General features: G+C 41.4%; 1 protein-coding gene across 2 annotated transcripts; it reads left to right on the forward strand.

Moving 5' to 3' along the window:
- Window positions 1–22,219: 22,219 nt before the first annotated feature.
- Window positions 22,220–74,006, forward strand: LOC126298310 (uncharacterized). Of its 2 annotated transcripts, XM_049989606.1 has the most exons (4): window positions 22,220–22,665; window positions 22,747–22,832; window positions 53,333–53,362; window positions 70,287–74,006. In XM_049989606.1, the coding sequence occupies exons 1-4, from the start codon at window positions 22,422–22,424 to the stop codon at window positions 70,728–70,730; spliced, it is 804 nt and encodes a 267-aa protein (XP_049845563.1). In that variant the 5' UTR covers window positions 22,220–22,421; the 3' UTR covers window positions 70,731–74,006. The 2 variants fall into 2 exon arrangements, with proteins under 2 accessions (XP_049845563.1, XP_049845564.1); XM_049989607.1 differs by lacking the exon at window positions 53,333–53,362.
- Window positions 74,007–144,179: the final 70,173 nt, after the last annotated feature.

The raw sequence follows: 144,179 nt of genomic DNA on the forward strand, positions 1-144,179 counted from the left end.
TTTGGAGAAAATCATCTTCCCCCTCTGCAAAAACTTAAAAAAGCCAGTAATTTGCGGTATATTTTTTTTCCAGAGGTGCAGGTTTCTTAACTCTTGCCCTGGTTCGACATGAGTTTGTGATGTCGTGTGGGAGGGAAGATTTAGCGCCTCTAGAGCCCTGTGATTGGCTCAAGACAGGGTGAAGGCAGTGTTGTTCGTGAACTTTGCAGGAAAACGGTTTTTTTTTCTGGAATGGTGCGAGGCACTTTGGTGTGGGACTTTGGTGTGGTAAGACTACTAGTCGAGGCTCTGGCATGTGTGATTGGCACTTGGGACCTGCTCTGAGACTGCCTTCACTTGCGAGTAGTTTTTATACTGGGAAGCCTGTTGTGAAGTTCTTACTGTACCAGCAGTGTGACTTCAAACGTCTCAGACTGCTCGTTTGCCGAGCACACACTTATTCGTTTTTGGTTTACCAGTATTGACGTTTGGTATCCTTGAGCGCTCTGTGATATAAGTGAGCCAAATTGGTACTTCGTACGACCAGCGAACGGGTGTGTCACACACTGAAAACTACCATGATTTCAAGGCTCTGGTAGAGAGTAATTTGCAATCCGTCTGCCTGATCGCTAGACCGCGAGATTTTTGTATTTCTTTCGTGGCCACGATCGATTCACAGTTGCCGCCCCCATGTCTCACCTCCGCCGCACACATCTCGCCAGCTGCAAGTTACATCACTGCACGAAGCAAACAGGGTAACGTACGGCCCCTATGGTATTGTCAGAGCGTACACATCTCAATCGCCACTTGCTCTCAGCTGCACCTATGTAGTAGATAAACTACAGTAGATTTGATCAATCAAAGTCCGCTCAGCGTCAGATCAATTCAGATTAAGTTCTAGTTCTAGTTTTTGGACGTTGTGATGAGGAGCTAACTGTCGTGGAAGATCTGAATCATGTAATATTGGCATGAACCAAGTACAGGGAAGGACATGAACCACTGAGCAGAATGCTTGTTCTAGGGGTTTCCTCTACCTACAAGTTTTACTTCCTTACACTACCGATTCGATGTGAATAAGTAAAGTGTGATAATGGAATACTTAAAAGAATTTGATATATAAATTTAAAGTTGGTAGTAAAAGTACACGTGGCACAAGTACTCTTGCGGAGACAGCCCCAAAAGAATAAGACCTTCAAACTTTATGTTCTTAAAATTAAGAACTTATATCTATATATGAAGACTAAAAGTACTGTTCCTTTGTATAATTTTTTAATTAAAAACTAGTTTGTGTATATGCAGACTCAAACTGTCTTGAATAAGATACTCCATGTAAAAACATTGTAAGCATAGACTTACACATCACGATAAAACAAGGTATACATGTGGCATATAAAACAAACAACATTCTGGATAGAAGATTAAAACACACAACACCACCATAGATAAATTCAACAAAGCAGGTGTATACAAGCTAACCTGCAAAGACTGTGGTTCGGTATACATCTGACAGACATGTAGAAATTACAGAATAAAATACTCTGAAGATTTAAGAGCACTGAAAAGTGGCAGCACACATTCTACATTTGCGGACCACTTTATTAAAAACAACCATAACCTCAGTGGCAATGAAACAGAACTCCAAATCCTAAAACGCAGTAGCCATCTGTATCAACTTTTAACAATAGAAGAAAATTACCACATCCAAAAAGCTATCAGACAGCTCAAAAAAGCCATCAGTGACAAAATAATATTCAGTATTGTAAACGAATTATCAGACAACACACACACACACACACACACACACACACACACACAGAGAGAGAGAGAGAGAGAGAGAGAGAGAATGGAAGCAAACGGAATGGATACAGAGTTCGCGGACGTCAAACCAAGACAAAATAGTAAACAAACGACAGTTTGGAGTGCATCGGAAACGTAAATTTAAGCAGTGAAACTTGTGTTTAAACCACAACAAGACATCAAGGCGCAGATTTCACAAACGAGCAGGAGAAAACATGACTAAATACTGTCAAAACATGAAACACAATCCATGAATAACAAACTACACGAAATAGTTCGCCACATCTAAACTTCACAAAACCTTTACGATGTCCACAGGTTCAGCCCAACTACACAAAAACGCGTTTGGTTCATAAAAGCAGACTTGTCACAGCTCAGGACTAGGCAAAAACGGGCATATGCTACGAGTTTTACCTGAACATATATTTTAGGAATTGGATTATAAAGAAAAATTCCATGCATACTGTTTTATAACATTCTTGGTGTTTGCAGATGAGATGGTGTACTAACTTAAAAGTATGGCTGATTTCGCTTGGCAGCCTCAGGACACGCGCAATATAAAATAAAAGATAAAGGGCATATATAACTGAAATAACAAAAAAATCTGATATATTTCCTAACTTAAACATAATCTGTATGCATGTATTCCAGAAAAATAAAAGAAAAAAGCACTGAGGATGTCACAACAGTTGAGAAACACGTTTGAGTGTTAAAGCAAAATTTTAGTTCGTGTACTTGCAAAAAGGCAGACACATCCTTACTTTCACAATTACTTATACATATGTTGAACATCCCAAGATATGCTTACCCTGTCATTATACTTTAATTCAAAGTAGTTTTTGTTAACTCAGTACAGTTACAGCTATTGCTGTCCATATGTTCAATGTTGCCTAATGCTAAAACACGCAAATAAAAAGATACTTAGCTAGTTTTTGATTTTGTGCAGCGACCACAGCTGATCGCCCTGAGACTTAAACTGTGACTGGCGAATTCAAAGTGATTCTGGCCATGCCATTGTTAAGAGAAGTGCTCCGCGTCCATGTGGTTTGTCGGGCACCGTACATCCACATATACAGCTACATCTATTCTCTGCAGCCCACTGTGAAGTGCATGGTAGAGGATACTTTCGACAGTATCTTATACACTGGTCAGACAGAACATTATGACCACCTACCTAACAACCGATATTTCACCTTTGGCAAGGATAACAGCAGAGACTCATCGTAACATAGAAGCAATGAGCCCTTGGTAGTTCGCTGGAAGGAGTTGGCACCGCATCTGCACACACACGTCACCTAATTCTCGTAAATTCCGGGGAGGGGGCGATGAGCTCTGATGCCACGTTCAGTCACATCGCAGATGTGTTCGATCGGTTTCAGACCTCTCGATTTGGAGGGACAGCACATCAACTGGAACTTGCAACTGTGCTCCTCGAACCACTCCATCATACATCCGGTCTTGTGACATGGCGCATTATCTTGTTGAAAAATGCCTCTGCCGTCGGGAAAAATGATCGCAATGAAGAGGTGTACGTGGTCTGTAACCAGTGTACAATACTTCTTGGCCGTCATGGTGCCTTGCACGAGCTCCACTGGACCCATGGATGCCCACTTGAATGGTCACTAGAGCATACTGGAGCCGCCGCCAGTTTGTCTCCATCCTGCAGTACAGGTGTCAAGGTGTTGTTATCCTAGAAGATGACGGATTCGCTCCCTCCCATTGGCATGATAAGGAAGGTATCGGGATTCATCAGACCATGCAACGCTCTGCCACTGCGCCAACGTCCAGAGCCGATAGCCACATGCCCATTTCAGTCGCAGTTGGCAATATCATGGTGTTAACAATGGCACATGGATGGGTTGTTAACTGCAGGGGCCCAGCATTCGAGTTTGATGTTAGTTCCATCACAGTTCGGCGCCTGTCATGTTTTACCAGTCTGCCCAGCCTACGACGTCCGACATCTGTAATGAGGGATGGCCGCCCATACCCACGATGTCTGGACGTGGTTACACCATAGTTCCGCCACGTGATGAAGACAGTCGCCACAGCACTCCTCGAACACCCGATAAGTCGTGCAGTTTCCGAAATGCTCGTGGCTAGCCTCCGGACCATTAAAATCTGTTCTCAGTCCAATTCAGATATATCGCCGCCTGCCCTATTCTGAACAGGGACAGCACGCTCACTGATACTACTTGCACCGTGCGTGTGTCTGACTAGCAGTCATTCCTCGCCAGGTGACGATGCTATTGCCTGGACGGGTTTATACTGGCAGCAGGTCGGTGATCATAACGTTCTAACTGATCAGTGTATTATGGTTTCTTCGCGTTCAGTTCGCGTATGGAACGTGGGAAGAACCTCTGTTGGGGCTATTATTCATCTAATCATATCTTCGCGATTATCAGAGTGACGTAGTATATTCCTGGATTCCTCATTTAATTAACGCTGGTTTTTAAAACTCTGTAAGTAGACTCCCGTGGTGTAGTTGGCGTCTGTTCTCAAGACTTAACCACTTCAGATTTTTCAGCATTTCCACGACGATCCCCAGCGCTGCCAATCTTCGTATATCTTCAGATTCCTCCAATAGTCCTATTTGGTATGGATTTTACACTGTCGAGTAATATTCTAGGAGGAATCAAACGAGTGTTTTGTAAGCAATCTCCTTTTTAGATTGACTGCATTTCCCCACTATACTACCAGTAAACGGAAGTCTACCACCATACGGGTAATGTTTTTTATGATATCAGGAGATAGTTTTGAGAGTGACTACGACTGACAGTCTAAAACAGGCATTATGTCACCAGCTTTTAAATTCTATTGATCTTATTGCATAATATAGGTGGAATAATTTTTGGACACTAATCCATTGCTTCTCATAATGTATCACTTCTCATTATAAAATATAAGGTTGAAATTGTACAGGTTGCAGATGTAATACAGGATATGTGGCTAAAAAGTGATAACTATTACCTCACATTGTGTACCAAACAATCTTATACGGAAACTGCATTAACTATTTTGGGCCGAATCTTCATCTGTTCAATTATTTCTGGTTCAACAGTTTTTAAAACGTACTGGAAATTTCGTCGCTACATTCGCAGCCGTTTGAAACAGACGTTCTGAACAATGTTTGAGCCGGTGAAAGAACTCGTGAAAGTATTCATAATGTGGATGTTTCGTATTCAAAGAAATGGTTCTCCAATTTCCTCAAGATTAAATGCCACCTGGTAGCGTTGCGGACTTGTTATGTGGTAAGGTAGGTACAAGGGGCGATCAAAAAGTTTCCGTTCGAAGGACATACAGTCCAGAATCGATATGCCAATCAGGCAAAATCGCTGTGAGGACTGAGCCAATCATCCCACCGACGTACCCAGTTGAAGATATGCGTTTGTTGAAAAACCGTTTACTGCTGCGGAAGAAGTCGGTAGCTGCCTACTGTACACCCTCTTCCGACGCGTCAAGGCCGTTTTAAGGGACTGAAGGCGTGATAATAGGATGGTGAGAGATCAGGACTTTGGGCGACTGCTCGGTTGTCTCCTACTCGAGTTGGTGCAAACTCCGCGTTACGACATTGGCCATACGGCGACGTGCGTTATCATGAATCAGCCGCACCGCTTGTCGCACTTTGTCGACAACGGTGGTTTTCGACAAATATGCTGCACCATACACGCTCTTCACTCTTCGATGGATGTCTACTAGTTATTGTCCTTCAGCAGCAGAAAAAACACCTAAAAAACCAACTTGGTTCGGTTTGGACGCATCTGATGATAACGTCGCACATTGGAGAGAGAGATACGAACGCCACCTAATCCCTTGGCTGCATTTCGGTGCTTATACAAGGTGATTATTTCCACCGTATACAAACTCTAGGGACTGATCGGTGACAGGATACGAAGCAAAAAAGGTATAATGAACTTACGTCCGGAAATGCATGGTTTCCGTGCTATAGACATTTGTTCAATCATTCATTGTTACAGAGATTGCGGACTAACACGCGCTGTACCATGCAGCCACAGCCGGGGATGCACCATTTTGCGAAAAGCGTCAAATGAACGGCCGCTGTAAGCTATGTGATGTGTCATTATAATAATGTTCTAAGTTCTCGCACATACTGGTGACAGACTGAGGCTGTATGCAGCGTCCACATGCAGTATGTCAGTTGTGAATTGTGATACATACTCTGATTGCCTAAGTTGCTAGTGTGAGCTGAGGTCTGTTACCTTGGAAAGAAATGCCGTCAGCGGCGCATGGTCAGTGAACAGTGTAAAATGATTCTCTTCTACAGAACCTCTGAAAAGATGAATGGCAGCGTAAACAGCATAAAGTTCCCTATCAGTGACACTCCATTTCTGCTGGGCCGGTGTCAGTAGCTGCGAAAACAAAATGCCAAGGGCTCCACTTTCCTACTGACTAGCTGTTGTAACCCGCGCCAGAAGCTAACTGGCAAACGTCCATCATTAACACCATCCGCGCCTACGCCTAGGATGGGTGAGCAAAACCGCATGAGGCACATATTCCTTTATCTTTTTGAAAGTCTCTAATTCAATCTAATCTAATCTAGTTGTGGTGTCCATCTTACTCGTCTTCAGCCCTATGTATACGTCACTTTCAATAGGTCCATCAGCGGAGCTTGAAGTTCAGTCGCCTTTGGCATATGTCTGCGGTAATAACTGATCATTCCCAAGAATCTTCTCTATCCTTTGTACGTCTGTCGCTCTGTGAAGGAGATTATGTTGACCATTCGTTCCGAAGCTGGTGCAACACCTGAAGCAGACACGCTGAAATCCAAGAAATTTACGCTGTCACTGCCTAAGACGCAATTCTCTCTGCGTTTATGATAATGACAAAACGCCTAAGACGTCGAAACAGTAGTCGGGAGTGCGTTTTGTTTTGGTCTTGCAACTCCGAGGACATAAAAATGTCTTTTATATAGCAGACGAGGACATCTAAAGCGCGGAGAATTGGTGCATAAACTTTTGCCATGTCTGCGCCGCGTTTATTAAACCGAGCGCCATGTAGTTGTATTCAAACAGACCGAATGAAGTAGTATTTGTGGTTTGATTTTAGATCCTCTAGAACCGTTGTTATTTGTGAATATGCCTTTTTGGAATCAGTGACAAAATAGGCAGATGCTCGGGCGAGAGCATTATTAAAACATGCCAAGTGAGGAACTGGATGTTTATCCACCACTGCACGAGCATTAAATATTCTGTAGTCGCGGCATGGGGTCCATGTGTATTCTTCTTTAATACCATGTGAATCAGTGAAGCCCATTGGCTATCGAAGGGTACAACTACACTTTCTTTTACTTGCCTCTCAATGTCTGCCTCTGGCGCCAAAAAATTTCGGTTGTTTGTCTTCTTGGTTTAACAGCGACCGACTGGCCCGGTGAGATCCGAATATGGTGCATTATGTCATGTTTGTTTCGCTGATGGTGTCACCGATGCTATCTGCGGAAACTCTTGGATGATGCGCTCGAAATGAAAGTTAATATGCCGTGAGTCAACTTCCGATAGAGGCAGAGGCCTTCTCTCGTAGAGATCTGCAGCCAACTAAAAATGGTGTAGGCAATCAGCTCCTATTAGAGATTCGCTGACATCCGCCACGATGAAATTCCAGTAATACAACTTCTTCAGACCAAGGACCAATTGAAGACTTTTTTTGCCATACGTCTAGACATATCACACCCTATTAAGCTATTATCTTTTGTACACAGAAAGAAAACGAGAAGGTGTCATCTTTACAACTCCTTTCCCTTCAATAAATTTCTAAATTCACAGCAAATTTGCGTTAAGTGTCTGGCACAGGAAATATAGTGGCTGATCATGTGTCTAGTCTGGAAGTAGGAGAGATGATGGATTATGATTAAATGGCTGTCACACAAGAAAAAGATTAACGACATCATGATCTCTACTCAATCTGCAGAAATTACCTTAAATGTAAGCAGTTTGTTATGGTGTGGGGTGTCAAACCGTTCGTCCAGATGCAGTCAAACATTTTAGGATCTCAGTTTTTAATCATTATTACAGCATGGCTCACCAGGTTGTGAACAGGGGTGCTCACGGATTTTCGTTAGGGGCGAAACATTTTCCCCATACATGTGATTTAGCAATTTTGAGGGCATTGTTATCTGCCAACAATTTTATCATGTTGGTTTTTACGGTGCACTTTCAGTATCTGGTCAGTGTTATAAACATAAAGAAGTTAACAGTATAATCATAGTTAAATCTATATTCAAATTTCCCGCCATTTACGTTATTTTATATTGGTCCTATCGTTAGCCCAATTTTCCTAACTAACTGTCTTCCTGCAAATAAAAATTTCTCGTGGATAACAGCTACCACATTTTATGCTTTTGAACCACTACTACAAGCTTCAACATCGATTTTCAAACAGATTTATGTAGAAATTAATTTTGTTTCCTCTCTCGCTAACCTTCAGGATAATGGATAACATAAAACTGTACAGTCTGTTTCTGAATCGAAATCATATTGGGTACGAAAAGACATATACGAAGAGGTGGCATTTTAGGGGCACTTTCAAAACGTTTCCGCAGTGTGTTGTCACCTGGCTCTAAGTTACAATACATCATCAAAAAGAGAATTTCATTTAGTTTTAGCTATTAAAGCCAAGACATGTAATGGGCAAAACAATCCGCAAGAGACAACTGATTTCAACTTAGCGCCATAGGTTTGCGTTAATTTTGCAAGATTCTAATTGATGAGTTATTGTATACTGTTAGTGTTGTTTGCCGTAACGTCAACACTATTACTTTACTTTTCAATTGCATCTTTATGCCATTTGAAATCCACAGCATTTTTGCAGATTCGTGAAACGCTTTGAAATCGGTAAATGGACTGTTTATGAATGCGCCACGGTGACTGCCATGCCTTATACATGGCCAGAAAAACACACATAATTTACAAAGCGCACATTTAACTGCTTTATAACAAACTAACTTTGGATGTAATGGCAGCCAGTCGTGATGAAATGTTTTCTTTATGCTGTCTACGTTATTGATGAAGTTACAATTTTTTCAGGTTGCCATGTATTCAATAAAATTTTATACTTCCGGCAGTCATCAATCTCTTTTTCTTCCTCTTTTCCTCAACGTAATTTCTGTCTTTGGAAGTACTGACTGGGAGATTACTATCATTTTCATCAAGGTTCTTGCAGTCAGCAGAAATACAGGCTGGGTCTATATTTTCTCTGGTGCAATAACTGGGATTTTTAAGAGGTACTTGAGTTTGATTCACCCTTTCCTTGTGATACATGCAGCTGTTTTGTTACACCAACAGCCGTTTGAGATTTAAGAACTTGTGACGTGGGAACTTGGAGGGTGACTTTTTTGAGGAAAAATTTCCGAGATGGAACTCTCACCATCAATATCCGTCCTAAAGGGATCGCGTACACATGTCCAGAGCGATCACAAAATTCCATTATCCCTTATTTCCTGTTCATATATTCATATGTGGTAGTATTTCATTAATGGGGGATCATGGTAGATGATAACTTTGATGTAGTGTGACTATTCTTTATTATGTATTCCAGAGTGTTTGTGTGTGCACCATCGTTTTCATAACACAATATGATTCTCCTCGATGTTCAATGTGAAATTCTCCTCAACACTGATGGCGTGAAGGCAGTGAAAGCACACCAAATAGCATCCTTAATCACGGCAGCAACCTTCTGATTAATGAACCCCCATAATGCATTATCACAAGATGCCTTCTCTGCACGATAGCAATGGAGATACTATCGAAGACAGTGCTGCCACAGCGGAGTTACTAAATACAGCTTTCCGAAATGCCTTCACAAAAGAAGTAAATATTCCAGAATTCGAATCGAGAACAGCTGCCAACATGAGTAACGTAGAAGTAAATATCCTCTGAGTAGTGAAGCAACTTAAAGCACTTAATAAAAGCAAGTCTTCTGGTCCAGACTCTATACCAATTAGGTTCCTTTCGGAGTATGCTGATGCATTAGCTCCATACTTAACAATCATATACAACCGTTCGCTCGACGAAAGATCCGTACCCAAAGACTGGAAGGTTGCACAGGTCACACCAATATTCAAGAAAGGCAGTAGGAGTAATCCACTAAATTACAGGCCCATATCGTTAACGTGGATATGCAGCAGCATTTTAGAACATATATTTTGTTCGAACATAATGAATTACCTCGAAGAAAACGGTCTATTGACACACAGTCAACATGGGTTTAGAAAACATCGTTCTTGTGAAACACAATTAGCCCTTTATTCACATGAAGTGCTGAGTGCTATTGACAAGGGATTTCAGATCGATTCCGTATTTCTGGATTTCGGGAAGGCTTTTGACACTGTACCACACAAGCGCCTCGTAGTAAAATTGCGTGTTTATGGAATATCGTCTCAGTTATGTGACTGGATCTGTGATTTCCTGCCAGAGAGGCCACAGTTCGTAGTAATTGACGGAAAGTCATCGAGTAAAACAGAAATGATTTCAGGCGTTCCCCAAGGTAGCGTTATAGGCCCTTTGCTGTTCCTTATCTATATAAACGATTTGGGAGACTATCTGAACAGCCGTCTTCGGTTGTTTGCAGATGATGCTGTCGTTTATCGACTAATAAAGTCATCAGAAGATCAAAACAAACTGCAAAACGATTTAGAAGAAATATCGGAATGGTGCGAAAAGTGGCAGTTGACCTTAAATAACGAAAAGTGTGAGGTCATCGACATGAATTCTAAAAGGAACTCGTTAAATTCGGTTACACAATAAATCAGTCTAATCTAAAAGCCGTAAATGTAACTAAATGCCTAGGTATTACAATTACGAACTACTTAAATTGGAAGGAACACATAGAAAATGTTGTGGGGAAGTCAAAATAAAGACTGCTTTTTATTGTCAGGGCACTTAGAAAATGTAACAGACCTACTAAGGCGAATGCCTACGTTACGCTTGTCCGTCCTCTTTTAGAATACTGCTGTGCATTGTGAGGTCCTTAACAGATAGGACTGACGGAGTACATCGAAAAAGTTCAAAGAAAGGCAACACGTTTTGTATTATCGCGAAATATGGGAGAGAGTGTCACAGAAATGATACAGGATATGGAGTGGAAATCATTAAAAGAAAGGCATTTTTCGTTGCGGCGGAATCTTCTCAAGAAATTCCAATCACCAACTTTCTCCTCCGAATGCGAAAATATTTTGTTGACACCGACTTACATAGTGAGGAACGATCACCAAGATAAAATAATGGGAATCAGAGCTCGTACGGAAAGATATAGGTGTTCATTCTTTCCACGCGCTATACGAGAATGGAATAATAGAGTACTGTGAAGGTGGTTCGATGAACCCTCAACCAGGCACTTAAATGTGATTTGCAGAGTATCCATGTAGATGTAGATGTAGATGTCAGATCAGGACTTGGGGCAGCCACTCGAAAGATGAAGGGTAATGGGCAGAACCACGCCCAGTCCATTTATCAGTAAATGCCTCACTTAGATATTCTCTAACAGCAACGGCATAATGTACTCGTGCTCCATCCTGCTGGAATTATACACAATCGAACAATCTCCGATTTTACAAATGTTGAATAAATCGAACACGTAACGTAGTGAGGTACTCAACGGCATTCTCTGCACCGTCAAAGAAATATGGGCCTACCAAGTGGGTTTGAGACATTGCATTCAGATCATAACATGTGTGAGTTGTGTTTACGTCCTTAGTACAAATGGTTCAAATGGCTCTGAGGACTATGGGACTTAACATCTGAGGTCATCAGTCCCCTAGAGTTAGAACTACTTAAACCTAACAAACCTAAGGACATCACATACATCCATGCCCGAGGCAGGATTCGAACCTGCGACCGTGGCAGCATCGCGCTTCCGGACTGACGCCCCTAGAATCGCTCGGCCACAACGGCCGGCTCTTAGTACAAATGTACGTTTCTTTTACTACAAAAATAAATGTTTCTCGCTTTTGCACTGCGATATATTGCACACTTGCCCAAGAAATGCACTTTCCCCCTTCAAGGAAGAGTTGTGAAGACATCGAGCATTCGCTCACAGGCCTGATGACGATTTGCATTTCATTATCAGTCAGTTCGTTTACAGACGAAGGTTTAAACCATTTAACTTCAAATCGCTCGTTTCTTTAAGGTAGAGGATGGAACTTCCAGTTTCTATGACAGCTTACGAGTAGCCTTTTTTTGCGAACGCCTGAGAGACGCTACAACCACCACACATGTGGCAGTCGTGATGGTCATCGTCCTGGACCGGGTAAATCTTTCATTAATCCAGTTGAAAAAAGCTTTTCCTCCCAACGTATAATTTTTGGTCTCGGTGGGGAAGGACCGTACTGTAATTTTTCAGGGATGCTGTCTTTTTACACTGAAGCGCCAAAGAAGCTGGTATATGCATGTGAATACAAATAGATATGTAAACGGGCAGGTTACGGCACTGCGGTCGGCAATGCCTATTTAAGATAACAAGTGTGTGGTGCATCTACATCTACATGACTACTCTGCAATTCACATTTAAATGCTTGGCAGAGGGTTCATCAAACCACAATCATACTATCTCTCTACTATTCCACTCCCGAACAGCGAGCGGGAAAAACGAACACCTAAACCTTTCTGATCGAGCTCTGATTTATCTTATTTTATTTTGATGATCATTCCTACCTATGTAGGTTGGGCTCAACAAAATATTTTCGCATTCGGAAGAGAAAGTTGGTGACTGAAATTTCGTAAAAAGGTCTCGCCGCGACGAAAAACGTCTATGCTGTAATGACTTCCATCCCAACTCGTGTATCATATCTGCCACACTCTCTCCCTTATAACGTGATAATACAAAACGAGCTGCCCTTTTTTGCACCCTTTCGATGTCCTCCGTCAATCCTACCTGGTAAGGATCCCACACCGCGCAGCAAAATTCTAACAGAGGACGAACGAGTGTAGTGTAAGCTGTCTCTTTAGTGGACTTGTTGCATCTTCTAAGTGTCCTGCCAATGAAACGCAACCTTTGGCTCGCCTTCCCGACAATATTATCTATGTGGACCTTCCAACTGAAGTTGTTCGTAATTTGAACACCCAGGTACTTAGTTGAATTGACCGCCTTGAGAATTGTACTATTTATCGAGTAATCGAATTCCAACGGAACACCTGATATCACTTCAGTTTTACTCGATGATTTGCCGTCTATTACTACGAACTGCGACCTTCCTGACAGGAAATCACGAATCCAGTCGCACAACTGAGACGATACCCTATAGCTCCGCAGCTTGATTAGAAGTCGCTTGTGAGGAACGGTGTCAAAAGCTTTCCGGAAATCTAGAAATACGGAATCAACTTGAGATCCCCTGTCGATAGCGGCCATTACTTCGTGCGAATAAAGAACTAGCTGAGTTGCACAAGAGCGATATTTTCTGAAACCATGCTGATTACATATCAATAGATCGTTTCCTTCGAGGTGATTCATTATGTTTGAATACAGTATGTGCTCCAAAACCCTACTGCAATACGACGTCAATGATATAGGTCTGTAGTTAGATGGATTACTCCTACTACCCTTCTTGAACACTGGTGCGACCTGCGCAATTTTCCAATCTGTAGGTACAGATCTATCGGTGAGCGAGCGGTTGTATATGAGTGCTAAGTAGGGAGCTATTGTATCAGCGTAATCTGAAAGGAACCTAATCGGTATACAACCTGGACCTGAAGACTTGCCCGTATCAAGCGATTTGAGTTGCTTCGCAACCCCTAAGGTATCTACTTCTAAGAAACTCATGCTAGCAGATGTTCGTGTTTCAAATTCTGGAATATTCCATTCGTCTTCCCTGGTGAAGGAATTTCGGAAAACTGCGTTCAATATCTCCGCTTTAGCGGCACAGTCGTCGGTAACAGTACCATCGGCACTGCGCAGCGAAGGTATTGACTGCGTCTTGCCACTTGTGTACTTCACATACGACCAGAATTTCTTCGGATTTTCTACCAAATTTCGAGACAATGTTTCGTTGTGGAACCTATTAAAGGCATCTCGCATCGAAGTACGTGCCAAATTTCGCGCGTCTGTAAATTTTAGCCCATCTGCGGGATTTCGCGTTCTTCTGAACTTCGCATGCTTTTTCCGTTGCCTCTGCAACAGCGTTCGGACCTTTGTTGTGTACCACGGGGGATCCGTTCCATCTCTTACCAATTTATGAGGTATGAATATCTCAATTGCTGTTGCTACTATATCTTTGAATTTGAGCCACATCTCGTCTACATTCGCATAGTCAGTTCAGAAGGAATGGAAATTGTCTTTTAGGAAGGCTTCTAGTTTCACTTTATCCGCTTTTTTAAATAAAATTATTTGGCGTTTGTTTCTGATGGATTTGGAAGAAATGGTATTGAGCCTAGCTACAACGACCTTGTGATCACTAATCCCTGTATCAGTTATGATGCTCTCTATCAGCTCTGGATTGTTTGTGGCTAAGAGGTCAAGTGTGTTTTCGCAACCATTTACAATTCGCGTGGGTTCGTGGACTAACTGCTCGAAATAATTTTCGGAGAAAGCATTTAGGACAATCTCGGAAGACGTTTTCTGCCTACCACCGGTTTTGAACAAGTACTTTTGCCAACATACCGAGGGTAGGTTGAAGTCCCCACCAACTATAACCGTATGAGTGGGGTATTTATTTGTTACGAGACTCAAACTTTCTCTGAACTGTTCCGCAAATGTATCATCGGAGTCTGGGGGTCGGTAGAAGGAGCCAATTATTAACTTAATTCGGCTGTTAAGTATAACCTCCACCCATATCAATTCACACGGAGTATCTACTTCGACTTCACTACAAGATAAGCCACTACTGACAAACACAAACACTCCACCACCAATTCTGCCTAATCTATCTTTCCTGAACACCGTCTGAGACTTCGTAAAAATTTCTGCAGAACTTATTTCAGGCTTTAGCCAGCTTTCTGTACCTATAACGATTTCAGCTTCTGTGCTTTCTATTAGCGCTTGAAGCTCAGGGACTTTTCCAGAGCAACTACAACAATTTACAACTATACTTCCGACTGTTCCTTGATCCAAGCACGTCCTGTAATTGCCATGCACCCTTTGACATTGCAGCCCACCCCGTACTTTCCCGAGGCCTTCTAACCTAAAAAACCGCCCAGTCCACGCCACACAGCCTCTGCTACCCGTGTAGCCGCCAGCTGAGTGTAGTGAACTCCTGACCTATTCAGCGGAACCCGAAACCCCACCACCCTATGGCGCAAGTCAAGGAATCTGCAGCCAACACGGTCGCAAAACCGTCTGAGCCTCTGATTCAGACCCTCCACCCGGCTCTGCACCAAAGGTCTGCAGTCGGTTCTGTCAACAATGCTGCAGATGGTGAGCTCTGCCTTCATCTCGTAAGCAAGACCGGCAGCCTTCACCAAATCAGATAGCCGCTGGAATCCAGAGAGAATTTCCTCAGATCCAAAGCTACACACGTCATTAGTGCCGACATGTGCCACCACCTGCAGCTGGCTGCACCCTGTGCTCTTCATGGCATCCGTAAGGACCCTTTCCACATCAGGAATGACTCCTCCCGGAATGCACACGGGGTGCACACTGGATTTCTTCCACTCCTTAGCCGCCGTATCCCTAAGGGGCCCCATTACGCGCCTAACATTGGAGCTCCCAACTACCAGTAAGCCCACCCTCTGCGATTGCCCGGACCTTGAAGGCTGAGAATGATCCTCTGAAACAGGGCAGGCAGCTGCATCTGGCTCAGCCAGAGACAGTGCCTGAAACCGGTTTGTCAGACGCACTGGGGAGGCTTTATGATCAGCCTCCGGGGACGCCTTTCGCTGCCTGCCACGCCTTGGAACGACCTCCCAATCAACCACAGGCGAGGGCTCAGCCGCACTGCGGGCAGCAACCGGGGCAACCACAGCGGCAGACGGATCTGGGGACAGACGGGACGAGGTTGACATCCCTGTGATACCCAAGTCCGGCTCCCCACAGTGGTGCCATTGGCAACAGCCTCAAGCTGAGCGACCGAAGTCAGCGCCGATTGCAGCTGTGAGCGAAGGGATGCCAAGTCAGCCCTCATCCGAACACAGCAATCGCAGTCCCTGTCCATTCTAATCGATGTTGAACAACAGTTACTGAAATACGAGTCCGTGCCTAGATAACGCAAGCGAAACACGCAATTAATGTATCAACTAACCTGTACAAATGCCTAACGACTGCGCTACAATCTGCTGAATTTACGATTACAGTAACTAAAACTCGAAATTGCACCCCCTATACGAAACTCACACGCAATTTAAATAAGAATCTACCAAGTAAACACTAAAGCGCGATGCTACAACTGTCAAATACTATAATACGCCCAAAATATATGAATTAAACAATGCAAGTACCCAAAAACACGCAAAGAAATTAATTAAACTATCTAACAAATAAGTAAGCTAGGGTTATACGACTTGCTGCTGCAGCTGCTTATCCAACGGCGGCAGGGAGCAGGGAGCTGTTAGATCGGTTACTTCTGCTATAATGGCAGGTTATTACGATTTAAGTGAGTTTGAACACGGTGTTATAGTTGGCGCGCGAATGAGGGGATACAGAATCTCCGAGGTAGCGATGAAGTGGGGATTTTCCCGTACGACCATTTCACGAGTTTACCGTCAATATCAGGAATCTGGTAAAACATCAAATCTCCGACATCGCTGCGGCTGGCAAAAGATCCTGCAAGAGCGGGACCAACGACGACTGAAGAGAATCTTTCAACGTGACAGAAGTGCAACCCTTCCATAACTTTCTGCAGTTTTCAATACTGGGCCGTCAACTAGTGTCAGCGTGCCAACCATTCAACGAAAGATAATCGATATGAGCTTTCGGAGCCTAAGGCCCACTCGTGTATCCTTGATGACTGCAGGACACAAAGCTTTACGTCTCGCCATGAGTGCGTCAACATTGGACTGTTGATGAGTGGAAACATGTTGCCTGGTCGGACGAGTCTCACTTCAAATTGTATCGAGCGGATATGGAGACAACCCCATGAATCCATTTATCCTGCATGTCAGCAGGGGACTGTTCAAGCTGGTGGATGCTCTGTAATGGTGTGTCGCGTATGCAGTTGGTGTCATATGGAACCCCTGATAAGTGTAGATCCGACTCTGACAGGTGACACGTACGCAAGCATCCTGTCTGATCACCTGCATCTATTTATGTCTTTTGCGTATTCCGACAGACGTGGGGCAATTCCAGCAGGACAATGCGACACCCCTCACGCCCAGAGTTGCAACAGAGTGGCTCCAGGAACACTCTTCTGAGTTTAAACACTTTCGCTGGCCACCAAACTCCCTAGACAAGAACAGTATTGAGCATAGCTGGGATGTCTTTCAACGTGCTGCTCAGAAGAGATCAGCACCTCCTTGTACTCTTACGGATTTATTGGCAGTCCTGCAGGATTCATGGTGTCAATTCCCTTCAGCACTACAAAAGTCATTGGTCGAGTCCATGCCACGTCGTGTCGCGGCTCTTCTGCGTGCTCGCGGGGTCCCTACACGATGTTAGGCAGGTGTACCAGTTTTTTTGGCTCTTCAGTGTACAAGGCTTTTCTTCATTTTTGTCTTCATGTTTAACGTTCATTTAGGACACAATAGCTCCTTCGTGTATTGTTGTGATTCCCCTAAATCACTTCAGGCAAATGCTGGGGTGGTTCCTTTAAAGGGCACGGCCGACTTTCTTCCCCATCCTTTCCTAATCCGATAGGACCGATGACCTCCCTGTTTGGTCCCCTCCCCCCAAACCAACCAATCGCGTAATGCTGGCAAGAATGAACAATATCTATGCTCTAGGAAAAACGCAAAAATGTTCGTCAAGCATATATTCCTACATGTTGAAAATAAATTGATGGTTCATTTCATTACTGTCATTGTCGCGTTAGTTACTGTTGTTACTTGGCTCGGGTGTGGGTATTGAAACAAAAATAGCGATACTTTGTAACGGTATTTTTGCAAACGTATTGATCATTTGTGATAGATAGATATTCATGTGCCGATTTTTTAGGTTTGTTTTTGATGACAAAGGAAAATATCAAAGAGCACGCTCGAATTGTTTCAGCAAATGTTAAAGGATATTCTAACTGCAAGCACGTGTTATTCGTCAACAGACGTTCTGTCACTTTCGAGAACATCTGCATGCTGATTTTCATACACTGCAAGAGCTCTAAGATGATTACAAAACAATTTCAGTACATCTTCAAACAATAAAATTTCTTAAGGAAAAACACAGTGATATTACATTATGTATCTTTTTTGTAATTTCAATACCAGCCTCCTATACTGTTTCTCATTGCTCTAGCTGTTTTTGTAACTCAATTTACACATGTTTTATGTTTTTTACGCCATTACATCAATATTTTCAGGTCGCTTTAGAGATTTTTACCTAATATTTTAGTTCTTTTTCATATTCGTAACCTAAGTGAATTCTCACAGGGGGCAGCTGTACCTATTGGCACCACTCTATGGGCGCCTCTCGGTGTGAGATATACACTAAAGTTAAAATCTTCCAAACCTGTTTCGCCAAACGTAAGGCAGGTTGCGTAACGATGACTTAGGAGAAGGACGTGCAACAGTGAATTGGGAATGTAGGCAGACTAAATCACCTGTAGGAAACTTCGTAGTAGTCGATAAACATTTTCAGATTGTACATATTGCCATACCTGGTCCTTTACACCCCCCAAGCCCCTTTCCCAGTGATAATGCCAGGTTCCAGATTGACAGCGTGGCTTTACAAGGATGGGTGCTTGATATTGGGCGTATGACCCCGAAACTAGTTTCAAGGAAAGAAACATAAATAAATAAAAGAAAACCAATAAAGTGTAGCTGACGAACTGCTGTTTACAGAAAAAATTGAATAATGCGGTACCCACTATTCTACTTGAACTCTATCTACTGTTCCTTCTGGAATGAAAGAAGTTCTACAGTGGCGAAAATGTTGTATTGTACTGCACTGAAGTTACCCAAGAACTTCTTCCAGGAACCACGTATCATGATGGACACTGGCTTTTCAAATTTCTTTAGCAAACTGAACAAAATGGTGAACACCTGAAATCTGTAGGTTACTACCACATGGCCACAGAAACTGCTTTCATCCACATGAACCTTAGAAGTACATACCATGTGTTAGTCAGAACTGATACCGTAAAGAGTGGTGTTCATGACTATTAAAGATACGTGCCGTCTTTTATTAGTACAAGGTACTGATAGGATCAGCTTCGCTAAATCTGTTTTCTGATTTCCTAAATCGTAAGAATGACTATGTAAGTAGAACCTACGTCCACTTGCCTCGAACAAGTACCAAACACAAAATTTCTGATCAATGGGCAAAATTTATTTAAATATTAATTAATTAAACTGATATGAAGGCGCCACCTCACATATCATTACCAAATACCAATTCATATATTCGATATACAATTATCATGATAAATTTCATTGAAACATTATTATAGGCAGGTGCAGACTAACTGATTTTTAAGGATCGTGACTAGGGGGCGGAATGGCGCTGTGAGATGTGATAGCAACGAATTTAGCAATAATTGACATTTATTTCCTCATTAAAGCTAACACACTCACAGATGTTAGGTTAAAACACTGTTATTTGGAATGTTGACGCGTGAATCTCGACACGTGGTACATTACACAACGCAACAACTGGCCGACACATGTGGTACACACTCACCACGTTCGCGCTGGTCACACACAACGGAAGACAGCATTTAGAAGAAAGTTTCCCTACTCCACTCGTAAGCTCACTGGGTCACAGCGCGACTGGCTTTAGCGATCAGTTTCAGAGAACACAGCCCGCTTCTGAAATTCCATACAGCTCAGTAATTTTGTAAATAAATTTACCAAACATGAGCAGATCTGATTTGCAATGAAACGGAGGCTTCAGTTCAAACATGAAATGTGTTTACGTGGAATTGGAGCCTCTTGGTTCACAAAGAAACGCACGTTGTGCAGCATAGTACGGTCTACTATGTCCGTGGAGATGAAATACAAATTGGACGATAAATTAAATAAAATTTAACACAAGCATTCCACGAAGCACGCGACAGATTCATACATGATACACGAAACTAACTGAAAATTTACATCACGTGCCGGTACGCCAAGTTTTAGTTACACAAAAGATCTCATCGAATAAATTGAATACTAATGAAATTAATACCGTTTCCCTGACTGTGCGACGTGATTATCAATGCCTCGCTCCAGAGTGACTACCGGAAACTCAATCAAAGCGAACTCTTATTCACTTCAGCTTAGCAGCTAGAGATGCCAGTCGAGCATGCTTACTTACTAGCGTCCTAGGGAAGAATGAAACCAGACTGCCCCTTCGCCGGGGTCTACACAGAAACCTGGAAGGGTTCAGAGAGCGTATGCTGTTTCTGCTCATGCCAACATCACAGTGGATGCTGACCAGTGGCCACTAATGCCACTCCAACTCTACGCAGCCGTATTCAAAGCTCTACATAAAGGTTGACTAAACTGCCCATAACATTCAAGGAAACATGGCAATTAAAGGAACCTGAAGAGCCAGCTACAGACAAACCACACATTCCAATTAGCAGACGAAATAACGGACAGGAAAGATATGACATGATAATGGATTACACAGATAAATGCAGAATATAATTATGAATTAGAAATTGAAAATGATATTTTCCTTTGAAGTTGAAACGCCGCTGAGAAATGCCGCTGTAATATCAAGCACTCTGTCGTCCACTTTTCTCTGCAGGCATAGTCATACCGAATATTTGAGTCGTTAAGAATTGCAGCAAAACTGAAGGCTGCTTTTCAAGATCAATAGAGGGGCTCATATGATGACGTTTTAACTATATGAAAATCTTTATGAAGTTGACACTTGTCTTCTGTGGATCGTACTTTACGCTGTCACTACATCTGAGTAAGCGTTTGTTAGCCAAATAGGGGACTTCACTTTAGTTGCAATCTCTCTGACCTGGAACTCGTTCAAGCAACTGTTGGCGGATTTAACTCATTTATTTATCAGTTTTTCTCCTGATATCCCTGCAGGTGATATCGTCGATCATCGTCATAATTCTGAAGTAAGTGGCCAAGTATTACGTTTTGATATGCAAACAGTATGAACTAATTAAACGTCAGGCTGACAACAAACCGAAATTACTGATCTTCAAAATAAGCAACAATATGAGCATTAACGGTTGTCATTAACGTTATTGTGTTACTAATATCAGTACCGCTGTTGACAGTGTTACTGACTTCATCAGCGGCTGAAAGTCTCTTGAGACATCGGCGCCCTGAAGACGTAACTATCACCCGCCAAAGACAAAGGGTGGTAGCACCATCCTGTTCAATCCGCAGAAGGATGTAGGAGAGGCAGTAATAGCGAACACTCGTGTATTCTTACAAATGAAGCATTGTCACAAGCTACCATCTATACTCCATGTATAGCACAAACAGTTACACGTTGTCTGACGTTTTCTTAACAATACTTCTTATACATTAACATTAGAGCAATATTTATTCACATTGTAATATGAATAAATTCATATTTCGTTTAAATAAACCACTGGACAATTTAAATCTGATGCTTCCTGTTTTTCATAGAAACTTAATAAACGTTTTTCGAAGCTATGTTGCCTTATTCGTACAGGACTCCATTACATGTTCATTCTGGCACCTTTTCAGAACCAGATCCCATGTGGGGAACAATTGTTTCGAGTTCCGTTCACAGCGTTCAGGTTCAATTCTATGTGACAAAATATGTCAAGTTTTCTCAAAGTTGATATTTGTATTGTTTATAATACTATAGACATTGCTGTCTAATAAGGTATTTATCTATATCGTCAATGGGATATGACTGCTGCTTCTTCTTCTACTTCTCCTCTCCCCCCCCCCCTTTGTCTCACCCTCCTAACCCCCCCCCTCTCTCTCTCTATCTCACTCTGTGTGTGTGTGTGTGTGTGTGTGTGTGTGTGTGTGTGTGTGTGTATGTGTGTGTGTGTGTGTGTGTGTGTGTGTGTGTAAGTGTGTGTGTGTGTGTGTGTGTGTGTGTGTGTGTGTGTTTGTGTGTGTGTGTGTATGTGTATATGTATGCCTCCGCTCAATGGGCGCTCAACAGCGAAATTGTCTGCAGCCTTACGAAACTTCGTATATGGTTAACATGTATTAAATATTAGAAAACAATGAAGAGTAATTCTTACGTATGTGCATTTACCTTCTTCCAGCAACACTCACGGCTACCCACACAATCTTCTTTGGGATAGTTACCTGAAAAAGACGTTTCCCTCGTTCAGTACTTGCCTACACCCGACGCGGCGAAAGGCTCAGAAGAGACAGCGCGGCGCAGCGCGGCGCTGCGCGGCGCAGGCGGTGTTGCCCAGTCAAATGCGCCGCACGGCGCGGCGCGGCGCGGAGCGGCGCAGGCGGTGTTGCACGGTTAAATGCGCCGCACTGCGCTGCGCTGCGCCGCGCACCCGTGAACACAAGCTAGTAACAGTCGGTATATCAAAGGGAGCGGTTCGTTCGTGCCTCTGTATTCGGACTGCGTTTGAAGCATCTTTATCGTGCACCAGTCTATGTGCGTACATTTCCATGCTACCTGGACATGGTTGTTATTGAGTTAGCAAACATTCTGGAAACATGAGTATTGAGTGGAACCGTAGGCAAATTCAGCAAGTCGTAGAACTGTACAGAGAAAAGCGGGAACTGTGGGATCATGCAGATGATAATTATCACACAAAAAACAAGAAAAATGACGCTTGGCTGTGGATCGCAAATGGTATGGGCTGCAAAGTGGATGAAGTAAAGAAGAAGATGGCCTCCTTATTGTCTTCTTACAGAAGAGAAAGAATGAAAATGAGAAAGTCTATGTACTCTGGAAAAGGTAATTATTTTCAATTATTGTTTCCAAAACCACGTTAGTTTTTAGATTTACAGTTACTATTAATTTGCATTATACTTTCAGGACGGGCTAGTACTTGGTTTGCTTTCAAGTACTTCACATTCCTGAAAGAAAAATACGCACCTACACGTATCATGAAGACAGAAATCGTAAGTGCGTTTCTGTGTCGTAATGTAACATTAGTGTCTAATATAGTGTTGTATGTAACTATCTAGTATTAGCCATAAAATGAACTGAAGACCTGCCCAGACTGGTAACACCATCGTGTTTACGCTCGAGAAGTAGGGAAGAAACAGAGAAGTGAGATACCATGGGCACTCCGATGTCAGAGGGGCCGGGAGGGGGCGGGGCACGGTAAGCGATCTGTGAGCATGGCCAGTGCGAGCAGCAAAACCACTGCGACAAGTTTCAGGCGTCTCATTGTCACTAGTAGTAGTGTTGTAAGTGGGAAACTGTTGGTAGTCCAGATTGTAGTGTTCGCACCGGCTAACATGCCTACAACAAGCTTCGGTTTATCTGGCGCGGGTATAGTACACTCAGTAGTCTTACAAGTGGAGTTTTGTAGCAAGCTACTCATCTATACACCTATAACAGCACAATAATTAAACATTGACAGGTGCTTTTATTTGAAAAAAATTCCTCACAGCTTTTGCCAACGTTGTTTCAGTGTAATGTGTACGAATCCGCGCTTCTCCTGAATATACCGCTGGCCGCTCGTATTCTGATGCTTAATTTTTTCGTAAAAAACTTGTGTGGTATGGTTATTTTGAAATTGAGTCGTCTTGTTCGAACACATGAAGACCCATTTATTCTGCCACCTTTGACAATCAAATACCACAGACAGAATAATCTTCTTTAGTGTTTCTGTGCTATGTTTGAAGTTCAGTTCTATACAACTGAAGCAGTGAAGCTTTCGATGAGTTTCTATCTCCTTCTATAGTTCACAATATCGCAGAAATTGCTACTTGGTAACACCTTTATTCAAATCGTCAATGGGATGTTTATTTTGGGCACTTCTTTTCCAGATAGTTGAATACCACTCTGCTAAGCAATTTTCCCTTCTGATCTACTTCCCCAACTTTAAGATTTTGAAAAAAAAATTATACATGTGTTGTCCATTTTTTTTACTGATCTTTAATGAGCACGACGTGTTTCAAGAGCATTCCGCTGTCATCAAGTGAATTCATGTTACATGTACATTACTTTAATCTGATGTGTGATTATGTTCATTTGCTGTGTGTGCCGGTGATGTTATGTATCGAAGTACAGTGCTGTACATATAGTGTGTACATTAAGTGATTTGCATGTACCATGTATGGATGATTTTATTAGTGCATTTTCTTACATTTTTTTTGGAAATTTCGATGTATGGCACACAGAGACCAGTGATAAACGCATCCCAGCTTAACATGTTCGCAAACAGCTGTGATGTGTTGGTCACTGTGCTCTGTGTGCCAGACAACTAAATTTCCAAGAGAAATGTAAGAAAATACACTAATAAAATAATCCAAATATGCTACACGCAAATCACTTAATATACACACTAACATACATATTTCGATACTCACTGGCACACAACAAATAAACCTAATTACCTTTCAGATTAATGTAATGCACATGTAGATGGAATGTACCTGATGATGGCAGCATGCAGTAGAAACATGATGTGCTAACTAAGTATTAATAAAAAGTGATTGGAACAGTAGAATTTATTTAATAAATTTAACATTTTGTTTGCACGTTCTGTTACCTTTTCCATCAGCAAAATAACTCCTTTTCTGTATTTCATCGTCGTAAACATTGATGATGTTAACAGCCAGGATTTTCTGCTATCACCACACATACTTGCACTGTGAGATAACAACACACACTACCTTGCATTGGAATATGCCAGTACCTAATCACGTGACCAAGTTAGTTCCTGGTATGACGAGGCCTACGGTTCTCTTTGTATAGTAATACCTGAACAGACTGCTTTTTGACTAGTGGGTACTGTCGACAACATATACCGATATGAGATGCACATGTATATTTCTGCAGCATCATGTTACTGATCTTTATGTCCATTTATAACAAAATAGTCAGCCGGTTCACGACGAACAGACGTGCGTTTAATCGACTTCTGCTTGGCACTAGAGAGAGTGCAACCTAGAGCAGAGCAATTATTATTCCTACTTTCTCTCAAATAATTCTTCAAGAAAATAGTTGTTAAAACAATATTACTGGTTTTTTCCGAGTCCAGAAACGTACGTTTTCAGAAGAACCTGAACACAGGTGCTAGGATTCCAAAACATTTCAAAAAACTCGACGAGTTCTTCATTGTAGATAGTGAAATGTTTTCTCATTTGAACTCAGGGTAAGACGTCATCACATTCTCATACAATGCTAATACTCTATCAGCCAAAATAACCAGTTCACATATAGGAAGTTGCTCAGATCCAGATAAGATTAGTTACTGGTCTTGCATTTTTTTCTCACAATATATTGTTTTTTATTATGGTATCATCGGATGTGGCATGCTGCGAAATCACATCGGCAAACACGAATTAATACTGTCTGTCCAATAGCCTGATTCACACAGTACTGAAAAAAAGGATTTTTAGATGTATTGTTCGCAGCTGGTGCTTACTGATGTCTGGTATCTTTCCCGGTGGTTCCAGCGCTATTTTTGCTCCTATGACTCGGGTTCATAATGACACAAACAGCATTCGTTCAAGGTGATTATCGAGTTAAGAAATAATCTGGACTGACCTGACAGAGCAGCAACTTTTCCACTGAAGATTCACTTCGGCTATCTTTGTGATTGGGTGTGAGTAGTAGCAGAAACCATCGACTGAGCCCTTTGTCATCTTCCAACAGTCATGCAAGATGGTGCAAACTGATCCACTGCTCCTTTCCATCTACATTTACATACATACTCTGCAAGCCACTCCATGGTGCATGATGGAGTTTAGCTTATACCACTGCTGGTCATTCCGTTTCCCGCTCCACTCGTAAACGGAACGAGGAAAAAACGACTGCCTGTATGCCTCCGGACGAGCACTGATTTCTCTTATCTTGTCCTCGTGATCCTCAAGCAAGATGTTTGTTGGTGGCATTACCATCGTTGTGCAGAATGTCGCAAATGCTTGTTCTCCAAAATTTCCCAATAGTTTTTGGCGAAAAGAAAATCTTCTTCCACCTATGGATTCCCATTTCAGTTCATAGAGGATTCTCGTAATACTCGTGTGTTGATCGAGCCTACTGGTAGCTAATCTAACAAATGACCTCTGAATTGCTTCGACGTCTTGCTTAAAATCTATTTGATGGGTATTCTATATGCGGCCTCCTTTATAGATGAGCTACACATTCCTAGAATCCTCCCAGTAAACCGAAGTCGACTGTTCGCCTTCCCTACTACCACCCTTACGTGGTCGTTCCAGGTAATATCGCCTTGCAATGTTGCAACTTCATATTCAATCGATGTGACTGTCAAGCAGCGCACCACTAAGACTGTATTCTATTATTACAGAATGGATTTTCCTACTCATCTCAGTTAACTAACATTTTTCCACATTAAGAACAAACTGCCATTTATCACACCAAGTAGAAATTGTATCCACATCATACAGTACTCTCGTACAGTCACTCAAAGACGACATTTTCACTTAGACTGCTGCGTCACCCGAAAACAAACTGAGACTGTTACTCTCCATATCCGCCAGATCGTTTGCATATATAGCCGATAAGAGCGGTCCTATCACACTTAGATGGGTCACATCTGACGATACCTTTCTCTTCGATGAACACTAACTGTCCAGGACGATGTATCGGGTAAAAACCGGTAAAAAATGTTCGAGCCACTCACGTGTTTGAGAACCTATTCTGTGTTATCAGACCTTCGTTATTAGTATGCAGTGTGGCACTGTATGAAGCGCATTTTTCCCCGAAATGTAGGAATGTGGAATCTGCCTGTTGCCCTTCATCAACGGTTTGCAGAATATCGTGCAAGAAAAGTGCAAGATGAGTTTCGCAAGAGCGATGATTTGTAAATCTGTGCTGGTTTGTGAGCAGAAACTTTTCTCTCACAAGAAAGTTTATTGTATTCGAACTTAGAATGTGCTTAAGAATTCTGCAGCAAACCGACCTTAAGGATATTGGTCTACAATTTTGAAGGTACGTTCTTTTACCCTTCTTGTACACAGGAGTCACCTGTGTGGTGTCACCGCCAGACACCACACTTGCTAGGTGGTAGCCTTTAAATCGGCCGCAGTCCGTTAGTATACGTCGGACCCGAGTGTCGCCACTATCAGTGATTGCAGACCGAGCGCCGCCACACGGCAAGTCTAGTCTAGAGACTCCCTAGCACTCGCCCCAGTTGTTCAGCCGACTTTGCTAGCGATGGTTCACTCTCTACATACGCTCTCATTTCATGAGACGACAGTTTAGCATAGCCTTCAGCTATGTCATTTACTAAGACCTAGCAAGGCGCCATATTCAGTTAGTATTTTGAACAGATAATATTGTGAATCATGTACCGTAAGAGCGACGTTCATCATTAATGGATTAAAGTTAAGTATCCAACTAATTACGCCCGCTTTCTGAATTCTAATTCCTTGTCATGTTCCAGACCTCACGTCAGTATAGTCCTTCCCTCCTCACGCCAGCCTGCGTGAGCTAAAACGCGTGCATTTCGGCCTCCTCTAATAACACGGTGTTGGCTCTTCTGCTAACCAAACAACCTGTCCATTTTCGCAGACGCTTGGGGCTTTCCATAAGGTGAGAGATTCGCGGTAAATGCAAGCTTGCCTTAATACTGATTTGGTATTCTATCCGGACCTGGCAACTTATTTGTTTTCAAGTTTCTCAGTTGCTTTTCTATGTCAGGGATGCCTACTTGTATGTCCTTAAGGGAGCCTCTGCGACGGTTAAACGACAGTAGTTCTGTATGATCCTACTGCTTGAATGATTTCTTAAACGCGAAATTTCAGCTTTCCTTTTGCTGTATTGTATCGCCAAACCAGACTACGTCGACGAGTGACTGGAAGAAACGTTTGACCAGCTTAGTGATTTTACGTAGGACCAGAATTTTTTTGAATTCTCGACGAGGTATTTCGTTAACGTATGATGACAGAAGTTATTGTATGCTTCGCGTATAGATCTTCTTACAAATGCACGAATTTTCACTAACTTTTTTGCCTGTCGAATTTTCTGTGTTCTTTTTTGGTCTGAGAGCGCAACAAGCTTTCTTTGATAATATTTTCTGAATTTTGCATTAAACTACGGTTGGGCTTTTCCGTTCGTCATACACTTACTCTGCACATACTTTTCAAGAGCGCAGCTCATAAGCAATTTAAACTTCGCCACAACTCATGTAACTCCATCATATTGTAACTAAATGATTATCCATTTCATAATGATTGACCCCTGACATAGAGCTCATTTTCTGGTTACATGAACATCGATGAGCTGTACCTGGAGGACTTGTGGAAATATCTACTTTTGTTTAGTGTATGGGTGCTACATTTTAGTTTAAATGGGGGTGAAATACGCGACAATATTTAACAGAAAGCGTGTTTTTTCGAGCATTTTTTGGCACATATCAACTTCAATGACTGACAGAAGTTAGACCTTAATTAAGAGGAAAATTTCATTTGCACAGTTTAAAGATGCAACCTTTTACTATTTTCAGGTGGATTTTCGTTGCTTCACAATTAGCCGTTTAGTCCTAATAATGGTGGATGTAAATTTCTACAGTTCGCCTAGTGGTGATGCGTATTAACAACACGAAAGGCGAAAATTCAAACCCTGGCCTTTAACAGCTTTTACGTTTTTTAGCACATAAATGTACATAAAGCGCTAATCGCACGTATTTATTTGCTTTTACGTCTTCATGCAGCTCGCGTATGCTATGTTGCCGGATCTCAGAACAGTATTTCTGCTTCGTTGTTCATTGTTACAGTGTTTACATCTGGGCTTACCGACAAATAGGAAAAATCGTGTTCCCATTCATTGTTGTGTACTCGTGTGAGAATTGTCCTGTATGCGAGTTAAACCATGCGTCATTTACAGAGTTGTGAAAAGTCCTTGGTGATCAATGCGCCTGCTTAATTTCACAGTGGAGGGAATTTCGAGAGAATATAGAGAAATTTCATGTCTTGTAGCATAAAAAAATGAAGTTTGGCAGGTGTAAAAGGTTTGTATTGGACGAGTATACACAGGGAGTCATAAGAAGAGAAATCAATTACTTCTATGCAGGTCCGGATCTAGAAGGGGCATACGAGTACCGGGGTGTCTGCCCCAGGCGGAAATGTCAGGTGGCAGCAAATTGATATTCATGAAGAACCATGTTTCACAAAGCGCCTAGCATCCTGCGCACGTTGTTCTATCGATTATTCATATGATTTTGAAATGCATCCCATTTGGTTTCTGAACACATTCTAAGTTGATTTCTGAACGAATCATATGTAGATTTTTGAATGCGTGCCTGTACGTGATGTCTCTGCCAGGCGAATCCCCATCGCATTCAGAAATAAAAGCTTTCCCGCAGACAAAAGGGGACGGGGCTATAGATCTGAACGGAGTAAACCCAAATGGGTGAATGCCAATCGCTGTTTGTTTATGTGGTTGAATGGGTGTGCGAATGATCAGCGGTGGTATAATTACTAGCGAATTCCATAGATTCAGAGTACCAGAGTTTAATAAACGACTAACAGGAAAACAGGTAAAAAAGATTATATGTTATCTTGGTGTATCCAAGAATATGAAATTTTGACAGAAAATTCGGAAAATAGGTTGTGACATTGGCAGGAATAGTTACAGAATTAGTGATCACAAGATTGTTTGTTAAAACGAGGAAGGAGATGAAACAGGGACATCACACAAATTACATGGAAGTATTCGACGATTCCAAATTTATATAAAAATTTTGTACTACTACTTTTCGATCCCGTGCTTGAGAAGCTGTAGTGTATGAATGAAATGTGATACTACTGTATTTCCTGACATAAAACTTTTTGCTTGTACTGGGCCTAATAGGCATTTGATATTGATACTTGGTGAATTATTTTCTGTTGTGTTATTTATTTAAATGAGGTACATAAAATGACAATTTGCACCAAAACATTCTCGCTTATTTAGCGCGTGTTACAATTGCTGCAGTATTAGAAAAGCCTATTTCGTTTTATCCAGCAGACAGTGACAAAATAGACGTAATCAAATCGAGAAATCTTACCATTCTTGGGTACTCTTGTATTAATAGCGTTTTCAGTATAAGACAACTATATTTTGATTTTTCATGTAGCAAAACGTTTGACGAACTTTGGTGAGGTAGTAGATTCTTTCACCGAAAGGAAAGAACGCCGTGTAAAGCTGTAGCAAGATTAGAGAGAAAATAATGCTGGGACCTAAGTATTGAAGAAATGTGTACTGAGTTGCTTTCCTTGTCTCTTGTCTTTGCCGGTTTTATGTTTGCTATATGTAATTTTACCTCACACAATAAAGAAAGTTATTAGCTAATAGGCAATAAAGAGTGAAAATTTTTTGAAGAGTTATTATTCTCTCGATCACAGATAATCCCATCCAGTATTAATTACAAGTTTTTTGATAATCCCACCCAGTATTAATTGTGAGTTTTTTTTAAGAGGATAGGATTTCAGACCGGCCGACTGGGAGTTGAAGAGACACCATAACTTCCATTACAAAATACAGTATACACGTTTGAATTCCACAGAGCGAAACACAGTGACGTGCGATAGAAGAATGCTTTGTGAAGAAGCCTGGAACTACTGCACTTTGGCACACTTAAGACCGAATAACATGACTTACATTTCCTCGAACATATATGTTTTATATACCAAACTCTCAGAAATATGTGCGCTACAAAATGAACATATTTTTAAAAAAATTGACTTTTTAAATTTTCTGACGTTCTGTCTCATATGCTGGAGGGGGGAGGCTTCACTATAAAGTTTTTGCCCCGGTTCGGAAATATTGTTGATATTAGCTATTGTAGATATGAACTATAAATATATGAAGACATGTCCAAAAGAACAGATACCATCTTCACATATACATATAGTTAAGACTCACCAACCATTTGACCATCTTGTTCTGTGCGGATGCACAAACAGTGCCCGAACTCTTACGGAAATCGGCAAAAACCCGCGAGTAATGAGTATATTGGGCAGGGGCACTATGAATATAGTGCGGACCAATAAGCTGGGAATGCGTGTCCCATGGGAGGCGTGCCAAAGATAAGTCCCTGCAGTCACACTATCTGCTGTGTCCTCGGTGGCTTAGATGGATAGAGCGTCTGCCATGAAAGCAGGAGATCTCGGGTTCGAGTTCCGGTCGGGGCACACAATTTCAACTGTCGTCGTTGACTTATATCAACGCCTGTATGCTGCTAGGGGTATTCATTTCATTGTAATTTCATTCTAATAACCTGTATGGTCACCATGGTATCTGTTCTTTCGGACATGTCCGAAAGAACAGATACGATCTTCATATATAAATAGAATTTTGTCATAAGTCCGACTACAGAAAGGAAAACAATTCCCCTAGTATACGTAAAGGGTGAACTTAATTTAGGCACGCATTTCTTTTGGTTGAATAAACTTTATTTATTCTCTTTTGACAAGAAATGAACCTATGTTGTGGACATTATAGAGGAAAGTAGCTATATTTGCAGTAAAAAGAGATGTTTCTTGTAACTTAATAAAAGCAATCTTGTGTTACTGATGGTTCATCTTCCAAATAATTACTTACTTTTACTTTTTCGTGTCCGGAGATTTGTTTCAAAGCCTTTCAGACCAATGTCTGGCCAAGTCCAATGTCTCTCTCTTCTCAAGCCATAGTTCGTCAAAGGTGCACCTTGTGGGGCAGATGGAACACTGTAGAAGGTGTTCCATATCCTGAACTTCACCACAGTCGCATTTGTTATCTCCTTCGTCTTTGAAGCCCCATTTGACTAGGTTTGCTTTAACTGGTGCTACGCCTGTTCTGATGCGGTTCAGTGTTCTCCAAATCTTCCAGCTTGATGTATTGCCGCTGGGCATTTCTCGTGATTCAGGGTAGTCCTTCGGAGACTCGTTCAATTCACTAGTGAGAAATCTCTTGCGGGATTTAAGTCTGCTACGTCCACATGAAGAACCATGCAGCGGGTAGCGCTCGTCGAAAATCTGTTTAAATTTTTCTGTATGTTCGTGCGCAATTTTTCGGGATTCAGGAGATGAGAATCCAGCTGCTTTGTATATTTTCCCAAGTGGAGTGGGTTTCATGCATCCTGTTGTTAGCCTGCAACGTTTCATTAAGGACTGTAGTGACTTTTTTGGCATGTGTGGATCGAGACCATAGAGGGCATGCATATTCTGCCGTGGAGAAGCAAAGTACTTGAGCACTTGTTCGTAATACAGTCAGAGTAGCTCCCCATTTACTATTCGTCAGTTTTCTTAAAATATTAGCCGGCCGGAGTGGCCGTGCGGTTCTAGGCGCTACAGTCTGGAACCGCAAGACCGCTACGGTCGCAGGTTCGAATCCTGCCTCGGGCATGGATGTGTGTGATATCCTCAGGTTAGTTAGGTTTAAGTAGTTCTAAGTTCTAGGGGACTAATGACCTCAGAAATTGAGTCCCATAGTGCTCAGAGCCATTTGAACCATCTTAAAATATTGTTCCTGGCAGCAACTTTTTGGCAGGTTTTTTCACAGTGATATCTTACGTCAGTGATCTAACTAGCACGACACCAAGGTATGTTGGTTTGTCCGTATGGTCCAGTTTGTTGCCATTCCAGATGACGTTCAGCTTCCTGTTTGCCTGTTTTGTGAGGAGGTGGAAAGCCCTAACCTGTCTTAGATGGATTTGGTTTGAGGGAGTTCTCTTTATAGTATTCAGACATTACGTGCAGCGATCTTTCTAACTTCCCTTCTACTTCCTCGAAGCTATTTCCTTGCGCTGTAATGGCCAGTTCATCGGCATACAAGAAATGGGTAGTGCGTTCCGGTGTTGGTTGATCATTGGTGTATAGGTTAAATAGTAGGGGGGCTAGCACACTGCCCTGGGCGAGACCGTTCTTTTGTCGACACCATCGGCTTTTTTTCCGTCCAGCATTATATAGAACTGTCTGTTTTGCAGCAGAGATTCAATAATTTTTGTGAACTGATGACCCTTAAATGTACAGTACAGTTTTTCCATGAGCTTCTGTGGTTGACGGTGTCGTATGCAGAACTTAAGTCCACCAATGCTACACCTGTTATTTGTTTGTTTTCGAACACTTCCTCTATGTGTTCTGTGAGTGCTAGGATTTGATTGGTGCATGATTTCCCGGGTCTGAATCCAGCCTGTTGGGGAATGAGCTTTTGGACTGCTACATTTGCTATGCGGTTTAGGATTATTAGTTCGTACAGTTTGCACAGATGGCACAGGAGTGCTATTGGGCGGTAGTTCTTCGGTCGACCTGTGTCTTTCCCATGTTTTGGTAGCGCCACTACCTTTGATTTCCTCCACATCTTTGGGATCTTACACGTTTTTAAGCAATGATTAAAGAGCTGCAGGATCCATTGCTTGGCACTTGGTCCGAGCTGTTTGATCTGTTCCACGCATATATCGTCGACTCCCGCTGCTTTCCCGTTTTTCATTGAGTTCATTCCATGATTAAGATATTTAATGGTAAATGGTATGTCGAACATGCTTCACTCTTGACTCTGAATTCTGCTGATTTTTATTTTCTGACATTTCTTGTTGGGTTTTCCATTTATTAGGAGCTGATGGACAATTTGATTGGGTGTTACTGAAGAGCATTGTTTAGCTGTCCCAAAGTCACAATTAAATATTTTTATTAAGTTCCAAGCGACTTTGCTACTGTGGGTCATATCCATCCTTTCCAGAGTTTCCTATAGTCGCAGGTTCGAATCCTGCCTCGGACATGGATGTGTGTGATGTTCTTAGGTTAGTTAGGCTTAAGTAGTTCTAAGTTCTAGGGGACTGATGACCTCAGAAGTTAAGTCCCATATTGCTCAGAGCCATTTGAACCATTTGAACTTTCCAGAGTTTCGACCCATTTCCTTTGTCTTAATTCACTAATCATTTCCATTAGTGTTTCTCCACATTGGACTACTTCTTCATTAAAGGGGTCCTATTCGTAAAGCATTTTGTACTCCCTCAGGATGTTCTTTGATTCGTCAGAGAGACCTGGGATGAAATGCTCTCTGCAGCCTTGGGGTATGTCTCTTCGAGAAATATTTTGGAGAGTCTCTACAAAAGTTTGATAATTTTCTGGAATTGGGTGTAGATTTGTTATTTCTGCATCCAGTTCCACGGCATATTCTGTCCATTTAGCTTTTTTAAAGTTGAAGCGTCTGCGGAATGCTATTTTAGTTGTTCTCAAAGCAGCGTATATTTGGATTCCGATAGGTCGGTGTTGTGTTTTAGGAAGAGGTGTGTATGCAGTTTTTAAGCATCGGTCTTCCACGTTTGCGCTTACAAAACAAATATTAGGGTTGTATTCGCGCTTCCAGATTTTGCTGCTGAACGAGCATGGTAGCTTGGGATCATGGATCAGGGATAAGTTATTTATTTCCGCCCACTGCTCTCATTTATGTCCATTGTCTGTATGTGTGTAGCCCCATGATGTGCTGTGTCAGCTGAAGTCTCCTAACATGAACTATGTTTTCTGGTTGTTGAAGTTTGGCGGCAAAGTCAAGTTAAACTTCTCTCCGGGCGGCTTGTATACTAACGTTACGGTGAAGGTGCTACACTCGACAGTCAGTAATTCTATGTTATTGTATGTAGTTCTGTTAGTTGATGTTATGGCCATCTCAGGTTTTGTGAAGACAGCGCTGCCATATTTAGGATGTGGATTTTCTATGGCTAATTTCATTCCTTCTGTTTCTGGTCTTATTGCCCCTTCTTTCTTGTGTGTTTCTTGTTTATACAGTATGTCCCATTTGTGCGTGCGGCAAAGTTGTGATATGATTTGTTGTTTGTTTTTGGTGATACCCTCTGCGTTTAGGATTGCAATCGTCAGAGTTGGCTCTGAGAAGGGCCCATTCTTTTTGCTTTTCCGGTGTTGGAAGGATTGGCCGTTGTCTTTTATTGCAACGTTTCCGGGGGACGCCGGCATTATCTGACAGATGATTCTCGGTCTCTTATCTCAGATAGTGCACGCGTGGAGGATCCTTCCTTGTCCCCCACCAAACAATTAAAAGTCAGTCGTGGTTTTGAGGAAATTTATATTTGTCCATGTACTTGTTTTTTCCTTTGGTTCCGACTTCTATCGCTACTCACACACATATATCACTTACATGAAATAGCTATAGCAAAGCAACAGACTCCGTATAATTTCTACTTTCTTATTGTTTCGATTATACACTAACTGGCGTAATTGAAAGGACCTGGGGGTATTCCCTGATCACGATATGCAGCATGTTGCCAAACGTTTTCCAGTGATTGCCATCCCGCACAATCCGAAAATATTCCCTTCAATATAAGACAAATATTCAGAGAATGTAGCATCTCGGATCTCAATAATGTAGGTGGCTGTGTGTCCGATCATCAGTAGTGTTGCATTTTGTTTAGTAATTGGGTATCGTATGCCGTCAGGCCGCATCAGTTCACGAACGTTCAGATAGTATTGAATCGGATTCGGTGCAGTTTGTCGGTCGTAAGGATTTTTTCATTGACAATCAGATACCACCGTGAGAAAATCCGTGAAGGCAAGAACGGCTGGTGAATATTTCACTGCAATACTGTCCAGGTAACCTGTGGTTCCCCTTCTTCCATGGGATTTCCAGGTGCGGCCTCTGTCATGATTGCGTATATTGTCTTCTTGAGGAGCTGTGAGGTGTTTCGATACTGGCGTGCATTAACTAAATTCAAGAAAATGTTTTTGGATGTGGAGGTATGCGGGAGGCATCATCGCGAGGTGTATCGGTGGTGCTAGACTCATTGGTATCATGTTGGTGAAGAGACTGCAAAGAAGGCACGGGCCCTGACTCCGCATTTCTTTTCTCATTTGAGTTGATGAGGAGCGTCGCCCATTTGTGTCACCCGTTGATGATCCCAAGGCCGCCCCGTGAGTGAGGCAGGATGAGTGCCGCGAACTGTGCTTTAAAGATGTTGTCACGGAGAAGAAACCAGCTGAATGCCCGCTGAATATCAGCCGCCAAAGCCTCAGGGAGCGGAAGTACGTGGGCCATGTAGTGCATTTCGCTTACGACAAATACATGAATTGTTTGCGTCTTTTGCAGGAGGTTCATGCGTCTATCGCAGTGAAAATTCAGTGTGGCCTTGGTGCGGCTGACGAGGTCCATCCAGTTGTTAGTTCGGTGTAGATGACCAGAGAGTGGTGCGAGGTCTGTTGCTCGGCCCATGTCACTTCACGAAGGGAATCACCGGGCCCGACATTCGTTTAATAATTTTGGAGATTGGCGTGTTCAAAAGACAGACACGCCCATTTTACAGTTTTATTACTAGTATAGATTTCCACTCGATAATGTTTCATGGAATAATTTTCTGGCATAACTCATCAGTTAGAAAGAAAGTATTGATTCCACAAAAGCCAACAGTAAGAATAACGCGTGGTGTTCACGTTTGGTCGCCATGTAGGTACCTCCTCAAGGAGTTAGGCATTTTAACTGCATCATCACAATATATGCCAACGGCCTTGCTGCAGTGTTAACACTGGTTGCCGTCAGATCCCCGAAGTTAAGTGTTGCCGGGCTTGGCTAGTACTTGGATGGATCACCGTCTGGGCCTGCCAAGCGGTGCTGGCAAGAAGGGTGCACTAAACCCTTGTGAGACCAACAGAGGAGCTCTATGACTGAGAAGTAGCGGCTCCGATTACGAAGACAGACAACGGCCGGGAGAGCAGTGTGCCAACCACATTCCCGTCTATATCCACATCCAGTGCCGTCAATCAGCAGAGGGTGACATTGCGGTCGGTCGGTGCCGTCGGGGCTTCTGAGGCTGAGATAGCGAGAATCACTATATTCGCTACTAACATTCGTCAACAATAAGCCATTATACACTCCTGGAAATTGAAATAAGAACACCGTGAATTCATTGTCCCAGGAAGGGGAAACTTTATTGACACATTCCTGGGGTCAGATACATCACATGATCACAATGACAGAACCACAGGCACATAGACACAGGCAACAGAGCATGCACAATGTCGGCACTAGTACAGTGTATATCCACCTTTCGCAGCAATGCAGGCTGCTATTCTCCCATGGAGACGATCGTAGAGATGCTGGATGTAGTCCTGTGGAACGGCTTGCCATGCCATTTCCACCTGGCGCCTCAGTTGGACCAGCGTTCGTGCTGGACGTGCAGACCGCGTGAGACGACGCTTCATCCAGTCCCAAACATGCTCAATGGGGGACAGATCCGGAGATCTTGCTGGCCAGGGTAGTTGACTTACACCTTCTAGAGCACGTTGGGTGGCACGGGATACATGCGGACGTGCATTGTCCTGTTGGAACAGCAAGTTCCCTTGCCGGTCTAGGAATGGTAGAACGATGGGTTCAATGACGGTTTGGATGTACCGTGCACTATTCAGTGTCCCCTGACAATCACCAGAGGTGTACGGCCAGTGTAGGAGATCGCTCCCCACACTATGATGCCGGGTGTTGGCCCTGTGTGCCTCGGTCGTATGCAGTCCTGATTGTGGCGCTCACCTGCACGGCGCCAAACACGCATACGACCATCATTGGCACCAAGGCAGAAGCGACTCTCATCGCTGAAGACGACACGTCTCCATTCGTCCCTCCATTCACGCCTGTCGCGACACCACTGGAGGCGGGCTGCACGATGTTGGGGCGTGATCGGAAGACGGCCTAACGGTGTGCGGGACCGTAGCCCAGCTTCATGGAGACGGTTGCGAATGGTCCTCGCCGATACCCCAGGAGCAACAGTGTCCCTAATTTGCTGGGAAGTGGCGGTGCGGTCCCCTACGGTCTTGGCGTGCATCCGTGCGTCGCTGCGGTCCGGTCCCAGGTCGACGGGCACGTACACCTTCCGCCGACCACTGGCGACAACATCGATGTGCTGTGGAGACCTCACGCCCCACGTGTTGAGCAATTCGGCGGTACGTCCAACCGGCCTCCCACATGCCCACTATACGCTCTCGCTCAAAGTCCGTCAACTGCACATACGGTTCACGTCCACGCTGTCGCGGCATGCTACCAGTGTTAGACCGCGATGGAGCTCCGTATGCCACGGTAAACTGGCTGACACTGACGGCGGCGGTGCACAAATGCTGCGCAGCTAGCGCCATTCGACGGCCAACACCGCGGTTCCTGGTGTGTCCGCTGTGCCGTGCGTGTGATCATTGCTTGTACAGCCCTCTCGCAGTGTCTGGAGCAAGTATAGTGGGTCTGACACACCGGTGTCAATGTGTTCTTTTTTCCATTTCCAGGAGTGTAATTTAAGAAGAATAGTGAAGTCCATAGCTAGAAACTAGAGGGAAGAATGACTTTTAATACCCATTATTGAAAACTGCTAGTGGTTCAGGAAGGAGTGTAATATGGAGCAACAAAATGTTTTGGTCAGTTGGTCAATAACACAAAATATCTGAAAAGTAGCAAAACAAATTTTAAATCTAGCCTAAAATAATTTTTCCTGGGTAGCTCCTTCTATTCGATGGACGAATATCTATTGAAAAACTGGTAGCATGTGAAAAAGAAACCTCCTCTTTAAGTAAAGTTACATGAATAAAACCAAAAAGTAACATGTTAGTTAATGTTAACACTAATCATGTATACATCTCCAGCAAACTGACTCGTTTCACATCATTTCGATAAAAGAATCCTTCAAATTATGTATGGAATATCTAACTAACTAACTAACTACTAACCATCGTTGCTATGACATTTTGATTGCCGATCCCTTTCTGCATACTAAGTATAGGAAAAACCGAGCAGTTAAAACCGATGCCGGTATGTTTAGTTCTGAATAACCAGTACATTTCGGTACTTGTTTGGTGTCGGTTATAAGTGTTTCTTTCCATTTGTACTAATAACTGGATAAAAATATAACCATATCAATTTGTGATGGCAGAAGTTCTAAAACTTGTTGTTTTTAAATAAATTTTTTTTACAAATCGAGTAATGTCTGTTCCTAAAATTTCTATTGCTTTGAAATATTACATTATTATAGATACTCGGAAAAAGCGATCAGTACTATTTTAATAACATCGCCTACAGTTAGAGCCTATCAACAAGCACATGATATAAGAATCGGTACAGCACAGCAAAGACAATGTTGTATCTGTTGCGGCGTGGCTTGGCATATTAGGAAGTGTGCGTGTACATGCAGTGTGCAAGACTTATCCTTCTCTGGTTTATATGGTAGTTCCTCACAGTCATCATCGGGCTTCAGTTATGTTGCAGAATGGTACTGTCCCTCATTTGAAAATATTTAATAAAGTGTGGTAATAGGGAAGTGCAATTCCGCATTTGCTTCAAAAGATTAAAAATGTCAGGAGGCATGACAAACTTGCAACATCATATAAGGAGAAAACATCGACGATGTTCCTTGGAGGAGCAGGTAAATTTGATTGATATACCTATAGCTTTATTGAACTGCTATAAACTTGGATAATAACTGAACCCTTAATTTTGTGATTGCTTCAGGGTGAAAAATTTATACTATCCAAAAGCTACGATGCAGGAAGTCATCAACATGTGACTTTTCTCTCTCGCCTTCGCCGCTCCCGTCTCCTTCCCCTTCGCAGTCTTTGCTGGATAAAATAAGATCGATTTCTGCAGAAACCTGAACCTCTTATCGATCGTGATCTTCTACTCCTTTACATTCATTAGAATTTTCCAGTCTTTTTTCGAAGTCTACGTCTATTACCGGAAGTTATACCAATAAAAAAACCGAAAATCGGTTATCTCAGAAACCGGTTATTTTGAGCGATTTTGACAGACACGTTAAACTGCAGACGAAAAGAACCGGTGTAACCGAAAACCGGTTCTTTCAGAAATAGCTCCGTCCATACTGCACTCTGACACAGCCGCTAAGGTTAGGCCTGTTTCTAGCAACAAGATATAAAATATTCCCACTGCGTGTGGGTTGTCGAACTAGTTGCTCAAGACAATTTCCGGAGAAAGCGATTATATCTACTTCACAAGACTGTCTGTCTGTAACACGTGCAACGAATCCAGAGACTCTACAGTCGGCACCTTCAACTGTTGTCTCGATTGTGATACGCTGGGCTTCGAGCACCACGGCCTCTTTTTCTCTTGCGATTCCCGGTTCATCACAGAAACATGGTTTGGCACTTCCATCTTCGGCATTCAGACGTGTCTGGCCACAGTGGAGGCGTCTGTGCCACCTAACCGCTGTATTATACAATAGTGGAAATGAGTATAACGGCAGGGTTCCTAAGGAAGTAACAGTACAATGTCTGAAGCATTCATGTATAGAATTTATTATGAAAGCAGTAGATAAATATAAGATCTAAAAAATCATGACGAAGTTACATAATTTCTTTCATAACACGACTAAAAAAATAAGACATTTGCATTTCCTGGGTGGAAATCGCTATAAAGATTCTCGCTATGCAGGAGAAGTTATTGCATTGTAAGTGCTTTCTCCAATCCCTGTTCTTGCTAACTATATCAAAGATTCTCTTCGGCATTGATTTTGATACGGTTTGTAACTCTTGCAGTGGAACTGCCACCTACTCTTCTCGTGCAGCTCTTTTCAGCTCACTTATGGCCTCAAACTGCTTTTCACTGCGATAAACACGCCTTCCAAGTATTCCCCAAAGGTTTCCCACGGGGTTCAAATTCGGCTACGTTCACGGCAGGGCAAGACATCGGTATCTTTATTTTCAAACTACTTTTTGGTTGTAGCAGAAACGTGCACAGATGCATTATCTTGTTGAAACATTAGACTTTCGTTGCCTAGGTCCTCATACATTCCAATCAATTCTGTCTCGAACATCTCAGTGTACATGCTGGAGTCCGTTCTAGTGTTCATCCAAGCAATGCGTGATTTTCCTTTAGCGCGGAAGGTTGCCCAAATCATAACACTCCCACCACCAAAATTTCTGCTCATTCTTCCCTGCTGCTCTGTTATCAGACCATGCAAATAATACTGAAATCCATCCGGCCAATTCCAATTAAACTTCTTCTCATCATTGAAGATGACTTAATTCCATTCTGAAGCCCATAGCATACGTTTTTCAGCAAATTCGAATCTATCTTGTTTAGGTCTCAGTGTTACAGCAGGTTTATACAGTCTTTTCTCGTATGTAAGATGTTTCTCACTCAACGGAATTGGCAGTACGCGTCTGGCAGTTATTGGAAACTGTAAATCAGCAACAAGTTGAGAAGAATAACGGATTGTGGCCCTTGCTTTTCGGAAAAGTAATCGTTTCGATTCCTCAGATAATTTTCTACTTCGCCCATACTTTCCGTTCTGTCCATATCGTGGGCCCAATCTAACGGAATTATCAGTCATGTACTTGAACGGTTCAACTTCTTGGCGGTTTGACGATTAGAGAGCCCCATTTCCTTGTGCGCAGCAGTTTTTGATTTTTCATCACGTGATAACTATTTTCCGCGTGGCTTTGTCACAGTCGTGGTGTTCGTACGCAACAGGCAGTGTACTAATGGTGTCAGTTACCTATCTGCAGTAAAGGTGCGCACGCACACACTCACACACCACAGAGCCGACTGCCTTTATACTGAACTCCACCCGCTACCACCAGAATCATACCACCATAATTTTTTATGTCTTGTTGTATACTGTAATACTGATATCAAATGCGATACCATTTCAGTGAATTTGTTGGTATACTCGATCTCACAGTATTTCTTATACACTGTGCAAAACTATTCCAACCGACATTGTTAATTTTTCTACAAATATCCAAGCATTTATACTGATTTCCACTACTGCATGATGTGTTATTACCATACACCAAGTGAGCACCGATTGTTACAGAGTCGTTCAACTTCAAAACCAAAGTATGAATTATCACACATACCCTACTTTATCAACGAAGTGCGCCATTTTGTTTTGGTTTCTCTAGCGGAATGCTACTGTGCTACGGCGTAGCTATCAAAATTTGTATCAGGATTGCATACATGTACCTGCAAAAAAAGAAAAAAATATAATTACGTGGCTTTATTTTTTCTAGATGTTGATTAAATTTTGATGATCACCCATCCCTCACTGCTTATCGGCCTTGAACACGACGGTACTGCCACTGGTCAGGTGTTCAGTTCGCCTTCCTATGAAATTCTTTCTTCGTCCTGGAATTCAGATATAAGTTGCATAAATACTCTGTAAGATGTTGCGGTGACTTATAGCCATTCCCAGGCGACCTCAACGGCAACGAGTTTTCTCCCAACAGCTTCCACCAAACATCTGGGAACTGATCACGTAGAAAATTCGCAAATATCGTGAATGGCAGTTGACACGACAACCTGCGACGAAACGGTGATTGAATCGCCTTCACTATGAAATAAAAGTTGTTGTCGACCAGCACCGAAATCGGGACTGGGAGGGCAAAATAGCCACCCTCCGAATTTATGATAACAGAGCATGGAGCATCACCAAACAGTTTCTGTGGAACAAACATAGCATTTCACCTCTACAAGTCAGGTGTGAGATTGTTTCCGAGCCGCAAGCCAAGGCAAATGCATTGGCAGACTCGTTCGCGGAAAATTTCATGCCTATTGACGACGTAGCTGATGACAACAACATAAGATTAGTGGAAGATTGTTTACCAGTTTTCCTGGGAAATTTGGACGACGTCATTGACGCCGTAACTGAGGAAGACGTGCAGGTACCACTTTCCCATCTCAACCCCCGTAAAGTACGCGATGTTGATCAGATCGAAAACACCATCCTCCTCCAAATGCCGCCAAATGCCGCAAGGCGCAGTCCATTTCTGACCGGTATCTTCAGTAACGTCTTACACAATGGCAGCTTCCCATCTGCGTGGAAACACGCGGAGGTTGTTGCCATTCCTAAACCTGATAAGGATAAAAGACTCACGCACAATTACAGGCCGATAAGCCTACTGCCAGCCGTTCCTAAGGTTTGTGAAAGGCCTTACGCCAAACGGCTGTGCAGGCACGTAAAGGTTGAGCGCCTCCTGCCGGAAGTGTAGTCCGGTTTCCGGAGGGGGCACTCAACCCAACGACAGTCCTTGCGGTGAGTGAGCAGCCAATGGGAGCGCTGAACCGTAGAAAGTACCTTGGGGCGGTACTCCTCGACATGCCCAAGGCGTACAGCAGCTGTGTGATAACGGCCTCGTGTACAAGCTTCTTGTACTGAGAGTATCGGTGTCACACATACGCCTGCTCAGAGTGACCGCACTTTCCACGTTCGAGCAGAGGGTTTCACATCCAGACCAAGACGAATCCGGGAGGGAGTGCCGCAAGAGTCGTTCTCGGTCCTCTACTGAACACTCTATATACGTCTGACATGGCGAAAACTCCCAGAGTCGAGCTTGCGCTTTACGCAAACGGCACTGAGCTCTTTGTGCGCAGTCTCAGCGCGCACATAACTAGGCGTTGTCTGCAAGATGCATGCGACAATCTTGGATCTTGGGAGGAAGCCAAATGACGACTCAAGAAGAATGCGGCAAATATCCAGTCCCTGGTAATCACGAGGAAGAAGCTTCCTACATATTTACTACTGTTTCGTGTCATGGGAGGCCCCATCTCATCGTCACGAATCGGGAAATACCTTGACGTCACACTAGATCGGCACATGACCTGGGGACCTCACGTCCGCGAAGTAAGAGGAAAAGCATTGTGTCGCCTACGCACGCTTTGCCCAATCATAAACACAACAACGACGCTATCCACACAGTGTGGATTAACGCTATATCTGGTACTTATTAGGCCCAATTATAGAGAAGGCTTATGTGGTATGGGGCGATGCTACGAACGTCCACACTGAAAAACTACAGGAAGTGCAGCACAAAGCTCTACGCTTTGCTCTCCACCTTCCCAGACGCTTCCCCACTAGGAAGCTTCATGAGCAGGGTGGCGTTCCAACGTTAAAGGACCGTATCAAACAGACCGCCCCCCACTTCTAGGAAGAAACGCAGTGGTCTGAAAATCCTATTAGCCAGTCTGGGTAACCAGATACATTAGCGTCCGACCACAAGCTGGCCGGACCTATTGCGTGGCCGGCCGCCGTGGTCTCACGGTTCTAGGCGCGCAGTCCGGAACCGTGCGACTGCTACGGTCGCAGGTTCGAATCCTGCCTCGGGTATGGATGTGTGTGATGTCCTTAGGTTAGTTAGGTTTAAGTAGTTCTACGTTCTAGGGGACTAATGACCACAGCAGTTGAGTCCCATAGTGCTCAGAGCCATTTTTTTGAACCTATTGCGTGAATAAAGCGCGCAATAAGAGAAATAGGTTAATCACACAAGAATGACACCTTGAGCAGACACACCAAAAAGAGAAGAATTAAAAAGCCAAACGAATAAAGCAGTTAAGTAGGCGAGGAACTACCAGTGCCAGAACTACAAAGAAACGAGATCAAGACATATCCTAAAGTCGAGTGAGTGAGTGAGTGAATGCCGTGATTTAGTTTCACTATATTAGGACTATTTGTCTTGACCACAATACTTCAGTGACTTTATTACCCCTAACGCGTTTCTGCGTTACTCAGTATTCAAACGTCCTACAATGTAATGGGTATCATGGGAAACATGTAATAATATCCAAAATAGTTTGTACATCATGACAGACGAAAGAAACTGAACACTTACTCAGAAATGTGACACAATGCTTTATAGATTACAACATGCAAAATGAGTCTATCCAATAAAGATAAACAGTATCTGATCAACCTTAATGTCATGGCATGCAAGTGCAAACACACTAGAACGCACTGAATGAAACGCTTAATAAGAGAAGACCATCACATGGGACTTAACGCATGACGGTTATGATGCATCATATTTTGGAGCTACGAAAATAATTTGTATTTCGTGAATAACAAGAGTGTTGATTAAACAATGACCTTGTATCAGCTTTTCTACATAATATAGGTCCATTTTTTTTCTCGATGCTAACTGTATGGAGTTTGGTGCGGATGCTACAAACTAGATGGCGCTGGTGTATAACTATTTATACACTGTCATTGAGTATAGCGTTTTTTAAAATTTCTGCAATTACAGATCATACATAATATTCGTACAAAAGATATTAAGGAATATACAGATATAAATGTGATCAAAATTAATCAGTGTTGCAAACTAAGAACATACAAAGTTAAAATTGTAAAACGTACGCTGGTGCGTGAGGAGAACGTACTGTGGAAGGTCCGTCAGCTGTTGCCTCATACTGAGGACATAAGACCATACAATAGGAACACATATGCCACTGAAATGTGATTATATGTCATAACCTGTTTACAACACCATAAAATAACGAAGTTAAAAACAAGAGTAGTCCACTATTCATGAATGTAGAAGGATCTTGCATAATCGTTTTTGTTTACATAACAATAGCATTGGAAAAAATTAAAACAAGAAATAAAAGAGGTCAGCTATTACTTAATAACTGAGTCATCAAAATTTTCAAACTGGAATCACTTTTAAAAATGGTAAACTTAAAAATCGAGGATAAAATGGAGTAATAACCAGTAGCATCTACGCTGAATCTATGTACCCAATATATTTACCAACTTATGTAAATAAATATCCGTTGTCTGTGATGTGCAAAGGGATGCCGTAGAAAAAGCTTTACTTCAGAGCAAGCAGTATCAACGTAAACTCAGTCATTGTTGATATCACAGCCAACAAGAGCTAAATTTGAAAAAAAATTGTAAAAATTCTTTCTCAAATGGTTCAAATGGCTCTGAGCACTATGGGACTTAACATCTCTGGTCATCAGTCCCCTAGAACTTAGAACTACTTAAATCTAACTAACCTAAGGACATCACACACATCCATGCCCGAGGCAGGATTCGAACCTGCGACCGTAGCGGTCATGCGGTTACAGACTGAAGCGCCTAGAACCGCACGGCCACACCGGCCCGCAATTCTTTCTCGTACAATTAATTTTATAAAAATGATTTCTTTGTTGTGTTTTGACAAACTAAGCACCGCAATGATGATTAGCAGTTTTATTAAAACTTTCATGGAAAGCCGTTGCTACAAGTACAAAGTTAGCATTATAAAGTTGTACACTGGCGTTTGAGGAATGACTGTCTTGTTTGAAGTCTGTCAGCTAGTGGCTAGTAATGACATAAAAACAACGTAGTTGGAATACTCATATTAATAAAATGCAAGTTTCAGCTAACGAGACAAAGCACTCGTTGGGCAACACCGCCCCTGCAGGCCGCTTGAATGCGAGCGCGCGACGCCCCGATTGGCCAACTTCAATGCTAAATAACTCGGAAACGGAGCAACGTATCGAATTTCTTTCTTAACATTTATGTCTCAGTACAACCTGCCTGTAACATCCCTACAAGCATTTCACACATTTTCTGACCACCCTGTATACAGCACAGATGCTTATCGTTAGCCCTTAAGTTGACCATTTTTAAACATGATTTCCACCCTGAACAGTTTAATGATGCAGTCCGCTGCTATCGTTATGCGAACAAGAATAATTATGTAAGCTCCTTGTACATTTGCGAATACTTTACTACTCTTGTCTTTAACTTTGTATTTTATGATATTGTGTGGAGGTTATGATATGTAATCAGATTTCAGTGGCTTGTGTGTTCCTATTGTACTGTTCTTATATCGTCAGTTCTAGCCATTACTGAATCTGTATGTCGGGACGGTTGGCTGAACCGTCGTTCTCACGAACAGAACTCCAGTTTCTTACCACTGCATGACCGCACTCGGAAATATTCAGGAGAATTTTCATCGAATTTTATATATTATGTTAGCACATAAGTTCGTGATGTCTTTGTTTTGCATGTTGGTATTCCGTTTGCTATGGGTGTATTTATCGATTGTCATTTTTTATTTGTACTACAGTGTTGCTATCTGAGTTACATATTGTCATTTAGAGTAGTGAGTGGAGCTGTGGAGGTTAGAAAATTGAGTGCCAGTTGGAGAAATCGGAGTATTTCCGACGTATTCTTCTTCTTCACCCGGCCGCTGTGGCCGAGCGGTTCTAGGTGGTGCAGTCCGGAACCGTGCGACTGCTACGGTCGCAGGTTCGAATCCTGCTTCGGGCATGGATGTGTGTCATGTCCTTAGGTTAGTTAGGTTTAAGTAGTTCTAAGTTCTAGGGGACTGATGACCTCAGATGTTAAGTCCCATAGTGCTCAGAGCCTTTGAACCATTTGAACCCTCTTCTTGAGTTTAATAGAGGGGTGACAGCAGCGGAGGCACTCAGAAACATTTGCACCATGTATGGCGATGAAGCCATTGGACAGAGCAGGGCAAGAAAATAGTTTTCTCCTTGTGAGGAGGATTGTGTTGACGTAAGCTACTCCCCACGTTCAGGAAGACTTTCGGGGTGTGAAGAAGATCGTGCAAATGCATTAATCCACAACGATAAGTCATTGTGGATGACGTCAGTGTACTCTAGAACTGACAAATGTGATGAACTGTGATCATTCCACCATCGTGACACGTTTCCATGCAATGAGGAAGGTTAAATAGTCAGTGGCATGGGTATTGCATGCTCTAAGCTAAAATCACAAAAATCAGCGTATGGCCATAGGCTTATGTGCATGTCTGCTTGGTCATTATCAATTGGCTCGTGACAACACCGACCGATCCTATTCCGTTTCGTTATTGGTGTCGAGAAATGGTGTCTTTATGTTAACGTAAGCAAAATAAGGGGAAGGTTGAGTCCAAACAAACCAGCAACTTCCCGTTTAAAGACTTGCGCGCATCCACGCAAGACAATGTCATGTGTCGGGTGGAACAGCGACCGTGTGGAATACTGCGAAATGCTGCCCCGAGGTGTAACCAACATTGCTGACATTTCTTGCCAACAAATGAGACATCTTGCAGACACAATCCAAGAACGACGACCAGGAAGACCGCGTGAAGTGATGCTACTCCACTATAACGCTCGCCCGCGTTCTGCTAGACTGACAAAAAACACTAAAATAGGAATTGGGTTGGGAAATCATTACGCATCCACCTTATTCACCTGAACTTGCGCCTTCAGATTTTCACCTTTTCCGTTGTCTATCGAATACCCTTCAAGGAACTTCCTTTCCGGTTGAAAATGCACTTCGAACATGGCTCAACGAATTCTTCGCCTCAAAAGCACGTGATTTCTACAATCGCGGAATCGAACAGTTACCCAGCGTTCGCAAACTGATGTGAATAGTGAAGGAGGATATATTATTGATGACTAAAGCCTCTATTAGGCGTATGTTATGTTCATTAAACTTATGGAAAAACGCTAGGGACTTATGCACCAACCTAATGCGTTAACCATACAGTACACACGTGTGATATTATCTGTTGTGTCTGCAATTGTGCGAGTTGTATACGAGACAGTCCACAAACACAAAGACGTGTAGTTTACACACTTTTATTTAAAATGTTAGAAGAAGTTAAGCTGGCAAGAGCAATAAAGGGAGGTACACTGAAGCGCCAAAGAAACTAGTGTAGGCACGCGTATTCAAATACAGAGATATGTAAATAGGCAGAATACGGCGCTATGCCTTTATACGATAATAAGTATCTGGCGCAATTGTTAGATCGATTACTGCTGCTACAGTGGTAGTTTATGAAGATATAAGTGGGATTGAACGTGGTAGAACACAGTCTCCGAGGTAGCGATGAAGAATGGGTTTTCCCATACGGCCATTTCACGAGTGTACTATGAATATAAGGAATCCGGTAAAACATCAGATCTCCGACATCTCTGCGGCCGGAAAAAGATCATTCAAGAACGGGATCAATGACGACTGATGACATTCGTTCGACATGATAGAAGTGCAACACTTGCGCAAATTGCTCCAGATTTCAGTGCTGTTCCATCAACAAGTGTCAGCGTGCAAACCATTCAACGAAACATCGTCGATATTGGCTTTCAGAGCCGAAGGCCCAACCGTTACTCTTCATGACTGCACGACACAAAGCTTTAAGGTAAAGACACCAAATTTCGTCTCCGTGCCTAATTCCGTCCCCCTTAGGTTCTCTGTTCTGCCGGCACGACAGTATTCACATTCTCGCAATGTGAATGTTTTAATACTGCTCGTGATAATGGTGTTGCCATAATCTGCTTGCCTCCTCACTCCACTTCAACACTGCAGCCTCTCGATGTGTCGTTCATGTTTTCTTTTAAAACATTTTGTGCACAGGCAATAGAAAATTGGCTATCTGACCATCCTGGCAGGATTGTTGGTTACCTCCAGTTTGCTCAGCTCTTCAATGAAGCCTATGAAAAGGCAGCGATTGTAAAAACTGCTGTGAATGGGTTTAAGAAAATTGGGATTCTGCCTTACAACCCGAATGTGTGTGGCCCAGAAAACTTTTTGGCGATTGGTGACGCCTCCTCAGCTCCTGACCCACCTGAAAAGGATCTACCCTCAACAAACACAGTTATACAGCCGGCCTTTCCAGTCTCTCAACCTTCAAGCAGAACACAGATGACACAATTAACAGCAGTTATCCCAAGAGATATCGTAGGGGTGCCTGTTATCCATTCATCTTCATCTAAGCGACGACGCATTTTTTGTATCAAACATGAACGTTTGTAACCTGTATCTAATATAAATTAATATTGTAACATACCTTTATTATTATTACCTTATTTTTAAACTGTTAAAACCTCTTTTACAAGACGTATTAGTCGGGGACGAAAATAGGACCACTTTTTCATATTTGGTAAAGGTATATTGTTTTTGAAGTTTTTTTCTGTAAAGATAAATCGTTTCTGATATATTTTGAGCTAAATACCATGTGTAGACTTAGTTGTTGGTGTTATATAAATGTTTTGGGAATAACTGATTTAGAGATATGATATTCAGAGCCAAAAACAGACTGGGAGACGAAATTTGGCGCCTTTACCTTACGCCTCGCCTGGCCCGTCAACACCGACGTTGAACTTTTGATGACTGGAAACACGTTGCCTAGTCGGACGAGTCTCGTTTAAAATTGTATCGAGCGGATGGACGTGTACACATATGGAGACAGCCTCATGAATCCATGGACCCTGCATGTCAGCAGGGGACTGTTGGAGCTAGTGGAGGCTCTGTAATGGTGTGGGGCGTGTGCAGTTGGAGTGATATGGGACCCTTGGTACGTCTAGATAAGACTCTGACAGGCGACACGTGCATAAGAATGCTGTCTGATCACGTGCATCCATTCATGTCCATTGTGCATTCCGACGGACGCCAGGACGTCTAGAACTGCTACAGAGTGGCTCCAGGAACACTCTTCTGAGTTTAAGCATTTCCGCTGGCTACCAAACTCCCCAGACATGAACATTATTGAGCATATCTGGGATGCCTTGCAACGTGCTGTTCGGAGGAGATCTCCACTCCCTAGTACTCTTACGGATTTATTGACAGGTGTCAGTTCCGTCTAGCACTACATCAGATATTAGTCGAGTCCATGCCACGTCGTGTTGCGGCACTTCTGCGTGCTTGCGGGGGCCCTGCACGATATTAGGCAGGTATACCAGCTTCTTTGGCTCTTCAGTGTATAATGCATATAGTTTCAAGACAGGACTTACCATATTTTTGTCTGTTAGAATAGATTGGAAAATGCTTGCAAATGGTGGGAACTCGTTGGCTAGGCATTTCACGCGAGATGAGAAATTTCTGTCCATGGGCATGTACAGACTATTGCCCTTCCCACCACTTACTGATTCAGCAGGAAGGGTCAGAACTACTCAGAAGTATTTGGAACTATTCGGCTTACTCAGCAGGGGAGTGAATTGTAAAAGCAGGATTTCCACTCGAGGCAGGATATTGATGATGTGCCATTCGTAGCTGTCGTTGTCGTTCAACACGTTTCATTTAAGACACGTGTGCATCACAGGAAATGTAAGTAAGATACAAAAATATTACTATTAAAAATCTTATATCTTTTACGTGCTGTATACTTGCTGTAACTCATGTATTCTTTTTTGTCATTTATTGTTATTGTTTCAGTTACTGCAAGCAGCTGCAGGGGGAGAGAGAGAGAGAGATAGAGAGAGAGAGATAGAGAGAGAGAGATTGAGAGAGAGAGAGAGAGAGAGAGAGAGAGAGAGAGAGAGAGAGAGAGAGAGAGAGAGAGAGCGAGCAGTGACTGTCGTTTTCTTCGCAAAATGCGGCTGATCATAACAAAATTCGACATGTGCAGCAACCCTCTACAAAAAATGTAATGTTACATGTTTTGTTGTGTCCGCCGGTGTACTCTACAACACATGGAATGAAATGTCGTGTTGCTAGGGCCTCCCGTCGGGTAGACCTGTCACCTGCTGCAAGTCTTTTGAGTTGACAACACCCAATCCCTGAGCGGAGAAAATCTCCGACCAAGAAGGGAACTGAACCCGGGCCCCTTAGTATGAGCTATCGAGGCGGACTCTACAACACATCAAACCCTAGAATGGTTGAAACACAAATGTATTTGTTTACAATCTATGCAGTCTCTCTCTCTCTCTCCCCCTCGTGTGTGTGTGTGTGTGTCACTATTAGTCCGATTAAACTTTCTTGATGGTTCACGTCTGTCACTTGCCGCTAAAGTGCTGCCACATACGCTGCCGGCTACAACTCTGTTACAGACGAGATGCAAACTTGGCAAGTCACATCACTAATGCTGTTGATCAGTAACGCGGGGCAACGTTGGAAGCGGCCTTCGCGAGGTATCACAGAAATAGCTCAAATGTTTCTGAGCACTATGGGACTTAATTACGGGAATGGGGGGGGGGGGGGGGTACTCTATCGACAGCTGATCGTAAGTGACCAGTGAATGAACTGCGGTAGACGACGGGTTTTGTAGCCCTGAATCGTAACCTAAGTGCAAACACGTGATTTGCATTCTATCCGAGAAAACGGCAATCAACAATCTGGAGCAAAACTAAAATCATGACTGCTTCGTTCACGGCGTTTAAGGCTAACTTTACGAGCAAACTCAAGACAGAAAAATTTCATGTTTGTTTGCATAGCCATCTTCCTAAAAAAAAATCTGTTTTAGTGGTAAAAGCAAACTGCAGTTGTCAGTGGTTACCTGAAACTATCCTCACACTGAAACTTCCTGGCAGATTAAAACTGTGTGCCGGACCGAGACTCGAACTCGGGACCTTTGCCTTTCGCGAGCAAGTGCTCTACCAACTGAGCTACCCAAGCACGACTCACGCGCCGTCCTCACTTCTTTACTTCTGCCAGAACCTCGTCTCCTACCTTCCTAACTTTGCAGAAGCTCTCCTGCGAACCTGCAGAACTAGGACTCCTGAATGAAAGGATATTGCGGAGACATGGCTTAGCCACAGCCTGGGGGATGTTTCCACTCTGCAGCGGAGTTTGCGCTGATATGAAACTTCCTGGAAGATTAAAAGTGTGTGCCGGACCGAGACTCGAACTCGGGACCTTCGCAGAAGAGCTTCTGTTAAGTTTGGAACGTAGGAGACGAGGTAATGGCAGAAGTAAAGCTGTGAGGACGGGGCGAGAGTCGTGCTTGGGTAACTCAGTTGGTAGAGCACTTGCCCGCGAAAGGCAAAGGTCCCGAGTTCGAGTCTCGGTCCGGCACACAGTTTTAATCTGCCAGGAAGTTTCATATCAGCGCACACTCCGCTGCAGAGTGAAAATCTCATTCTGGAAATATCCTCACACTGTCTACATGGGGTGCCGCGTTACCAAGCGATGAGCAGTCCTGGTTAGCACTTGGTTGTAGATTATAGGCGACACAACTAGGTTCCAAACGAAAAAGAATGGTAGGAAGAAAAATAAGAGCAAATAAAAAAGTCAATACGATGATAGAAATGATGCAGCAAATTATTAGAAATAAAAAAATGCATTTAAACTAGTTGATTGAATAAAAATTATAATCAAAATCTTTTGATTAGATTTAGAAAAATAAAACAATTTGCTGCATTTCACGAAATTCGAATCTTTGTTTTTCTTCCTTGTGTTCTAAATCGTTTGGTATGGGCGAAAGTCACATGACACCCCTTCAAGTTCATTGTCGAATACTTAAGTGAACTATTTGTTGTTGCAGTTTGGCAACGGGAACCATTCGGGAGTAACGGTAAGCGCTCTGGGTGGAGGAACGCTGAGTTACCGCACCAGCTGACCTTCGACCTTTTACACGCCACATTTATACGCTAATCACTTCGCTGTGCCATTACATTGTAAAAGGCTCCTGTATTCGTGGCTCTGGTGTTCCAGTCACGACAATTAATTGACAGCGTCCAAAAATTCGGCTTTACGCAATTCCGCGCGAAGCTAATCTAATGTAAGCTGATCTATCTTATTATAATAACAGTATAAACGACACTGGATCACGTATTGTGCGGAATAATCCAGTAGTAGTTTGATGAGTGTTGTGTATGAAACATGTGTATTTCTTTAGCATCTCTCTCTCTCTCTCTCTCTCTCTCTCTCTCTCTCTCTCTCTGTCTGTGTGTGTGTGTGTGTGTGCACGTGCTGTTTTTGGTGTGGTTATCTTTTGTGATGAAATACGAAATAAAAGGGTCAGACCCAGTATTCTCGAACCAAACACATCAAGAAAGGAAGGCGGACAAGAAACTGAAAGTGAACTATTTGTTGTTTCAGTTTGGCCACGGGAACGATTCGGGAGTAACGGTAAGCGCTCCGAGAGGAGGAAACAATCTACAACGCGTGAAGTGTCACCTATCAAGAAATTTTAATCGGACTATAGTACTGGGCTGCAATATTTACTAGCAGAGTAGCAACAGCGTCACACTAGATTCATAAGGTCTTCCGTAGGCTTCGCGTGATCTGAAAGTAATTTGAGGCTGATCTGATGTGGAGCTCTGAGTGCGGTGACTCAATCACAATTGCAGGCAGTGCGGTGATGTGAATTCGGCGTCCTCTGATGTCAGATGTAGCGCCATCCGGCTGCGTATGAGGAGCCCTATACAGCAGCGGCTTGCGGCGGCTGCTTTCAAAGTTTCTTCTGTGGAGATGTGAGCAGAGCAGATACCCTGTGTGTGGTCGGCATGACACCCCCAATACCACTTTATTTCCACCCAAAATTGTGCACCAGTGTTGCATAATATGGGTTGGGATGACGACATGGTGGAGGTATGCACCATGGTGCTACTGATGGAGTCGGCTACGGTACAACAGCAAATGGCGCCAGCCAACCAGTGTCCCAACATTCGTCTTGCGAACCACCGGGAACAACTGCCACAAAACCGGAGATAGGACACCCATCCAGTGGCACAGGTGGATCTAGCATTGGTTTTGTTGTGGAGACCGTAGGCTGCATGGCTGATGCAGGACATATGTTGGCGAGGCCCACTCGTGACTGACGTCACTGTCACCAGCGGCCGATACTGCGGCGTTGGCAGGGGCTGCGGCATAGGAGGATAAGGGTCTACTTCACAGCAAAGTCATCTGACAATCCGCGTGGCCGAACGTCAGATACCAGCAAGGGCTGCTCAGTGGAAGTAGTCTGCGACGCAGGCAGCGTTTCTAAAATATGAAAACCGATGGCACGCTTACAATAATCACGAAAACGTAGTTGATTTTGGTGCCTCCGGTGGGTGCCTGTTCTGCCGCGAACACTATAATGTGCTCGATCAGTCGTCTGAATAATGATGCCAGATTCTCAGTTGTGAGGCTCCTTAAAGACGTTGCCCTTCGGGTGAAACTCCATTGCGAAGTTGGCGTCTGTAGCAGGCTGCTAATGGTGAAATAGGTGCAGCACAATGCGATGACAACAATCGTGAATAATTCACATGGCTCAAATGGTTCTGAGCACTATGGGACTTAACACCTAAGGTCATCAGTCCCCTAGAACTTAGAACTACTTAAACCTAACTAACCTAAGGACATCACACACATCCATGCCGAGGCAGGATTCGAACCTGCGACCGTAGCAGTCGCGCGGTTCCAGACTAAAGCGCCTATAACCGCTCGGTCACCGAGCCCGGCTGTGTACTAATTCTGCCGGCAAAGCATCGTATAACGGGAGACTTCGGTAAGTGCTGAGAAATACGAAAAAAACATTTTCCCTCGAGTGCGAAGAACGAAGTTTCGACATCAGAGCCTTGAAAGTGCAAATGAAACGTTTGGCTTCACTCGATTATAGAAAGAATGGTACCGTGCGTATATGATGAATCCCATTTTGTTGGAAAAAGTATTGAAATTGCTATGAAAGAACTCCGGAACTTTGTACGAAATAATTTTACTGTTCGTGGCAAATTTCCTAAACAAAAGAAGGAAGTGACTGCTTTTATAGTGCTAGCTCTAATTATCGAATTCATTGAAATAATAAGTGGATATCTACTATTTGCGTTGACAATAATCAGCAGCTGTGTGTTCCAGACGGGACCAGAAAATCAATGTGGATCCATTGCCAAGGACCGTCAGGGAGAGGCCAATTGAATAATTCCTGGCGCGCCACTGCCTAGCTATTCGCGCCTGCGTGGCAGCGGGCAGTGCTCTGTTCTATCTGCTTGTCAAACCCACGCCACGTGCAATGATGGTGCGCTAGCTGCTTAGTTCTAACAATTCAGTGTTGTCTGTGTAATGGTTTTCAATCATGTTGCTGCAGTGACGTGGTAATGATGCCCTCTGTTCGTTCGTTAGAAGTATGCAAGAAAATTACACCACTCTGAAGAGAGAGGCTGTTGCATTGCGCATAGTAAATTGATTTCAGATCACAGTCAACCAATTCGAATGTAATACATGAGCAGTCGTAGTGACTGATCCTGTGACCCGCCACAATTAGTGGGAAAAACTTGCAGTGCTCGCGAACAAAATTCATCAATTTGAAGACAGGAAGAGAGCAATAGAGAATTTTCATATCGGTAATGTGAAAGAAGTAGTGACAATCATTGCAGCTTCAGTGCTGTGCAATCAGGCACATCTTTCGTTGGGTGAAAAACAGCAGTCAATGGATTATGATCCTTCACGACAAAAAGTTCTCTACCATGCAGATGCTAACGAAATTTTGTGACTCCGTAGATGATGGCTAAGGCTTCCTTTTCCAGCTACTGTAGTAGACTTGGGTCGAGGTGAACGCCAGCGCTATTGGGCGTTCATGCATCAACTGCAAGCAATACACATTTTTGCGGATCGAAATTAATAAGGCATGGGCGACTAAGCAATGTATTTTTTAACTTTTTAAATGATCGTTCGTGTTCTACATTTCATTGGAAAGGAACATTCTTATGTAGGACGCGATGCAAAGTAGCAGCAATTTGCACTGCATTCGTAATAAATTTAATATAGGATGTCAGTCGGCTAAGAACTGTCTGTAATTCCTGTACATTTTTAGGAGAAGAGAATCTCTGGATGCCCTCTTAATGCTTAGTAGAGGGACGAGCGCCATGAGCGTCAGTGGGATGTCCCAAATACACCATTTCGGTGTTGAAAAATGAACACTTTTGCAAATTCCACTTAGGCCTGCATCGGTTCAAGTTTGAAGAGATTCCAGATTTTTGGGTTGCTGTTCCGGTGTTTGTTCAGACACAATGATGTCATCCAAATAATTTGATCACGACGGAACTTTCGACTTCACTTGTTCAAAAAAACGTTGAAATAACGCAGGAGTAGATGTGCTTCCGAAGGAAAGGCGCTGGTATTGACATAAGCCGACGTGTGTATCGATCACCACACTGTTTTTTCGTTTAGTTTCCTTGTCCAGGGGAAGTTGAGGGTAACCATTGGCTAAATAAACTGCCGATCCTTTAGCTCCTCAAAACGTGGAAGTGTTAACTGTCGCTTTAAAGTCGCAACAAAGTCTAATTTTGCTGTTCGATTTTGCGATACTTGTTGACTAGTAGGAACAGGTTTGAAGACAGCGGTTTGATATAATCTGTTGAGTTCAGAAGCAACTGCACTGCGAATGCCATGAGGCACTAGACGTGCGCAGTAGAACTGTGGTTGAGTATCGTCTTTGAGCATAACATGGGCTTAAAAATTCTTTGCGTGTCTGAGTGTACTATCTAACAAATATTCATATTTTTCACTCAGTTGGTCAATGCTGCTGTGGGAAACTTACATATCAACAGCATGCACATTGTTTTGAATATCTAATCCAAAGAAATCAAATGCATCAATGCCAAAAGTATTGATATTGAAGCATGAGCGAACTACTGTGAATGGCACTGATGCAGTCGTATTTCCATATTTAGGAAAAGTACGTGTCTCAAAACCAGAGATACTTTCGCCATCGTAGTGTGTGAGGCGGGGACGTGACTTTTGAAGCTAAAGGTGTTGTTTCATTAATCCGTTCGACTTTAGCACCAATATCTAACTGAAATGGTACAGATTGATTCCAAATCTGTAAAGATGTTAATAGTACGCGGTTTGTTCTCTGAATGTAACTATCGGTTCTGACATTTCGAAGAGTGCTTTTATCTGTTTTCAGTTGCAGAGCTTTTTGCTGTTTGTCCATATGAAGAGAGCTGCTTTGATTTAGCCAAGTTTTGCGATGTGCACATCGCTTTGCGATTCGTGTGCTTGCGTTTACGGTTACTGTGATTATTGCTAGGCGGGGCAAGTATTCAAAATATGATATCATAGTAATCTCCATTTGCTCAAATTTCGATTGAAGAGGAGTTTGCTTTGCCTTTTTTTTTCTTCAAGCACATTTGTTTGTATCCGGATCTGTGACAGTGTCGTCATTCCGCATGGTGGTAGGAGCAGTCTTTGCGACCATGTGTCACACAACACTTGAGGAAACTTTGCACGCGTCCAATGACTAACCAAAAACGGGTCGGTATAATCGAATTTCTTCGTACGTTTGGCTCACCTACGTAAACGAACAGTAAATGACATAGCAGACTGTTGTGTACATGATCAATGCCGGGCAGAGCCTGCTTTGAACTAGTTGCGATGAGTGTTGCCACAACAGGAACATTAAAGTCAAGTTCTGCGAAGTCTTGTACTTCCTGGGCTTCGATTACTTTACGTACATCATTGAGGCAAGGATAGTGATGTTTGAGAATCGCAGTACATATTCTGTTGTCAGGTTCTGAATAAAGCCATTGCGAAGCACTTTGTCTTGAAAAAAAGCTCCACAAGTGTTGGTAAATTTACAGTTCCTAGTCATGCCCTTGAGTTCAGTGATGCATTCCTTGCAAAACTGAGTACTACTACGAGACATACGAAATATGTGAAACGAGCAGCAATTACATGGATTTGAGCTTCAAAAATTAACCTAAATTCCAAACCACTTCCTCATGGGTAGAGTTTGGGGCTTTACTTGAGGGAACAGTTTCTTATAGAAACGAAAAATATGCATTCCTACCTAAGAAAAAAATAAAGAACACCGTGAGTCACCTGTGATTTTTTAAGCTGCAATATGGTTGTCGAGCTGCATGTGGTACTCCGTCCATTCCTCTTGTTTTCATCAAAAGAGCAGAGGGGAGGAGACGAGGCCTGGCCATCGAAACTCTGTGCTTCGGTCGCTGCTTGTTTGTGGGCTTGTAGTGTTTTCGCCAGTCTGGTTATGCTTGCCAGCATTGTTTGGATTTATTGACTATGAAACTAAATATGCGCAGTGAGTGTTTACTCTTCATAAATTGCCATTGCGTACAAAATTTAAATCACTTAAAGTATGCAACATCTTTAGGAACACTATTGAAAATGCAAAAATAAAGAACTCTAGACATTTTCCGTTCCTGGCTGTTTCTAGAAAAGAAAAATTTCAATTAGTTCCTCCAACACTGAAGGAAATACTGATTAATTCAGTATGCACAGACATGAAATCTTCTTCGATGGGTCCAGGAAGTCGCTATCCCATCCTTGTCACCAGAAATGTCTGTTGTGTCCATCGTTGTAACAAGATGGATGAACACTCTAGAACCAATCAAACACTATAGACTGATTAAAGAACATAAATGTATTTTCCTATAATATATACAGTATTAAATATATATTACTTTATGTGACCTGAGGCTTTGGCAGCGCAAATGCTGCTTCCAAGGTTCTAGGGTGTACTGGTGGATCCACTTGCCGGAAGTCGACGATATTTCGGCGAATAAACATTCCACCATCGTGATATGGTGCTGTGGGCGGACGGTATTAATGCCTGCCGGTCCAAAGGTCGGGTAACGCCGGCCCGACGCCCTGCTCGGTGATGATGTGATTAGGAGGGGGGGAGGAGGGGGGAGGGGGGGGTGGCAGCTGCTGTGGTGGTGGTGGTTAGTCTCATTTGCCTTCTCGCCCCTGTCGCATCTCGCGTCCGGGATGCCGCGGCTTGCTTGATGAACATTAGTACTGGTTCTCATGCCTTACTCAGTTGGAAGCACATATCCCTGTTGCCGGCCGCGGTGGTCTCGCGGTTCTAGGCGCGCAGTCCGAAACCGCGCGACTGCTGCGGTCGCAGGTTCGAATCCTGCCTCGGGCATGGATGTGTGTGATGTCCTTAGCTTAGTTAGGTTTAACTAGTTCTAAGTTCTAGGGGACTGATGACCTAAGATGTTAAGTCCCATAGTGCTCAGAGCCTGCCATATCCCTGTTGATTAAATTATTGGCCACACGGATTTCATTCGCTTCTTTGAAAATGGAGTCCCCAAATTTATCAGTAACAGCCAGGATTTTCGTTTGCTGGTAATTCATCTTATGTCCATTTTCATTGCACTGCTCTGCTAGTGCAGACTTGTTGGGCTGCAATAAGCGGATGTGGCGCTGTTGTTCTGTACATAGATCTTCGATTGTGCAGATCATTTGGCCAATACAAGTTTTTCAGCAGACACACGGAACTTGTTACACCCCCGCTTCTTCGAGATACATGTCGTCTTTCAAATACCCTAATAAAGCTCGCATTGTGAGTGTCGGGCAGCAAATTGGCGTTATGTTGTGTTTCCGCAGTATCCTGCCAATTTTTGAAGATACATTGCCAGCGAACAGTATGAAAGCCGTCATCTTATTGTCTTATGCTCTGATTTCGGCCTCCGTGTCGTTCTTGGAACTCTTGCGTCGCAGAGCCGTCCGAATCATCGGTTGCTGAGCCCATTTTCGTAGAAGACAGATTCCAGGTAACGCAGCTCTACCGTCGGACTTTGTTCGTCTGAAAAGGAGTACGCCTTGTGTTCTAGAGTGCTGAGCAAGCTGTTTTCCTCCGAGGGATGGTGGCAGCTGGAGGCTTGGAGACATAAATCCGCACGCCTTGTCTTTACGGTATACACTGTGGGCAAGAGAGCCATCGGGCCTCCCCGAACTATTGCGTCGAGAAAAGGAACTTCGCCATCTATCTCTGTTTCCATGGTAAATTGGATGTTTGTATGGATGGAATTCAGATGTTCTAAGAATTACTGTAGTTTTTCTGGTCCATGTGGCAGAAGAAAAAAGTGTCGTCGACATATCTCAAGAAACAAACAGCTTTTAGTTGGCGGTTTCCAGTACTTATTTCTCTAAGTACTCCATGAACAAATTTGTTACAGCTAGTGAGAGGCGACTGCCCATGACTACGTCATAATTCGCTCATGGTATTGTCGACTGGAAATAAATAGGATAATGTCAAAATGCGTCTATAAAACAGTGTCAGCTTAAAACTGAACTTCTCGTTGATTAGTTGTATGGAGTCTTTCAAGTGGACTCGAGTGAAAAGTGACACGACATCAAAGCCGACCATAACGTCAGATTCCTGAAGCCTTAGCTCCTTGTGCTGACCGATGAAATCACCCGAGTTTCGTATGTGATGTGCACACTTGCGGACGTGAGGGCCCACAGGTCAGACAGATAATTCAGCGGGGTATATAAAAAAAACTATTGGTCGAATGCCTTCTTTTTGAGTCTTTGGCAGGCCAAACAATGTAGGCGGTACAGCAGTGCACTGGCGAAATGGTTTGGCGACGTCGTCATGGAGTGCCCTGTTTTTTAACAAAGGGGAAGTGCTTTGCTGCACTTACTTGGTTGGATCTGCTGCTATTTTCTGGTACGCTGGATCGTCCAGAAGCTTTAGCATTTTCCGTTTATAGTCCTTGTGTTGGAGAAGAACGATGGCGTTGGCCTTCTCGGCGTTCAGAATAAAGACAATGCGGCTGTAAAAACTGTATCACTAAACCGTCGAAGTATTCGTAATAAAGTTTCCGAATTTTCTGCCCTCCAGGAAAGTTTTCGTTCTCACATTATTCTTTGGGCCACGAGGTGGCTGAAACACGAAGTTGAAAGCTCTGAGACATTTAGCGAGTCGTGGAACGTATATGGGAAAAACAAATTAGAGACCATAGGAGGGAGAGTGTTCATTGCAGTTGACAAAAATATTGGCTGTATTGAGATCGAAGTTGAGCGCGACAGTGAAGTCATCTGGTAGCGTATAACAGATGTAGGTGAAACCAAGTTAATTGCTGGATGTTTTTACCGAACACCCGATTCTGCTGTGACAGTTCTAGTCACTCAAAGAAAGCCTAGGGTCAATAGCGTGTAAATACCCAGGTCATGCAATATTTGTTGGAGGCGGCACTTTGACCTGCCGACTATAGACTGGGATGTTTATAGGTTCATTGCTGGAGGTACAGACAGACAGTCATGCGAAATACTTTTGAACACGTTTTCTGAAAATTGTCTTGAACATCTAGCTCGGCAGCCCACACGCAATGGAAATATCTCAGACCTTGTAGGTACAAAATGGGGAGGACATTATGGACAATGTCAGTATTGAAACGGTTAATAGCGATCACGATGTCGTTATAGCAACTGTGATTACGATAGTTAAAAAATCAGTTAAGAAGGCAAGGAGAGTGTTTGCGCTAGATAGAGCAGATAAGTATTTATTAGCATCTTACTTAGACAATGAATTGGCATCACTTAATTCAGTAAGATGGATCTGGGGGAATTATGGGCAAAATTTAAGGAGATTGTAAATCGTGGAGTGGAGAGTTATGTGCCTCGTAAGTGGATAAGGGATGGAAAAGACCCACCATGGTTTAATAGCGAAATTTGGCAGATGCTGACGAAGCAGAGGCTGTTGCATTCTCAGTTCAGAGGGAACGCACGAATGACGACAGGCGAAGGAAATAAGGTTCGTATGTTTGTGCAAAGATCTATGCGTGAAGCATGCAGTAACTACCACCGTCACATCTTAGCAAAAAATCTGGCAGAGAACCCGAGAAAATCCTGGTCGTACGTAAAATCGCTAAGCTGGTCTACGGCTTTCATTCAGTCCCTTGTTGACCAAGTCTGGTGTGGCAGTTGAAAACAGCAGAACGAAAGCCGAAGCTTTAAATTTCACGTTCAAGAAATCGTTCACACAGAAGAATCGTACAAACATATAGTCATTTGATTATCGGACAGACTCCCGCATGGACGACATAGTAATAAGCATATCTAGCATAGAGAAGCAACTAATTGTTCAGGTCCGGATGGAATCCCAGTTCGATTTTGTAGAGAGTACTCTGCGGCATTAGCCCCTTACCTAGCTTCAATTTATTGTGAATCTCTCTCCCAGCACAAAGTCGCCATCGACCGAAAAAGAGCAAAGGTGACTCCAGTATATAAGAACGGCAAAAGAACCGACCCGCAAAATTACTGACAGATATTCCTAACTTACGTCTGCTGCAGAGTCCTCGAACGTACGTTCAGTTCGAATATAACAAACTTCCGTGAGAGTGAGAGCCTTATGTCCATGAATCAGCATGGTTTTAGAAAGCGTAGCTCTTGCGAAAATCAGCTTGCCCTTTTCTCACATAATGTACTGAGAACTATGGATGAAGGTCAACAAGCAGATTCCATATTTCTAGATTTTTGGAAAGCATATAACACGGTTCCTCACTGCTGGCTGTTAACGAAGGTACTAGTATATGGAATAAGTGTTCACAGACATGTGAATAGCTCGAAGACTTCGACGGCGAGTGTTCATCAGGGACAAGGGTTTTGTCAGGAGTGCCCCAGGTTAGCGCGATAGGATGGCTGTAGTTCTCTATATACATAAATGATTTGACTGACAGGGTGTGGAGCAATCCGCGGTTGTTTGCTGATGATGCCGTGGTGTACGATAAAGCTTCAAAGTTGAGTGACTGTGGGAAGATAGAAGAGAACTTAGACAAAATTTTCTGTTGGTGTGATGAATGGCAGCTAGCCCTAAATGTGGAAAAAGGTAAGTTAATACAGATAGGTAGGAAGATATAACCTGCTTGGCACAGTCGTTTAAATATCTGGGCGTAATGTTGCAAAGCGATATGAGGTGGAACGAGCATGTGAGAATTGTGATAGGAAAGGCAAATGATCGACTTCGGTTTACTGGGAGAATTTTATGAAACAGTGGTTCACGTGTAAAGAAGATGGCATATAGGACGCTGGTGCGGCATATTCTTGTGTACTGCTAGAGTGTTTGGGATCCGTACCGGGTCTGATTGATGGAAGACTTCGAAGCAATCCAGAGGCGGGGTGCTTGACTCGTTACCGGTAGGTTCGAACAACACGTAAGTGTTACGGAGATGTTTGAGGAACTTAAATGGGAATCCCTGCAGAGAAGACAACGTTCTTTTCCAGAAACTCTATTGATAGCATTTAGAGAACCGGCATCTGAAGCTGACTGCCGAACGATTCTACTGGCGTCAACATTCATTGCGAGTGGGAAATGACTATTAGTGGTACAAGGTACCACCCACGACGCACCGTAAAGTGGCTTGCGTAGTATCTTTGTAGATGCAGATGTAGAAGTACCTGGGCTGGAAGGGCAACGAATCTTTGACTTCGCTGAGAATGCGAAGTGCTGTCCTTTCTGCTTTGGATATGTTGTTCTGTGATGGAACCGAGTTGAAGAGAATTCAGCAGGTTTCCCGAGGAATATCGTCTGTGGCATCGCTTGGTACTACTCAGATAGCCTGCTCCACAGGCTTACAATCGCAGTTGTTGAAAGAGATGGGGTTGTCGGCGCAAAGATCAGCGTCGTGCAGTTGTTTTCCGGTGAGACTGATCACAGCGCGTCTGCTAGCTGCAGCTTATTGCGACTGCTTAACTGGAAATTGAGAAGACTTGGCGATTTGTCTCTCGTTTGATTTCTTGTACGTCCAATCCGAATAGGTCTAGGTGGTTCCGTCGGTCGATTCCCACGAATCTGCAGAGAGTATAGAGGATAATCAACGAAAATTTCACCCCTGAGCTGACACAGCTTTATAGACACGTTCCGACGTCTATGAGCAGACTGTTTTAGCAAAACTAGTCATGGAGTACTTTGAGAACAGAATATTGGAAACCGCCGAACTAAAACCTGTTGGTTTCTTTCGGTATGTCGACGACACTTTTGTCTTCTGGCTACATGGCCCAGAATGACTACAGAAATTCTTAAAGCATCTGAGTTTCAGCCATACAAACATCCACTTCACTATGGAAATAAAAAATGTCAAACTTCCTTTTGTCGATGTCTTAATTCAGCACAGGTCTCACGGCTTACTTGCCCGCAGTGTATACTGTAAGTCAACACATACGGATTTATATCTTCGTGCCTCCAGCAGAAACCATCCGTCGGAGAGGATGGTTCAAATGGCTCTGAGCACTATGGGACTCAACATCTTAGGTCATAAGTCCCCTAGAACTTAGAACTACTTAAACCTAACTAACCTAAGGACATCACACACACCCATGCCCGAGGCAGGATTCGAACCTGCGACCGTAGCAGCCCCGTGGTTCCGGACTGCAGCGCCAGAACCGCACGGCCACCGCGGCCGGCTTCGGAGAGGAACAGCATGCTCAGCACTCTTGGACACAGGACGTACCGCACTTCATACGAACGAAATCTGACGCTAGAACTGCGGTACCTGGAATTCGTCTTCCACGAGAATTGATACAGCAACCAATAAATTCGGACGGCCCTGCGACGTAATAGCCCCAAAGGCTGAAATGATGGCGTAAGACAAGATGGCCGCTTTCATACCGTTTGCTGACAATTCATCGTTAGACTACCGCGAAAACACAACGTAACGCCAGTTTGCCACCTGACAGTCAAAATATGAGCTTCATTGGGGACTGTAAAAGACGACCGAGGTCTCAAAAAGGGGGGGAGGGGGTTGTACCAAGTTCTGCGTGAATGCAGGAAAACTTATACTGAACGAACTACACGGAAATCAAAGATCGATGTACAGAATATGAGTGCCACACCCGCTTATTTCGTCACAAGAAGTGAGCAATAGCGGAACACTGCACTGTAAATGGACATGAAATGAATTACCAGCAGACGAAAGTCCTGGATTCTACCGATAAATTTTGAAGTGAGTGAATTCTGTATGACTGATAATTAAATCAACAGGGGCATGGGCTTCCAGCTGGGAAAGATATGAGAACCAATACTGAAGTCCATCAAAGCAGAACGCGACTTCCGGACGCGAGATGCGACAGGGACGGTGGGTGGAAGGCAAATGCGAATGTACCCCCACTACTGCAGCCGCAGTCCCTCCATCCCCCCCTCCCCCCTCGGCAACCAATTCCAAGTGAGGTGGTGTGGTGGTGGTGGTTAGTACACTGGACTCGCATTCAGGGGGACGATGTTTCATACCTGTGCCTGGCCATCCTGATTTACTGCAAGCAGCCACCATCTAGTGCCCCGACTGAGCAGCAGTTGAAGGAGTGCAGCAGCTAGTACCCAGTCTGACAAGTCTCAGAGCAGGCTGAACATCTTGGACCTTGTTGCTGCTGACTTTGATACTAACCTAGTGATATTATTGCATTAGTATGCACATCATAATAATGGGTGAACTGGCATCTAAACACATTAAATTAAATGTAATCAATGATCTTGAATGGTTTCAAGTTTTTCCGCAGTTAGGTGTCGAATACGAATAGGTCTCGTAGCTAATCGAGTTCGGTTTAAGGAGCGCATTTTCGTATAGATTACGGAGTTTGTATAATTAACCAACCTCTTATAATCAATTTTGGGTAGGCTGTAAGTTTCTATTGCGAAAAACAGGTGAAGAAAAACAAATGAATCTCAATACATGGAATGCAAGTTTAATGCCATCCAAAACGAGTGATGATTGGTCTCGACTAATGTCACTGATAAACTGTTTAAGAAAGCTTGAGATTCCAGCTGAGTACTGAAAGAAACATTTAAACTGTGTCTTAATGTCAGTGAAAAAGAAGTATTTTATGCAGGACTACACACGAAACTACCAAAAGTGAGAGCAGATAAACAGGCAGTATTAAACGACACTGCCTGCTACAGGTGGTCAATTCTAACAGGTTTATATCCTCTTAACAACCATACACACATGCGTATAAACAGATTCCCTATGTAACCATATTAAACTTTGCCAACATACCGTCTCCAACAGAGCTCAGCCATGTGCCGATATCCGATAAACAGAATGAAAACATGCCTCTAAAGATCCGTGGTATCCAATATTCAGATTATGAATGGATGACTGTAGAAGAAAAGCAAGATGAGAAAGAATTTCGCTACGTATTACCAATTACTGTCCGAGAAACCTGTAAATGTATTAATGTTGCAGATCATTAATACAGATACATTCAAATTCTATTGCCTACAAAACATTTTCAGGCTATCAAGTAGTAGCATTACTGGTCATTAGCATTCAGTTGTAGTGTGTAAACGCTGTCTGTGGTAGTTTCATTCCAGGGATAAGTTAGATGCACATTTAGTTGACTGCATACGGTGTAGACAAGCCAATAGTGTCATGCCTTGTGGCAAGAACGAATTTATAAAATTTACCAACTTTAGCAACAAACTGAAGCTGCCATTTGCAGTTTATGCTAATACGGAATGCATGTTAGAACCACTTGTTACTTGTAGTTCTAGCAGTGACTCAGGCTTGTATTCCGAAGAGATACATCTGCACACATTGTTCAGCCTGGCTGAACCTATGACAAAAGATATTCCGAGTTTAAATTGTACAGAGGCAGCGACTGCACGAAGTGGTTCATTGGACATCTGTATGAGATACATCTGCACAGATTGTTCAGCCTGGATGAACATACAACGAAGGATATTCCGAGTTTAGATTGTGCAAAGGCAGCGACTGCATGAAATGGTTCATTGGACAGCTGTATCCAGTTGTGAGAGTATAAATGACCTTTAATTTCAAAATAAAAGAAATGATAATAAGCAAAGAAAAGAATTAGCATTTCGCCTTGATAGAAGTTTGACACATGTGTAGGGAATTGTTTGAGGAAGGTGATGTCAAATATAGAGACCACTGTCATTTCAACAGTGCAACCAAAGTGCAGTACACTCAGTTGCGATGTGCACTGCAGGTCTCAATATACAGTGCTCCTCAAATTCCGTAATCTGAGTAATTACAACAGGCATGATACATGAGACATCGCTGGATACCTAGTGGGTACAAATAACAGGAGATGAAAACGAAGTTAAACTAAATCCAGATTGTGTTTCTCTTCTGCTATCTAATATGAAAAAAGTTAATAATCTATGGACTGTATTTCATTAGTGCACCAAGAGAAGATATGCAATATAATTTTCAGATTTATTGATTCGCTAAATTTCTTAAAGTACCCCCATGAAAAGTGTGCATCTTACCTAAAATCCTGTGAACTCATCATGATGAGGAGATATTTTCCCAATGATCATGAGTTTACTTCTGTTAAATAGAAAGGTATTTTTCTGTAAGAATATACAAGCAAAAAATCGTTTCTGCTGGAAGATCGTCTGCCATCAATAGAAAAGTTTAAAAGTTTATTGAAAGAGAAAACAATAACAGAAGCCAACTGCCAAAGAGTTTACAAACATATGTAATGTATTTCAGTGTAAAATACATGGAAACTGTTCCGATTTATATTTGAAAATTTTGGATCTACTTATTGCTGATGTCATCGAAAAATTTCACAATCTATATCTTAATATGTATGAATTGTGTTATATGCATTACATTTCTTCACATGGCTTGGCATGGGATGCTGAAAATTATTAAAGCACAGTTGCAACTTATTACCAATACTGAACAATTCCAGTTTGTTGAAAGAGGCACTAGGGGCAATACTGTCTATTGTTACTGCACACATCCATAGCCAACAACAGATTCATGACCGTTTGTGATAGAAAAAGTGACATATCTTACATTGTATATCAGGATGTGAATAGCCTTTACATATGATCGATGTTACAGTAACTTACACTCGATTCGTATTTGCTCTTATGTCCAGAAAAAAATGTCATCACCATTTGATAGTAAGTAACCTAAGAAATTATTTTGTACCTTGTATAATAAGAAAAGTTTTGTTATTCACTATAGGAATCTGAAATAATGTTTACATCATAAATTAGTTTTAAAAGAGATTCATAAAATTTTATGATTTAGACAAGCTTCTTGAATGGAGCCATACACTGAGATTAGTGCACAAAAACATATGAAAACAAGCAATGATTTTGAGAGAATTTTTTTAAACTTATGAATGACAGTTTATTTGGAAAACCCATGCAATACATGCAAAACCTGTGGACCATAAGACTAGCGACATCTTGGGAAGTTTGATAAGGAGGACCTGCATTAATTACCAAAACTAATTGTCTAAGGGGTATTATTTTTTGAAGAAAATCTGTTGGACATTTAACTGAATAGTCTTCCTGCAGTATTTGATAAACCAATTGCAGTAGGAATGGCTATTTGGGATATTTTGACTATTCTTCTTATTCACTGACATTATGGTTATACATTAAACAAAAAAGTGCTTTAATTAATGAAAAACGATTTGACTGGTGGAAGTATTACAGAGTTTGTTGATTTATGAGCAGAGATGTATGTATTTGAGACTGAGTCTGGATGCCTAATTTGAAAGTTGAAACAACTGTGGAGTATGTAATTTAAGCAAAGAACCATGTTGTTTCTACAAGTAAATTACACAAACTAGGTTTATCTGCACAGGGATGATAGATGTTTTATTCTTCTTTATTATTATTATTATTCTCAAATCAGAAACATACAGATTTGCAGTAGCCGTACACATCAATAAATATGTACATATATATATATACACAAATTGTATTTATATTACATGTGCCCAATACTTTGCAACCTCCAAGGCGCTTGGAGTGGCTTGCAGGAGATCAATCTTTGTGCAGGATATAGGGCACAAAAGGCACTGGAGCATGTAGCTTGTTCTTGTCCACAATCACAGGACGAATCTTCTGTTATGAAGCCCCATCTCTGCAGGTTGTCTCTAGATCGTTCAATTCTTGATAAGGTGAATATATCGGCTTGGGGTCCCTACTCCACTGATAAATGACAAAGAAAAAGGTGATGAACGGTTTTATGATAAACAATGTAAATATGTGGAAAATCTATATATATATATATATATATATATATATATATATATATATATATATATAATGTGTGTGCGTGTGTGTGAAAAATTTTAACTGTAGGTTGTAGTTGTCAATGTTAATTGTAATAGTAATTGTAAATTGTATCTCTAATTGTAAATTGTAGCTTGAACACACTACCAGCCTCGTAATCTTTGTGAATCCACGTACTCATACAAAAACATTCCTTTTAGATTGAGTACCTTAAATTTGTAATCGCCAACAAAGTATGTTCTCATTGCCCTGAATTAAGTATGATGTATACTTTCTTGTGAACTAGAAATTTAGATAATTTAGTTTGTCCACTTATGTTTGTGATCGAGAATTGTCAATCATACTTCCTCAGACAGTGAGTATGTGAAAAAATATAAAACATGTAATGTAAAAACATTAAACAACTTCATCTTTGAATATTGTTTGTTGTAATAGGCTATGCTGAATGGTGTATGTAAATGCGCACCATCAAGCAAGTGTGTATCTAGCTTTTCTTTTTGAATGTAATCTTTTTTAAAATGAATTTGATATCAAAGTATTTATCTTTGGAGATTTTCCTTCCAATACCTCTCTCTCTCTCTCTCTCTCTCTCTCTCTCTCTCTCTCTCTCTCTACCATCCAACAAGTGCCTGCTCTGAAGTGAATAACACGTTTCTGAGCTGTGTGTGGGTGTGAGTGAGTGGGTGTTACCAATGACTAAGCTAGTGTATTTGTACATTTTTCAAGAATATTGACAAAATATTGACGTGTGTGTGTGCATACATATGTGTGAGCAATTCAGAGGCAAAACTTCTTTGAAGAAGGTGCCACTTTCAATGAAGCTTACATATTTTTTTCCACATGGAAATATTGTATATCTTTGAACATGATGCCATTTTATTCAATTGAGAGTAAAATACGTTTCGACATGTCACTACTTTTAAGCAAATTCTGGTGGCTGACTGTCTCTTCTTAATACTCACTAAAATAATAATTGTCATTGACTGCTTCATTTTAATGCCTGTAAAATGCTATACTAATATTGGCTGGAGGGAGAGAGCGGAAAAGGAGGAGGAGGATGAGAATGGCAGCATGATGATGTTATTGAAAAGAGGCATGACATGATGATGTCATTGATAAGTGTGATACTGTGTTGAATAAGAGTGATTCTGTCACTGATAACGTGGGCGATGGGGCACATGACAGGCACATGTATATCCATTAAGATGGTAAGAGGCCGAAGTGAGCAAAATACAGCATAATATAGTATACATCATGGTGAAGTGAGATACTTGTGTGTATGAATTTCCATAATTAAAATAGCCTAATTTTCCGTTTCAGATTTCTGATGATGAAGAAAACTTCCAAGATTCTTCACAAAATGTTTTTGGAGAAGCATCAAGTATAGATCACACTTCTCGTGAGGAATTTGCCACATGTGTTGCCACTAATGAAGAAGGAAGGTCGCGCAAACGAAAAGTTTCCCAGTCTGCTAAACAACAGAATATGAAAAGCAAGAAAAAAGAACCAAGGCCCATGCAAGCGTACAGTACTTTGGATAGTGTGGGAAATATTCATCACGATGAATGCTCTACTTTTGGCGAACATATTACAACAAAGCTTCGAAAATTTGACGAGAGACGAAGAACCATTTTAATGCATAAGATAAATAATTTGATCTTCGAGGAAGAGATGTGCCTGTACTCACAGCAACATACATCAGATGGTGCATCTTTTTCTCTCACTGTCTCTCCTCGTTGTAGTCCTGATCCAGCACAGTTATAACAGATTTCATGCCATTCATAGTTAATTATTCAACCTATTCATCCTCAAGCTCATTCATCTACTGTTTTTCATAGTCAGTAATGTCATGCCAAATTACATCATTTTTAACTCGCCAAACAATCACAACCAACTCTATTCATTCACTTCAGCAATTGCAACCACTAGATACAACTTAATCCATAATTATAACGTTCTGTTTAAATAATTTTGTACCTTAAGTGTATTTTGTCTGCGCTAATGTGTTAAAACTGCCCATTGATTGTTGAATATGACAGTAACTACCCAGTGTATTTAAAAAGGTGACGAAAGTAAGTTTTTTGTGTTAGTATGAGTGTAATATGAGGTATTCTTATTATGAAAATTTGTGTAACATGTAACAGAATGAAACCTACGAAATAAGTTTGTAAATATTCGAGAGGAAGTGAATCGAATTGATAAGGCAAACAAATTCATTGCCTATCTTCCAGCTGTCTTCTTCTTATGTTTTCTATTGTCTTCTATCGATACATATGTAAACTATACTGTGCCACACTGTCTGTCTGTATGTCAAAGCTAATCTCAGAAAATACATTACGGATTTTGATTCGGTTTTGATTAATAGACTGTTTCAAAATGAAGGTATGTGTATATAATTTATAAATAACTATTCAACACCGCTGTTAAAACGATGTTATTTTCACCTAACAGTACAGGTACTGCAATTCCAGAGCAGGGAAGCCTGACCAAAATCTCTGTTGGGCCTGGTGATGTCATGGTAAAAGAAAAGGTCGTGGCAGCAAATTGCAGGCTGACCGCTGATATTTATCTCAGCTCTTTAACATTGAATTCACCTCTCAATGATGTGGAGATTCGTCAGAAACAAAACGTTTGAATTGCACATTAAAATGGGTGGATAACTGGGCAGGGGCACACAGGACACCAAACTGCCATCCACTTGAAAGACTTGCACCAGGCTATTCAACCAGATAAAGTGATTATTAACACAAGCTATACATTTATTATACATGGCGTACATTCACCTTCATTACATCTTATGAATTAACATCCCCTGCTGCCTCTTTCTGCCTGTATGTGAAGGCTACTCTCAGCAACTACTGCAGTGTGTTGACACTTGCACTGAACTGAATCTGTCAGCAAGTTCTAATAACGCATGAACACTACCTGTTCGATATTTAAATGTCATTTGGACTGACATCTCAAGGCAAAGGTGGGAGATAAGCTACTGCCTCTCTGTGGCATGTGTAAGCCTTCAATGTCCAGCTCATGTTGGTGTCACATTGCAGTAACTTGTATGAAAGTGATGATATTCAGTTACTTAACGTTGACTTATTCAGTTTTAATCATAACTCTATGTGCAGCTCTCACAAATGTATTGAAACACAGTGTAAAGGTAAATTGTTAGTCCTCATTGTCTTCATATAAAAGTTTCCTACATAAGGAGCTGCAGTTGCTTGTTGCAAGTAATTCCTAGTAATGAAATCACGTATCCAAAGTATAAGGTGTTTAACAAATAGCTTTCCCTTCAGTTAGATTGACAATAAGTAGGCATAAAAGACGGTTTTTAGTGCTATTTAGAGCAAAGTATAAATTTTTTAAAAATCAAAGAGAAACCACAAAAATGCGAAATATCAAGCAAAAATCACTATTTTCTCAAAAAGTTGATTTTAGTAATAAGAAAGTCAAATAGAAATGTACAAAGAATATTCGTAATTTTTCAAACATTTTTACGTTTTTTTCACACATTTTCATGATTTCTTGAAGCATTTTTACTATATTTTAAAATATTCACCAATAATTTAGAATTATCTTCGAAGGTACTTCAGACATTCACATCATTTGTCCGAATATGTTCCAAAGATGTATCAAATACATTCTAAAAATTTCAAATAAAAGTATATATACAAAAGTTTCAAATCATTTTCTCATTTTCATGTCTTTTTCCTAGAATATGTTGATTATATTTCCAAAATTTTTATAAAATTTAAAACATTGTTTTAATATCTTAACAAGAGATGAAACATAAAACACTAAAAATACTTCAAACTAAAAACTCTATAGTATTAAATTCATGATAATATCCTTGTTATTTCCTTCTTTATATCTCAGTTCAATATTTTGATCTTCAAACAATTGTAAACCCCGTTCACCTATTAGCCGCAAGTATTTCTTTGGTAAAATAATTTCACAGTAATTATTTAGTTCTATATAATTTTTTTCTCCATATCTTATGTACAAATTACTGCATCCAGAAATAAGACATAAAACATTATCTAGCTCATTAACATTCTTAAATAATTTATTACTGTTTACATTATTGAGTTTTTAGATACGACTCCTATTGTATAGCAAAGAACTTAATTTAAAAATTGAAAAATATTTATTATAGAAAAATGTTTAATATAAAAATGTAAGTTTTTCATAGTGGAAAAATAAAAAATATTTTATTTCATTCAAGTTTCTTCAAAAAATCAAGACAGGAAATAGAGAAACTTTCTAAGACATTGAATATGACTAATATTTGGGAGGTATTTAAATTTTCCAAAGTTATTTTTGTTGAGATAAGTAAGAAACAAAAAGAGAAACAAATTCAATGTAATAATTGCAAATATTATTTTAAACCTTCTTAAATTACAGAATATTTGACAAGTGTAAAAGATATGAATGCCACTGACTATATTAAAGATACTTATGGAGATGATGTACTTGATTTTGAAATTTTTCTAGATGTAATGAAAGTTTCATATATATTTAGGGAAGAATTTAGAAAGTGAAATTCTCTCTTTTATGATATTATAATCTTAATTAACCAACAAAATAAGTTACCCAAAATGCTGGAAGATTTATTTCTTTACATATTATTGTTAAAAATTTCTTGCTCAATAAGCAATAAATGATTAATGTAAAAGTGTATATAAAATTATTTTTTCTTATTAAAATTTTTTTAATAATTGGACTAAAAAATCAAGATGCAGTCTGAAGACTGCTTTAGCTGTTGGAACAACGAAAAACCAAAACTAAAAATTTGTACAGTTGAAGAGATCATAGATCTGTTTAATAATTTGGCTATCGATAAAATATCCATCTTTGGTGTTGAATCTGAAGAATGCAATAGAAAAAGATTAAAAGAATTTCATAACTTCAAAAAAATGTAAAATATTAAGAAAAATTTAACTTCTCAGATAATATTCTGTGTTGAGTATTATACATTAAATTCTTTTTTCTATAGATAATTATGTAAAAAGTGTATCACCTGGTATTTTATCATTAAAAGTTGGATATACATTTGTTGTCGTTTTTTGTGTCCCTACAACACCTTTTACTAGATAAATATTTATGATATGAATACGATAATTTGTAATGAAATTATATAGATTTATATCACTATCTGCTTTTAATTGTGTAGTTCATTCCAAAAAAACCACGAAACGAATAATAAGATTTCAAAAAACTGTCTGGTGGTTCTAAATTGAACATTTCATGCGGAAATATTTCATTTCTTCCATGTTTCAATTGTAATATACATAATTTAACATGATCATGTAGTAATGAATCAATCAACAGATTATTTTCACTAGAAGTTTGCAACACAACAGAAATAAAAGAAGTCATATCAAACTACTTTGAACTGTGGTAACATGTGACATCTACCTCTAAATTGTTAATACTGCTTAATCCTGCAATTTATGTAATCATCAATTTGCAAAAAGGTCGATATCTTTGGATTCTTCAACATAGGTTTTCGTTGTTCAAGCTCATAATTATTTTCATCTTCGACTATAATTCTTTCTTCTTTTGGACAAGTACCTTTAATTTCAACTCCAAAATTCAGGTCGTCTGAATATAACATCATTCGAACTCGAGCTATAAGTAAAAATTACAGTGAAATCTCCTTCCCACATTACTTCTTTATAATCTCCACCAAATACCTGAAGTGAAAATAGGACGCCAGTTTTCTTAGCCACTATTTCAACATTATTAATTATATGCCATTCCATAAAAATTTTATAACTAAGAGACTAAGTTAAGTGGAATAAAACTTATGCTGAAATAAAACAATGTTCTGTTCTCGACAAACTTTATTTTCTTTCTTTATGTTTGCATAATCAAATATTTCTCGACCTAGTTATCAAGTTTTTATTAGATTTTACGTCACATGTTAGATAACTCGTTCCATCCGCTGCAACAGTTTTAAAATTTAAGTAAAATTGAGCATGATTCTGATGTAGCCAACCAAATCCTATATTTCTGTTAATTTATACATCTATATTAAGAATACTTCAATTATTTTTACTTTTCTCTATCACCAAAAAACAATAAAACTGATAGCTCTCAATCTTGTTCATTTATAATGATTAAAATTTATAAATTCGTTTTTAAAATACCTGTTACAGTAGCACTATTGACATTTGTCATATTATCCCTTACATCAGTAACATTTATATCTAAATCCCATAATTTGTCATGAAATAAACAAATAATGGACAATTCGATTCACAAATTATTGTTACATAAATTTAACATTGGGTTTCAAAGAAGCAACAACATTAGTTTCAGAATGCAGTTATTCATTTTTTGCAAACATTCCATGAGCTAAGACAAAATCAACATTAATTAATTTAAATGGCACAATTTTTTGAATGTCATTTGCTATATTTTTTTGCTTCAATAATTTGATTATTAAATTTCAAAAAATTTCCAATACTATCTCCTTTTATATCTACAAATAATTTAACATCACTCTCACTTATAACTGAATTGAAAATTTCATTTGCATAATGTGTATGTTTGGTTTTTTATAGGGAAAAATGTTTCTAAACCTCTGAATTTGTTGACAACCAGGAATTTCAATTTTTTCTCGATCACAATATAGTTTAAATTTGTAATTGTGACATTTGGAGTTAAAATATTCTATAAAATCCAAGTACTACGGCATTTTTATAACTATCTCTAATAGGAACTGTTATTCTTATTTTGAGAAGTGATGAATAATCACTTTATTGAAATAATCATTTTGTTAATACCATTAAATGATTATTAATTAAGAGACAAATTGCGATCCAAAAATAGAAATTTAAGCAAATAAATCAAAACCAAACAGTGCAACTTTTACGTAATTCAATTTTTTGGCTATTGGTCCAAGTATATGTGGAGAAACATCAGTAATGATTGATAGACATATTTTAGCACCGAAATGGAATAAAATTAATCATTTATATGTTTATTCTAGAAGTTCAGATCAATCAAAATAACAAAAATGTATGGAAATAGATACAAAGTGATGGTGAATATAGTTACTTTTATGGAAAAGATGATTAAATCATACCATTTCAGTTGCTTTATTTGATGAATTTATATTTGAAATTGAAGATGTAATTAGAGATTATTATACTCTAGGTAGAAATACAGGAATAGATTCTCAGCAATTAACTGAAACATATTGAAAAACACCTATGCAATTACTCAGAGTTAATACAAAATTTTCTTAAATATATATAGATGAGGTGATGCAAATTTGTATCATATTTGCCATACATTTATTTGTAAAGAATTAAGATTTGCTGATTTTAAGGAAAAATGTAGTAAATGTTAAAGTGATAATCAGTTTTCATTTTTGACAATAAATAGGACAAAAAAGAAATGAAGGAGTTATACCAAAATAAGGTTAAAATTTTGAAACAAGAACAATCAAAGCCTAATAAAAACAATTATTGAACATAAATATTGAACATAAACATCGAACATAAAAGTTTAACATATTGAAAAAAAAGTTGATTGAATCTAGTGACTCTTTAAACACAAATGTTAAAAAGTAAATTATTAATGTTTTTATCCTCATTCCTTGTATGCAAAATTAGCTGAAGAAGCATTATCTGCAACAGCGGATAGGTAAATAATGTATGGAAAAAGAAAATTAGGGATGGGATGAGGAATAGTTGAAAAGGATACGGACTCTAAATTTTTTATAAATTTTTTATGTATATAAATGATTAATTTCAGTATTGATTCTACTTTTTTACTAAATGGAGAAACTAAAGCTAAATCATGTAAAATTAATCTCAATAATGCACATTTACATTGTACTGATAATTTTAAAATGATACTCAGTAAAGAAAGAGACAAAAAGGAATTTATGGTAATTCGCTAATAACATTAAGTATACCTGCTATGAAAAAAATTATTGAATATAAAACAAAAGAGAAAGAAGGATAAAGTTTAAATAAACAATTTTATTAGCAGCTTTAGGAGTGACTCATTCCTTAGCTGACAGAGGAACTATTGTCGCTAACTGAGTTCATGAGAAATAAAAAAATTATGCTAAAGTAGAAGAACAAAAAATACATAATTTAGGATTAGCAAAAAAGATTCAGGTTGAAATAAGACTTGAAAAATAATTAATATGCATCCTAATCCAATATGTAATTTTGGCGTAGAAAAACTTGTTAAGAAAATGAGGTTTAAGCAGTTTCATTGTGTTTTTATGATCGACAAATTAACTAATATGACAGTAAGATTTGAATCTGTAACATACCAAAAGAAATTATAAAATCGTTGGGAAAAATGAGCTGTACTATTACGTTGAGAGAATGCAAGATTATGATGAATTAATGCTAATTTGTGTATTTTAATGTTAAAACTATTATCAATTAATTTTAAACTTAATGATATTTGGAATTTAATAAATCGATATTTTTGGAAATAAAATAAAACACGAAATAACTGCAAAAGTAAAATCTAGAGAATAAGAAAAATCAAAATTAGATTAAAACGGTATCGATCTGAAAATAATAAATTTAGTTAAACAATTAATACTGGAGAAAGTAACATGTTTCAAGTAATTAATTGTTATATTGATTTTAATGACCGAAGATTAGTGTATATGAATGATCTAATCATAAAAAAGGCATAGTTAACAAATGATGTTTACAAAAAGACTGAACAAGTCTAGTTACAAATGCTGAATACGCAAGTATTTTCATGGTTAAAGAACTATGTCACTAATGCATTTCTCAGAATTAGAAAACTGTGCAAAATATATTATTTAGTGCTACAATGAAACCTACGTTATAAACAATTAATAGAGTTTTCATTTTTATTTGATTAAATTTAATATAAGCATATAATAATAAACATATCTGGTGTTTTGCATATAAATCATTTATTGAAACTCATTTTTCTCGAAGCATATCAACAAAAATAGATGACAAAGGATTGACGGAAATATTTAAAAAAAATGTATATACCTGTGAAAAAATTATCAACAAACTACATAAACCAATGAGACAAATTGTTTAGAGAAAAAATGTTGAATTACTGGATACAGATAAGTTATGGAGAGTTGATTTAGTAGAAATGGTGTCTGATAAATTAAAGAAATTTCAAAAATAAAAGATATAAACATTTACTATCTGTAATTGACGTTTTCTTCTAAATTTGCTTGGTTTATTCCAGTTAAAGATATAACAAGTAAAAAGCATTAGAAAAATTTTAGTCACAAGCATTCCAAGAAATATTTAAACACATAGAGGAAAAGGATTTTACCAATAAGTTTTAAAGAACTTATGAAAAATATAACATTAACCATTATTAAACTTGTGCACAATTAAAAGTATAAGTTGTTAATTAATAGAATATCATCATCATCATCATTTAAGACTGATTATGCCTTTCAGCGTTCAGTATGGAGCATAGCCCCCTTATAAAATCCCTCCATGTTCCCCTATTCAGTGCTAACATTGGTGCCTCTTCTGATGTTAAACCTATTACTTCAAAATCATTCTTAACCGAATCCAGGTACCTTCTCCTTGGTCTGCCCTGACTGCTCCTACCCTCTAACCTCTATCTCTACTCTACTGCATGAGACTCTTGGGTAACCTTGCTTCTCCCATGCATGTAACATATCCCCACCATCTAAGCCTCTTAGCCCTGACTGCTACATCTATAGAGTTCATTCCCAGTTTTACTTTGATTTCCTCATTGTGGAAACCCACCTGCCATTGTTCCCATCTACTAGTACCTGCAATCATCCTAGCTACTTCCGTATCTATAACCTCAACCTTGTTGATAAGGTAACCTGAATCCACCCAGCTTTCGCTCCCATACAACAAAGTTGGTCGAAAGATTGAACGGTGCACAGGTAACTTAGTCTTGGTACTGACTTCCTTCTTGCAGAAGAGAGAAGATCGTAGCTGAGCGCTCACTGCATTGACTTTGCTACAATTTACTTCCTGTTCTTTCACTATGTTGCCATCCTGTGCGAATATGCATCTTAAGTACTTGAAACCGTCCACCTGTTCTAACTTTGTTCCTCCTATTTGGCACTCAATCCGTTTATATTTCTTTCCCACTGACATTACTTTCGCTTTGGAGATGCTAATCTTCATACCATAGTCCTTACATTTCTGATCTAGCTCTGAAATATTACTTTGCAAACTTTCAATCGAATCTGCCATCACAACTAATTCATCCGCATATGCAAGACTGCTTATTTTGTGTTCACACATCTTAATCCTACCCAGCCAGTCTATTGTTTTCAACATATGATCCATAAATAATATGAACAACAGTGGAGACAGGTTGCAGCCTTGTCTTACCCCTGAAACTCCTCTGAACCATGAACTCAATTTACCGTCAACTCTAACTGCTGCCTGACTATCCATGTAAAGACCTTTAATTGCTTGCAAAAGTTTGCCTTCTATTCCATAATCTCGTAGAACAGACAATAACTTCCTCCTAGGAACCCAGTCATATGCCTTTTCTAGATCTATAAAGCATAGATACAATTCCCTGTTCCACTCATAACACTTCTCCATTATTTGCCGTAAGCTAAAGATCTGGTGCTGACAACCTCTGAAAGGCCTAAACTCACACTGATTTTCATCCAATTGGTCCTCAACTAATACTCGGACTTTCCTTTCAACAATACCTGAGAAGATTTTACCCAGAACGCTGATTAAAGAAATACCTCTGTAGTTGTTACAATATCTTCTGTTTCCATGTTTAAAGATTGGTGTGATTACTGCTGTTTAAAGATTGGTGTGATTACTGCTTTTATCCAGTCTGATGGAACCTGTCCCGAATCCCACGCTATTTCAATTATCCTGTGTAGCCATTTAAGACCTCCCATTCCACTGTATTTGATGAGTTCTGGCTTAATTTCATCTACCCCAGCTGCTTTATTGCACTGCAATCTATTGACCATTTTCTCCACTTCCTCAAATGTGATCCTATTTCCATCATCATTCTTATTCCATTCTACCTCGAAATCTGAAACATTACTGATCGTATTTTCATCTACATTGAGCAACTCTTCAAAATATTCCCTCCACCTGCCTAAGGCATCCACAGGGTTCACCAGCAGTTTTCCTGACCTGTCCAAAATACTTGTCATTTCCTTCTTACCTCTCTTTCGAAGACTGCTAATTACACTTCAGAATGGTTTTCCAGCACCTTGACCCATAGTCTCCAACCTGTTTCCAAAGTCTTCTCAAGATTTATTCTTGGATGATGCAATTATCTGTTTGGCTTTGTTTCTTTCTTCAACATAACTTTCTCTGTCTACCTGAGTTATAGTATGTAGCCATTTTTGATACGCCTTCTTTTTCCTTTTACAGGCTTCCTTGACTGTGTCGCTCCACCATGCTGTTTGCTTCATCCTACTTTTACACACTACTGTTTCAAGACATTCTTTAGCCACTTCTAGTACTGTGTCACTGTACCTTGTCCATTCCTTTTCTGATGACTGTAATAGACTAAATTCAACTAACTGGTACCTTTCTGAGATCGCTGTCATGTACTTGTGCCTGATTTCCTTATTCCGAAGTTTCTCTACTCTTATCCTCCTACATATGGTCCTGACCTCCTGCACTTTTGGTCTCACAATCCCAATTTCACTGCAGATTAAATAATGATCAATATCATCAAAGAATCCCCTTAATAAATGCGTGTCACTCACAGCCTTACTGAATTCCTGATCTGTTATTGTGTAGTCAATGACAGATCTGGTTCCCCTGTCTTCCCAAGTATACTGGTGAATGTTCTTATGTTTGACAAAGGAGTTTGTGGTTACTAAGCCCATACTGGCACAGAAATCCAGGAGTTGTTTCCCATTCCTGTTGGCCTCCATATCCTCTCCAAATTTACCCATAACCTTTTCATACCCTTCTGTTCGATTTCTAGTCCTGGAATTAAAATCCCCCATGAGCAGAACACTGTTCTTGTCCTTTACTCTAACAGCTACATCACTGAGTGCCTCATAAAAACTATCCATCTTATCTTCATCTGTCCCTTCACAATGAGAATATACTGACACAATCCTAATTTTCTTGCTAGACACTGTCAAACATATATACATCAGTCGTTCGTTTACATACCTTATTGCAACTACGCTGGGTTCCAATTCTTTCCTGATGTAAAGCCCTACACCCCATTGTGTTATTTCTGCTTTGACTCCTGACAGGTAGACCTTGTATTCTCCCACTTCCTCTTCTTTCTCACCCCTTAACCGAATGTCACTAACAGCTAAAACATCCAGCCCCATCTTACTTGCAGCCTCTGCCAGCTCTACCTTCTTCCCTGAGTAGCCCCCAATTGATATTAATAGCTCCCCATCTCATTACCATTTGTTTGCCAAGTCGTATCTTAGGAGTCCCTGGTTTGTCAGTTAGAGGTGGGACTCTGTCACCTCCAAAGGTCCGAGGCATTTTGCTCTGATTGTTGCCAGCATGATATTTAAAGTACCAGGGAAGCAGGTTGCTAGCCTTACTTGCCCCGAATCCCATTGGGTTTTACCCCTAACAGTTGAGGGACTAACCGGTGGATTTGGTGGTCTTTGCCGTATGAGCACAAAGGTGACCACGACTCAGAATATGTCCGAGATGCCCAGCCTTCTTCCAAAGTAACTGGTATCCCGTCTGTCAGGACCACTTACTTGGCCACTCATATGTTGCCCGCAGTTCATGAACTAGGACATGACTACAGGAACCCACACCATGAAACAAATAGAATACTGAAGGAAAAAATTACGGAAAATATTGTGTTGTGTGTAAATTATAAATGGATTGATTTAGTTTCAAAATTAGTTGATGAACATAATAATACAATACATCAACAACAGAAATAATGCCAACAGAAGTTAATGAAAAGAATTATAAATCATCTAAAATTGTATATAATAATAAATGAAGATATAAAATAGAAGATAAAGAGAGAATGAGTAAATGAAAAGGAATATTTGCAAAAGGTTGTGTAACTAATTGGTCAACACAAATTTTTGAAATTAAAGATGTTATGTTTTCAGGTCCAATTACATAATTAAAAGATTTGAAGAGAAATTTTTATGAGCATGAACAATACAAAGGAAAATTTCTGGATATGTATCTAGTTGAAAAAGGTTTGAGGAAAAATGTGATAGGTTTTTATGTTAAATGGCTAGGATATGATAATGCACATAATAATTGGGTAAATGACGATAAAATTATTTTTTGAAAATTTTTCATATAAATAAGGAATTTCAACTCTTTTTTTCATTTATTCTTTTTTTCTGATTATGATGATGTTTTTAATTCAAAAATCAATTGACTGATGATGTGTTAACCATCTATTTAAGCTGAAAAGAGAGGACATAGTATTGTTTATGATTATTACAAATAACAAACAAATATATATATATTTAATTTTATCTACAGATGTTTCTTAAGTTAAATTAAATATACCTTTTTTGTTTATTTTTTACGTGTTAACAAATAAATGTTCAAAATTTTTCTAAGTATTTTATCTTTGTTAGGTACTACTGAGTAACATTGCTTTATTATTCTTTCTTTACTGAGATTACCTAAGGAAATTTATCTATTTTCTTGTTGTTCACTTTAGTTGTAATTTATCGATATTGTTTAATGTTACCATTTTTATCGAGGAGACATTAATACATTGTTAAGTACTTTATCTCTGGCTTGATCATCATTTAATTTTAATTTGTTTGACAACAAGTCACTCTCTCTGTCAATAAAAAATCTACATAATATTTTATATCAACAAACTTCATATTACATAATTCTTTATCTTCTTATCATCTATGTGATTTAAAAGGTGATGTAAATATCTTTCAGTAGCTCAATAATTAATAGAACATCTCATATAATAATATTCAAGTCCATGATCAGGTTATTCAACAGTATTATATGTAGGTAAACTAGATTTAATTTTATTTTTAATTGTTTCATAAAATTTGTAAAAATGATCTTTTTGTAAAAATTTTGTATTCTGAACATTTATTCTATCATTTTGATCTATTTTAGACATTTTTATATATTTTAGTTAGTTTTATATTTTCATTTTTCTTTTTGCAGTTCTATAGCAAGCTGTTATTTTAGTTCTTCTTGTATTGTTGGTTAATTTTCAAATTCGATTGTAAGTCGTTCTTTTTCTTTTTGTAATGTATATTCACCATCTTTTACAATTGAGGATAAATCAACCCATTTTTTGAATGTTTTAGCTTCATCTTTTTTAGATGTTGAAATTAATGAATATAAGTCTGTTTCGTTAATATATACAGCCCTTACATCAATATTTCAGTGCTCACAAATATTAAGATGAAACGTAGGTTCAGATTTTTTACTGTAAGTGTTTTTATTCCTTTGCGTACAGCACCTCAGTTTCTTTGCAAAGTGTGAGTGTGTTTCTGCTGTGTGTACAGCAAGATGGCTAAAAAACATCCACCACCAAATATCCATATCGAATATACATGGCAGTGTGGATGTAAAAAGGTTATAGCAGATATTATGGCAAATTTTGTGACAGAATCAAACAATTTGCAACGTTTATAGCTACTAAATTATGTCACCATGACATATGGAACTACTTGCTTTTCTAAGGCGTTGGAAATAGCCTTTGAAGAGAACTTCACTGATGTAACATGAATGGAATGCGATGGTATGCCACTGTCCTGCCATCAATAGAAGAGGACCAAAAACATCTGCCTTGCTGTACCTAATGTAAGCAGACATGTAACTTACCTGTGGTTCCTTTGTTTATTATGAGATGAAAAGAAGATAGTTGAAAAAAGTAAGTAAACTGTTTATTATTTTGAAAAAAGTAAGTAAACTGTTTATTATTTTAAAAGTAATCGCCATAGTTCTTATTATGTTGATCTGACTGTAAGGCTAGATGATCAGTACCTTCAAGGAAATATGTTTATGGCCTATCCACACACAGCCAAGATTGTTTTGACCATGCTGTAGAAGTTTCGCTAGGAAGGCCTTACAAATCCTCCTTACAGTCCCGATCTCTTCCTAAAGGCAGTTGTGGCTGTCGATTTTTCTTTGGACAAAGAGGTACATGCCTGGGTACCACTTTGTTTCCATAGGCGCCTGCAAACGTTTTTCCGTGAAGGTATTGACCATCTTGTCTCACAGTGCGATAAATGTAATAAGAGTTATGGCCATTTCCTTTGAAATAATAAACATTTTACTTACTTTTTCCATGTGTCTCGTCTTACTTTGTCTGCCTCTTATACTGTTACTGTCACACCAAGTGGTCAAAATGTCGACCTTCAGCATTGGTACATTGTATAAAGTGATTATGGGCAGGCATTACTGCACGTGTCTTCCGGAATCGTTCGTGATTAGTTGTAGACCTCTTTTTTAATTTATTCCACAATAAAAAAAATCCACAGGTGTTAAGTATGGTGAGATCGCAGGCCATTTTTATTTCCTGAACGACCGATCCAGATAACAGCAAATTTTGTGTTAAGAAGTTATGTAGTTATCTGTGTGGAATTGGTGGACATCTGTCATGTAGGTACCACTTCGATAGCCTTGTATCCAGTGGAATGTCTTCCAATAACTGTGGCATCACATTTGTTACGAACTGTAGGTACTTGTGCGTTCTAAAGCTCTGTACAACTAGTTGATAGACCAAGATTGTAGTTGTTTGTACACTTTTCCCGGCCTGTGCTGTTTTCCAGCTGATCAGTATTACATGTTGCGAAGCTTGATCTGACAATGGTTCGTAAACGGTACTTCATCTGTAAACGAAATTTTACATGGGAACGCCGAATCACCTTGCAGTTTCTGTAGACACCATTTGGAGAATTGTACCCTATTTTGGAAGTCATTGGCATGGAGTTATTGATGGAGGGAAATGTGGGAAGCAGGAAACGCGTTGTAATATGCTATTCACAGAACACGTCATTGGCTAATCCCATTTGCACAATCCAGTTGCCTCATAGTGAGATATGGATTATGTGCTACCGCTGCCAAAATGTTAGCTTTATTTCTTTCAATAGTTTGTGTTCTTTTTCTTTGACGTATCTCATTCTTCATTCTACAAGTTTCATAAAATGTTTTTATAATGTTTGCAAAGAGAGGCTGGGAGGCAGACGACGGCAGAAGCTGATTCCGCTACAACACCCTCCACAGCGCCCACGGAACTGGCAATGTGTGCCAGTGAGCGACGTACTGTAGTACCTTGCGGAATGTGGCAGTCAAAAATTCGTCTTAAGACTGTTTAGAGTACAAGGGGCGATCAAAAAGTTTCCGTTGGAGGGCGTTGTTGCAGCGTGTAAGCAACGCAGCGCGACTCCGATCGGGTACGTAAGCACCGACATGTAGGCAAGGGATTAGTGCGGCATTCTTGTCTTCCTGACATGCATGCGGCAAATGCAATGACGTAAACTATAGCGACGTTATTACCAAATGCGTCCAAATGGGACCAACGTCCTGTTTTTCTTTTCTTTTATGCCGAAGGATGAACACCGATAGACATCCGTTGTGGAACGGTGTACCAATAGGTACTGCTACTTGATGATAACGTTAGTCCCCATATCGCAAGTGATGTAACGCGGAAGTTAAGCCAACGTAAGTGGAAGACACTGGAGCACTCACCCAGTAGTCCTGATCTTTCTCCATGCGATTATTACAGCTTCGGCCCATTAAAAAGTGCTCCTGTCGGAGGAGGACATACAGCAGCTAGTTACAGACTTCTTCACATAGAAGGACACTGAGTTGTACCGAACGGGTATCTTCATCCTGGTACGTCGATGTGATGATTGCTCCAATGCTCACTGCGATTCTGATTGGCTAGCACACCGATTTTGGACTGTACGGCCTTCGAACGGAAACTTTTTTATCGCCTCTTATTATAAATTTCAAATCTTTATTGTGTATAGCAGTGACAAACAGAAGGCAAACAAGTTGTAGGGCAAAAGTAGTGGTATATACAGTTTGGTGCGGTGAAGGATATAAACTTCATTAACATCAGAAAAGTTATGCTGATGGGAGCAGTGTTGAGTTAGCTCTAGTAGTCCATTTTATATAGGGGAAAAAATTAGTTAACTGCTGATACTGGTAATTTCAGTGAGAATGAATACAAACAGTGTTTAAATAACAGTAACGGGCTACAATGTAATAAACGAATTCATACGAAAATTAAAAAGAAATGGTTTCAGCAGCAATCACACCGCTGCTCTAATAGCTTGTTTACATACGTCGCGAACGAAAACAAAATACACATTTTTAGTATTTCTTAAATTATGGAAGTGGTAATAGCTTTACGAGACAGATGTTTGATCGCAACAGTTGCACAGACACATTCCGAGACAGTATGTCAAAGCGAAGCGGACAGATGAATGCGCTAGCGATGAGGACATAGCTCCGGCTCCGCAACCGCGGCCATCGGCCGGTCGGAGGGTGGCGAGCTCTCTCTCGTCGGCTATCGCAGCCGGCCGATTCACTATGACGGATGACGAGATGGACTGCTATAACACGGAAAACCAGCTTAACTTAGGAGACGTCTCGTCATCAACCAGAACTGGACAGGATCCAGCCACTCCGACAGTAGCTACCACGATTCCGGCTAAACCCACCACTTAAGCAGCTACGGCAACACCTGCCATAGAACAAGCAGCAGTTTCAGCCCCAAGGGCCGTGGAAACTAAGGAAATCAACCGTAAGAGATTCAAGGTGTGGGCTCCTACCCAAACTGAAAAATGAAGCCGTAACGAGAAGGAGAAGCCACCACTCCTTCGACACCATCTCTGACACCGATTGTGCAAATGAAGATGAGTGCCAAGGTAAAGACGCCGCCCCTGGACCATCAGCAAAAAACAATCAAAGCATGCTACATCCACAGCACCATCAAAACGAAGAAGAAGGGCATCATTCAGAAACAGCGATTCAACTACCTTTAATAAAGGATGCCCCCCCCCCCCCCACTCCCATATCAACGTGGTGACCAAACCAAAAGTTCTACTGTCACCTCCGTATAACATGTTAGTTTTCAAATTGTGAGTCACAGGATGCGGGCTGTGATATTATCCATGCGTCTGGGTAGGATTCAACTACAGTGAGAGCCTAAACCTATAGTGATCGCTGTAAAATATGAAGGGAAAATACACCGATGTGTTCGAACAGCTGGTGCCATCATCGGTGAGGGAACACACCTGGAAGTTCCCCTTACTGGAAGCTACATCATGGCGTGCACTCTCAAAGACTACAACGTAACATTTAACTTAGTTAAAGAACTGCAGCTTGGATATTACATCTACTCTCACCGCGACGAGGGCTCCAAGAAGCTGACGATGAGGAAGCTCGCGATAAACGTCGATTCTAATTATCTGAAACGGACTCTCGACCGACACGATCAAGTATCCACACCGTTGTGCAAATGATATATTCAAAGACGAAGAAGATCATACCCCTGTACTTCGTCGTTGTCTTGGACACCGTTGAGAACAGAAGACTCTCCGACGTCAAGAGGGTATCGTAATAGATTTCAACATTGAGAAACATAAATCTGCAAGAGGACTAGCACAGCGTTATAAATTCCCGAAAAATGTGTGAAATAGGCCGCAACCACAACAGCAATAAATGCACACAAGTCGCTTCCAAGGGAAAACCGGAATGTTCAACTGTAAGGGATATCATTTTGCCAGTTGGAAGGATTTCGAGTCGTACAAGCGAACACTAGTCAGGGAGTAATCTCAGAAAAAGAAATCAGCGGTGGAAGAAACAGGAGTCAGCTAGGCAGCTGCTGTCTTAAATGATACAAAATGCCGACAAACTACCGAACTGAAGGACAACGGACAACAGAGAAAGCAAACATCGCGATCCTCCCTTCAGTCACCAAAGCCTCAGGGGCTTTATACAACGAAAGCAATATTCCTAAAGAGAACAGATCTTCGAAGCAAAACTCCGGACTTCAGCAGACCTTAACCAATCTAACCGACATGTTGAAGTTTTTAGAGGATGTGATGTGCGACATTCCAAGTCAAATAGCAATCACTCTTCATACTGTTGTGGGAGAGGGCTCAACCTCCGTAGGATATGTTAACACCAACAAATTAACACCAACAAAAAACGTTAACTATCGTCTTCTGCAGTACAAATGACTTATTCAATCAAGCAGGAGAATTCCGACGATTTATTTGTAACAGACGCAGTCGACATATGTTTCGTCACAGAGACGCATTTAGAGGACCGTATCAACGTTACAGTAGCAAATTGTGCTGTTACAGAAACGATCTTCCGATTAAAGGTGGCGGAACAGCTACCTACATAAATAAATCGCTTGGTCACCATCTCCTGCAACTACCAACAGTGGCAAAAACAGAAGGAACTGAAATAGGAGTCAACGCAGTGGAAGGGAGAGTTACCCTTATAGCTGCCTACAGGCCCACAAGAGGAGTTCTTTATCCCACCAACATCACGACTTTTGTAGCAGTGCGTGGCAGAACATTTCTCGGTGGAGATTCTAATCCAAAAAACAACACTAGGACCTCTACAATGATTAACACAAGCGGCCGCCGGCATCTGCGTGCCGTAAGAGCAAACAACGCTACCGCTATTGGCCCACTCGATCCCACGTGTTATCCAATAACCGGAGGAAGGCCAGATGTCTTATATACAGCCATTTTAATGCTACTACCATATGACATCACAGCGAGTGAAATACATGTTATCTTCGGACGATACACAAGCCATATTCGACGTACAGCCGGCCGCGATGGTCTCGCGGTTCTAGGCGCGCAGTCTGGAACCGCGCGACTGCTACGGTCGCAGGTTCGAATCCTGCCTCGGGCATGGATGTGTGTGATGTCCTTAGGTTAGTTAGGTTTAAGTAGTTCTAAGTTCTAGAGGACTGATGACCACAGATGTTGAGTCCCATAGTGCTCAGAGCCATTTGACCCATTTTTTTTGTTCAACGTACAGATGGACGCCATGTCAGCAAGACGTACAGGACCTGGTATCCACGACATATAGTGGGAAACTATTCGATAATGAATGAACGACAGTGTGCAACACGCTTCTGATCCTTAAGAAGTAGGAGCATATACAGATGTTCAACACGTAATCCGAGAAACGCTCCAAGCAGTTAAAGACACCACTTCAGGACCAGCAGACCGAAAAAAGAGAAGGCGTCTCCAACGTCCCATCACCTGCTGAACGCTGTCAAGGAATAGGATACTGTTTTCAGAGAATGGCATCTCGTCCGGAATCAGAACAACAAGCGACGGTGAAGTAGGATGAGGAGAAAAATTAAAGCTGCTGTAGAAAAAACATAGAATTCACTCATGGACAGACAAACTTGCTAACCTGTAGTCTGAAGATGGGGCACCATGGAAAACGGTGCGACTGTTCACTAAAAAGTCACGCAAAATCCCACCATGTCTAGTAGACTACAACACCAACTGCGAATATGATGTGAAAGCGAACGCCGTGACTGTTGCCTTCACCAGTAATTTTACACCGATCGCTGACCCAATGGATCTGAAATACGTCGACCTTACCGCTGAGCTATCATCAGTATTTCTAGCGGAACGAGCAGAAGACGGTATCATAGAACCAGTAAAATCGTAAGAAATAAAGACACAGTTAAACTTCTTTGACCTCAAGAATTTGGAGGCCAGACTTATTAATGTCCTGCTAAGACACCTACCACTCGCAGCAGCGGACCATCTGGAAGTAAACCTTTAATCATAGAAGTCCCGACAGCCTGGAAGCACCCCGAGATCGTCGCAAATTCCTAAGGTTGGCAAGGATGTGCGAATTATCAACCAATAACCCTCCTCCCGCGCTGTCGGAACTATTTTATAGTTTACATCTGATAGGTTTTCAGAGGCACATTGACAAGGAAGGTCTCTTCCCAGATAACCAGCTCGGTTTCTGTCGTGGCCACACCACTACCACGTGCTTTTACGGCTAGTAGAATATGCTGTACATGTCACGGAGCTTCGGGTGTACTTCGGTGCTGTCTTCCTGGATAGGTTTGTTTATAGATAAATCTTCTGCTACCAGTCACGATTTTTCTTTATTTACTTTTCGCACGACGCGTTTCTGGAACTGATTCCCATTTTCAAGAGCGTTTTTTTATGTGTATTAAGCCATTTCTTCTGATGTTGTCAATGTGTGAGAGTCTGCTTCATTTCGTTGACTTTTACTGCAATATATAAAAACACGCGATTTTTTAGTTGGTTATCGATTCTTTTGGTAAAGTTAGTGGTGAAATTTAGAAGAATTTTTACTTACAGTTTTCTAATGATCCATTTGTGCAGAGTCTCACACACACTAAACATCACACACAACTTCTGAAAACTTTAAACATCGAAAATATTTTCTATAAACAAAAAAGTCCCAAAGATCTTCTTACAGGTAGTCCACAGAGATAACATCATATATATACTACAGATTATGATATGCTTTTGTACAGAGGTTATTTATCTTAACAATCTGGCCGTTAAATTACTTATATCGATTTTACAATTGTGCTTACTTCTATGTTTTACTATTCTTATTTAAGTATACTATCGAAACATCTGAAGAAATTCACTAATTCGCTTTCAAGTTTTTCGTTTAATCCTTCAACATCACTTTTTCTGCAATGTGAATATATCTCCAGTTCTTCTAGCAAATCCATTTTATGTCCTTTATTTAATGGGCGGAGTACACTGACAGTTCGCTCTATTTCTCCAAATGGGTGTCCTGTATTATGTTTGTATTGCTATAGCTGATGTAGTGTGTTTGTTCCGTGTGTAGACTTTAATGTGCTCTGTATAGCTGGTGTTACAAATTCGGCCTGTTTGACCTAGTTAGAACATGGAGCATTTCTGGCATGTGACTCTGCATATTCCAGAATCTGAATATGGATCACGATTATACTTTATATTACGTATTAGTTTTTGTTGTAGTTTATTAGATGTAGAAAACCCAATTTTTAATTTTGTGATTTTTGAAAACATTTGCAATCTTTTGTGATATGTTGCCTATGTATGGGATACTAGATATATATTTGTTTTTGTCTTTTTCTTCTGTGGTGCAGTTTGCACCTGGGTCTTTCTTCACTTTGCCTAGGATTGTGTCAACCACGGAAACATTGTAAGCATTGGCAACTGCGTTCTTTCTCACTGAGTTCATTTCTTGTTGCATGTTTACTTGGTTCAATGGTATTTTTATTGCCCTATGTAGCACTGACCTGTATGCTGCCTATTTATGGATCTTTGGGTGACATGAGGTTGCAAGGATTGTGGTGTCAGTCATTGTGTTTTTCCTATAAATTTTGAATGAGCATGTGTTGTTGTGTGTTGTAATATTTAGGTTCACAAAGTTGATGCTTTTATTTTGCTCATGTTCCACAGTAAATTTGATTTTTTCATGTAGATTATTGAAATAATTTAGAATGCCTGTAATGTTTGGTATCCCCTTTCACTAACAGTAGTGTATCATCTACATATCTTCTATAAAATTCTATTTTCTTTAGGCAAGATTCTTGGCAGTTAAATAATTTTTGTTGTAAGTGCTTTATGTATATGTCAGCTATGGTACCAGATATACACGATCCCATTGCTAGGCCATCTGGTTGTGTATAACTGTTGCCCTTAAAGGTAAAGTAGTTGTAACTTAGGGTTAGCTGAAGGAGTTCCATAAATTCGACAATCTCTGTGTATGAAAGTTTCTTGTGTTGCATAAGGTCCTTTTGTATTACTGTTAGAGCTTCTTGTATGGATATGTTTGAGTGAAGGTTGATGATGTCAAGTGATATAAACTACACATCTTGGGGGAGATTTCTGGTTCTTAGTTCTTTAGCTAGTATCATGCAGTTTTTTATGGGATATCTTGTTTCATGTGTATAATTTTTCATCAGTATGTTATTCAGTTTTTGTGACAGTTTGTATGCTGGGCTATTTAGAGGGCTGACCATGGGACATATCGGTTTTCCATCTTTGTGTATTTTTGGAACTGTGGGTTCCATTTTGTTTCCTGCTTCTATCTGCATCTTGAGTAGCTTTCCGTTTAGTAAGTCCTTCTTCTTGTGTAACTGCCTTATTTCGGTTTGCAGCCAGAGTTTTTCTGCTTTGTGCTTTATAAGTTTTGCTTTGGTGCTGCTAGAACCAGAGATCTGGTCCATTCCATGAAAACGCAGACCACACCATTATGGAGTCACCACCAGCTTGCACAATGTTGACAACTTGGGTCCATGGCTTCTTAGCATCTGCTATACACTCGAACCCCACCATCAATTCTTACCAACTGAAATCGGGACTCATTTGACAAAACCGCTGTTTTTCCAGTCGTCTGGGGTCAAATCTATATGGTCACGAATCCAGGAGAGGCGCTGCATGCGATGTCGTGCTGTTAGCAAAGGCATCCCGTCGGTCGTCTGCTGATATAGCACATTAACGCCAGATTTCAAAAATGATGCAAATGGCTCTGAGCACTATGGGACTTAACTTCTCAGGTCATCAGTCCCCTAGAACTTAGAACTACTTAAACCTAAGGACAGCACACACATCCATGGCCAAGGCAGGATTCGAACCTGCGACCGTAGAGGTCGCGCGGTTCCAGACTGTAGCGCCTAGAACCGCTCGGCCCCTCCGGGCGGCGCCAGATTTCACGGTACTGTCCTAGCTGATACGTTCGTAGTACGTCCCACAATGATTTCTGTTGTTAGTCCACGCAGTGTTACTTGTATGTTAACATTGATAACTCTAGTCACTGCATGGTGAGTGGTAATGCCTGAAATTTGGTATTCTCGGCACACTGTTGATACTGTGTAAATCGGAAAAATGTATTCCCTAACGGTTTCCGAAGTGGAGTGTCCCATGTGTCTAGCCACAGTTATCATTTTGCATGAAAAGTCTGTTACTTCCCGTCGTGTGGCCATAATCACGTCGGAAACTTTTTCATACGAGTCACCTGAGTATAAATCATAGCTCAGCGAATGTACTACCCTTTTATACCTTGTGCACGCGATACTGCCGCCATCTGCGTGTGTGTATAGCGCTATACCATCTCAGTGTAAATGTCGCTTGTTGATTTCTTGTAACACACGTGAAATTCTTATTTTAGGAAAAAAAACTTAAACCTTAGCAGTTGTTGCAATTCAGCTGTTTAATTTCTACATTTTGTGCCCAAAAACAGTTGAAATTACACATAACATAGCTTAAAGAAAACGGTCTGCAAGAAGAAATAAAATATTGTATATTCATGTTTTTTTGTTGCAGGGTATCGTTTTACAACAGTTTCTTTCTTATAGCATTCTTACTGTTTGGCATAAGCTTACAGCTGGTGTTAAATTTGTGTGGCACTGTTGCATAATTTGCCGGTGTCGGGACACAATCGCGCAGCGTGTCGTGGTCACAGTTTGGTAGAAGCCAAGCGTCGAGTGACTAAGTTGGACATGGAACTTGCTAGGGAAGCTGCCTATATACTGTGGAAGGAAAATGACGACAATAACGTGGATGTACATCTAGTAACTTTGCAAACCATAAAGTTCGCCGAGGAAACCTGTACGTCGTTACTGTGGTGTCACCGCCAGACACCACACTTTCTAGGTGGTAGCCTTTAAATCGGCCGCGGTCCGGTAGTATATGTCGGACCCGCGTGTCGCCACTAACAGTGATTGCAGACCGAGCGCCGTCACACGGTAGGTCTAGGGAGACTTCCTAGCACTCGCCCCAGTTGTAGAGCCGACTTTGCTAGCGATGGTTCACTGACAAAATACGCTCTCATTTTGCCGAGACGATAGTTAGCATAGCCTTCCGCTACGTCTTTTGCTACGACGTAGCAAGGCGCCATATTCAGTTACTATTGATATTGAGAATCATGTACCGTCAAGAGCGACGTTCGTCATTAATGGTTTAAAGTTAAGTATTCCACCAGCTACGTCCGTTGTTTCTAAATTCTAATTTCCTTGTCCTGTTCCAGACCTCACGCCAGCCTGCGTGAGCTAAAACGCTTGCCTTTCGGCCTCCTCTAGTAACACGCTGTTGGCTCTCCTGCCAACCACAACAGATACTAATGCTGCTGAGTGCACTCTGCATTCATGTCGACTGCTAACAGCACTTTCTGCGCGTATTGTCCCTCGCCGGGTCATCATATTCCAGAGTTATTAAAGGAAAACGAAATGTAAGTAGTCGTCGGACCATTTGCAGCATAACAGCGGATGCCGATCAGCGCCTTCAGAAGACTTTCGAGATATCTAAATTTATATCGCAGTTCGTCAACAAATTATTTTAGTCAGAATTCCTGGCACGACGCCAGTGTGTTTGTTCCAGCGGCCTGTTTCACAACTGCAGTATATCTCCGCTGCTAGTAAACAGGCCGCTCCCGGGCATAGGGACATTCCTATATTTATTTATAATCCGCTTTCTTGATGATAACAATGGACCTTTACATATATAATTACATTTATGTGATTTTTTATGACTACTTATTTTCTTTTTCTATTCTGTACACTGAACTAAGTTTACAATGTTTATCACAGTATTTTACTTATCTTTGTTTGTTTCTTCTACTATCGCTCTGACATTTAGATGGTTATCTATCCGCTAATTCGCATGTAGTTTTCCTATGGCATCTTTATTCACCCTCAGCCAGGTTCTCGTTCAGTATGGCAGAAAAAGATCCATAGGTTTTTGTTATTTCCGCTTATTTTGACTAGTTTTACAGTTATCTTTATCCCCTACTGCTCTTACTACGGCTACAATAGCATAGACTACTACTACAATAAAAAAATAAATTTATTACAGATGTAAAATGCCTATTACCACTACTAACACCACCACCGAAATTTTCGCAATTTGTCTATTTTGATTAACTTTACAATTACCTTTATCACCTGCTGTTAGTACTGTTACAGCGGGATGTACTGTTACGACAATAACAATACAAATATTAGGAGTATAAAAGGTTCTATTACTACTGCTACCGCCTTGTTTTCTCCAGGATTTACTGCTACTGAAACATATGTTACTAACGATAGCACTAATACTAAAACTTTTGCTACGATTATTTATTATAATGATAGGAATACTGGCCATCAGAGAACTGTTAAGTAGCATACCGTCCTGTGTAGCATCACTGTTTCTCGTCCCTGTATTCAGTGATGCACACAATTCACTACTATCGGAATGTATCTAGTTTCTCTCTACGGTTCGATTCCAGAGTCGATATGATTCTTGATATTGATACTTGTACCTAAAATTCCGTCGCTACTGCTACTACATCTGAACAAAAGTATCGATACCGACAGAATCACAAGGTAATGAATACTTTTTTAATGTATTTTTAAGCATTTGTTTTACGCTAATGGGCTTATTTGGAATATAAGCTAAGTATAGGAATTATGCTACGTTTCCATGAACCAGCTTACCTATTGAAGAAAAAACAAACCTAATCTGTAAAAGACAAATATTCCCAAATATTCCAGATAGAAACAAAAATATATATTGTAACGTGAATTACATACAACACACGCGTGTCATTAGCACAAACAAAACTGTTTTCGTAGAGAATCATATGTAATTCAGCCATTCCTTTTCTAATACGCTGTGTGAAAGAATACTGCTCGTCTTGAAACCTGAAACTCCAGGAACGATTTAGGAAATACTGGAATATCACTTATTGTTCGTACAGATTATAGCAGGGGTGTACTGGATGTGAAATATAGTACCCAGAGTTGTCAGTTCTGCAAACAACAATGGCTCTCACGCGGCTGGGCATCGAACTGAACGAAGCTTCGATGAGAGCTACAAGTGCGTCATTCGTTGCTTCTTTATCTATACAGAGCGTCCCTAACAAGAAGAATAAAAGGCTATGTCGACATGGGCATGGAAATACATAATTACATGTTTGTTTGACCTTCAGTTCCTACCAGCTGCACTGTACGTCTGTAACGCCAACATTTACACTTTGGTTACGTCTCAGAGGAAATTTTCGAGGTGACCAACTCTTGTCTTAATACAAGCCTCCGTGTGTCACCTCACTTCACACACGGTCAAAAATACCTGGCCTTGTTTGTATTGTGTTAAAGGCTGCCACAGAGCGTGTATGGAGAGTAGGTTCAACCACAACAGCAGCTGAATAGACGAGAGACTTTACGTGTACCCACAGGCGAAACTCCAGGAGGTTTATGTCAGGCGAATGGGCTGACCAAGCAACCGGCCCACCACTACCCATCCAGCGCTCAGGAAAATACGCATTCCTGGCAGACACACTGAAATGTGCGGGAACACCATCGTGCATGAAATTCAATTGTGAGTGACATGTCTCTTGTGTACTAACACAATGCAGTATGCAAGAAATCTGTCTAGTTCTGTCCAGCGAGTCTCCTAGAAGGACGTAAGTTGCATTACTCATACCTCCTTTTTGCTGTTGCGTTGAAATTCGATGTTTTGCCTATCCAAGCAAGTAGCGCTCGTCATGCCAGTTTGATATATGCTTTATCTTCACGCTGTTGAAGTTGTAATGGCCGACAGCGTATTACTATTAATGTTTTTAGGAGGGTGTGCTGAAAAGTGGTGCCTCCGGATTTCTTATTCTGTTCTCAATATACGTTGAGTTATGACGGGTCATGAATATTACTCTGTTGACTTTCCCGCTTCAATGACACAAGTTGCAACCCCCTGCCGCTAGAGAGCTCCGAATTGTAGCGTTTAGCATGGCGGTGCATAATGTAACACGTCGGGGCGCGACAAACTGCGTGCTGTACTCGAGATTCTAACCGCAGAAGAGGTTTTGAGCACATGGAGCACACTCTGCTTCAGCATGACAATGCTAGATCACGCACGAGTGCTGCGACATCTGCAACAATCCGACGCCTTGAGTTCACTGTTATCGATCATCCTCCATACAGTCCAGACTTGACGCCATCTGATTTTCATCTGTTTTCAAAACCTTAATAACACCTTCGAGGACGTCATTTTGATAGGGATAAAGTGGTGCAAGCGTAGGTGAGGTTGTGACTCCATCAACAAAGTCAAACATTCTACAGTGATGGTATCAACAAATTGGTCTCTTGTTGGGAGAAGTGTATTCGTCACCAAGGTAATTATTTTGGGAAAGAAAAATGTAGACATCCAGAACAAAAATGTAGAATATTAATTACACTTGTTTTATTTAAACAACTTTACGAGAATTCCCATAATAAATTCGGTGGCATTACTTTTCAGCACGCCCTCGTAGTTGTTTGTCAGAAAGCTAATTTCTCTCTTAGCTGACTATGGCTCCAGGTTTAGAGAAAGGTCACTGTGCAATTGAAGGGTAATAACTTTCATATCCTCCTGCATTTGCTGCAAAGGGCTCAGTGATTTGGATAATTTAAAATATACCTCTGATGAATCAACAGCATGTCTACCAATTTTATGACCATAGGCAGGTCCTTTCTGAGTCACTGAAGAAACAATTTTTTTAATCATCAGAAGAGCTCTCTCCAAACGAAAAACTTCTCTATGTGATAACTGTTCTGGCACAAACTACTGGATATTTTCTTGATTCGTGGATTGAGAATTGTGAAAGATTTTCTACAAAGCAGACCGATTAGACAGTTTAGCAACCAAACAGTTCTTATACAATATTCTATGTTTACTATGCTTTATCTAATTTTAACAAATAATAAAATAAAGAAGTTCGATGTGAAGCTGTTTAGATGTGCCATCAAGCAATTCACAATCGGAATCATTTTTGATTCTGTTACATATTTCTCTTCCGAATTTCCGTAGTAAAATACTCACATAGTTTAAGTACTGCAGCAAAATGTCGGCGACATCCAATCTCAGCAGCAGTTGGCAGTTTCGAGCTAGAAATGCCATCAAGTAAAATCAGGCTGGCCATTTTCAACGTGTTGAATAATCTTCTAATCATATAACCGGCTGAATTCCTGTTGCACATCCACAAGTAATTTCTTAACGTTATTTTCTGGAATACATTTCCACATTTCCACTTTCTCTAGTTTGCCATGTCGACGCTGTTCTGTATGTTCAAGACGATTTCTCTGTCTTTTAGTATAATTGTAATAACAGTAGTATGAGTCACTACAGCAGCTGTAACCAAGTTTGAAGTGTAAGCGAAGCAGTACTGTATATACGACGGCTATCAAAAGAAGAGCGCAGATACGAAAGGTTCAAAGTGCCTAATCTGGAAGTCATCAGGATAATAAAAAAAAACAATGTATTTATTTTTGTACATAACATATTCCTATCAAAAAACTCAGAAGGTTTTATGATACCACAGAATTATGCTTCCCACCTGATCACTGCTAAATAATAGCCCAAATCACAAAATAAATAATATACCAAGAACGTTCTACTATCTATACCAGGAAACTGACTGATCCTAAATACCAATACCAAAGTTTATGTTTCAAGATGCTGTACGTTTTATTTATAATACAAGAGCAGAAACAAAGCAGTAATATATTAACTAGCAGAATTATAAACAACATTTTCAGAAAATAACAGAATTAAATTCAAGAAAAAAAAACACCGCGGTTAGACAGCTGTGTTAGAAGGCAATGAGAGCTTCACTGCATATTTAAACGTAGCCAAGCCTCACAGGTAAACAAAAATTAAACGAAGCGGAAATTGGCGTAAGGAGAGCTATGCTTGCAGTGTTCATCAAATTAGAAAGTAAAATTCTGTCTATCGACTTGACAGATTATCCTAACAAGTTTAAGTCTAATGTTAAATCAATAAACGCATCGAAATCATCTGTCCAGACACTCTATGACCACAATGACATCGAAACGGAGAACGACATAGAAAAAGTCGAAATACCAAACGGCGTTTTACGAAACTGTTTCGCGGAGGAAAAATTGCACTGTAGTGCTTTCTTTAAATCGTCGCACGAATGAGAAAATGGCTGATATCGAAATAAGTGACCATGGGATAGAAAAGCAACTGAAATCGCTCAACAGAGGGAAGGCCACTGGGCCTGACGGGGCAGTAGAATGATTCTACATAGAGAGTTCTAAAGAACTTTCCCTGTTCTAGCACCAGTGTTCCGTAGGTCTTTGAAGGAGCGAAGTGTTAATGATGATTAAAACAAAGCACAGATATTCCCGTTTTCAAGAAGGGAAGTCGAATAGACGCACAAAACTATAGGCCTGTATTTCCGATGTCGATCGATGTATTATGTTAGCGTATTATGATATTTCTGGAGACCGGTAATCTGCTGTGTGGCAATCAATATGGGTTCCGAAAACACCGATCGTGCGAAACCCAGCTCGCTCTGTTCGTCCACGAGACCCAAATGACGATCCTTTGACTACCGTAAGGCATTCGATCCAGTTCCGCACTGCCGTCTAGTGAACAAAATACGAGAGTACGGAATATCAAACGAACTGTGTGACTGAACTGAAGAGTTTCTAGCAGACAGTACACAGTATGTCACTGTCAATGGAAAGAAGTAGAAGTCCGCCCCCGGTAGCTGAATGGTCAGTGTGACGGATTGTCAATCCTCTGGGCCCAGGTTCGATTCCCGACTGGGTCAGGGAATTTTCTCCGTCCAGGGACTGGGTGTTGTGCTGTCCTCATTATTATCCTATCATCCTCATCGACTGCAGGTCGCCGAAGTGGCGTCAAATTGAAAGAGCGGCACCCGGCGAACGGTCTGCCCGACGGGGCGCCCTAGACACACGATTAAATAAATAAATTGGAAAGAAGTCTTCTGACGTAAAAGTGAGTTCGTCTGTATAAACACTTGGTGCAGGGAGTGGCGATTGACCGTTAACATAAATAGATGTAATGCATTGCGTATAAATAGACACGATTGGAGAACAATCGTTAGAAGCTGTTACTTCCATAAAACATGTAGAAGTATGCATATGGAGCGTTCAGTGTGGAAAGAACACGTAAAACTAACTGCAGGAAAGACTGATCCTAGATTGAGATTCACTGGAAAAGTACTCAGGAAATTTTGTGAATTCTTGGTGGTTCTCCGGTGGGAGAGGAGTGGGCGCATGGGGTGGGGGGTGGGGGTGGGGGTGGGGGACTTGAATATAAGGAGCCCAAGTGGGTGATCTGAGACCCAATTTGTAGACTGACACCTGATGTGAGAAGATCGTTATCTTGGCTTGAACTCTTCTTACTATCCTAGTTGAGCCCACTTATCAGTATGGCGTTGCATTAGCTCTGACCAATATGCATTCAGCGATTTGGTTGGGAAGAGAGTCATAAAGCCGTTATGTTCACTGCTGAGGCAAGTTGGCCCACAACTGTTTTAACTGCGCCTTAATATCCTCGATGTTAGCACTGGTATGTAGTTGAGTTTTGAGCTGGTCCCATGCATGTTTTATGAGGGACAGATATGGGGATCTTGCTGGTCACTGGAGTGTATCAACATCAAGTAGACAGTTCGTAGAGACACGAGGCACATGTCGACGAGCATCGTCCTGTTGAAAAATGGCACTAACATACTGTCGCATGAGAGTTAAGATGCTGCACATCCGTGACGTGCTATTGTGCAGTCAGAGTTCTCTTAATCATTACCAACAGTGGCTCCCCATATCATGACATTAAGAGTAACACTACTGTACCTCTCCAAAACGTTGGAAGAATGGAACCTTTTCCCAATTCGTCTCTATACTCGCTGACGATGATCACCTGGTGTAGTGCAGAATCACGATTCATCGCTGAACGCAATGCGAACCCATTCATCACCAATCCATGCCTCCCCATCACGGCACCACTCCAAACGGAGTTGTTTGTGTTAATGGCAGCCTACACGTGGGAAATTCTCTGTTCCGGACCCTGCTACTCTAAGAGTAGTGGAGTGGGACGGCGCACGCTGTTGCAGGGAGTCTATCACATGTTCTCCGATCCCAGGCTTAGATGTGAGAGGGTTACGATGTTCCTGGTGCACAATATGGCGATCCTACCTTGTGGTAGTCAGAAATGGTCCACCGGAACCATGTCTGCCATTACGGTTCCATTCAGTTTTATTTCAGGCCAGTGACACATGAATGCCCCAAAAATCTGGATACTACACGATTCGATCACCTGGCCAAATGGAAATCCACAATGATGCCCCTTTGAAACTCTGCCAGTTACTGATAATGCTGCCCCGTACGTGTTAGCAGCATCTCCGTATCCTTTACAATTCATCACTCACGATGTGACGCTGCCCGTGCCCCTTTCATATCCTATCCGGTCTGGCAACAACACGAACGACACTAATGCATTATGGTTGTCTTTCTATTTGTCACAGACAGTTGCAACTTTAATCATTTACAAATCCACGAATGTTTTGTGCATGTGTGAAGTTACACTGGCATCCGACCGTGTATTCTGAGTGCTTCATTTTCTTTTGTCAGGTGGTGCAGTGTAGCTCTTGGTTTTGTACGTATCTAAAACGTGTAAGCTCGAACAGAAATTCCTGTTCTATAACTGTATTTTTGTGTTTTATCTGTGCCATGTCTTGAATTCTACACCTTGGCTATGTTTCGTAAAATTCAGCTCATAGCTCAACGAGTTACCGTTATTATTTTTTAAGTTTCCTTGGTTTACAAACCTTTATGTAATTCTTATGTTCTTCATCAGAAATTTTAACATTAGTGTGATTCTTATTACTGTAAGAACTTTATGCATGAAGTTTCCAGTTGTACTAATAGCTACCGTAGGTGGAATTGATAGTAAAAGAAACCCCAAATTCCGTTCAGATATGGCTGTACCGACGTGCTGAGCTGGGCGTTACTAGTGTGCGACGCTGTTCTAGGTCACAGCAGAGGAGGAGATTAAGGCGGCGCGTGCTGCATGAATGACAACCTCGACTGCCGTGACCTCTGCTTTGTTACCGACGCCGCTTATTCACTCCACAGACGCAGCGACTTCTTGTCCATAACAATACGAATACATTACTGCCAGCAGCTGAGGAGAATGCCGCGCCAGTACTGGAGCTGCGAAGGGATGATGTGATCTGGACAGAGTAATCTGCATTGTTCTAAAAACTTTTCATGAATACAGCTCCGTGAGAATTGTAACTGTGATTAATGTGAAGAGATGTGAGCTACCTAAATGTGTTAAATCGTCTCATGCCTTCAGTGGAATGATGTTTCCGAAAACAATGATGGTCAGATTCTCCATTTGTTGACATAGCATCAGTAAATGCTGTATCACTAATTTATTAATACTGGTACTGTGTATGCAACTATTAAATTAAAACCACGCCAGTGGTTTGATTTTCTCGCCCGTTTCAGCTTTCATTGCGCATATGACGTCTGCATTCACTTCTCGCTAGAATTTTCACCTTTGTCAGTCGAGCTGTTAATAAAAAATTAAAGAATACCGGCAAACAATAATACACATCAGTGCTGCTAACGAAGTCTAGAGCAACATTTTTCGGATGTGCAGTAGCAGAGTTCACGAGGCGGCGCGGGGCCGGAGAGAGCGAGTGGATGGATTGATTCCCCGCTCCTGCCTCATCCCTCGCAGGCATTCTTCTCAGTTGCCATGTGAAGGTATGTGAGCCGAATGATCTCACTGGGCTGAAGAATATGACAAAGACGTGGTTACAACGTTAGCTCCGATACAGGGAACTCAAACAAGCAGTGCTTATTTTCTGAAATTCAGGTTTTTGAAGCATAATTTGTCATAATCAAAAAAAAACAAGATTTAATATAAACAACAGAAGCTACAGCCTGTCCTTTGCTCCCTAGTTCTACTCGGCACATATCGGCACAAGTCGTTAGTCTTCGTGACTATGAGGTCGTCTTTTCAACTGCTGCCAGCTGCAAGTTGAAACAGTTGCCTTATAATGACGATCAAGATATTTGTGGCCTGTCAGGGTCAGGTGCAATTCCTAATTCCTGCACGAACACACACACACACACACACACACACACACACACACACACACACACTCACAGTGCCTTGCCCCAAGCCCCTGCCCATCACGGTGCCGACGCAGCGGCAAATTATAGTTAAGTTGCGATTCAACTCACATGTACTGCTTTAAATCTCCGGTGCCGACGTGATCCCGTGAGTTCAAAACAATTCCCTGAGACGGGCCGAAACGTCGTTCCGACCGAAATTAAGCCCTACCCGCAGGTGTTAAAATCTGAAAGAAGACATAATTTTAGTGTCTAACGTAGAATTTCCCAACCTGGAAGTATTGCCTCCTCAGGGATAAAATGTAATGATTCTGAGGGGTAAAAATAAAAGCGTGCTATTGTTTTCTGCTCACGAAACTAATTTTTTTTAAACATTAGCATTTTACCACTATTCCGTAAGATTGCACCGCTGGTTATATGTTACCAACAATTACACTTTTTCTGATACTAACATCAACTCATGACAGTGTTGCGGATTACAAATTTTTAAATGAATGTATGAAGATCTTCTTCACATAGTCCGCCAACTACACACAGTTGCTGAAAAGCATCTGCAACACTAATTTTGAGCACATACAACACAGATGCTTAATGTACTATGAAAATGCGTTCTCAGAATTGTAGATAGTTCGCATTACAGACGGTGGTCTAGCGGTTCTAGGCGCTCAGTCCGGAACTGCGCGACTGCTACGGTCGCAGGTTCGAATCCTGCCTCGGGCATGGATGTGTGTGATGTCCTTAGGTTAGTTAGGTTTAAGTAGTTCTAAGTTCTAGGGGACTGATGACCACAGATGTTAAGTCCCATAGTGCTCAGAGTCATTTGAACCATTTGAGCCGCACTACAGAACAGAAATTGCCTCATTATTTAATTCGCTATAATAAAGAAACTAGTTCACAGCACAACAGTTACTGTGTAATTGATACTACACTGCTGTAGGCCGACACTGTATTATTATTATTATTGTTATTATTAGTTAGTAGCAGTAAAAGTGGTCAGACACAAACCGTTGGTAGCCTGAAGTGTTCCAGCTTCTGCCAGTTCAGAAATAAAAAGTCCAGCAATTAAGCGACTCAGTATGACTAAGTACAGCGTGTTTCAAAATGAACATATGGGTTTTAAAGCTTTGTATCTTTGACTACAGTCATCTCACAATCAAATGAATGAACAGCTCAAATGATTTTTCTTACAAGTGTTCGATCTCAGTACCATTCGTCACCCATCGAGTCGATAGGCGAGTTCTTCCGAAACCTTAATTAGTGTGTCTGGAGAAAATGTTGCACCAATTCTGTTTCAAAAGTCGGGAAGATCAGCTGATAGTGGAGGCACATACACTTAATCTTTTATGAATCAGCAAACGTAAAAATCAAGTGGCGTCAGATCGTGTGTGAACATGGAGGACACACAAAACTAGCTCTGTCTCAGACTTACTGTGGCTCCAGCGGTCAGGTACAATCACTCACTGAGTTATGCCAAAGAGGCAGCGCACCATCTTGCTGCCACATAAAGTTTTGTGTTTCAGCTACTTCCAGTTGAGGAAGCTTCAAGATAAGAAACACCAGTTACAGTTGCTTAATTGAAAAATAAAGGCCCATAAAATTTCCGTCACAGTAGAGCACAAAAAACATTCAACTTTTCGGAGTCTCTTTGCAAATGTACCATCTCATGGGAATTTGCTGACCCCCAGATCCACACATAATTTTTTGTCACCTTTTTACTTAGGTGAAATCTCGATTCACCACGGAAGACAAGACCCAGAAAATCTTCGTCCTCACGCAGCAACATTTCGTTTGCACAGTTACGTCAGCCCTAGTCTGCAGGATTTACAGCTTGGAACTGTCAGTTCACGACTAGCCTTCCGAACCTATTCTTCTGGCTGCAAGTGAAACACTCTCCCTCGCTCAGCACGTTCTTGAGTCACTCTTGCGAACAGCTATATAAACAAAACTTTTCGAGTTGCTCTTTCATTTCATGTGTTATTTACAATTGTAAGTTGAAAGTAATAAATGCTACAAAATTTTAAAACCTGTATATTCATCTTGAAACGTTCCGTATAGTGCAGACATTTTAATTTGGTTGATTCTGAATTATGATCAGGGTGTAGGTGAACCAAATGTCGCCAGGGTGCAAAGGAAGCATGTCTTGTAACGGATGTCTACCCTCAATATGGATAGTTAGCTTTCTTTTCTGAGAAGTAGTGTAGTGGCCTGAGATTTGCTTCATCCTTCTATATAAAAATAAATGTCTATTAATACGCCCTATCAGTTGTCTCACTGAGTCATTAACTCGTGTTTTAAGAAAACACCAACATAAACTAAATGTTATCTACCTTTCATCATTTTAAAAAAGAAATGGTTCAAAAAAATTCTTTTAGCGTTGTAAAGTTTAGTTAGGTGCTGATGACGGCGGAGAGAGGGGTCGGGGTACTAGCTAATATCTCACTGCACTCAGCGATAATGCTCTCAGAATGGTTGGGAGCTAGTGGGCTACAGGAATAGTTTATGGGAAATTGTGGGTTCCCTTGTTACACTTTGTTTTGCTATGGACAGTAGAACCAGTTCTCTTACTCCTACACTTCCATTCAGTTACGTTTACTGTTTTACATTATTTGCAATCGATTTCTGAACAATTACGGCCTCTCTTCGGGTACTAAGCACCATTTATCGCTGTGATATACCAACGCAAGTAGGGGAAGCTAGTATTGTATCGGACAGGTAAGCTTTTTCGAAATTATAAGTTTTGCTGAAGGTTGTATGGGAACATTCTTCACACTAAACAATACTATGATACGTTACGTAATAGAATCATAAAACTCATTTCGTAAGAATATATGGTGGTTGATTTCTTATGTTTTTTTCACCCATTAAATTTTGATCGTATAAATTTTGGGATGGTTGTATCAGATATGAAATTGTAAAATGTAAAAAAGTCAGTTCTGTTACAAGTTTTAATTCCACAGTAAATGGGTATCAACATTAATGTAAGTACAAGAAATAAAACTGAGTATTTAGTTTCCACATCGGGAGAAAGCTGACCGCGATAAGCAAAAAGCAGTAATAAAGTTATTAAAGCTTTGAACAGAATTGACCTACATCAAAATGTTAGTTTAACCTGTCGTGAAACATCTGTCATACGTATAGTAAAGATTGTTCCCTTCTACAAGGGAGAAATTCTCATGGGGTCAACACTCATAAATATGGTATTGAATCAAGCCCTTTCCGCAGTTTTTACTGATCGTGCAGTATTGTTTCCTGTTCGTCGCTGAATGTTCTCGGAGAAATCTTGTTAGTTCCAAAAACAGGTTTCATGGCCAATTCTTTGTTATCCCATAAAGTTGTAAGTCTATCACTTAATGTATTTCTTGGAACTGAATATTTGTTATTCGTTTCCCTGATTGTCATTGCAAGAATAAAATATTTCGGAGCTGACCTCCCCAAATCACAGCGTTATGGAAACATCAAGATCACTTTGTTTTCTACACACAAGCTGGTTTCGGTGATACTGTCATCATAAACAGTAGGCTTGTATTGTCTTTCTCTTTCTTGCAAGTCGCACAACTTATTTTTCCTTAAGTATTATGTACGTGTTCTCCGCCTCCACTGCTGAGTGGTCAGCGCGGCAGAATGCCATCCGAGGGGCCTTTATTCGACTCCCGGTTGAGTCGGAGATTTTCTTTGTTCGGGGACTCGGTGTTGTGCTGTCCTCCTCATCATATCACCCACATCGACACCAAGTCGCCTAAATGGCCTCAGATAACAAGACTTGCACCAGGCGACCGATGCACCCTACTGGAGGCGTACGTGCTGTTCAGTTTACTGGATAAATACTAAACTTTATCGTTGCACGTGAAAACGTTTTTAAGCAGCCTCAAAGAGGCATGTATCAGCCCCCTTTTATGAAATTGTCGTTTGCAATTAGTCTAGTTGAGTAATTTTCTGCATTTTTGGTTACTATATTTCTGTGCTGAGAGAAGGATAGCGTAGGGACCCATTTTTTATTGATTATTATTTTTGCTATTCACACCAACAACCTGTTCTACCCTTTTTCCGTAATCTCCACCATGAATGAGGTGTGCGATGTGTGGATGTGCGATAATTTTGTATGTATGTGTATCAATATTGATCAGGGTGGTTTTTGTTTATTACTCCTCTTTGTAGAATGCTGGAAATTTTCCGTTGACTCTTGTTCAAACACGGTTTGTAGCCGGATGTGGTCGAGGACAACGGACTTGTCGCCTTTTTTAATCGTTTGCGATTAGTCAAGTAAGCCAACGCGGAGTAAAGGAAATATTCCATCGAAATCTACCCAGACTTTCGTTCGCTTAACTAGCATGGATCCACAGCGACGGCCTCCCGCATTTTCAGCGCCCTCCCCATTGGACAAACACCTCAGCGTTCCTGCGATATATTCGACATCTCCCACTCCTTACAGATCGCCTGGCGACGGCAACTAACGAGGGAAGTAAGCAGATCTTGAAAAGACTCTGCTCATGGTGCCATCGTGATGAGTGCATCGTGCCATTCAGAGTACGCCTAGTGTAAGTTTCAATTTTGGTCGGGATCCATTAAACATTTCAGTCTTCGATGCGAACAAGCACCTTTTTACTTGAACTAACAGCCAAGAGAATTAACACCTGAAGGGAATATTTACTTGTTTCCTTTTTACAAATCATGAGTACGACCTCTGCAGCAAATAATCAGTCTGATAAACAGTAACTGCTTTGCTCGCTGACAGTGAGACCACACAGCAATCAGATTTTGGTAATTTTTTTGTATTTATGGCACACTAAATTCACAACACATACACCAACGGCACGAAGCAGCTCACTGCAACTCTCAGTGATTCTCGAGCAAAGCTACTTTCAAATTTTCCGGTTCTCTTTAGTATCCTATGCTAAAGATGCTCTTTTTCCTTCATCTGGGTAAGCTTGGCTCTGTCGCAGAGTGCTAGCCTCGCAGCTGGGGTACCTGAGTTTAATTACTAGCTGGTCCCAATTTTTAAATGAAGGTGCATATTCTATCAGCATTGCTGTGAAACGTAAAATACATAGAGACAACCGAGCGAGGTGGCGCAGTGGTTAGACACTGAACTCGCGTTCGGGAGGACGACGGTTCAATCCCGTGTCCGGCCATCCTGATTTAGGTTTTCCGTGATTTCCCTAAATCGCTCCAGGCAAATGCCGGGATGGTTCCTTTCAAAGGGCACGGTCGACTTCCTTTCCCGTCCTTCCCGAATCCGATGAGACCGATGACCTCGCTGTCTGGTCTCCTTCCCCAAAAACAACCAACATAGAGACAGAAACAAATCGCTAGCCCTCGAGACTGCCAACAACTGGTTCGCTCATTCGAGTCCTGCTTCGGTCATTATTTTTTTCGTTATCTCCGGTCATTTCTAATACTTACATCATTTAAATATAAAATTCATTAAACATGTGCCAACTGACACATAACTAACGGTAATTTTCATGAAAATTGTACGTTTTTTTAATTTTAAATTACATATAATGTACTAGAAACCAGTTCTCATTGCAAATATAAATTATTAATTACCCATCATTTGTACAAGATTGTTAATAAAGACAGTTTAAATTAAAAAATAAACATTACAAATTAATTTTTTTCATGTTTGTGTATTTTACTCTTCCCGGAAATAATCGTGGAACATGCAACCCTATCTAAAATTTATTAGGGTCGCGAATTTTTTTTCGTCCCTGCAGCTTATATCCTTACTTTTTTTTTACCTACTAGGTTCCTCACATTCCTGAATATGCCTAAGCTTATTCTCCCCAGCCCTCCATGTGGGGTCGACTTTTTTAAAAATAGGAACTCCCTCTTTATTGTGGATTCAGTATCTACGCCAAAAAATACCTGGGATTAATCTGGAACAGTCTCTTTTCTTTTTCGAAACGAAGTAGATGGCACTGTAATGTGCGGGAGAGGTGCGGATGTTGGATGGAAGAATACACAGAAATCAGTCCCCCTGATGGTGAAATTCGAGGGGATTCAACGAAATCAAGCATCCTGATGGTGTGGGAACTCACCGAAATCAGTCCTGAAGGGAACAGAAAATTATGTTACGCTAAAAGTATCGTATTTGTCAGACTTCTAAATGTCTAAACGTAAAAGTTTTACTGTACAATCAAATCTACAAAACTGAATTAAACTTTTAACACTAATATCAACTGTTTAGAAAAAATAAGTTTACATTTTTGTCGAAAACGTAACGTAGAATCATGTGAGCCGTTTCTTAACAGAAAAAAAACCCGAAGAAATTGAATTTTGTCGGTTACAGCGCCATCTACCATGAATAGGAAAAAATCTTTTCTGTAAATCCTCCGAGTCATTTTTTTGCGTAGAAAAAAAATCTGCAATAAAAATGTGGGCGGGGGTACCTATACAAAAAAATTTGACTTCTCCTTGATGGTGTGGGTGGAATAGGATGAGGTGAGGTTTAGGGGATGGTCAGTTTTAACACAAACGTATGTTCCTATTTAAAATATTAACTTTTCGTTTGGAACCTTTTCTTCGAACTTTTCGTATTTTTCGAGAAATTAAGTTGTTCTATGTTGAAACAGACACCCTGTATATCCGAACTTGCGCGTGGCGAATTTTAGCAGTGTTACTATATTTTTGACAGTTTACTTTGAAGTTAGCTTCCACACTCAGTAGGATCAAACGATCGTATCCTACTCAGTTTCCTGATCAGAAAGAATACTCACACGCCATGGAAGATTTTGAGAGGTTGAGATTTATTGATATTAATAGACGTTTTGTAAACTGAAGCTGGAGAGGGACGAAAGGGAAGGGACTATCGATGTTAACGGCATAGAGACATTATATAGAATTAGGGCCGATGAATGAAAATGCGTGCAGATCGGGATTCGAACCCAGGATTAGGAACTTGTCTAAACCACTGCGCCTCCTGAACACAGTGTATATCGCAACTGCACGGACTATCTCAGCTGACCCACACTCCCATCAGCGCCATCAGACTGGGATTGGAACCCGGCATCTACTGCTCACTAGGCACTTGCATTAACCACTGCACCCATCCAAACACAGTGTATAGGTCAGGTTAGGTTAGGTTAGGTTAGGTTAGGTTAGGTTAGGTTAATTGCGACTGTACGCACTATTCAGCATGCCTCGCAGCGGACTTACACTCCCACTAAGCGCACCCAATCTGCAGTCCCTGTCCATATCCTCCATGCTCGCTACTCAGAGATTCCTGCAGGAGGTCGGACGTATTTGTGCATCCGCACTGAAGAAGGTGGATTCGTTGCCCATCGAGAAAAATCCGTTATATGAATGTGTGGTGTCTATTCCTTCGGACATGTCCGAAACAACAGGCAGCACGCATTCATATAACAGATTTGTAGTCCGCATACTGGATTTAGTTACATGTTTCCTTTGAGATACAACTCTAATGATTAAATGCATTTTGGTATGCAGATGCTGTGCAACCTATTAGTGTAGTTTTTTCAGGTTTGTGTGAGTGGTGTGTGTTGCGATGTTCGAAGCTTATTTAGTGCCCAAGAGTATCCATATCCTATCATAATCGAGCAACGATCCCTTGCTGGTATTGAATGCAAAGGAAGTTTAAGGGAAATCCACCCACTGTTAAGGAACAATGTTAATGTGTAGACCATGTAATGTGTAGAATTGTATAGAATGTGTGAGACGAGAAGAAAGATCTGTATAGCTAATAAATGTTTATTTCATTGAGTATAATTCAATCTTAATCCTCTCCCCCGTCCATTCCTCCATTTTCCTATACCCACTGTGAAATTGCTTATGGAAAGAGCAGTGCGTGAGGAATCAATAACAAAGTTTAATAAAATCTTTTCCCTGGATCACAGCGCTGAAGTCTCAGTATTAATTTCCGTTGCGCTATTCAAAAGGTTCATTGGGTCAGGTATAAGTAAAATTTCGTAGAGACTTCATATGACCCTGTACACGGCGGAAATGGAGTATAAAAACGTTTTGCTACCGTTACTAAAAATCACGGTAGTTCCCAAAAGTCCACGGTATATGGCAAAAAGCGTGTTTCGAAAAATTAGAACTCAAATATGTCTAAGAATGAGGAGTACGAGCAAGAAGCTTTAAACAAGATACGAAAATGTTTCAAGCCTGCTGAACACTATAACGTATCCGTACCCACTTATGTAATGCTGAACTGACCACCAGATGTCATGAGAGGCGGACCTGCCTATATAAAAAGATGCGAGAGTATTGTGTCAGTACAGTAGTAGTAACAGCAGAATGAGTCGGTCATGAGAGCTGAGTGACTTTGAACGAAAGCCAGTCATTTTTCGTCAGCCAAGTAACAAATCCATGAGGTAAATTTCACTCCTTTTTTAGCTGTCTAGTTGGGCAGCTGGTGAAGTGATTTTGGAGTGGAAACCAGCTTCACCAAGATCAGACAAATCTCGTGTACTGACAAACAAACATGCGGCAGATGGTAGTGCAAAATCTGAGGAAATCAGGAGAATGAATCACTCGTGATTTCCGAAGTGTTACCGGGAGTCCAAATAGATAATGACTGCGCTCAGGGTGCTAAAAAGGACTGGATACAGTGGTGGAGTAACTCCTCGTAAGCCACACATTTCTATAGTCAGTGCTGAGCGGCACCTGAGGTGGTACAAAGACCGACTGTACTGGACAGTGGATGACTAGGAACGAGTGTTTTGGAGTGATGAATCATGCCCTGTGGAAATCCGCTGGAACGATATGGGTTTGTAGAATGTCTAGAGAACTTTACCTGTCAGCATATGTAGTGCCAACAGTGAAGTACGGAGGTGATAGTGTTACAGTATGGGGGTGTTTTTCGTGGTTAGAGTGCGGCCCCTTATTGCGCTTTAAAAGAAAAGAAATGCTAAACGCGGAAGAATTTGAATACATTTTACAGCACTGTGTGCTGCTTATAGTTCGGAGACGATGGTAGCTTATATCAGCATGATAATAGATCTTGTCGTAAACTGGAATCACAAAGGCAATGGTTTGTGGACAATAAAATCCACGAAATGGATTAACCTGTCCAGGGACCTGACCTGAACCCAATGAAGAATGAGTTAGAATGTCAGCTTCGTTCCAGATCTCAGCATCCACCGTCAGTATTGCATGCGTCTTCAGCTCTTGAGGAGGAATGAGCTGTCATTCCTGCACAGACATTCAGACTCCTCGTAAAAGTGTCTTCAGCAGGATTCAAGCCAACATAAAGGCAAAGAGCACGCACGTCCAATATTAGCGTCCTCTAACAAGTGAACCGTACCTGATAGTGTGTTTGATTCATATTTGCTTCGTCTGAACTGCTTTTGTAGCTTGTCATTTGCAGCAACATTTATGTCTCAAGGAGGCAGACGAAAATTACGTTCTGCATTTTGCAAAAAGCAGACAGAACCCAGTTATGTAATAGATAAACAATTTTTTTCAGTTCTGTTGACTATGACGCACAAGCTGTAGCCAGAATATCAGGGTGCAATCATGTTCAGACACTGCTCATAACGTTACAAACGCTGTTATATACGTATCTAGTCCGGTGCAATAAATTGTGGTTCCTTTAGGCTTCAAACTTAAATTGTAACTGATGAAACAAAAATTACTAGATCTTCTCTTCTTTTGTATCAGGAGGATTACGTAACATGTTGTATTTAATATTTTAAAAGACTCAGTATTTCTCCTAGTCTAAAAGTCAACTCTGAACATAATCAGTCTGAAAAATGTTTATGGTCTTCAGAAACCGCTTTAAAGTTCTGTGGACTTAACTAATATTGTACTTTCTTTCAGACAAAATTTACTGAAATTGTTAACATCTCTTATATTAAACAATCATGAAGGCAGTATCATCGCATTTTCTGCGATCAGCTTGGGCTCATTCTTCGCCTATTGTGGACCTAGGCGTTTAACGTAGCAGGATAAAAGAGACTTTGTACTGTCTAGAGACGATGGGCGGTATTTTGGTAATCCTCCTAAATGGTTTGTGGTCAGGGCCTGCTATACTGACTCAAGGCAGAGTGATGTTCCCAGGTGTTTCCAGCCACTGTTGCAAATAAACTTTGTAAATTGTGAATGGGAAATGGCCAGTGACATTGCTGACATTCTGGTCCTAAGTCTATCTGGCTGCATGGCAGGTTGTCATACAATTTCGTAGAGTGGTTTGCAGCTCGGAAATCGGAAGTCTTCTGGCAGCCCTCGCTGGCTGCACGCGGTCTGTCTTGAGCTCTCTGAAGTGAAAGTGGTGGTTCCAAGGGTATCTCTGAGGACCGTTGTCTGTGATCCTTGGTGATCATCGAGTAATCTTCCAAATAAGGAAGAAGCAAGAATTCTGCCTGGTGGTGTGGTTACGCTCATGGATAACGCGAAAACGGATGCAGAAGTGGGAAGGAGTTTTGTGCTCTTGCAAAAATAAGTTATTTAGATTGTGATAACGGTTAGTTTAATACACATTACTCAATAGCTATGTACATTAGTATGTGTTTTAAGCTTATTATTAAAGGATTCACTTTCCTCTACATATTACTGCAGGAAACGAGAAGAGATCGTTAAGTTGGATTGTAGTCGTATCGTTGTTTACGTTTTGGCGCAATGAAGTTGGGGAATCTTGTTGAATTTTTGTTTTATTTTTATTAGTTTAAGCAGAGCGCATCCCTTTATTATTTATTTCATATTTCCGGAGGATATTGTAAATTTTAAATTATTAATTGCAAAAGCTTTGGACAAGTAGTCTGTTTACATACACTTGCATATAGGTCTGTCTTTTGTGAACGTGTTTTCTAGTTTATCACTAATTTAATTGACTTATTCTTTACTACATTATTATTTTACCACGAGTGGTGAAACGTCCTCTTTGAACAATTATACATGACCGTGCTTAAACTGACACACAATATTTTTAGCGCAACGTAATCTGACTTTCAGTAATCGCTACAAAGAATGGCCCTGACTAACATTAACCTATACGTTTCACAAATCACTTACCTCACAAAAATCTTGGTTACTCGAACTACTGCAATACAGCGAGCGCCACTACTGCCAGCTAAATAAAAGATTCAAACTACGGAAGGCACTAACTACTGATAGAGATAGTTAGCAAAAGAAAGATTTTAATAGAGAACAAACAATGTATTTACCTTAATATCAAATGGCTCTGAGCACTGTGGGACTTAACATCTGTGGTCATCAGTCCCCTAGAACTTAGAACTACTTAAACCTAACTAACCTAAGGGCATCACACACATCCATGCCCGAGGCAGGATTCGAACCTGCGACCGTAGCAGTTGCGCAGCTCTGGACTGAGCGCCTAGAACCGCGAGACCACCGCGGCCCGCACCTTAATATCATCAAAAGTCATAATATATATAGCAGTTCATGACATCCAGTGTTACAAATTTCAAAACTCCGCCATTTCTCTCCCCACATCCACCACTGCTGGCGGCTCACCTCCAACTGCGCAACGCTACGCGCTGTTTACATCCATCTGCCCAACACTACAATGGCAGACAACAATGCAAACTACCCACATACTGCGCACAGCACAGCCAGTGATTTTTCATACAGAGCGCTACGTGGCGTTACCAATAAGAAAACCTAAGCAGCCTACTTACAGTGTAAAGTGCCTGACTTGCCGTAGAGTCATTAGTTTTATGACGTGATGTAAGCACATGTATGACGAGTGATGATGTATGGTGGATAATGTATAATGGATGTTGTAGTTTTCTCCATTGAGGTGACTGAAAGGGCAAGAGAATTGGAGAAGTAAATGAAGGTCTTCAGTGATTTCGTGGAATATGCAGAAGAGATAGGAAAGTAGTCAACAAGGAGGGAGAAATTACTGTCCTTCAGGATGGATTGGATGGGGCTAGGAAAGATATGGATAGGTTAAGGAGAGAGGAAAGCAAAGAGAGGTGGAAAGTGGCAACAGGTAATAGAACGAACGGATATAGAACTTCATCTAACAGCTTTGTCGTGAATGTGGAAAATCAGTTTCACCAGTTGCATTACCAGATGTCGAGTTTATTTTGTTTGCAAATGATACAAACATCTACATCTACATTTACATCTACATAAATACTTTGCAGATCACACTTAAGTGCCTGGCAGAAGGTTCATCGAACTACGTTCACAATAATTCTCTATTATTGCGCTCTCGAACAGCGCACGGAAAAAAAGAACACCTATATCTTTCCTTTATTTTATTATGATCTTTTCTCCGTCTTTAGGTCGGCGTGAATATGTTTAAAGTTATTTGACTTATAACACATTCGCGAGGACCATTTCATTTATGATCTGTGGAGAGTACATTAGCATATCTTTCTTTTCTTTGCAAATGTTTCATGTCATGTTCTAAATCCGTAAGAATCTCTTCACTGTGGACCCATGGAGCGGTAAGTACATCTAATCTAATCTATAGTATTAGCCAGGCAGGCTCGTCGATGCTTTTTGGAGTCACAATAGCTCATTTTCAAGGGACAGGTGGAACATGGTCCGAGGGGAATTAACGGCAGGGCGGCCTCAGACTGAGCTTTTGATCTCATGGTTGTGGGAAATCAACAGTCTTGTCCGCCTAAGAAAATATCAGAGTCCACCAGAAACTGAATCAGTGAGTCAGAGCCCTGCATTTATATTACGTATGTCCTATTAAATATCACGAGGCACATTTCATAAATAACGCATAAAAAGTTTTTTCAATATCTCTTTACAGTCCTTCAACATAGTATCCCTGCTCCTCTATGACCGAATCCCAGCGTCTCGGAAACCATTCAGGACTCCACTTCTCTTCACCTGCAGAATGGCTGGGGTAGCGGTGATGGACAGCTCTTCCAGAGAAATATAACGACATCCATGCAGAGGTTTTGTCTACTTCGAAGTCTGGTGGACTCATGTCCTTGCTGTAGGGAGGTTGCGGCAACGCTTTCCATCCGTATTCGGGCAGTTTTTGGGTTACCACATCGCCGACATGCGGATTAGCGTTGTCGTGGAAAATGAGTGGCCCAGCCTCGAGTAACTGAGGTTGGGTTTTGTGCATTTTTCTGCTCAGGATTTGCATGAAGTTACGATAATACACTGCTGTGATACTTGTTCCACATGGTACTCTATCTATCATGATAATTCCTTGCTGATCATAAGCAAAAGTTATTATTTGCTTGAGCTATGATTGGACGCGTCGAAATTTTTTTCGAAGCAGAGAATCTGCAGCTCTCCATTCACTGGACCGTGATTTCAATTCCGGTTCAAAGTGACCAATCCACATTTCATCAATAGCGACAATTCAACACAAGAATCGTTGACGGTGGAATTGTTGTTTGAGCAAGGTTGCAACGTCCAAGCGTTTCTTCTTCTCTTCAGCAGTCAAACAGTGTGGCACCCATCTCGCAGAAATTTTTCTCTTCTTCAAATATTTTTTTCGGAATACGGAATACTGATGTCGGCGGAATTCCTGTGGCTTCAGAGAATTTCTCAAAAGTCGCACTGCAATCTTCTTGAAGAGCATCTATCACAAGTTTCACACTTGGTACATTTGTTTACGTTTTTGGCCTTCCGAGTCCTGGATTACGTCTATGCTTATATGACCACCATGAAAACTATTAACCCAACGTGAAATTGTCCTATGGTCCGCTATAAACTCACCACAATCTTCACTTAACGCACCGTGGATTTCTGTCGAGTTTTTGCCGCCTAAAGTTTAGATCTTGATGTGTGACCTCTGGTCTTCAACAGTCACAATAGCCCCCAACTACATCCGACGTAATTTGCAATGTTGTATCAAACAGTGCCTGTGGAAACGCGTCAGACTTTTTCCCCAATACTCGCAAGCTGGCGTACATGCACGACAATAGTGCTGGATAACACTGATGAGATATTGTGTATCATTTACCTTGGGGGTCGTGCGGTAGCGTTCTCTCTTCCCGCGCCCGGGTTCCCGGGTTCGATTCCCGGCGGGGTCAGGGATTTTCTCTGCCTCGTGATGACTGGGTGTTGTGTGATGTCCTTAGGTTAGTTAGGTTTCAGCAGTTCTAAGTTCTAGGGGACTGATGAGCATGGATGTTAAGTCCCATAGTGCTCAGAGCCATTTACCTTGGTCCACTGGCGTCGGTTTCTTCCTATTCAGGAACAATTCGTGGGCTAGCCATTTTAGTGTGGGTAACAGTAGCGTAAGATATACGAGTACATTGACTGACAAAAAAGTTAAGCACCCTGGACACATGGACGCATATCAGTATAAATTAGAGAATATGTACATACAGGTATGATTGCATTTGCAATTCTATGTGACATGTATAACTGCTTCCATAGTGCATCAGTGTTGTTAGTATTTAGTGTGGTTACCGAGCTCGGTAGACTATGTAAGGGTGTGAACAGCGTCAGATGTTATCAATTTAAAGGACACGGAGATTTTACACATCGTTATCAGAATTTGACAGAGTTTGATAGGGACTTCATTGTGTGTCTCCATTTAGACACCTGGTGGAATCATGGAATAATCAGATACGTGGGGCATTCGGATGTGATAGTAGGGTAATGTTGGACTGCATTGGAATGTGAGGGCACGCATACTTCTCGTTCAGGTTCCAGCCGACCACATGCGATCACTACAAGGCAGGATCGACGTATGTGCACCAAGCAGATCGTGACCCCTTCACATCAGTGCCTCGCAACCGAGAACAGGTTATGGACTTCCTGTAGCTTTCTGTGTCTTCCGTCACCATTGGCCGGAGACGAGCAGCAGCCTACTATGGAATTAGAGCCCCATGCCAAGGCTTCCGTTAACACCGCAATACAAACGGCTGCGTTTGGAGTTGTGCCGTGATCGGGAAACAAGGACTGCTGATGACTGGTGTCGCTACGTGTTTAGCGATGAATCTCGGTTCTACACTAACCTGAATTACGTAGTCGGCGAGCATGGGAGTGACTTGGAGAGTCGTCTCAGTCTCCCAATGTTTTGGAGACACACAGCAGTGCTACTAATGGCGTCATGGTATAGGGAGTCATCGTGTACGACATCAGGTCACGGCTGGCTCTCACTGAGGAAAGTCTGATGGCACAACTGTACGTCAAGGACATACTGCGTCCTCTTGTGACACTGTTATGTGACACTGTGGAGGTGCCATGATTCAGCAGTACTATGCTCGTTCACACATGGTCTGTATGGCCTCTATCGAGAGGCCTGCGTACTAGCGAAACAGCCGTTTAGTTTGAGGAGGGAGATTAGAGAGGCTATAGAAATAGTCAAGCGACCCGACAATATGAATAGAGAAGACGGGTACCGACTTGCAGTATCTGGGCTGCCAGCTGTGACAGCTTTGCGGAAGGACAGCTCTCGCAGAGCAACAGGCGCGCGGTACTCCACAGCGGTGGAGGGTACATAGAGCGCTGACGCGGCCTAGTCGATACTAGGCAGTTAGTAAACAACGCTACACTGTAGTCGCCACTCAGTCTCCTATTCGCCGCTTTCCCACCAATAGCAAGCAGTAAAGGAAACTCCAATGGAAAACGCCCATTTCCGCTAATTACAACACGCAATGCAAAGACCAATAAAATGAACTAATACCCTTCCTCCTCACGCTCACATCCAGTGACAGCACTCCTCCATAGTATATACGTAAGTATCTAACTAAAGAGTGCTCATTCAGCAGTTAGCAATACACCCTGAGGAAGGCGCCTTGCAACAGTCGCCGAAACGTCGGAATTTTACAGATGAAAATGCGGCCTCAAACCCAGAAGAATTTTATTGACTGTCACAACGGCCGCGGAAGCCTACGTTTACATATCTATGAACTGTCTGCTTGATGTTGATGTACTCCTGTGGCCATCAAGATCTCCAGCTCTGTCACCAATAGAATATGTGCAGGACTATTTAGGACGTCGACTCCGCCTCAATATCAGTATCCAGGATATCAACGATCAGATACCACAGTTGTGGGCCAGCTTCCCTCAAGAGAGTACACAACGGCTTTATGGCACGTTTCCCAACCGAATCAGTACATGCATCCAGGCCAGAGGAGGCGCGACGTCGTAGTGATTAGTTGACTCACACTGACAAGTTGTTTGTAATTGGACTCGATTTTGCCATTACTGAAATAACATCGCATACCCTTTGAAACCATTAAGTTTCATTCCGTTTCCTCCTTCCATCTGGCTACTTTACTTTCTCTGCCAGCTAGTGGAAATAGTGCCTCTGCAAACTTAATCCAAACGTATTGTAGGTAGGGTGTAACAATTATAATAAAAACTGCCCTGTCCTGATTTAGATTTGTTTATTCCGGGGTGTCAACCTGGTAGCTACCTTGTCGTTTTTATTAGTTGTTGCTGATGGTGTTCCACATGCTGTATGCAGAGTACTGAGTATATGTGTAGTGTGACAGAGGACGCAGAGTTGAAGATATGGGTAGTAGTTCTTGAGCAGTCCGATCCGCTCGTTTCTGCATTTTGTGGAAACCGCATATGCAGACAAAATACAACAATATTTTAAACCCGTAAAGTCCTATCCCATTTCAGTGTGCGGCCCTGCAAATCTCATTGAGACCTTTCCAGTTCTCTTGGTGAGTGGTGCGATTTAGTGAGCGAGTAGTTCTCGATATGCAGAAACCTCGTGGAGCACCGAGCTGACTGGAGGTGGTGTTGCATAAATGTGGTGGGCTCGTTGAGATTTAATTGAAATCTGTAAATTCTTTTTTCTGTAGAAACTTCAACTGTGATGTTTCTGTGTCTTTTGACAAGTTGACTTTGATCTGCATTCCTGTTTTGGTGTTGTATAGATTATCAGTGGAAGTCGTTAGGAGTCATATGCAGGTGATGCACAAATAGCTAGCGAGAAATACTTTCCACTCCAATGGAAGGATCTCGATGTCTTTCTGAAAGTAGTTATATCTCAATAGGATCCTTATTAGCGGTATATACGTGGGGCGCTTGAAAAGTCCGTGCAAAGTCCGAGAGATGGCACCACCGTCGCATATCGAGGTCATGTTTAGTTAGTAGCATCTTTGGAAAGAACGCACATTACGTTTAAGCCATATTGGTCTATTTCTTTGTGTTTGGCATCCGTGTGAATCAAGGAAGTCGAGTGATTGTCAAAAAATGGACGAAGAAGAATTTCGTGTGGTGATTAAACGTTGGTTTATGAAAGGCAAAACGTCTCAGGAGACCAAAGAGAAGCTTCATAAACATTACGGTGACTCTGCACCTTCGATTAGAACAGATTGTAAGTGGTTTCAAAATTTTCGGAGTGGCCATATGGAAGAAGTAATGCTGAACGTTCTGGACGCTCTGTGGAGGTTACGATTCTAGAAATCATTGATAAAATCCATGATATGGTGGTGGATGATAGAAGAGTTAAGGTGCATGAGATTGCTAGTGCTGTGGGAATCTCGAATGAACAAATTTTTCACAAACATTTGGACATAAGAAAGCCATCCGCAAGATGGGTTCCGCGATTGCTCACGCTTGACCAAAAGCGGAATCGTGTGAAGTGTTGAAAGGATGGTTTTCAACCGTTCAGGAAGAATCTGCAGGACTTTAAGCACCGTTTCGTCACTATAGATGAAACATGGATACATTACTATGCTCCTGAGACCAAACAACAATATAAACAATGGGATACCAAGGGAGAATCTGCACCAAAAAAGGCGAAGACCAGTCCTTTGGCCGGAAAGGTTATGGCGATTGTCTTTCGGGATTCGCGAGGGATAATCCTCATCGACTATCTGGAAAATAGTAAAACTATTACAGGTGCATTGTGTTCATCGTTATGGGACCGTTTGAAAACCGAGTCGCAAGAAAAACCCCGGCAATTGGACTACAAGTAAGTCCTTTTCCATCACGACAATGCACCAGCACACACCTCAGCAGTTTTGGTCGCAAAATTAATGGAAATAGGGTTGCAACTCGTTTCGCATCCCCCCCTTTTCTCCAGACGTGGCTCGCTTGACTACTATTTTTTCACCAACATGAAGAAAAGGCTGGCGGGAAAAAGATTTTATTCAAACGAGGAGGTGATTGTGGCAAGTAATAGCTATTATGCAGACTTGGACAATTCCTATTATTCGGAAGGGATCAACAAATTACAACAGCGTTGAACGAAGTGTAATAAGTCTAAAAGGACACTACGTCACAAAATAAAAAAGGTTTACCCCAAACACGGAAGTAGTTTTTATTTTTGCACGGACTTTTCGAACGCCCCACGTATGTAGTGAAAATTTCTACCCTCTCTCTCGGCTCCATGCGAGGCTGAAGACTCTTTTTATTGTTTTTATAAGTGTAGCAGTGTAGCGAATTAAGCCGGGTCGGCTAATTAACGATTCCGGGAAAATCTGCAGAGTAATATGTCGCGTAATTTGTCTCGCGTGCCGCACGGGGCACAGACTGCACGTGTTCTGGCCGCGACCGCGAGAGGGACTTGGCGCGACGCCACGGAAGCTGTGAGGAGGAGAAGGAGAGTCGATTGCACCTGGCGTTCGCGCCGACTGTGCACCGCAGTTGTTAAACGAGTACATCAGGTTTATGTCTGAAGGTCACTAAAGATTATTAGTCAACCAAGTAGAATGTTATAGCTACGACTGCAACTGTCCCGGCGACTTTAGGCTGTCTTCCAAATCTCAAACACGTAACTCATCTTGACAGATACCAAATTCCAAGGGCTTGCATGTAAAATCCATATTTTTAGAAGAAATACTTTCAGAACTCCTTGAGCTTTGCGTTCTCTTAAACCTACACGAAGTTACTGAGCGTTTAGACTGTCAGCGGAGAAGCATTAAAACAGTTTCTGAGATTGTATGTAACTGTAGAGATTATGGTTGCACTTCGTCACGGATTGCCTGGATGCGCCATTTCCGGGCTATTTTGTCGACAGCTGTTTGACTGATAGTTTCGTGAGGCAGTTCGTGTGGCTGGCATCCTCAAAGAATTGTCCTCCATTGCTCACGCTCAGTGCGTGACGTGTTCCCACTACGCGGGTACCCAGGAACATGATCGTCTTGGTGATCCACGTGTTACGGTGTGAAGAGGCATAATGTTGCATGGCCATACTGACCTCCAAGTTTTTGAACATGATACGCTCACTGGTCAACGTCATTGAGACACTGATATTCGATGAGTGGATTGGCCTCCCCGTTCCCCCGACTTAAATCCTACTGAGCAGATGTGGGATACGTTGGGGTGAGCCATTGCGGCACGTTCACGTGTACCGCGAACCATCCAGCAGTTGTCAACTACACTGGTAGAGGAATGGAAAACTGTACCATAAGAACTCCTTAAAATGGTTCAAATGGCTCTAAGCACTATGTGACTTAACAGCTGAGGTCATCAGTCCCCTAAACTTAGAGCTACTTAAACCTAACTAACCTAAGGACATCACATACATCCATGCCCGAGGCAGGATTCGAACCTGCGACCGTGGCCGCCGCGCGGTTCCGGACTGACGTGCCTAGAACCGCTCAGGTACCGCGGCCGGCCAAGAACTCCTTACCAATCATGTGAACAAGTTGTAGAGCATGCAGTGCTGTCCGTGGTGATCACACACCCTATTAAGAACCATGTCCCGCCTTTTGTAATATTCAAGGAACAACCACAAATCGCGATGGCTTCAGTGTAATCATTGTCTTTGAATAGAAGTGTCATTTACGTTCCTCTCATTGTGTACCCTGTTCCTTTCACTTATCTTCTGTGCTATACAGTAAGAGTCTTTTATATATATGGTCCAAGTTTCATCGATCCACGTCACGTGGCAGTGACACATCATGCGAACGTTACTTTCGTCCTTAAAATTAGCACAACAGTGTACTTCGCGATTCTGCGTCCACATGAGACTACTCGATCGGATTGACAGCAGTTTTGGAAAACTGCAAAATGAACTGTTTCAAAACTCTAGCAAAAACTCGTGGTAGCTCTGCTGTATCATTTCAAAACTCAAATGTTACCCGAATACTTACAGGCTGTTTACTAAACGATTTCTGCTTTATTTCCTTTCAGCTTTGCTGACACGTTCCGTCGTTGTGCAAAACAACGCAGTAAGATGCGCCATAAATCGATAAATTGCGTACTGTATTATCCAACTCCTTAAGTAAGTGTAATACGCAGTGTTACAAACAATTAAGCCACATCTTGAACGAAGTTGACAACGTTTGCTCAGACATACCACAGCTGATGACGAAAGTTATGAAAGAACTATACAAGCATTCATTAAACACAAGCTGATTCTAAACTGTGCAAGGGAATCTATTTATCAGTCTAAAGTTAAATACATTTGTACATACTTGATATATGACGCGATTTATTGCCACCAGCATTAATTTCACTACTCAGTGGCACAGGAAAGCGTACGACAGTTGTAAAAATACCGTAAAAGCCTCGGTGCTTAGACGTGAAAGAGTGAGGAGCTCTGTCTTCAAGACGCGAAATTATAAAGTTTTGTGTTTAACTTGATTTCTGAGAAGTAAGTAAGTAAGTGACCCCATAGTGCAAGCATTAGGACTTACAATTGAAGTATTTGCGTTCGAACGAAAGTATCTTTATGAAATTTTGATTATAGGATCATCACTTACACCTCATTTGTTGGCGAGTGTCGTTTTTCTGCAAGACTCTACATACATGCCCTGGATGTCACTGCAGATATCAATCTAGAAGCCAAATGCAATCGCATACTGTAACTATAAATGCAAGTGAGGATTTTCAATAAAATGCTCAAAGCAATATGAATGGCTACAAAACGCAAAATGAAGTAAATTGATCATATGTCAAACTGCACATTCTATAATATCAGTGCTGAACGTTCAGTCACACTTTTGAAGTTGTCCACAGGTTCATCAATATCACAGTCAGCGTTCTGCCACGCTTAACGAAGCATTGGTATATATACTTCTGGTGATTATTGATTGTAAATGACAGAATGTATTTTCATGATAAAGGATCTGTCATTAAATTTTGGCTAAGTGTTCCTAGAACATAGTCGGTTAGTCTCTTGGCATATATTTTATATTGTTTAAACATGTTCAGAGATTGTGCAGATTTTGTCGTTTTAGGTGGAATGATTTTCAAACTACACCTTTTCCTCCAGGAGCTTCAAGTACTACTTGTTCATCCTTATGTCCAGATCAGGAATCACAAAGTACTAATGAGTTTGTCGGCAAATGTGGACTCAAAACTGATAGAAAAAAACCTCTTCAGATGTTCTTTCGTCATTTTCCCGCTCACACTTGCATCCTCGAAGATATATGGAGGGCGCCGTTGACACAGGGGTCCAAATTCTCCGTTTTGTTCTCGGAATCATATGTAGAGTTTGTCTGCCAATCGTCCGACCATTGATACAGCAACATCGATCCTGTAGCTGTGTGTCACTGTTAACTGATTGCAACGTCGAAACAGGGTTTCTCTCTCCTTTCATGGAGAGCGTTCTTCCAGAAGAAAGCTCATAGTTAAACTGACTCTGATCATATTTCCATACAGGATCCATTTCGATGTTTTCTGACGTGGTATGAGGTTTGACTTCAGCAACAAATTAATGAGCTCTTTGAATTACCTCTTCTCCATTGTCCTTATCTTCTTGGGTTTGGAGCATAGTTGTGCTGCGTGAGGTTACCTATCCTAAACTCCTTTTTCAAATTAGAAATAGGTCTCAGTGATGCTGTAAAGCTTGTACAGCCAGCTTTCTGGCTACGCCCAATGCCCGATATTGTAAATTACAATACATGGTTCAAATGGCTCTAAGCACTATGGGACTTAACATCTGAGGTCATCAGTGCCCTAGACTTAAAACTACGTAAATCTAACCAACCTAAGGACATCACACACATCCACGCACGAGGTAGGATTCGAACCTGCGACCGTAGCAGCAGCGTGGCTCCGGACTGAAGCGCCTAGAACCGCTCGGCCACAGCGGCGGGCAATTACAATAATGAACGGAAGATCCGCACTCTCGTACTTCATAAAATTTCGCCATTACATGCTGCTTAATGGGATTTCCTTTGAAAACTGTACTGCCTTGTCTTCTCTTTTTTTCTCCCTAGTCCAGTAGGCTTTTAATATTGCTTTTAACTTTCAGTTTAGAGTATCTTCTCAGTAGTTCATCATATGCATCGAAACCTCTGATATGACAATCATCGTATATTTTCTCCAGTGTGTTGTCATCAAACACTGTGATGACAGTTTCGAGTTTAAATTACTTATCAGGAGAAATTTAGAATTCACTTTTACTGCTTCCATTGCCTCTTTTCGAACTTTCTGTATCACACCCGCTTGCAGTGATCTGAACGTCATTATCATCACTAGAATCATAATCATGTGCTACTGTTACAACAGTAGTTACTGGGGCAAGGAAAGTACGGGCACACTCTGCATTGTTGCCACATGTATCAAAGATGGCGGCGACGACTTCATCAAACATCGCGGCGTGTAGACCTGGCAACAGCACATGACATCATCCAAGATGGTCCATGAGGTCATTTAAGATGGCGGATATTGGCGGGAAGTTGAATTTTGGTGGGAAGATAGGTCAATTGCGCTACCTCCACTAACCTAACTCCCCCTCCCCTCCCCTGCCCCATAAAATGCTGGCAAGTTCAAATTCCATCAGGACAATGCAACACACATGTACTAACGCAAGAAATGGCGGGAAGATGGGTCAATTGGGCTACCTCCATTACCCTAAGTCATCCCAATGCCACCTCTTCCTAGGAACTGGTGCAAAGTTTGAATTTTGGCAGTAAAGAAAGGTCACTTCGGCTATCTCTACTAACCTAAAAAAATTGGTTCAAATGGCTCTGATCACTATAGGACTTAACATCTGAGGTCATCAGTCCCCTAGAACTTAGAACCACTTAAACCTAACCAACCTAAGGACATCACACACATCCATGCCCGAGGCAGGATTCGAAGCTGCGATCGTAGTGGTTACGCAGTTCCAGACTGTAGCGCCTAGAACTGCACGGCCACCCCAGCCGGCTACTAACCTAAGAAAATGACTGTAAAGAAAGGGCTTTTGGGTCATCCGACCGCCACCTCATCCTAGGAAATGGTGGGGAGAGAGCACCCGGCCTGTGCTGGACGTAAGTCTTTATCATACATGCACTATTTATTTAAACAATTTGATGCGGTACAGCCATCCGGTATGTTCACCATGGGCTCCGGACTCCAACTGATCTATTACACAGTACCACCGCCAGAGGGTGCTCTCACCTGTGACGTTATCCAAAATGGTCGCTATGACGTCAGCTGATGACGCAAGTACCATTATCCAAGATGACGGGAAACTGTGTTCGCCACAAGGTCTGGTCTAGTACACAGTACAGCCACCAGGGAGCTCTATCATCCCTGTCATCTGTTCAATCGCTTTCTCTCTCTCGCGATTCTAATGGGACACGCCTGACTGTTCACAGAGGTGTACTTCGCGACCTTATTGACCTGTATTTATACGAGCTTTTGTTAGAAATGATCTAATTGAGTTGATGTCTGATTATTTCGCCCCAGAAGAACGCATTGTACTTCTGAATTGTGTGAACTTGGAGAATGTGATTCCACATGGACTCTAAATTATGTAAATTACACAAATTCTGTTACCAATCCCGTAAACACTGTAGGATGTGATATCTGTTCACTTGTAATCATCAGCCACAAAGTTATTATTCGTGAAAGTGTGGAAACATGACTCTAAGTACGATGTAAACATAACCTGCATGGTTTTGACAGCTGTCACATTCAATTTACTCTCGCCGCGAAGCTTAGACCAATAGGGAAAAAGCAGCTCTGATTCTGTTGGTCAGTGCCTAGAAACCAATGGCTGATGCCGTGATTTAGGCGCGCCACCGTATCAAACATTAAAGTATGTAAGCTCACTTTGAAAAATAACACTGCACTCGCCTTTATAGCACTTCCCTCCAAAAGGACACAACACACATGCGACTACAGCAGCTTAATTTAAAAGAAAGACATAGTGTGAGTAAAAGAAAAATACTTTTAAGTAATAGTGGGTCAGCAAAGCTACATAAAAGTTAATAGTTTACTTCAAGCAGTTTCATCTACGTAGCGGAAGTTAAAAAGAAAAAGAAAGAAAATAATTTTATGATGAAACAAACGATTTGCAATCTGAACTGCGAAATTCCGTTAGTCTTTAATTGGGAGAGCGCACACCATTGTCGCTTATCTCTTCGTTGCAGCAGACGCCTGGCGACGAGGTGATGACGGCAGCGGCTTGTGAAGTTGCAGATGAGATTATTACAGCAATTCCGTTTGTCGTATTTCCACGGCGAAGTATGTTGGTGAAGTCTCTTCTCGGTTATGCTGCAAAGTCGTCTGCAATTGTCTGCAGTGGCATTTGACAGGCCACTGTTTGAATAGAGGTCATTGTTGGCCATAATCCACAGCTTTAGCATGTGCACGTGTATTACTCGTTACACACACGTAGTTCTCATTTCAGTACTTCAAACACTGTTCGTGATAATTTCCCACCGCGATATAACTGTTCGTCACGTTTGCATATGGTTACTGCAACCGCAATTTCGCAGTCGCTCTGTACCTGCACCTGATCTATAATTGTAATTACGTTCACCGCTACAGTTATGGCTTCAAACACTCACTGTTTATTAAAAAGACAAATACAATGCACAGTTTTATGGAAACTTGGCTCTCGCGCTGCGGTTAAATGTAAAAGCAGTTTCACCAACGCGGTACCGATGAATATGTCTACTCACGAATGCATTGTCAGTACAGGTTGAGACACAGTCCATTTAGTAATGCACAAACTGTATTGTCTTTCTGTTCATAATGATGACTTCAAGTTTCATTAAGCAAAGCGACGATAATCCTATTCGTCATTGGTTATGTTCCACGATTCACTGTCTCGGCAAATTTTTCGCATCTCAAATCGTAACGCGCGTCTCGCCATAGTGCTGAACGCACACTCACACACACACACACACACACACACACACACACACACACACACACACACACACATACTAACTACCACTCTCCCACTGTATATCGTTGCTCAACTGTACCTTCGATATCGCTCTCTGTTCTTACATGTCTACGATTACATAGCAGCTCTTCACATCACAGTTAATAATTCAAACGCAGATAAAATAAACAACAGATTTTAAAGTCTTTCCTTATTCAATTATTAGAGAAAAACAAATAAAATGCGGTTACATTTTAACATTATTACCAAACACAATTATGCCACACCATCCAAGATATGAATACTTAGTCTAAGATAGGGAAAAAATGACAGAGAAAAAAAATACCTATCACTAATTGCTATATCTTCACATACTGGGCCACCCAAACAAATCTAGGGGAATCATGTAGTATATATTTAACCATTCTCTTCAAATTTTAAATATTTTTTATTCCCCAGAACAGTCCCAGAAGAGTAACATAGAGTACTGGGAATCTTGACATTTGAGGCGCTTCTTACTTGCTTAGTGATGAACTGCTTGATCAATATATTTGGTTCAAATGGCTATGAGAGCTATGGGACTTAACACCTTAGGTATCAGTCCCCTAGAACTTAGAACTCCTTAAACCTAACTAACCTAAGGACACCACACACATCCATGCCCGAGGCAGGATTCGAACCTGCGACCGTAGCAGTCGCGCGGTTCCGGAGTGAAGCGCCTAGAACCGATCGGCCACCACGGCCGGCCAATATATTTGTAGACGGTTACAAATCCCTTGTGCTCTGCATCAGAGTTACGTTTCATATATTTGCAAGCGAAAATTTAATTTCCTCTTTGGCAGCAATGGTACTTCACAGTGATTACACGGCGAAAGCATTTTCCTTGTAATACTTTTTCTGTCAATTATAAAAATCCAAAATATGTGGGGACTAAAAAACTTCGTCACTTAAAATTCAGCAAATAGTTTCTTTACCACTTCATACTCCTCTGGAATATGTACAGGATTATTCATCATAAATTTTTTTCTCATTGTACGAAAATGTATTTAATTTGAAAGAAAGAAATGGCCTCTAAGAGGAAAATGGCTCTGGGCACTATGGGACTTAACTTCTGAGGTCATCAGTCCCCCAGAACTTAGAACTACTTAAACCTAACTAACCTAAGGACATCACACACATCCATGCCCGAGGCAGGATTCGAACCTGCGACCGTAGCGGTCGCCCGGTTCCAGAGTGGAGCTTCTAGAACCGCTCGACCACCCCAGCTGTCATTTATTAATTAAAGATGTACACTGGCCTCTTAAGAGGAAAATGGTGCATAATGTTCCTAAAGTTCCCATTGTCAGTCAGAGTTAAATGAAGTGGAATCATTGTGTGGTTATGGTTTTTGCCCTAGACAAACATCAGAATAAAGTAAAGCTTACTCCACTATATTTCAGTCACAACATTCACAAGACGGGTGGAATGGGGCCATTGTGCACGGATGAAGAAAACCTTTTCCAATAAAGCGGAACAACAACCCCTCTGGGCTCCCAGCCAACAGTGCCATAGGGCTGATTTCCTTACACGTTAAAACGCATCTTTTGCAGGTCTTTATTATAAATTAATCATGGGTAATACAAAGCAATAGAATGTATTAGCATAACGCATCGACACTCTTCTTTTATAAGTTTTTCAAAATGCCTTCCGTTACCACTGATACGTGCGGCAACTCGCTGTCACTTTACAACTTAGATATTGTGAAGTATCCGTAGAGTATTGCGCATGGTTTCTAAGCCATTCAAAACCGGGCACGAAGACTGTATCCATCTTGCATCGGGATTTATACATAAGAGCTTTCAGAGATCCTGCAATAAAAGAGTAGTGAATTTAGGTCAGTACAACGTCCAGGTCACTGAATTGGTCAATCTCTTCGAATTCATTTGACACGGAATTTGTTATTCAGAAACCGATGGGCACCAACACTGAAATGGGTAATTTCCCATAATGTATGAAGGACATATTTCGTCGCACTCATGAAAGCGTGGCATATGAGATAGAATATTCTTTCAGAAGGTAATGTAAGTTTGTCCACTGCGTGTGGGTGGGAGAACCCGATGCCCAATCTGTCAGCGACAATGGCGGCTCAAAAACTGAGAGAAAATATTTAGTGAATACGTGGAGCAATAGTTTGGTGAGGATTCAGTTGTACAAAGTGTGTTCTAACATGGGAATAAAGGTGTTTCTGGACCCATGTCCAATTACAGTAGCATGCTTTCTTTTTTTCTGTTTGTGAAGATTGCGTCCAGAAGGTACATTTACATAACATCCTGTATACTCAATAATACCGCTCTCGTAAACTAACACACGGCCAGGCGAGCGGTGTGCTGAAGACGTGTTTCTCCATATCAGTATCCAGCGATGTCTGCGGGCTGAGTATGACACGGTGGCCGGTCGGTACCGTTGGGACTTCATTGCCTGTTCGGTTGGAATTTAGTTTTTATACTCAAAAATCACCGAGCGAGGTGGCGCGGTGGTTAGCACACTAGACTCGCATTCGGAAGGACGACGGTTCAATCCCGCGTCCGACCATCCTGATTTAGGTTTTCCGTGATTTCCCTATATCGCTCCAGGCTAACACGGGATGGCTCCTTTGAAAGGGCACGGCCGACTTGCTTCCCCGCCCTTCCCTAATCCGATGAGACCGATGACCTCGCTGTTTGGTCTCTTCCCCCAACAACCCCAACTTAAAAATAAGGGTCCATACTACCGCTTACTCTCACTCTGGTATTGCGTTCATCACCCTAACTGTTAACCACATTTGAATTTTCACAGAAGATTGTAACACACGAAAGGACTGTACCCATATGAGTCCTTGTTCGAAATGTATGTAAAACGTGTAGCAGCAATTAGCACACGGTTGGGAAGAGGTGGTCAATACATAGCAGCGGTATCTCGTGTGTGAGCAAAAAAAGGCGGAGCTATGCCAGGCTCAGCAAGTGGAGATAGACGGAACTAAGAAAGGAAACACCACAACTCGAATGAAGAAAACTTAATAAAATCGATTTTAAACCACGGAGAAAGGCGTCTATTCTACTAGCTATTAAGGTCATTTACCTCAAAACTCTGCATGGTGTTCGAAAGCCAACGAATCCAGAGAGTACAGGAACACAAGGTGCTAAAGAAAGAACACCGTCTCCAGATAACAGACCCACAAGAGTTATAAGTGAGGTACTATTTGGACAAAAAGTTACAGATATGCTTGAAACAATACACGTTGGCAGACGCAGTACTTACGACGTCATATTTCCCTTTTATTGTCCAAAAGCCACACATGCCTCAGCCTGGAATGTTCACGCGATCGCCCCCGTTGTTGTAAACGGCAAAATCCACATCTGCATATACATAAATGAATAAAATATTCTCCGCTTCCAATTTTCAGTCGTGTCTCCTGGGTTTCGACACCTGTATCCACCAGCGCCATAAAGACTGAAACTACTGACTGCCGATGTGGGCACAGAGTTCCGACTCAAAAGGCGAGGCAGCAACGTCTGGAATCTTCCAGATGGAGGTCATAGACTGGTATTACACTACCATATTTCACTGGCAAAGTAGTTTGTCAAATATATTTAACGTAGTGTAATAGGGAACCTTTGTCAGCTGTTGTCTTTCGTCAAATTTATTTGATCGTATCTAGCGCCTCGCCTTAGATTTTATCAAAGGAAGTGATCGTCTTCTGTTTACTGCAAGCGGTTGGCATGTAAAAGCACAGTACGAAACGATTGTGTGTTATATATGTGGAGAGGAAAAGCTCATTGATAGTGCAATGGAGATCGTATTTTGGAGCTTATCGTGACGCTATGAATATGGAAAGGCATTTTATAACCTCGGATGAAATAAAATATTTTCCCTTTTTCAGGTAGGCAGTTGGAAACCCACTCTGTTTCTTCAAAGCGAATTAGAATTACCATCACTGACAGATTTGTATAAGAAGACGAAACCAAGAAAGATGTAAGACAACTGCATTGTCACCACTGATGATTATTTTTTCACTGAAAATGGAATTAAAGAACTGCTCTTGTTTGTCAAAGACAGAAAATTAGCACAATAGGATTCCTTGATGATGCATCAGTGGTAGCTGGAAGTGAATAGGAATTGAGTTTTGTGCTAGATACAAAGGACATGTGCTAGCTGTAGGTTAAAATATACACACAAAGAAGAAAGTGCTACAGGCGGACATCCTAGAGGACGAAATGTTGCAGCCGGAAAGAGAAACTTAATAGACAACACTCAAGGAGTAGAAACCACACATTGCATGTTGTACCATCACACAGCGAGACCTTCAGAGGTGGTGGTCCAGACTCCTGTATACACCGGTGCCTCTAATACCCAGTAGCACATCATTTGCATTGATGCGTGCCTGTATTCGTCGTGGCATACTGTCCACAAGTTTATCAAGGCACTGTTGGTCCAGATTGTCCCACTCCTCAACGGCGATTCGGCGTAGATCCCTCAGAGTGGTTGGTGGGTCTCGTCGTCCATAGACAGCCCTTTTCAATCTATCCCAGGTATGATCGATAAGGTTCACGTCTGGAGAACATGCTGGCCACTCTAGTCGAGCGATGTCGTTATCCTGAAGGAAGTCATTCACAAGATGTGCACGACGGAGGCGCGAATTGTCGTCCATGAAGACGTATGCCTCGCCAATATGCTGCCGATATGGTTGCACTATCGGTCGTAGGATGGCATTCACCTATCGTGCAGCCGTTACGGCGCCTTTCATGACCACAAGCGGCGTACGTTGGCCCCACATAATGCCACAGCAGGGAACCTCCACCTTGCTGTACTCGCTGGACAGTGTTTCTAAGGCATTCAGCCTCACCGGGCTGCCTCCAAACACGTCTCCGACGATTGCCTGGTTGCAGGCATATGCGACACTCATCGGTGAAGAGAATGTGATGCCAATCCTGAGCTGTCCATTCGGCATGTTGTTGATTCGAAAGGCTAGTTGAATATTTGTGGATTTTACCAGTAACAAGCTTTCAATAAAATTACGTTCCACAACCACGAGAACATCGAAATATGATAACCAAGGCATATATAAAATAACATGTGGCAGCTGTAATAGCTTTTACATTGGCCAAACAGGAAGAAATTTTAACGTGAGATATAAACAGCACATTAGAGAGAGCGAATATAGCCAGTAGACCTTCTTTGTACACTTGAAAAATCAAAATCACACTGCTGATACAGTCGAAAATCCACTACAGATTCTGCACAGAATACCAAAGAGTTTTGCAACGAACTTTCTTGGGGAATTAGAAATTTATGTGTACTCGAGAAAATACATCACATCAATCTGGACGTGAGTACAAGACAGCTTCTTTAATGTGAATGATATTGGCATCCATACCTGTTCGCACCAAAATTTTAATTGCAGGTACTTGGCAATGGCGATTAAGCTGAAACAGTCTGTCGTAGATAAAGATTACCTGTTATACCTGTTATAAGCAGCTATTTGGTGCATGTGCTCTAATAATATTCCTACTGGAAAAATCCCGTTCAGTGGAACTATGAAACTAACAGCATTAAAAAGAGCAAGTTCTCAGTTGATATCATGTGGTTCTTCTAGAATGAGATTTTCACTCTGCAGCGGAGTGTGCGCTGATATGAAACTTCCTGGCAGATTAAAACTGTGTGCCCGACGAGACTCGAACTCGGGACCTTTGCCTTTCGCGGGCAAGTGCTCTATCATCTGAGCTACCGAAGCACGACTCCGGTCCGGTGCTCACAGCTTTACTTCTACCAGTACCTCGTCTCCTACCTTCCAAATTTTACAGAAGCTCTCCTGCGAACCTTGCAGAACTAGCACTCCTGAAAGAAAGGATATTGCGGAGACATGGCTTAGCCACAGCCTGGGGGATGTTTCCAGAATGAGATTTTCACTCTGCAGCGGAGTGTGCGCTGATATGAAACTTCCTGGCAGATTAAAACTGTGTGCCCGACCGAGACTCGAACTCGGGACCTTTGCCTTTCGGGGGCAAGTGCTCTTGGAAGGTAGGAGACGAGGTACTGGCAGAAGTAAAGCTGTGAGCACCGGAGGTGAGTCGTGCTTCGGTTGCTCAGAGGGTAGAGCACTTGCCCGCGAAAGGCAAAGGTCCCGAGTTCGAGTCTCGGTCGGGCACACAGTTTTAATCTGCCAGGAAGTTTCATGTGGTTCTCCTGTACTACATGTCAACCATTTTCAAGGATTACGATGAAATATTTGACGATAGTGTAGTACCCCTTACTGCGCAGTGTCAAAGAGGCTGGTCAAAGAATTATGGTGAATATTTGATCAAATTTCTTTGTCAAAGATATTTGATGCTGTAATTCCGTCCAAACTGATGCAGGCGCGAGTAGGCGATTGGGTCAATTTCAGGTAGCTCCGGGCGCCGTGGGAGTAAGTGACGAGCGATTGCACCACGTTTGAAACTGCTGCTCCCGCCTCCCTACAAGCGCTAAGCATACGTCTTCGTTCCTACTTGGTGTCCAAAATCCGCCCTGTACCCAGCTGATCGCGGTTAAAACGGTTGCATTTGAATGTACACTACTGCCTATTAAAATTGCTACACCAAGAAGAAATGCAGATGATAAACGAGTATTCATTCGACAAATATATTATACTAAAACTGACATGTAATTACATTTTCATGCAATTTGGGTGCATAGATCCTGAGAAATCAGTACCCAGAACAACCACCTCTGGCCGTAATAACGGCCTTGATACGTCTGGGCATGTTGCCAAACACGGATGCGACCATCATGATGCTGTAAACAGAATCTGGATTCATCCGAAAAAATGACGTTTTGACATTTGTGCACCAGGTTCGTCGCTGAGTACACCATCGCAGGCGCTCCTGTCTGTGATGTAGCGCCAGGGTTAACCGCAGCCATGGTCTCCGAGCTGATAGTCCTTGCTGCTGTTAACGTCGTCGAACTTTTCGTGCAGATGGTTGTTGTCTTGCAAACGTCCCCATCTGTTGACTCAGGGATCGAGACGTGGCTGCACGATCCTTTGCAGCCATGCGGATAAGATGCCTGTCATCTCGACTGCTAGTGATACGAGACCGTTGGGATCCAGCACGGCGTTCCGTATTACCCTGTTGAACCCACCGATTCCATATTCTGCTAACAGTCATTGGATCTCGACCAATGCGAGAAGCAGTATCGCGATACGATAAACCGCAATCGCGATAGGCTACAAACGACCTTTGTCGAAGTCGGAAACGTGATGGTACGCATTTCTCCTCCTTACACGAGGCATCACAACAACGTTTCACCAGGAAACGCTTGTCAACGGCTGTTTGTGTATGAGAAATCGGTTGTAAACTTTCCTCATGTCAGCACGTTGTAGGTGTCGCCACCGGCGCCAGCATTGTGTGAATGCTCTGAAAAGCTAATCATTTGCATATCACAGCATCTTCTTCCTGTCGGTTAAATTTCGCGTCTGTAGCACGTCATCTTCGTGATGTAGCAATTTTAATGGCCAGTAGTGTATTATCGGTCGCGTGCCTTGTAATGGAATCCCCATATTATGAAGTCGCATGGGTCAAGATTCTCGTCCTAGTTGGATATAAAACACAGTCTAATTTTTAGTGGTTCCTGCACGGAATTTAAAATGTATTGAGAGACAATGCCGATGCTGCTAAGAGCAAGTCAGCAAATAGTTTCATTACGCCTTCATACTGTTCTGGAATATGCACAGGAGTATAGATCCTGAATTTTTTCTTATTGTGCCAAAATGTATATAAATAGAAAGGAAAAACAGCTAGGAGAGTATCAGGCCGGATTTAGGAAGGGAAGGTCATGTGCAGAACAAATACTAAATTTAAAGAACATAATAGAAATGAGGAAAATCAGGAACTTAAAATATGTAATTACTTTTGTGGATTTTAAAAAAGCCTATGATTCAATTGACAGAAATACACTGCTTGATATCTTAAAGAATTGGGACTCGATGCTAAAACAACTGCAATAATTAAAGGTACTTTGACAAATACAAAATCGAAAGTTAAATTTAGGGGAGAGCTCTCAAAGTCCTTTGAAATAAAGTCAGGTGTTCGACAGGGAGATGGTCTGTCACCTCTGCTTTTCAATTGTGTCTTGGAGAAGGTAGATCGAGAATGGAGGAAGGCCATCAATACTAAAGGGATTCAACTAGGGAGAAATCCAAACAAGATCACTGTCGACTGTTTAGCCTTCACAGATGACATGGCATTGATTACAGATTCACTAGACAATGCCCAAGAACAAATAAGAGAACTACAAAAACAAGCAGCCAAAGTAGGACTACAAATATCCTATGAAAAAACAAAGTTTATGACAAACATCTGTGATGCTCCTCAAAATATTGCAGTTGACAACAACACAATACACAAAACAGATACCTTTAAATACCTAGGAGAGTGGTAAGAGGTGTAATCAAAAGTTTAGTGGACAGGGCAAAACGGATTCGTACGCCGGAACATCTGGATACGGAACTGAATCATCTGAAACAAGCGTTCGAAAAGAAAGGGTACTCAAATAAAGAAGTTAATAGTTTTAAGACCTAATTACATCAGGCCAAAGGACAAGGATGGTTCACATCAATGGAAGAATACGGTGTCTTTACCTTTCATTAGTAAGGTTACAGATCGAATCGACAAAATTTTGCTGAAACATAAAGTGAAACCGGTATTCAAACCTACCAGAAAAATAGGACAAGTACTTCGTTCTGTTAAAGATAGAAGGTCACCATTATCATCTAGCGGCGTGTATCAAATTCCGTGTACTTGTGGCAAGGTCTATATTGGTACTACGAAAAGAAGTGTGAATACGAGGGTAAAGGAGCATAAAAGTCTCTGCCGACTGGGAAAAATAGATAAATCGGCCGTTGTGGAACATGCACTTCAGTCAGGTGAACATGTAGTTAAGTTTTCTGAAACTACAGTTTTAAGTGCTACCACGAACTATTATCCACGATTGCATAGGGAGGCTATTGAAATTTATAAACATGAAGATAATTTTAATAGAAATGAAGAGGCCTTGAAATTAAGTGAGATATGGTCAGTGCCGCTACAGAATCGATAAGTGATTTTTATCTATGACGGACTATTATCGATAGTTACATTTTATCTTTGACTTGTTTTCTCTCTGATACTATGTGCAAGCTAGACCACGCCCACTTTCCTCGGTATTTAGGCCGCTCTCTGACACCCGACACGTCAGTCGGCAGGACTCAGCAGGACCAACCATACCTCTGAAGATGTCCAACGTAATATTGGACGAAACGTTAGGAATAGAAGATTCCATGGACCACGGCCATATAACCCGGAAGAATTATCAATAAAAATATTATGATGTGGACTCATGATAACTGCGAAAGGGGCTTGGGATGTAGGAAGTTCAAATGGCTCTGAGCACTATGGGACTCAACTGCTGTGGTCATTAGTCCCCTAGAACTTAGAACTACTTAAACCTAACTAACCTAAGGACACCACACACATCCATGCCCGAGGCAGGATTCGAACCTGCGACCGTAGCAGTCGCACGGTTCCGGACTGCGCGCCTAGAACCGCGAGACCACCGCGGCCGGCCGATGTAGGAAGTACTGTAGAGGATGTTATGTGGAAAAGAAGGTGGGATGCCTGTACAGGAAAAAACTGATAACTTGGATGTGAGTGCTAGGAGGTGAGTGGAATGCCAGCTGGAGAAGATAAGGGTGGCTTGCGTCCTTCATTTGGTATGGGACACGTAGCATTTTGTTGTGGTTGGAATGAAGGGAGAACTGTGGAGATAAATTCATGGCCTGCGAGGGAAAGCTGATATAAATTACGCGGAAGAGGACTTGGAGTGCTAGGAGATGGAGTACCTACTTCAAACTGGCTCGTCATCCACTTTGGTCCGATGTTTGCAACCCGCAGACCTAGGCAGACTTGACAGTAGTATTGCCTTGTGAGCTGTTCAGCAACTGGCATTTCCAAGGACGACTAATACAACGTGGCCAGTAGTATAGAATGTGGTAAATATAGCCTACAAATTTCAGGAATGGGAGACAGGTGGTCGACTAATGTTCCGTTGGCAGAAGATGTGACTGTCAAGTATGTGTCAACCATGCCTCGGTACCTACTCGAAGCTGGACAGCCATCCACCTTGACCGGATGTATGCAACTTGCAGCGACAGATATAGCCGACGCAAGTCTTACGTTAAATCAGCTCTGTACACCGTGGCAGTCATTTCGTCGTAGGTTGCCCACTCCTGTTGGTCAGGACTTGCCAGACTATCTTAGCTATATTCCAGAAAGGTTGTCGACTACTTTTCAACGTCTGGAACGTACCATGACATTATTGGACCCTATGAGAAGGCCGGTATGAAATTTTTCACAGTCGACAGAGACATTACAGTAGGCCATATTACACAGCTGTTACGCAATTAGAAGTCAGTAAATTACGATAGGGAAGTAGGTAGATTAAACTAAGGTTGCTAAAAGTTCGAAGACAAAGTGGACTTCGTTGTGGGAGTCGATATTATTGACATTAGGGTGGAATACACGTTGGGTATCTAAAGCGATTTGGTGTATGGTTTGGTGGATGAATATTTTGGACAACTGAGTAACAAATCTGGATGTTAATCTCTGCGCCATGTGATCTATGGTGGGCAGAGGTAAACCTACAGGGCGGCGGCATCTATCCTCACTGGATGGCATGGCTCTTTACTGGTTGCTGTGATTGTCTTATACTGAACTGACGAGCTGTTTGTTGTGCTGTGGTGAATCTACCCACTTTTCACTTACGTTTCCCATGAACATGTTGTTGCCCACAGTCGACTCTGGCGGTGCTGGTTTCCCTGATTTACTGTACATATCGTGCACTCTCTTTGTGGTAACATGGAAAAGAGGATAACGCATAGGTGGTGTCTTCTGGGTGGTGTTGCTGTGCATGTTAAATGATTCAACATGCATCGAGGATAAATGTAATACGTCCATTCCACAACAAATCTATACTTCTTAACATACTTGCAGAAGAGGTGCGTGTTTCGTATCTTAGATGACAACGGCTTCTATATTGACAGTGACATACAAGGGATATGGTATCTCCTTCCTTTGGCAGTTACCCAACACAAAAAAGTTATATTTACAAGAGAAAAAAGAAACTCATTAACTCCTTTCGTGGTGAGACCATTAGGAATTTGGCCTGCCAAAACCGAGTACTTTCAATAGCAGTTTGCAATGGGAATAAGGTTTCTTAAATATAAACAAAATATAAGGAAATATCAGCAGGCAGCAAGCGTGCATACACGCACGCACGCGCGCGCGCACACACACACACACACACACAAGAAACCTAGCAAGGTCTTGTTTGAAATTGAGAGTTTTGAGTATGCAACAGGTAAATCAATGACGAGACTGTCTCATCTCATGTGGAAAAAGTGCTCACTTGTTGGTACGGGCCTGCCTGTGTGGCCGAACGGTTCTAGGCGCTTCAGTCTGGAACCGCGCGATCGTTACGGTCGCAGGTTCGAATCCTGCCTCGGGCATGGATGTGTGTAATGTCCTAAGGTTAGTTAGGTTTAAGTAGTTCTAAGTTCTAAGGGACTGATGACCTCAGATGTTAAGTTCCCATAAGACATTTGAACCATTTGAACACTGGCACATGCATGGGTCGTTGTGTGCGGAGGCCCATTGTTAGTGGTGTTCAGTGCACTGTGTGATCAGACACACTTGTGCTCTGCCCAGTATTAAAGTCTGATGTTAGTTCGCCGGCCGCGGTGACCGAGCGGTTGTAGGCGCTTCTGTCCGGAACCGCGCAGCTGCTGCGGTCGCAGGTTCGAATCCTGCCTCGGGCATGGATGTGTGTGATGTCCTTAGGTTAGTTAGGTTTAAGTAGTTCTAAGTTATAGGGGATGTTAAGTCCCATAGCGCTCAGAGCCATTTTTTGATGTTAGCTCCGCCACAATTCTCCGCCTGTCATGTTTTACCAGTCTGACATCTGTAATGAGGGGTGACTGTGCAAACACACGATGTATGGATTTCGTTTCATCTTGGTTTCGCCATGTGTTGATGACTCTCACTACAGCACTCCTCGAACATATGACAAGTTACGCAATTTTTCGAAATGCTAATGCGGAGTCTCCAGGCCATTACAATCGGCCTTGGTCAAACTCAGGTAAGTCGTACCGATTTCTCATTCTACACATATACAGCATATAATCACTGATACTACGTGAACCTTGCATGTGTGTGACGAGCAGTCATTCCTCGCCAGGTGGCGTTGCCATCGCCTGGAGGGGTTTGTATCGAGAGTAGGTCTGTGGTTATAATGTTATGGCTTATCAGTGTATGTTGGTGTGTGTATTCTGGACCTCTCCCAGTTCCACATGTACCACTTTCACTAGAAAGTTGCGAAACCAGACTTTGTTGATCCCAAGTTACTTTATATGTATATGTGTGAAGGCTGTGATCCATATGAAACCATTAGGTATACTCTTAAGTGTTCAACACATCTGAATATGCTACCAATAATTATTGTGGCATAACAGATCAAAACAAAAAGATTATCAGAGTGATGAAAGATGAGGAAAATGGTTTGCACGTTGTGAAGTTTTTGGGGGTCAAATTGGAGATTTAACCGTACTGCATAGATCTGTGCACCTCCCAGAGGTGGGCTAAGGGTGTTTGTCATGCAGCCTCGAAGGCTAGAGATAGAGCATTACAGGCGCGACACTTCTTCACATATGGTGCACCAGGCAGTCATTATATCGCAGTGTTACGAGGGCTGTCTGGATGGGATCAGGTCGCTCCTGTACTTACACTACTTGTTGAATGAATGTGTGGCTGCTAATTGTGTTTACAAATAGTGGATGATGTGCAGAGTAATTGGATGAACTGTTTGTCATATTGTGTGTGTGTGTGTGTGTGTGTGTGTGTGTGTGTGTGTGTGAGAGAGAGAGAGAGAGAGAGAGAGAGAGAGAGAGAGAGAAAGAGAAAGAGAGTGCATGCAGACCTGATTGCACATTGTGTGAGCCCCTAAATAATGTGTACACTATGTGTGCCTGAAAATATTTTATATAATTACAAGTGTGTCCGTGGTTTCTTCTTGACTTGCTGGTGCTAGTCCTCATTTCCCGTATTTACTGCATATAGAAAAAAAAAACATCAGGAAGACATGATTAAAATGTAAACTTTATATATGTAGATGGATCAAACCAATCAGACATAAAATGATTAAAATATTAATATCGTGCAAAAGAATAACAAGTGAGGCACAACCAAAACGAGAAACTTAGTACTTAAGTTGTTCTTCTCTGTATTAGTTTTAGTGTAAATGCATGTACCTTATAATACTGTCACCAAAAAAGAAATAACTTTGCAATTTATTGAAGATGCAGCCATGTATGTGCCACCAAAATAAATATTTATTATACATTGCATTTGTAAAGAAAACCATTGAAGCTGTCAATAAACAACAAAAATTCTTATAGAAAAATTGCATTGCAAAAGAAATGATTAATAATGAACCATTTATTCAATTTGTATATTTTGTTATAATTTTCAAACCCTTTCACTATGGATTTGTTTTTAATAAAAATTTGTCTAGATCAGACCTGAACCTCTCTCCATGATGGACAAACCTTGAATGAAGAGATCTACACAATCGAACTAGTTAACGGATGATATGGGGTATGGGATGCTTGAATCTTATTGGTCCATGGGGGAGAGGAGGTGTTTCCTGCCATTTAATGAGCTCTGATTGGTCCATGGGTGTTCTGCCCGTTTTACATCACGCAATATCATGTGGCCAGTAATGTCATGACCTCGTCCACTTGCCTGAGGTGTGTGTGTGTGTGTGTGTGTGTGTGTGTGTGTGTGTGTGTGTGTGTGTGTGTGTGGAGGACATGGGTTCCCTATGGATGACCTTGATCGATTGCAATTAATTCACTGGGGGAACGGGGGGGGGGGGGGAGGTTAGTGTGAAGGGTGACTTCAAAAATAACTAGTACAACTGTTTAACCTGATAGCGAAATCCTTATCAGTAGTGATCTTGAGATAAAATCGTCACCTCAACCAGAATCCGCGTTGCTTATCTACGCATGGTTGGCGTACTTGGCGTACGAGGAGGGTAGAGGGGGGGGGAGGCAACCTGTGGAGAGGTCCGATTCTCCTGACGTCATGGTGTGGGGAAGCCATGTGATAGAATTTCAGGTCAAGACTGGTGATAGTTGAAGAAACTCTGACGACATAATGGTACGTCATGTACATCCTACGTCATTACTTATTGCCTATCATGTGACAGTGTCATGGTACCATTTTACTCTCAGGGCCTGCACCGTCCCCAGATCAATGCCCAGTAGAGCATGTGTGGGACTAGCTCGTACTTCAACTCTCTCTCAGTACCAAGAGGAATTAGGAACCATTTACAACAGCTTGCCCCAGAAGAGGATAAAATGGCCAAATGACACAATTCCCAACCAAGTAAGCGCATGCATCCAAGCCAAAGGGGATCTAACCTCGTACTGACGACCTGCCAAGTTCTTTCTAAATTTTACTCGCTTTTGTAATCACAGTAATAGCATCATATACACTTTCAATGCGTTGCAGTGCTACCTGTTTACCGATGAATCAGGTTTCACAAACCACGGTGCAGTGAATATACGAAAAATGCATTACTGGTCCGTGTACAATCCTCGCTGGCTCCGACAGGTAGAGCGACATCGAGCGTGGAATGTAGATGTATGGTGTGGAGTAATTGGCAACCATCTCATTGGTCCTCACTTCATTGAAGGCACTCAAACAGCTGAAAACTACATCGAATTTCTACAAAATGATCTGCCAACATTGCTTGAAAATGTCCCTCTGGAAAAGCCTAGACGTATGTGGTATCAACATGATGATGCTCCTGCACATTCTGCAATGAACACTAGGCTGACCCTTGACAGAATGTTCGACGGGCATTTCATAGGACTAGGTGGATGCATAATTTGGCCAGCCCGTTCTCCTGAACTTACACCTTTAGACTTCTTTCTGTGGGGTACGTTAAATGAGAACTTGTACCGTGATGTGCCTACAACTCTAGAGGATATGAAACATCGTATTGAGGCAGCCTGTGGAAACATTACACCAGATGTACTGCGTCGTGTAAGACATTCATTACGCGGTAGATTGCAAATGTGTACAGCAAATGATGGGCACCACTCTGAACGTTTATTGGATTGAAACGTCAGAACACTCGCTTTTACATTCTGTAATTGGAAACTAAATACAAATTTGTAAGTTAAACTACAGTCTCATGTTAATATACATTTCCTTCTAACAGATTAGTGCCGTACAGTATTCTTCAGAGAAGAAGACTAATAAAAATGTTAGCATGTGGACGTAACGTGCTGTTCATGTCTCTTCTGTACATACGTTACATCACTGTTCTTTTTGTATCCCTACTTAATTCGGTTCTCTCCGATAACTGCTGAGGAGCTACTCAAGCGTCAAATTTATGCTACAAATTACTATGGATGTAATTAACATTTCCAATGTAGGACACAGAACTGATTAAGTAGTTTTTTTCTATTTTCAGTTGTGCTAAAAATAAAAACAGGTTTCCATCAAAAAAACATAAGTGTGTTGAAAATCATACTTCCGTGCATTTCTCAATGGTTTGCATTAAGCAATTAGGCCAGACCCTCTCCTCACTTTCGGTCTGCGGAACTTGTTCTTCAGTGTTTGTTGTGGTTTGGGAGGTGTTTCCAGTGGTAACGTTAGGTGACTCACCCTGTATTGGTTTTAAGTTCACCTCCCTTGTATAGATCCTATGTATAGTCCTTCCACCTTTTAGCTTTCTCTTCTTTACTTAAGACTAGTTTACCGTCTGAGCTCTTGGTATTCATACAGGTGCTTCACTTTTTCCCAAAGGCCTCTTTAATTTTTCTGTAGGCGGTAGCTATCACTCCCCTAGTAAAATAAGCTTCTAAATCCTTACGTTTGTCCTCTAGTCATTCCTGCTTAGCCATTTTGCACTTCCTGTCAATCTCATTTTTTAAACATTTGTATCCCCTTTCACCTGCTTCATTTGCTGCATTTTTAAGTTTTCTCCTTTTTTCAATTAAATACAATACCTCTGATGTTACCCTAGGATTCCTTCTAGGCCTTGTCCTTTTACCTATTTGATCCTCTGCTGCCTTCTTCATTTTCTGTCTTAAGACCACCCATTCGTTTTCTACAGTATTCTTTTCCCCTATTCTAGTCAACAATTGCCTAATGCTTTCTATGTAGCTCTCGGCAACCTCTAGTTCTTTCAACTTATCCAGGTCTCAACTCCCTAATTTACTACGTTTTTCTAATTTATTCACTTTTAATCCACAGTTCATAAGCAATAAATGATGCTCGGAGTCCACAAGATTATTACATAGTCCATCAACAATATTTTCATTTAACTTCTCATAAAGGATCGAATACGTAGCGCACTTTCACTGTATAGGAGAAACTATG

This window comes from Schistocerca gregaria, chromosome X, assembly GCF_023897955.1.
Source record: "Schistocerca gregaria isolate iqSchGreg1 chromosome X, iqSchGreg1.2, whole genome shotgun sequence".
NCBI classification, from domain to species: Eukaryota; Metazoa; Arthropoda; class Insecta; order Orthoptera; family Acrididae; genus Schistocerca; species Schistocerca gregaria.

What these genes read in the sequence shown, in the direction of transcription:
- LOC126298310 (XM_049989606.1), top strand. Translation starts at nt 22,422, where the DNA reads ATGAGTATTGAGTGGAACCGTAGGCAAATTCAGCAAGTCGTAGAACTG. An exon ending in GTCTATGTACTCTGGAAAAG is followed by an intron (nt 22,666 to 22,746) that starts GTAATTATTTTC and finishes TTATACTTTCAG; the next exon opens with GACGGGCTAGTACTTGGTTT. An exon ending in GTATCATGAAGACAGAAATC is followed by an intron (nt 22,833 to 53,332) that starts GTAAGTGCGTTT and finishes TTGTTGTTTCAG; the next exon opens with TTTGGCCACGGGAACGATTC.